The following is a 144,179-nucleotide window of genomic DNA, read 5'->3' as shown; positions in this document are numbered from 1 at the left end:
TTTGGCTAAGGAAAGCTTCGTCTAGGGGTGGTGGGTAACTGGGAATGAGGCTTATTTATATTCGTCATTGGCCAATGACAGAGAGGCTAACTGAATCTCCGTAAAACATACCCCAAAAGAACTTTTACTGAGTATATTAATAACAACACGAACAATAAATACAATGCAGACATAATAAACATGCATAATAAATCCATTATCCCTCATAATACAGAGTTCTTATTGATGCTTATAAGCAGTCTCTTCCGTGATATCTCACTTCACTTCCGGGTAATGCAAGTTTAGTTCTAGCTGTAACCATGGTGATAAAACTCCGATCACATGGGCGGAAAAAATTCCAAGTTGCCGCATCACTTCCGGTAAGTAGCCAGCTGATAATAAAGCGTAGTCATAGGAACGAGATGCACCTCTGTCCGGGACATCCCCCATTGTTTCAGCGCAATATTAAACAGGTTCCCGCCGCAGTAGTGGCAACAAAGATAGAATCGTGTAAGCAGTGAAGATACACGATTGGCCATGTCACTTCTGGGAAAACCGACATCTGGTGACAGATATGTAGTCATGGGAACAGGACACGCCTTCATCCATAGTACGAATCCGGAGCCATAGCAGCAGACCCAAATCATATTATTGTATTGCACAACGCAAAGAGCGGCCTGTATCCTCTATGAAATACCGGACAGCTGCAAGTTCGAGGCCAACCTGGGCAACACCCATGTATGATAGTGGAAACTGCACAATTAGCGATCATGTTGTACTTAATCCTAGGAAATAAGAACTGAACCATTAAACAATTTTTCCACGTAAGTATAACACTATAAAACCTATAAAAAATGTGCATAAGCAATTATAATGAAGCAAACCACCAGCTAATGCTGTGAATGTGGTGTACGAATAAACAACTTTGCCAAAAAGTGGCTATATTAATATAAATGTGATGTGCTAATAAACAGCTATACCAAAAACTAACAATATAAGTATATATGTATATGTGCATAAAAACACATATAAGAAAAAATGAAAAATAATAAAATAAAATTAATAAATAATAATGTGAAAGATGAGTGAAGAAATAAAAATACATATATTAAAACGCGACATCTTGGTGGTGTGAGTGAAGTGAATGTTGAAAAACGCAGGGAAAAAAAGCACAGAAATTTGACATGCTGCAGATTATTTTGTGCACCAAATCTGCAAGTCAAAAAATACTCACCATGTGTATGACACTTCAGGTTTCTCATTCACTTTGCTGGCATCTGGTTTTGCCACAAATCTGTGTAGAAAAAACACGATAAAAACGCACATAATGTGCAATGTCGTCTTATCTCCTTGGGGTTTTCTGGTTATGCATATTACCGACTTCCGGGACGCTAAGGGAAGAAGATGCCAGTGTTTGTACTTCGGCGTGACTCTTGTCGCAGCTGCATTGAATTCTACATTCTGTAAGTGCTATATATATTACTGTCGGCAAGCTACCACACTACAGTATCTTTACCCCTGATGAAGTCACTTAGGTGACGATACGCGTTGGGTGGGCTACATGGGAGCCGGTTCCTCTTCTTCTCTATCTCAATTGCCTTAGCTATATATGGAGTGTGAGCATGTCCATTACGAGTTTATTTTTGGGTGTATACACTCGTGTTGAATAAATCTATCTGCTCAACTATGCTGGTTTTTCATTGACATGCCATTACGGTTATGGCATGAAATAGTCATCTGTGCAATTTCCTCAGCTATATATAGAAGGTGAGCATGTCTATTAGGAGTTTATTTTGGGTATATACATCTATGTTTGATAAATCTGTCTGCTTAACTATGTCGGCTTTCAGTTGAGATGCCTATACAGTTATGGCATCAAATAGCCATTTATGCATTTAGGTTGTATATACAGTACATACTTATTTATCTATTCATGCTTCTCTCCGTTAGGTCATTTTAGGTATTGCACCTTGCACTTTATTCGCCTATATTGGGTACCAATCAGAGTTAATCACTGTGTTATTGGGTAATGTATTTTGTAGGATGAAATTTAATAAGGCACCGTTCTCCCATGCGTATTATTCCTTGTCTTCCCTGTGTCTTTTTGGGTATATTCTTTTGTTATTTGTGGTTTTTAATGTTTTTAAATCAAAGTTGTGTGGTCAAAAGACATTGAATTAATAAAATGTGTTACTATTTTTGGTGTTCCCTGCGTTGGTGCATGTTTCTTTTTATTTGTGTTTTAATGTGCAATGTGTGCACACAGCCTACGTTTTTGAACCCGTTTTTTGAGGGTTATTTACCAACAAAATGTGCCCAAGAAGATATACAGTTAGGGCCAGAAATATTTGGACAGTGACACAATTTTCGCGAGTTGAGCTCTGCATGCCACCACATTGGATTTGAAATGAAACCTCTACAACAGAATTCAAGTGCAGATTGTAACGTTTAATTTGAAGGGTTGAACAAAAATATCTGATAGAAAATGTAGGAATTGTTCACATTTCTTTACAAACACTCCACATTTTAGGAGGTCAAAAGTAATTGGACAAATAAACATAACCCAAACAAAATATTTTTATTTTCAATATTTTGTTGCAAATCCTTTGGAGGCAATCACTGCCTTAAGTCTGGAACCCATGGACATCACCAAACGCTGGGTTTCCTCCTTCTTAATGCTTTGCCAGGCCTTTACAGCCGCAGCCTTCAGGTCTTGCTTGTTTGTGGGTCTTTCCGTCTTAAGTCTGGATTTGAGCAAGTGAAATGCATGCTCAATTGGGTTTAGATCTGGAGATTGACTTGGCCATTGCAGAATGTTCCACTTTTTGGCACTCATGAACTCCTGGGTAGCTTTGGCTGTATGCTTGGGGTCATTGTCCATCTGTACTATGAAGCGCCGTCCAATCAACTTTGCAGCATTTGGCTGAATCTGGGCTGAAAGTATATCCCAGTACACTTCAGAATTCATCCGGCTACTCTTGTCTGCTCTTATGTCATCAATAAACACAAGTGACCCAGTGCCATTGAAAGCCATGCATGCCCATGCCATCACGTTGCCTCCACCATGTTTTACAGAGGATGTGGTGTGCCTTGGATCATGTGCCGTTCCCTTTCTTCTCCAAACTTTTTCTTCCCATCATTCTGGTACAGGTTGATCTTTGTCTCATCTGTCCATAGAATACTTTTCCAGAACTGAGCTGGCTTCTTGAGGTGTTTTTCTGCAAATTTAACTCTGGCCTGTCTATTTTTGGTATTGATGAATGGTTTGCATCTAGATGTGAACCCTTTGTATTTACTGTCATGGAGTCTTCTCTTTACTGTTGACTTAGAGACAGATACACCTACTTCACTGAGAGTGTTCTGTGTTGTGAATTCTGTGGCTGAATTCACTCCTGTGGTCACAAGTGGTACTGCAGCTTCTGAGCTTCCTCCCTCAGGTGTTCTGGTGAGCTCGTTAACTGCTTCATTACTTAACTCCGCCTGATGCTGCTATCCTTGCTCCTTGTCAATGTTTCAGTGTTGGATCTGAGCTTCTCCTGATTGTTCCTGTGACCTGCTGCTCTGTATAGCTAAGTGCTTGTTGCTCTTTTGTTGCTTTTTTTCTGTCCAGCTTGTCTTTTTTTTTGCTGTAAGCTCTGAGACGCAAAGGGTGTACCGCCGTGCCGTTAGTTCGGCACGGTGGGTTTTTTTTGCCCCCTTTGCGTGGTTTTGCTTTAGGGTTTTTTGTAGACTGCAAAGTTCGCTTTACTGTCCTCGCTCTGTCCTAGAATATCGGGCCCCACTTTGCTGAATCTATTTCATTCCTACGTTTTGTCCTTTCATCTTACTCACAGTCATTATATGTGGGGGGCTGCCTTTTCCTTTGGGGAATTTCTCTGGGCAAGTCAGGCCTATTTTTCTATCTTCAGGCTAGCTAGTTTCTTAGGCTGTGCCGAGTTGCCTAGGTAGTTGTTAGGCGCAATCCACAGCCGCTTTTAGTTGTGTTTAGGATAGGATCAGGTGTGCAGTCTACAGAGTTTCCACGTCTCAGAGCTCGTTCTTGTATTTTTGGGTATTTGTCAGATCACTGTGTGCGCTCTGATCGCTAAGCACACTGTGTTTCTGGATTGCCTTCATAACACCTGTCATTAGCAAACATAACAGTACAAGGAGCCCAAACTAATGATTCTCAATAGAGGGAAAGAAAAAGTTCTGACATCATTTTTTTTTTTTTTTCTGCTCTGTGTTCACTTTTTTTTTTCCCCTAGACATTTGGGTGATTCTGGACACAGGTGTGGACATGAATATTCAGGGTCTGTGCTCTTCAATGGATAATCTCGTTATAAATGTACAAAAAATTCAAGATACTATTGATCAGAAATCTATGTTCGTAGGGATTCAAGCTTCAGGAGGCTAATTTGCATATTCCAGGTGCCTTCTGGGAGAAGCGAAGTCTCCCTAAGCTAGAAGATCGTTGGGTACAGCCGGGACCAGCTGCTTCGAAAGCATCACCAAACCAGGGATTCAAGCTTCAGGAGGCTAATTTGCATATTCCAGGTGCCTTCTGGGAGAAGCGAAGTCTCCCTAAGCTAGAAGATCGTTGGGTACAGCCGGGACCAGCTGCTTCGAAAGCATCACCAAACCAGGGATTCAAGCTTCAGGAGGCTAATTTGCATATTCCAGGTGCCTTCTGGGAGAAGCGAAGTCTCCCTAAGCTAGAAGATCGTTGGGTACAGCCGGGACCAGCTGCTTCGAAAGCATCACCAAACCAGGGATTCAAGCTTCAGGAGGCTAATTTGCATATTCCAGGTGCCTTCTGGGAGAAGCGAAGTCTCCCTAAGCTAGAAGATCGTTGGGTACAGCCGGGACCAGCTGCTTCGAAAGCATCACCAAACCAGGGATTCAAGCTTCAGGAGGCTAATTTGCATATTCCAGGTGCCTTCTGGGAGAAGCGAAGTCTCCCTAAGCTAGAAGATCGTTGGGTTGAATTTTTGCCTGTAGGACATTATTGCAAGAGAGCTTGGCTGAGTAGATTACACAAGAAGGAAAACACACAGCAAGTCAGCAGGATCTAGGAGCAACATGGCAGATGTGACAACCTACATGGTGAGCTGCAGCATGTGCTACATGTTCACAGATCGACCAGAAGAAGAATCCAATTTCACCTGTCAGAAGTGTAGACTAGTGGCCCTTTTAGAAGAAAAGGTGCGGGGTCTGGAAGAAAGAATAGCAACTTTGAAACTCATCAAAGAGAATGAAGACTTTCTAGACAGAACAGAAGCATCTGTACTGGTCACAGAAGGTGCAAAAAGTGTCAGAGAACCTCCAAAAGCAGATGAGTGGAAGCATGTGACCAAAAGAAGCAAGAAGACCATGGAGAAATCACCAACCACACAACTGAAGAACCGATATCAAATCTTTGTAGAGGATGAAGATGGCACACCTAAGAATGAAGCAATACCAGCAAGCAAAAAAGAAAAGGGCACACAGCAACAAGTGACAGCAAAAAGTACAGCCAAGAAGCAACGAAGAGTGGTGGTGGTGGGAGACTCACTACTGAGAGGCACCGAAGCAGCCATCTGCAGACCAGACATAACTGCAAGAGAAGTATGCTGCCTTCCAGGTGCGATGATCAAGGATGTGACCGATAGGATACCAAAGCTCTTCAGCTCCAAGGACGTCCACCCATTTCTTCTGATACATGTTGGCACCAATGACACGGCAAGGAAGGACCTACCGACAATCTGCAAGGACTTTGAAGAGTTGGGGAAGAAGGTAAAGGAACTGGATGCACAGGTAGTTTTTTCTTCTATCCTTCCAGTAGACGGGCATGGCACCAGGAGATGGAACAGGATCCTTGATGCAAACAACTGGCTAAGACGATGGTGCAGACAACAAGGATTTGGATTCCTGGACCACGGTGTGAATTACTGGTATGATGGACTCCTCGCCAGAGACGGACTACACCTCAACAAACCTGGGAAACACACATTCGCCAGAAGACTCGCTACACTCATCAGGAGGGCGTTAAACTAGAAGAAGAGGGGACGGGAAGAAAAACATTAGACTCGAACAAAGACGACCCAGGAAAACATACTCAGAAGGGAGGTAAGAACATTTCTAAAACAATCCACAGTGAGGAGATTGGAACAAAACAAAATCCTCTAAACTGCATGCTCGCAAACGCCAGAAGCCTGACAAACAAGATGGAAGAACTAGAAGCAGAAATATCTACAGGTAACTTTGACATAGTGGGAATAACCGAGACATGGTTAGATGAAAGCTATGACTGGGCAGTTAACTTACAGGGTTACAGTCTGTTTAGAAAGGATCGTAAAAATCGGAGAGGAGGAGGGGTTTGTCTCTATGTAAAGTCTTGTCTAAAGTCCACTTTAAGGGAGGATATTAGCGAAGGGAATGAGGATTTCGAGTCCATATGGGTTGAAATTCATGGAGGGAAAAATGGTAACAAAATTCTCATTGGGGTCTGTTACAAACCCCCAAATATAACAGAAAGCATGGAAAGTCTACTTCTAAAGCAGATAGATGAAGCTGCAACCCATAATGAGGTCCTGGTTATGGGGGACTTTAACTACCCGGATATTAACTGGGAAACAGAAACCTGTGAAACCCATAAAGGCAACAGGTTTCTGCTAATAACCAAGAAAAATTATCTTTCACAATTGGTGCAGAATCCAACCAGAGGAGCAGCACTTTTAGACCTAATACTATCTAATAGACCTGACAGAATAACAAATCTGCAGGTGGTTGGGCATTTAGGAAATAGCGACCACAATATTGTGCAGTTTCACCTGTCTTTCACTAGGGGGACTTGTCAGGGAGTCACAAAAACATTGAACTTTAGGAAGGCAAAGTTTGAACAGCTTAGAGATGCCCTTAATCTGGTAGACTGGGACAATATCCTCAGAAATGAGAATACAGATAATAAATGGGAAATGTTTAAGAACATCCTAAATAGGCAGTGTAAGCGGTTTATACCTTGTGGGAATAAAACGACTAGAAATAGGAAAAACCCAATGTGGCTAAACAAAGAAGTAAGACAGGCAATTAACAGTAAAAAGAAAGCATTTGCACTACTAAAGCAGGATGGCACCATTGAAGCTCTAAAAAACTATAGGGAGAAAAATACTTTATCTAAAAAACTAATTAAAGCTGCCAAAAAGGAAACAGAGAAGCACATTGCTAAGGAGAGTAAAACTAATCCCAAACTGTTCTTCAACTATATCAATAGTAAAAGAATAAAAACTGAAAATGTAGGCCCCTTAAAAAATAGTGAGGAAAGAATGGTTGTAAATGACGAGGAAAAAGCTAACATATTAAACACCTTCTTCTCCACGGTATTCACGGTGGAAAATGAAATGCTAGGTGAAATCCCAAGAAACAATGAAAACCCTATATTAAGGGTCACCAATCTAACCCAAGAAGAGGTGCGAAACCGGCTAAATAAGATTAAAATAGATAAATCTCCGGGTCCGGATGGCATACACCCACGAGTACTAAGAGAACTAAGTAATGTAATAGATAAACCATTATTTCTTATTTTTAGTGACTCTATAGCGACAGGGTCTGTTCCGCAGGACTGGCGCATAGCAAATGTGGTGCCAATATTCAAAAAGGGCTCTAAAAGTGAACCTGGAAATTATAGGCCAGTAAGTCTAACCTCTATTGTTGGTAAAATATTTGAAGGGTTTCTGAGGGATGTTATTCTGGATTATCTCAATGAGAATAACTGTTTAACTCCATATCAGCATGGGTTTATGAGAAATCGCTCCTGTCAAACCAATCTAATCAGTTTTTATGAAGAGGTAAGCTATAGACTGGACCACGGTGAGTCATTGGACGTGGTATATCTCGATTTTTCCAAAGCGTTTGATACCGTGCCGCACAAGAGGTTGGTACACAAAATGAGAATGCTTGGTCTGGGGGAAAATGTGTGTAAATGGGTTAGTAACTGGCTTAGTGATAGAAAGCAGAGGGTGGTTATAAATGGTATAGTCTCTAACTGGGTCGCTGTGACCAGTGGGGTACCGCAGGGGTCAGTATTGGGACCTGTTCTCTTCAACATATTCATTAATGATCTGGTAGAAGGTTTACACAGTAAAATATCGATATTTGCAGATGATACAAAACTATGTAAAGCAGTTAATACAAGAGAAGATAGTATTCTGCTACAGATGGATCTGGATAAGTTGGAAACTTGGGCTGAAAGGTGGCAGATGAGGTTTAACAATGATAAATGTAAGGTTATACACATGGGAAGAGGGAATCAATATCACCATTACACACTGAACGGGAAACCACTGGGTAAATCTGACAGGGAGAAGGACTTGGGGATCCTAGTTAATGATAAACTTACCTGGAGCAGCCAGTGCCAGGCAGCAGCTGCCAAGGCAAACAGGATCATGGGGTGCATTAAAAGAGGTCTGGATACACATGATGAGAGCATTATACTGCCTCTGTACAAATCCCTAGTTAGACCGCACATGGAGTACTGTGTCCAGTTTTGGGCACCGGTGCTCAGGAAGGATATAATGGAACTAGAGAGAGTACAAAGGAGGGCAACAAAATTAATAAAGGGGATGGGAGAACTACAATACCCAGATAGATTAGCGAAATTAGGATTATTTAGTCTAGAAAAAAGACGACTGAGGGGCGATCTAATAACCATGTATAAGTATATAAGGGGACAATACAAATATCTCGCTGAGGATCTGTTTATACCAAGGAAGGTGACGGGCACAAGGGGGCATTCTTTGCGTCTGGAGGAGAGAAGGTTTTTCCACCAACATAGAAGAGGATTCTTTACTGTTAGGGCAGTGAGAATCTGGAATTGCTTGCCTGAGGAGGTGGTGATGGCGAACTCAGTCGAGGGGTTCAAGAGAGGCCTGGATGTCTTCCTGGAGCAGAACAATATTGTATCATACAATTATTAGGTTCTGTAGAAGGACGTAGATCTGGGTATTTATTATGATGGAATATAGGCTGAACTGGATGGACAAATGTCTTTTTTCGGCCTTACTAACTATGTTACTATGTTACTATGTTACTATGTATGTTAGAACCAAGAATTCCTATTCCTGATTTGTTTTTTGGAGATAGAACTAAGTTTCTAAGTTTCAAAAATAATTGTAAGCTATTTCTGGCCTTGAAACCTCATTCTTCTGGTAATCCTATTCAACAGGTTTTGATTATTATTTCTTTTTTGCGCGGTGACCCTCAAGACTGGGCATTTTCTCTTGCGCCAGGAGACCCTGCATTGAGTAGTGTCGATGCGTTTTTCCTGGCGCTCGGATTGCTGTACGATGAGCCTAATTCAGTGGATCAGGCTGAGAAAAATTTGCTGGCTTTGTGCCAGGGTCAGGATGATATAGAAGTATATTGTCAGAAATTTAGGAAATGGTCAGTACTCACTCAGTGGAATGAATCTGCGCTGGCAGCTTTGTTCAGAAAGGGTCTCTCTGAGGCTCTTAAGGATGTCATGGTGGGATTTCCTATGCCTGCTGGTTTGAATGAGTCTTTGTCTTTGGCCATTCAGATCGGTCGACGCTTGCGCGAGCGTAAATCTGTGCACCATTTGGCGGTACTGCCTGAGGTTAAACCTGAGCCTATGCAGTGCGATAGGACTATGACTAGAGTTGAACGGCAGGAATACAGACGTCTGAATGGTCTGTGTTTCTACTGTGGTGATTCCACTCATGCTATTTCTGATTGTCCTAAGCGCACTAAGCGGTCCGCTAGGTCTGCCGTCATTGGTACTGTACAGTCCAAATTCCTTCTGTCCATTACCTTGATATGCTCTTTGTCGTCGTTTTCTGTCATGGCGTTTGTGGATTCGGGCGCTGCCCTGAATCTGATGGATTTGGGTTATGCTAAACGTTGTGGGTTTTTCTTGGAGCCTTTGCGGTGTCCTATTCCATTGAGAGGAATTGATGCTACACCTTTGGCCAAGAATAAACCTCAATACTGGGCCCAGCTGACCATGTGCATGGCTCCTGCACATCAGGAAGTTATTCGCTTTCTGGTGTTGCATAATCTGCATGATGTGGTCGTGTTGGGGTTGCCATGGCTACAAACCCATAATCCAGTATTGGATTGGAATTCCATGTCGGTATCCAGCTGGGGTTGTCAGGGGGTACATGGTGATGTTCCATTTTTGTCGATTTCGTCATCCACCCCTTCTGAGGTCCCAGAGTTCTTGTCTGATTATCAGGATGTATTTGAAGAGCCCAAGTCCGATGCTCTACCTCCGCATAGGGATTGTGATTGTGCTATCAATTTGATTCCTGGTAGTAAATTCCCTAAAGGTCGATTATTTAATTTATCCGTGCCCGAACACGCCGCTATGCGCAGTTATGTGAAGGAATCCCTGGAGAAGGGACATATTCGCCCATCGTCATCACCACTGGGAGCAGGGTTCTTCTTTGTAGCCAAGAAGGATGGTTCGCTGAGACCGTGTATTGATTACCGCCTTCTTAATAAGATCACTTAAATTTCAGTATCCCTTGCCATTGTTATCTGACTTGTTTGCTCGGATTAAGGGGGCTAGTTGGTTCACTAAGATAGATCTTCGTGGTGCGTATAATCTGGTGAGAATCAGGCAAGGAGATGAATGGAAAACTGCATTCAATACGCCCGAGGGTCATTTTGAGTATCTAGTGATGCCGTTCGGACTTGCCAATGCTCCATCTGTGTTTCAGTCTTTTATGCATGACATCTTCCGTGAGTATCTGGATAAATTCCTGATTGTTTACTTGGATGACATTTTGATCTTCTCAGATGATTGGGAGTCTCATGTGAAGCAGGTCAGAATGGTTTTTCAGGTCCTGCGTGCTAACTCTTTGTTTGTGAAGGGATCAAAGTGTCTCTTCGGTGTGCAGAAAGTTTCATTTTTGGGGTTCATCTTTACCCCTTCTACTATCGAGATGGATCCAGTTAAGGTCCAAGCCATCCAGGATTGGATTCAGCCGACATCTCTGAAAAGTCTGCAAAAGTTCCTGGGCTTTGCTAATTTTTATCGTCGCTTCATCTGTAATTTTTCTAGCATTGCCAAACCATTGACCGATTTGACCAAGAAGGGTGCTGATTTGGTTAATTGGTCTTCTGCTGCTGTGGAAGCTTTTCAGGAGTTGAAGCGTCGTTTTTGTTCTGCCCCTGTGTTGTGTCAGCCAGATGTTTCTCTTCCGTTCCAGGTCGAGGTTGATGCTTCTGAGATTGGAGCAGGGGCGGTTTTGTCACAGAGAGGTTCTGATTGCTCAGTGATGAAACCATGTGCTTTCTTTTCCAGGAAGTTTTCGCCCGCGGAGCGTAATTATGATGTGGGCAATCGAGAGTTGCTGGACATGAAGTGGGCATTCGAGGAGTGGCGTCATTGGCTTGAAGGAGCTAAGCATCGCGTGGTGGTATTGACTGATCATAAGAACTTGACTTATCTCGAGTCTGCCAAGCGCTTGAATCCTAGACAGGCCCGTTGGTCGTTATTTTTTGCCCGCTTCGACTTTGTGATTTCGTACCTTCCGGGCTCTAAAAATGTGAAGGCGGATGCTCTGTCTAGGAGTTTTGTGCCCCACTCTCCGTGTTTATCTGAGCCAGCGGGTATCCTCAAGGAAGGAGTCATTGTGTCTGCCATCTCCCCTGATTTGCGGCGGGTGCTGCAAAAATTTCAGGCGAATAAACCTGATCGTTGTCCAGCAGAGAAACTGTTCGTCCCTGATAGGTGGACTAATAAACTTATCTCTGAACTTCATTGTTCGGTGTTGGCTGGTCATCCTGGAATCTTTGGTACCAGAGAGTTAGTGGCTAGATCCTTCTGGTGGCCATCTCTGTCACGGGATGTACGTACTTTTGTGCAGTCCTGTGGGATTTGTGCTAGGGCTAAGCCCTGCTGTTCTCGTGCCAGTGGGTTGCTTGTGCCCTTGCCGGTCCCAAAGAGGCCTTGGACACATATTTCGATGGATTTCATTTCTGACCTTCCCGTTTCTTAAAAGATGTCAGTCATTTGGGTGGTCTGTGATCGCTTTTCTAAAATGGTCCATCTGGTGCCCTTGGCTAAATTGCCTTCCTCCTCTGATTTGGTACCTTTGTTCTTTCAGCATGTGGTTCGGTTGCATGGCATTCCTGAGAATATTGTTTCTGACAGAGGTTCCCAGTTTGTTTCAAGGTTTTGGCGAGCCTTTTGTGGTAGGATGGGCATTGACCTATCCTTTTCCTCGGCTTTCCATCCTCAGACTAATGGCCAGACCGAACGAACCAATCAGACCTTGGAAACATATCTGAGATGTTTTGTTTCTGCAGACCAGGATGATTGGGTGTCCTTTTTGCCGTTGGCTGAGTTCGCCCTTAATAATCGGGCCAGCTCGGCTACCTTGGTTTCTCCATTTTTTTGCAATTCTGCGTTCCATCCTCGTTTCTCTTCAGGACAGGTTGAGTCTTCGGACTGTCCTGGTGTGGATTCTGTGGTGGATAGGTTGCAGCAGATCTGGACTCAGGTAGTGGACAATTTGATCTTGTCCCAGGAGAAAGCTCAACTTTTCGCTAATCGCAGACGCCGTGTGGGTCCCCGACTTCGTGTTGGGGATCTGGTTTGGTTATCTTCTCGTCATATTCCTATGAAGGTTTCCTCTCCTAAATTTAAACCTCGTTTTATTGGTCCGTATAGGATTTCTGAGGTTCTCAATCCTGTGTCTTTTCGTTTGACCCTCCCAGACTCCTTTTCCATACATAATGTATTCCATAGGTCGTTGTTGCGGAGATACGTGGCACCTATGGTTCCATCTGTTGAGCCTCCTGCCCCGGTTTTGGTGGAGGGGGAATTGGAGTATATTGTGGAGAAGATTTTGGATTCTCGTGTTTCTAGACGGAAACTCCAGTATCTGGTTAAATGGAAGGGTTATGCTCAGGAAGATAATTCCTGGGTTTTTGCCTCTGATGTTCATGCTTCCGATCTTGTTCGTGCCTTTCATGCGGCTCATCCTGGTCGGCCTGGGGGCTCTGGTGAGGGTTCGGTGACCCCTCCTCAAGGGGGGGGTACTGTTGTGAATTCTGTGGCTGAATTCACTCCTGTGGTCACAAGTGGTACTGCAGCTTCTGAGCTTCCTCCCTCAGGTGTTCTGGTGAGCTCGTTAACTGCTTCATTACTTAACTCCGCCTGATGCTGCTATCCTTGCTCCTTGTCAATGTTTCAGTGTTGGATCTGAGCTTCTCCTGATTGTTCCTGTGACCTGCTGCTCTGTATAGCTAAGTGCTTTTTGCTCTTTTGTTGCTTTTTTTCTGTCCAGCTTGTCTTTTTTTTTGCTGTAAGCTCTGAGACGCAAAGGGTGTACCGCCGTGCCGTTAGTTCGGCACGGTGGGTTTTTTTTGCCCCCTTTGCGTGGTTTTGCTTTAGGGTTTTTTGTAGACTGCAAAGTTCGCTTTACTGTCCTCGCTCTGTCCTAGAATATCGGGTCCCACTTTGCTGAATCTATTTCATTCCTACGTTTTGTCCTTTCATCTTACTCACAGTCATTATATGTGGGGGGCTGCCTTTTCCTTTGGGGAATTTCTCTGGGGCAAGTTAGGCCTATTTTTCTATCTTCAGGCTAGCTAGTTTCTTAGGCTGTGCCGAGTTGCCTAGGTAGTTGTTAGGCGCAATCCACAGCCGCTTTTAGTTGTGTTTAGGATAGGATCAGGTGTGCAGTCTACAGAGTTTCCACGTCTCAGAGCTCGTTCTTGTATTTTTGGGTATTTGTCAGATCACTGTGTGCGCTCTGATCGCTAAGCACACTGTGTTTCTGGATTGCCTTCATAACACCTGTCATTAGCAAACATAACAGTTCTGGACTTCAGTTGATGTTGTGAATGGGTTCTTCTTCACCAAATTAAGTATGCGGCGATCATCCACCACTGTTGTCATCCGTGGACGCCCAGGCCTTTTTGAGTTCCCAAGCTCACCAGTCAATTCCTTTTTTCTCAGAATGTACCCAACTGTTGATTTTGCTACTCCAAGCATGTCTGCTATCTCTCTGATGGATTTTTTCTTTTTTTTCAGCCTCAGGATGTTCTGCTTCACCTCAATTGAGAGTTCCTTTGACCGCATGTTGTCTGCTCACAGCAACAGCTTCCAAATGCAAAACCACACACCTGGAATCCACCCCTAACCTTTTAACTACTTCATTGATTACAGGTTAACGAGGGAGACGCCTTCAGAGTTAATTGCAGCCCTTAGAGTCCATTGTCCAATTACTTTTGGTCCCTTGAAAAAGAGGACGCTATGCATTACAGAGCTATGATTCCTAAACCCTTTCTCCGATTTGGATGTGGAAACTATCATATTGCAGCTGGGAGTGTGCACTTTCAGCCCATATTATATATATAATTGTATTTCTGAACATGTTTTTGTAAACAGCTAAAATAACAAAACTTGTGTCACTGTCCAAATATTTCTGGCCCTAACTGTAATACCCTATGGATGAGCAATATATTACTGACAAATTTTGCACACCAATTTTTAGAGGTTTACATACAAAGGAAATGTACTCCAGACCATGGAATAGTCTATAGGTAAGCATTTTACTAGCAATACATTTTTGTTACATTTTTGTCAGTGTTATATACCAACAAAATGTACCCAAATATATGAAATATGTGTAATACTTTATGCATGAACAAAAGAATACCGATAAATTTTGTAAAAAAGTTTTGGGAGGTTTATATACTGTTAGGACTGGCGGAACGCACCAAGAAAGATGTAATAGATGCGTTCGCAGTCCGGGGTCCACCGTGCAGGCAAAAACCTGCTGCTAGTAAATGGCAGCGTAATATGGCGGTGGAAGCGAACCCGGTAAAACCACAGGTCCGCAATACCGCACTAAAGAGTGCAAGCAAGGAGTCAGCAAACACAACCCCAAGACACAGGATTGAAGTCCGATTAGACCACTTGCTGACACAACACCGCAACAGGGTGTGTTAGGCAACTCTTATAATTAGAGCACCGAAGTGCGAACTGTGCCGTGCTGGCAGGCACCACTAAGCACCCAGACGTGGGTCAGGAAGCGCACTACTGGCGCGTGGCGCCGCACTGGCAGTCACAGCAATAGACGCTGATACGTGTGTGACACGTTGAGTGATTAGTCGGGCGCTAGATAGCAGCCATACTCCATACGCGAACAGTCATACAATAGGGTAGGGGTATTTAATGAACGACTTGCACTCACAGCAAACACACGTATTCAATTGTAAGACAATACTAGCGCATGGCCGTGCGGTCATGCGCAGTTTATATAGCAGCAGCACAGGAAGTGGCTACAGTACCTTTGCCCTTCCAAGACCTGCCAAAAGGACCAATGGAATGTGCTGCAGAGCCTGAGCACATGACCCTCGATCTCCAATGGGAGATCTTACCCTGGACATGCTCAGTACGTGCAGACAAGGACTTAGTCCCAGAGAAGTCCGCTTGCTGCTGACCAGCACTGACTTTAATGGCAGAGACTGGAGAAGCAGCAGTAACTCTCAGAACAGAGTGAGAATGAGCAAGACGCTGGGACCGACGTCTTTGCTGAGCAGACTCCACTGCGGCTGGACAAGAATGGGAGACCGCAGCGGAGGTGGCTCGAGATTCCCCCTGTGCAGAAGCGGGAACTCGACCCCTAACATTACCCCCCCTCCTTGGGCCTTGCTACGTTCGAAGGCAGCAATGAGCTGCGGAGCCTGAATGTGCTCAGCAGGCTCCCAGGATCTATCCTCAGGACCGTAACCCCTCCAATCCACCAAATAAAATTTTTTGCCACGAACCACCTTGTACCCCAAGATAGCGTTCACCTCGTAATCGTCCGTAGACGAACCCGACGTCCCAGTAGATGACTCAGAAAACCGGGACATGTAGACGGGCTTAAGGAGGGACACGTGAAAGGTGTCGGCGATACATAGGCGTGGAGGAAGGGCCAGACGGTAAACCACAGGATTAACCTGTTCGAGGACCTTAAAAGGACCTAAGTAGCGAGGTGCAAACTTGGTAGACTCAACTCGCAGCCTGATGTTACGGGCGGAGAGCCACACTAAGTCGCCAGGAGCAAAGGTTGGAGCGGGGCGCCGATGTGCGTCGGCGGAGAACCTCATTCTCTCCTTGGAAGCCTGAATGGCATCCTGAGTGCGATCCCAAATGTCCCGTGCCTCCACAGCCCAGTCTGCCACCCTGGAATCGGCGGAAGACACGGGCATGGGCACAGGTACCCGTGGATGCTGACCATAGTTAAGGAGGAATGGAGTCTGTCCAGTGGAATCAGCGACGGCATTGTTAAGAGCAAACTCCGCCCACGGTAGCAAAGATGCCCAGTCATCCTGCTTAGCCGAAACAAAATGTCGCAGATATGTGACCAAGGTCTGGTTGGCTCTCTCTACCAACCCATTCGTCTCGGGATGATAAGCCGAAGAGAGATTCAACTCGATACTGAGAAGACGACAAAGCTCTCTCCAGAACCGAGACGCAAACTGGGGACCTCGGTCACTGACAATTTTGTCTGGCATACCGTGAAGACGAAAGATGTGTTTGACAAACAACGCTGCCAAGGCCCATGCAGAAGGTAACCGGGGAAGCGGCACTAAATGCACCATTTTAGAAAAATGGTCGGTGATTACCCAAATAATGGTACAGCCACGAGACTTGGGCAGACCCACAACAAAATCCATCCCGACCATCTCCCAGGGCCTGTCTGCCACCGGCAGAGGGTATAACAAACCAGCTGGCCGTTGTCGGGAAGACTTTTTCTTGGCACAAGAGACACATGCCTGAACGTAGTCTCCGACGTCACGAACCATATGTGGCCACCAGTACGTCCTCGCCAGTAGCTCAGATGTCCTTTTTGCTCCAAAGTGTCCACCCACTCTGGATGAATGAGCCCAAGCGAGAACCTCCGGACGCAAATTGATGGGAACAAAAGTCTTGCCCGGGGGCACAGACTCCAGCGAAACCGGAGCTACAGTTCTCAGACTCTCCGAAGGGACAATGAGCCGAGGCTCGTCCTCCTCCTCCTCAGCTGACACGAAGGAGCGAGAGAGAGCGTCTTCACGAATGTTCTTCTCCCCGGCGAGATAATGTAGGGTAAAGTGGAACTGGGAGAAAAACAAGGACCATCTGGCCTGACGAGAATTCAGCCGCTGGGCTGTTTGTAAATAGACCAAATTCTTGTGATCCGTGAAAACTTGGAATGGGAACCGAGCACCCTCCAAGAGATGTCTCCACTCCGAAAAGGCCAACTTCATTGCCAGCAACTCTCTATCCCCGATGGAGTAATTTCTCTCCGCTGGTGTGAAGGTCTTTGAGAAAAAGAAGCATGGGTGCTTCCGACCCTGAGCATCCTTTTGATAGAGGACTGCTCCAGCACCAACTGATGAGGCATCCACTTCCAAAAGGAATGGCTTACCCACATCGGGACGATGTAAGATAGGAGCACTGGCAAAATGGGACTTTATAGAAGAGAAGGCCTTGGAGACCCCTTCGGACCACGATTTGGGATTCGCTCCCTTCTTGGTGAGGGATACCAAGGGAGCTACCAAAGTTGAGAAGTGGGGAATGAACTGGCGATAGTAATTTATGAACCCCATAAAGCGCTGCACCGCTTTAAGAGAATGGGGTTCCTGCCAGTCCATCACTGCTTGTAGTTTGGCAGGATCCATAGCCAATCCCTGGGCCGAGATGATATAGCCCAGGAAAGGCAAGGACTCCTGTTCAAACACACACTTCTCCAACTTTGCATATAAGGAATTCGCCCGTAAGAGTTCGAAGACTCTGCCAACATCTCTCCGGTGGGAGTCAATATCTGGAGAGAAGATGAGAATATCATCCAGATAGACTAAAGCCGAGGTGGAAAGCATATCCCGGAAGATATCGTTGACAAAGTCCTGAAAAACGGCTGGGGCATTACAGAGACCGAAGGGCATCACCAGGTACTCATAGTGCCCATCCCTGGTATTGAAAGCCGTTTTCCATTCGTCCCCCTCACGGATGCGAATTAAGTTGTAGGCACCCCGCAGATCTAGTTTGGTAAATATCTTTGCTCCCCTTAGCCTGTCAAAGAGCTCCGATATCAGGGGCAACGGGTACTTATTTTTAATGGTGATAGCATTGAGACCCCTGTAATCAATGCAAGGACGTAATTCCCCGTTCTTCTTCTGTACGAAGAAGAATCCCGCCCCTGCAGGAGACACTGACTTCCTAATGAATCCTCTTGCCAAATTCTCCTGGATGTATTGAGACATAGCCTCCGTCTCAGGGAGAGAGAGGGGATATACCCTTCCCCGAGGAGGTTCAGTTCCAGGCAAGATGTCAATAGGACAGTCATAGGGGCGATGAGGCGGTAGAGTCTCTGCTGCCTTTTTAGAGAATACATCTGCATAGCACCAATAGTACCTTGGAAGAGATGAAAGGTCTGCGGGTACCTCGGTAGTAGAGACCTGTACACACTCACTCACACACCTGCCCATACAAGACTTACTCCAACCCAATATTCTCCCAGAGGACCACTCAATATGTGGGGAGTGGTAACGGAGCCAGGGTATTCCCAGTAAAATCTCATCCATTCCCTCGGGTAGGACTAGAAGGGAAATAATCTCCTGGTGGGAAGGGGACATGGACAATGAGAATGGAACAGTCTGGTGTGTGATTTGTTGTGGAAGTGTCGACCCATTCACAACTCTAACAGTTACAGGTTTGGCGAGCATAACAAGTGGTACATCGTGGCGCAGAGCAAAAGCAGAGGACATGAAATTTCCCTCTGCTCCTGAATCCACACAAAGCTCGACTGGTAGAGTGGATGAGTCAAACAGGATTGTCCCTTTAAAGGACAGTTTGGAGGAAAAAGCCGCTGTGTCTAGTGAACCTCCCCCTAAGGTTACTAGACGCGATCGTTTTCCCAACCGCCGTGGACATTTATTAGTGTAATGTCCTCGTTGGTGACAATTTTTACAAACCATGGGTACTCGAGCGGCCTGAGACTTAGGTCCCGCTCGAGAAACCTCCATGGGCTCATGGGAGTCGGACGCCAAAACGGAAGATTCAAGAGGTCTGGCGAAGGTGGGAGCCAGTTTAAACCTCTGCCTACACTGGGTCTGCTCTAACCTTCGTTCGTGAAAACGGAGGTCGATGCGGGTAGATAGAGAAATAAGCTCCTCCAGTGTGGCGGGTATCTCCCTGGTGGCTAAGGCGTCCTTCACGTGGTCTGCCAGTCCCCTCCAGAACACCGGAATTAGAACTTTATCCGACCACTCTAACTCTGAGGCTAGAGTCCGGAACTGGATGGCAAACTAACTGACCACGAACGAACCCTGAGTGATTGTCAATAACTGGAGCGCGGTATCGTGTGTAATACGGGGTCCCAAAAAGACCTGCTTCAGAGCGTCCATAAAGAGCGGAGCACTCTGTACCACACGGTCATCACGCTCCCAAAGTGACATTGCCCACTCCAACGCCCTGCCCGACAAGAGAGATAAAATAAATCCCACTTTCGCCCGTTCCGTCGGGAAACGCGCCGCCAGGAGCTCAAGGTGTATGGAGCACTGGCTTACGAATCCGCGACAATGTTTACTGTCACCAGCAAACTTGTCAGGAAGCGGGAGACGGGATAAAGTCGGGGCAGAGGTGGCAGCGGACAAACTGGCTGCGGCTACACTTGCAGCCTGAACAGCGACGGCAGTGACATCCACAGCTGAGGTTGAACGCTCTAGAGCCGCCAACCTTCCCTCCAGCTGCTGGATGTACCGCTGTAAACGCTGATCGTCTGCCATTTACTAGCCAGACGCTGGCGCTAGTATTCTGTTAGGACTGGCGGAACGCACCAAGAAAGATGTAATAGATGCGTTCGCAGTCCGGGGTCCACCGTGCAGGTAAAAACCTGCTGCTAGTAAATGGCAGCGTAATATGGCGGTGGAAGCGAAACCGGTAAAACCACAGGTCCGCAATACCGCACTAAAGAGTGCAAGCAAGGAGTCAGTGAACACAACCCCAAGACACAGGATTGAAGTCCGATTAGACCACTTGCTGACACAACACCGCAACAGGGTGTGTTAGGCAACTCTTATAATTAGAGCACCGAAGTGCGAACTGTGCCGTGCTGGCAGGCACCACTAAGCACCCAGAAGTGGGTCAGGAAGCGCACTACTGGCGCGTGGCGCCGCACTGGTGGTCACAGCAATAGACGCTGATACGTGTGTGACACGTTGAGTGATTAGTCGGGCGCTAGATAGCAGCCATACTCCATACGCGAACAGTCATACAATAGGGTAGGGGTATTTAATGAACGACTTGCACTCACAACAAACACACGTATTCAATTGTAAGACAATACTAGCGCATGGCCGTGCGGTCATGCGCAGTTTATATAGCAGCAGCACAGGAAGTGGCTACAGTACCTTTGCCCTTCCAAGACCTGCCAAAAGGACCAATGGAATGTGCTGCAGAGCCTGAGCACATGACCCTCGATCTCCAATGGGAGATCTTACCCTGGACATGCTCAGTACGTGCAGACAAGGACTTAGTCCCAGAGAAGTCCGCTCGCTGCTGACCAGCACTGACTTTGATGGCAGAGACTGGAGAAGCAGCAGTAACTCTCAGAACAGAGTGAGAATGAGCAAGACGCTGGGACCGACGTCTTTGCTGAGCAGACTCCACTGCGGCTGGACAAGAATGGGAGACCGCAGCGGAGGTGGCTCGAGATTCCCCCTGTGCAGAAGCGGGAACTCAACCCCTAACATATACCAACAAAATGTTCTCCAGGTAATGGAATAGTCTATGAATGAGCAATATAATACCGATAAAAATTTAAACATTTTTTTAATTTTGTACAGCAACAAAATTTACCCAATAGTATCCAATACCCTATGGATGAGCAATATAATACCAATACAGTTTTAACAATTTTTTTCAGGGTTATATACCAATGAGATGTACCAAAGAACACGTAATACTGTATGGCTGAGAAATGAAACCCAGCAAAACTTTTTTTGAATGTTATATATTGCAAAAATGTACCCCAGGACAAGGAATAGTGTATGGTTAAGAATTGTGAAGAAACAAGCAAAATTTTCATCCCCTTTTTTCTACTGTTATATACCACCAAAATGTGTCAGAAAGCACATAATAATGTATGGATGAGTAATATAATCCTGAAATATTTCTCTACACTTTTTGTGAGCTTTACATACCACTGAAATGCAACTATAACAGTGTTAAGCTGTATGGTTGAGTCATTGAATCCAAAAGAAAATTTTGAACGAAAATATTTTGAAAGTTTATTTGACGTACTTACAGACATAATAGCTGTGCAGAAAGTGCAAAGTCAGATAGAAATTATGAGGAGGGTCATCCATAGACCCCTGAAAGGCAACAACTGGTGCGCTTCATTAAAATATTGAATGCTACAAACAGTTTATATGCTGCTGTCATCTGGTGGTGTGGGAAAGTCTTGGCTAATCTGGGATTTGTCAATTTTTGTGAGAGTGAGCCTGTCTGCAGTCTCTGACAGATGAATGCACCTGTTTGTTATTACTCCCCGCTCCATCAACACTAAAAACCCACTCAGACAAGATGTTAGTGGCATGGCAGCACAACATCTCCAGGACATAGTGGGACAGCTTATCTTAGGTGTCCAGCTTTGATACCCAATAGTTGAATGTCAGGAAGGAATTACGGGGTAGGTTTGGTTGGCTAGGTATTGCTTGACTGTCTTTAAAAACTTTTCCCTTCTTGTCAAAGTGTCCAGTCATCAAGTCATGGGCGCTGGGCTGGGCTGGTGTCTTGAAATTGGCCAATGCCTTTTACAGTGTTGCCCTTTCTCTGCTGTGTGTCTCCCTGGCCTCTCAACCTTAGTTGGTCAAGGAAGCTAGCCCCCTGCTGCTAGTGTAATCTGATTGGAATTTTTTCAAAATATTTTCCACAAATGCCTTGTGTTATTGCACCATTTTAGAAGACCTTTCCACTTTAGGAAGAAGAGATGCAAAGTTGTCCTTGTAGTGTGAGTCTAGCAGAGTGAACAATCGGTAATCTTTTTATGGCCAAAATGAATGTAACTTGAGTGTCACAGGAAAGGCAACAACCCTATTTTCCAAGCTCCATACAGCCAACACTTCCCTGTCTCCACCATGATGATGACTCTCCATCTCCTCCTCCTTCTTCTCTATTCCTCCTCATTACCATCCTCCACCCATCCCCGTAGCAGAGATGGACCAAATGTTCTGTGGCTATTAGCCTCTGTTGTGCTAGCCACCAGCTCCTGTTCCTCCTCACTGTTACCCAATCCATGATAAGCAGATGAGATGAGGCAGCGCTGGCTACAATCTCTCTGTGTTATAGCTTCCTCCAACCCCACCTGGTCTGCATGCAAAGCTTCATGTTTAGTTTAAGTAGCCACAGCAAAGGGATAATTGCACCAACTATGGCATAATCACCGCTCACTATCTTTGTGGAGTTCTTATAATCTTGAAGAACCAAACAAATGTCAGCCATCCATGACTACTCTTCAGTTATGTGCGGAGGCTGACCAGAATACAGAGAGGCATGTTGGAGCTGGTACTCAACCACTAGCCACTTCTGCTCACAATGCCTTGCGAGCATGTGAAGTGTGGAGTTCCAGAACATGGTGACGATGTACACCAGTTGATGAGCTTGTATTTGCATGTGTTGCTGCAACACTGCCAGACTGACACAGCTGTATCCGCCTTGTGTAAATAGGTGCTGATGTGGCATACCTTGACCAAAAGCTCTGGCAAATCTGGGTATGTTTTCAGAAACTGCTAAACTACTGAGTACAAGTGAGAAGAATGATATGTGTGTGAGCTTGCCGAGCTTCATAGCTGCTGTCAGGTTATGCCCATTATCACACAAACCCTTGCCCGGTTGGAAGTTTAGCAGAAAAAAACACGGATCTGTCTAGTCTGCTAGTCAGATCTGTCACAATATGCAGTTTATCTCCTAGACAATTAGTTTCAGCAGAGCTTGTTGCCACTTCGCTGAGGCAGTGCTGCAGAGCTTCCAGCTTCCTGCTGATATGGATGACGTGCTCTGAGATACTACATAGGAGATGGTCAAAGATGGACAATGAGAAGAAGGAGGGGGGAACTCTTTAGTACGTGGAGGAAACCCTGATAGAAATAGGGGCAGCAATCCTCGGGGTTGTGATCTCATGCGCCATGCCAGGGTATGATTCGGCCCCAGTATCCACAATATTCACCCAGTGTGAAGTCAGGGAAATGTAGTGTTCTTGACCATAAGCTCTTGTCCAAGTGTCGGTCAGGTCATTACGTTCACAATGCCAATCAGTGCATTGGTAAAGGCATGGGTGATGTTCCTGGACACGTGCTGGTACAAGGTGGGGATGCCACACCAGATGAAAAAGTGTCAGCTGGGGTCCTAGTACCGATGGACGGCTGCTGCCATGAGGCAGGAAAAATCCCCTATCTCTGCCATCCTAAATAATAACATTTCAATGGCAAGCAGTCTGGAATGGTGCCAGTTTAGCATTTGGGCCTCTGGATGGGTGGCTGGGATCTTTCTTTTTCATTACAAGGCCTGGGGTAGGGACAGCTGAATGCTGGGCTGGGACAAAGATTTGTATTGCCTGATGATGGTAAGTCAGAATGTGCAAGGATAGATGCAAGGCAGGAGGCATCTGTGCCAGTGTTTTAGACAGGGGACTGGAAAGCACCTAGCACAGTGGAAGAAGCAGTGGCATCACTCGATGGCACCAATCGTGAACCCAGGCATTCGACCCACCAGGTCAGGTGCATAGATGACATGTGCCTAATCATATGAGTGGTGGTTAGATTCTTAGTGTTCAGGCCCTTGCTGAACTTTGCATGACACGGGTTACAAATGAACATTTTGTTTGCCTCTTAACGCTCTCTTATAAAAAGTCCCAGACTGGACCTAACTCTTTGATGAAGAAATTCAGAAGTGTCGGTGCCCTAAGGAATTGTTGGCCATCTTCTTTCTATGGTCACCTCACTGCCTGTTTCCATCTGTTTTGGTGCTACCTATCTCTCCCCCTCATTGCTGTTGGCCTTGTTCTGCATGACAGGTTCCCAGGTTGAGTCTTTAACTTCGTCATCCAAGAACTCGTCTCCTGCCACTGCACACTTTTCCTCATGACTTAACAAGAAGACTTTGCAGCAACTGTGTCTCATCATCTTCCTCCTTATCTAAATTTGCCGTTCCCCACCATCACCTTTATGTTGTCAAGGCTGCTCTACGGTGTGTGCATCACAAAACAGCATGTCCTCCTGTCCGTCTTGGAGAATGCAGGTTGAAAGGTCACAATCAAGAAACAGTGGTAAAGAGCTCCTTGGAGTGTCCTAATGTTGGATCACTAGTCTCCTGGGACTCAACATGGTGGAAGGAAGGAGGATCAGGGTGAGTATTAAGTGATCCAGACTTTAGGCTTTTGTGACTGGACCGTGTGGTGCTGTCAAGCTTGCTGAAAGTTTTTTCTGATATCCAACTGACCACCTGCTTCGGCTTCAGAAGTGGTGTAGCAGAAGTCCAGTATGAACTCCTCTTGAATCGGAATCACCAGCTTGGCATACAGCGCCATCCCCAGCAATGCAGATCGCCAACTTCCTATGTGCCAGCCAACATTAGGTTCTTCCTCTCCTCGCTCTCATATGGCATCCAGGCATCCTTGTTTAAACGACAGAACAACTACACTGGGAAATAGATATTCTGTAAATTTACCAGTTCTGATGAAGGTCCATGTCAGGACCAAAAACATTTAACAATGATATTTTTTAGATGCACAATAAATGGAACTTTTTTCATACTTTATTTCGTGAGTGCCAAGTTTCTTCAACTACATTTGAGGTAGCCTATGTCGCTGCTAGGGACAATGACTTCCTGTATTCTGACGGTCCAGTGGGCCCAGATTCACTACAAATATTTACAGCAGGATGTCATAGGAAGGGAAAAGAAGCTCAAAGGCTGTTTAGAAGGGAAGATTATTCTTTCTGAAACATCCACCGTTTCCTTGGCTTGGTGGCTGAACTTGAACAATATGTCACAGGGAATCCCATGGTCCTATCTGGTTATGGATGTGATTGTGACAGATGCAAACTCAGAAGGATGGGAAGCACATCTCAGAGAATGCATAGTCCAGGGAGTCTGGTCAGAGACAGAGGTCGGCTATTACTCGAGCATGAAATATCGACTGGCAGTAAAAATTGCAGTAGTGAAGCTCCTTCCACACTTAATTGGGCGAGTTATTACAGAGAACCGGATGACAGTTGCTTACATCAACCATCAGGGGGTAAAAGATCTTGACCTCTGATATTAGTGACAGAGAAGAATCTCCTGTTCATGGAACAACATCAATTGATGCTGACTGTGCTACACATAAGATGGAAAGAAAATGAGGCAGCAGGCTTCATCAGCCATAATACGCTAAAACAAGGAGAATGGGAACTGAATCCACTAATATTCCAACAGATCATAGATCGATGGGGGCAACCATAAATAGACCTGATCACAAACAAGTAAAATAGGAAACCAAAAAACTTCTGGTCTTTAAATCCAGGTGAAAGGCCATGTGCTCTGGGTGCACTACACATTCCCTGGGACTTCAAACTAGCCTACGCCTTTCCCCTGTTGGTGTTAATTCTGGAAGTCCTAAGGAAGATTTGGGAGGAGAGAGCAGTCGTCATTCTAATTGCTCCATTTTGGCCCAAGAGGCCATGGTTCTCGTGGATGATGTCAGATGTTGTCCTTGTCAGATTCCTGGGTTCTCCTGAATATTCTGGATCTCCCCAGGCAGGGCCCAGTGTGTCATACTGAAAGGTCAGGTCTGCATTTGATGGCCTGGAGTGTGAGAGTTCGCTATTATTCCCAAAGGGCTTCTCCCCAGTCTTAGTCTCTACCCTGCTGCAGAGCAGGAAGCCAGTAACAACTAGGATATAAGGGAGGACATGGGCAAAATTCTTGTCTAGTTCGGGACAATCCGTGGAGGAAAAAGTCTCAATAAAAGCCATTTTAGAATTTCTTTCAAGGAGTATGGAGATGGGCCTAGACACTAGCACCCTTAAGGTGCAGGTATCTGCTTTAGGTGCATTATGTAATTATTATTATTAGTATTATTTATTTTTATAGCACCATTGATTCCATGGTGCTGTACATGAGAAGGGGTTACATACCAATTACAGATATCACTTACAGTAAGCAAACTAACAATAACAGACTGATACAGAGGGGCGAGGACCCTGCCCTTGCGGGCTTACATTCTACAGGATGATGGGGAAGGAGACAATAGGTTGAGGGTTTCAGCAGCTCCGTTGTTGGTGAGGCGGTAGCTCCGGTAGTGGTGAGGAGGCAGCGCGGTCAGTGCAGGCTGTAGGCTTTCCTGAAGAGGTGGGTTTTCAGGTTCCGTCTGAAGGATCTGAATGTGGTTGATAGTCGGACATGTTGGGGCAAAGAATTCCAGAGGACGGGGGATATTCGGGAGAAGTCTTGAAGGCAGTTGGGTGAGGAGATAATAAGTGTAGAGGAGAGAAGGAGGTCTTGGGAGGACCGGAGATTACGTGAGGGAAGATATCAGGAGATTAGTTCAGAGATATATGGAGGAGACAGGTTATGGATGGCTTTGTAAGTCAGTATTAGTAATACACTGAGGGAATGGGAGCCAGTGAAGAGATTTGCAGAGGGGGAAGCGGAAGAGTAGCGAGGAGAGATATGAATTAGTCGGGAAGCAGAGTTAATGATGGACTGGAGAGGTGCAAGGGTGTTAGCAGAGAAGCCACAGAAAAGGATGTTGTAGTAGTCAAGGCGGGAGATGATGAGGGCATGCACAAGCATTTTAGTTGATTGACGGTTGAGGAGCCTAGCAAGAGATAGATGGATAATTAGGTTCATTATGGCGTTTGACAGATCAAGACCAATTCTGGCCCCAAAGATGCCATCTTGGGATTTAAACCTGGTTCTGCAAGCACTAACAAGATCTCCCTTTGAACCCTTAGAGGAGTTACCTGCCAAGATATTCATACTAAAACAGTGATATTAGTAGCCCTAACATCAGCCCACAGGGTCAGTGATTTATATTTTTTATCTGTCAACCACCCGTTTATACAGATCTCAGAAGATAGTGGTTTTGAGACCAGACCCAGCATATCTTCCACAGCAGCTTCAAAATTTAATAGGAGCCAAGAAATCGTTCTCCCCTCCTTTTTTAGCAGCATCATATAAATGCTGAATTTTCTATCTACCAATAGAAGAATTAAGTGACTGCGGTGATCAAGCAAGCATCACGTGCCCCCCATGATTGACTGGTACAACACCCTTCCAATGTGTTAGAAAAGTCAGAAACTTGGAAGTTGATATGTTGTCAAATATATGGGCATTCTCAGGTTTGGCAGAAATCCAGAATCCAATGACTAGCTTACTGATTGCTTGGGGTTTGACTTGTAGAATCGTTATCGAAACTGAGAATTGGGGTTCTGCAGGATCTCATAAGAATGCAAAGGTGATAGTTGAGCTTTGGGCTCAGTTGGTCTTTCTGCACTCCCAAAACAACTAATTTAAACACAGTGAGCATAATCGACCACTGCTCCCATCACAGGGGGCTCTTCAGAGTCCCATTTCATGAAGGACAAACAACCAGTGGGTTAAGATGCCTTTACCCAGCAAGAAAGGACAACTAAGGGCCAATAAGTGTGGAAATGATTAAGAGTGAGCCGGGAGCTCCATTGTACATGTGATTGATGCTTGTGAAAACTTTTCTTTTAGGCAGAAACAGTTACTATAAAACTTTTCTTGTACTGATTATGAAAAATCCAGCAACTTTACCACTTTTATTAACTGTCTTGGTAAAAACTCTTGGTTTTACATCTTGCAAAAAAATTGACACTGAAATAACACCATGTGCCCCACTGTTAAGAAGGTAAAAACCCAATTAATTTATTGGAATATTTATATATATTTGTATAGAATTAGTGCCATAGCTCTGAGGCATTTTCCAAGTAGATGACTATTTAGTGGAAATCGAGGAAATGCAGAGATCTTTGCAGGCTTTTGCAATGTGTTTGAAGTGAAATATGAGATAACAGTGCTTTAATCACAGTTCCGAATTCAAAGTCATTCTGAACAGGCTGTGGCTGTGTGTTGAGTCAAATGCAAAAAAACAGACTCATGTAGTTTTAAAAGGAACTTTCTTCATTTATATCAAAGTAAAAGGAAAAAATATATAATTTTGCAGCAGGTAAAAAATAAATAAACTTTGAACTTCACCAATGCTTTATACCAATTTAACTCTAAATATATTTCATGCTTTTCATCCCTTCTATTACTTAGTTTCTATAAATAGCCAGACTGAGGACAATTATTTGCTTGAGAAAGCTTTAGTCAAAGGAAATATTAATGTATTATATTCTTATGACCCTTAATTCAGTGTGGTGACTTTGTGAAAAAAAATGATTATGTGTGATGTTTCTTAAGTCAGTCCTTCAGGAGGTGACATTGCTATGATTTGCAACAAATTGATCAACAGGTCCCAAGGTGAGTTAACTCTTTAACCACTGTCAGGAGTTTTTCTTTTTTTTGTGTGTTGTCATTTTTTTAGTCCCGTTCTTTTATGAGCCATAACTGTGTTATTTTCCAGTCCACATGGCCGAATGTGTTTTTTGAGGGCCAAGTTTTGAATGGTGCTATTCATTTTACTGCTAACCAAGAAGAACTTTGATATCAAACAGAAAGCAAGGTTTCTATATGTGACCATGCTAGCAACATGAACCCTAATTTAAAAGAAATAAGAGAAATCTCTTAAAATATTATACGTGTGGTATAGTAGCAACCTATTTGATAACAGAATATTTAATTATAGGGTCTTGCAGCAAAATAGACATATATGAATCAATCACTAATCAATCACTAACGAATCACCATTTTAAAAGAATCAGACTTGGCATGACGTATGTAACAACTCTGCTGGCATCACGGCATGGCCTCGCATCTCTCACACCATCTTACCCACTGCTCCAGGCCATGATGTTGTTTCTGTTTCATGCCAGCTCCATGTTCTGTGTCTCTGCTCTCTGCATGCCTCATGGCTATGTATATAGGGGGCCGGCGCCTGAACTCTCTGGTTCTTATAGGAATCAGGTGCATCTGTCCAATCAGTTCCTGACCAATTACCAAGAGGTCTCCAGTATATAGTGCAGCTCCACCCTGTGCTCTGGGCCTGTGCAATGTGTTAGCTCAGTTTGTGTTTAGCTTCTGAGTTTGCCTGGCCTTGCTCTGAGTTACTCCTTCTCTGGAGGCTTTTCTCTGTGCTGTTACCTTGATCTTGTTGTCCGCCCTCTAGAAGGCAGAATATCCTGGTCCCTGTGTCTTTGTGTCTTGTTCCATTTCCTTGTCTGTACTTTGTCCTATCTCGGTCTCCTTGTCTGTGGCTTCCTTCCCTGCTGTGTCTTTCCTTGTGTTCTCAGTCTGCTTACGCTCCGCACTCTTGCGGCTCTGCCTGCTCTGTACCTTTGTGGCTTGATCTCTACTCCGCACTCTTGTGGTTCTGCTCCATTCTGCTCTGCTCCGCTCCCATGGCTGCTCTAATCTCTTGCTGCAGCTCCTCTCCGCAATCTTTGCGGTTCCACTCTGCTTAGCTTCTGCAGTATCTCTTGCTGCAGCTCCTCTCCACATTCCTTGTGGCTCCGCTCTGCTTAGCTTTTATTGCTGTGCTATCTCTTGCTGCTCTACCGCTCCTATTTGCAGCCTTGCAGTTCTCTTCCACTCTGAACAGGTCCCAACCTGTTCCCTCTTACTTCTTTCATATTACATTTCTGTATCTGCACCTCCTGTGTGAACAGGTCCCTTCCTGTTTATTCATTCTACATATCCATACCTGCACCTCCTGTGTGAACAGGTCCCTACCTGTTCCTCCTAACTACATATCCGTACCTGCACCTCCAGTGTGAACAGGCCCCTACCTGTTCATTCATACACCACATCAGTCCTGTGTTCTCTGCTGTGCCTTCCTATCCAGTGTTCCTGCCAGTGCAGCCATTCCTGCTGTGCCTTCCAGTCCTGTGTTCCTGCCGTCCTAGCCAGTCCTGTTTCCTGCCATCTCTGCCAGCCCTGTGTTCTCTGCCGTGTCTCTGTCAGCCCTGTGTTATCTGCCGTGTCTCTGCCAGCCCTGTGTCTCAGCCGTGCCAGCCTACCCGTCTGAGTTTCAGCCGTGCTCTTCTGCCAGTCCTGCCTGATGCCCGCACCAATCCTGGTGTTCCTGTCTCCCAAGTGGGATCAGCAGCCACAGCCAGACACCACCCTGGAGTATCACTTGGCAGCTACCTGCTGCACAAGCCTGACCTCACCATCAGAGGCTCCAGTGAAAACCCAGGCAGCTGTCATAGTCACGCCCCTTCCAGGGTAGTCTGGTTTGTGGCACAGTGGGGCCACATACCCCCCGAGCTCACGCCTACCAGTCAGGGCGTGAGCGTGATAACGTAGAGGTTGGCACCCTAAGGCTATGTGCACACATTGCAGATTATTTGCGGTTTTTTAGCATTTTTGCGCTATAAAACGCTATAAAACCGCAAATAATCTGCATACATTAAGCATCCCATCATTTATAATGGAATCCGCAATTTCTGTGCACATGTTGCGGAAAAATAATGAACCTGTTCATTAATTTTGCGGGTTTTTTGCGGATTTCCCACTGTCTAATGCATTGGGAAATGTCCGGGAAAAAACACGCAAAAACCGCATCAAAACCGCGCAAAAAAACGCATGCGGATTTCATGCGGAAATCTGGCAGAAATGTCTGGATTTCCACAGGAATTTTCTGCATGAATTCCTGAACGTGTGCACATAGCCTAATGGATAAGCATCAAAAGCAGCCCTAACTCAACGTTGGATCGCTATTTCATGTCCCTGGGGTAATCAAACAGTTTTTGCGTAGCCAAACTTAAAATATGATTTATCTCACAATAGAGAATCAATATGCAATGTCAAAAAAGGTAAAATGTAACCTCCATAGAAATAAGTCAAATATATATTCAAAATTTACAGAAAGGCTGGTCCCTATAAAATTATCATAGTTCAATTATATACTTAGTTGATAAACATTTCTCCCATACTCTTGTGAGGTGTTTATCTGGGAACCTAAAGAGACAGAGATCATTTGAAGGTTATCAGCAATAAGTCATGCTGTGCACTTGCAATTCTCAGTAGCAAGTCAATATGGCGGCTATGTGATACCGTTAGATGCAGTGGCCACATCATGATTCGTCATCACAAAAGCACCATCCTGGTAGGTAAGTTGGTCTTCAGCAGACCCCCTAGCTGCCATATCACCAATCAGTGCCCCGTAGTCTCATTTTGGAGAGGATACAATGGGACCTATAATTCTGCTTTTAGAGATTGATAGCGACATTTAAAAAGTTATCAGCAGCGAATGGAGCGCAGCTCCGTTTGCTGCTGTTAGAGGCAAATGATGGACATTATCTGCACAGCCATTATCTGTAATAATGCAGGCTCAACGTCTGAGCTTGCTTCTTGCACAGTGACCTCACATATCACACAATTTGTTGTTTTAATGTTTGTAAGAGGATAAATATGTCATCAGTCATTTCTAAAAATTTTACTCTATCCACCAATTGAAGTGAGATTGGGCACAATTGGTGTGATCGTTTAAAAAAAAAAGAATCTGTGAATGTGTACATAGCTGAATGTTGGCTTTTGTCTTCAGCTGAGACCAAAAGCTATAATGTTCAAAAAAGATTTGCTATTGACATATTCAGGGGAAAGTTCGTAAATACTTTTTTTTGCCTATTTTTAAAGCTGTAAAGTCACAGATTTTGTTTTGCTGCAATTTATAACATTTCAATATTTTATGGCACTCTCACAACTTTGAGACCTGGTAGCTGTGCAGATACAATTTAAACCAGATTTATGATTTTTTTTTTTTATTTGACTTTGTCATATTCAACACATTTGCCCAACAAAAACTAATTTGCTGTTATTTAATTCACCACAAATACCAATACTAAAAATCCTCCAATTGAGGATGAGTGCATCTAAAACACTTTCATGTTTTTTAGCACATGCACGGATATAATACTGTCAGTGTCCTCACCATAGAAATGAATGATGACCTTATAGTAACCACCAGCTCATTTAACATACCACACTTGCAGATCTTCTTTTTCTAACCCCTTCGTGACTGAGCCCTTTTTCATTTTTGCGTTTCTGTTTTTTGCTTCCCTTCTTCCCAGAGCCTTAACTTTTTAAATTTTCCATCAATGTGGTCATATGAGAGCTTGATTTTTTGCGGCACAAGTTGTATTTTTGAACAACAACATTTTTTTAACCATATCATGTACTCAAAAACGTGAACAAAAATTCCAAGTGTGGTGAAAGTGCAATTCCACAACTGTTTTATAGAATTTTTTACCATGTTCATCATATGCTAAAACTGACCTGCCATTATGATTCTCCGGGTCATTACGGGTCCATAGACACCAAACATGTCTAGGTTCTTTTTTTTTTTAAGTAGTGAAAAAAAATCCAAAGTTTGTTTAAAAGAAAAAAAAAATTACGTCATTTTCCGAGACCTGTAGCATCTCCATTTTTTGTGATCTCGGGTTAGATGAGGGCTTCTTATTTGCGTGCCCAGCTGATACTTTTAATGATGCTATTTTGGTGTTGATATGATCTTTTGATCGCCCATTATGGAATTTTAAAGCAATGTTGCAGCGACCAAAAAATGTAATAATGGCGTTTTGACTTTTTTTTGTTGGTACCCTGTTTACTGATTGGATTAATTATTTTTAAAGCTTGATAGATCGGGCATTTCTAAATGTGGCAACGCCAAATATGTGTATGTTTGATTTTTTGAATTGTTTTATTTTGAATGGGGTGAAAGGGGGGTGATTTGAACTTTTATATATTTTTTTTTTTTATATTTTTAAAAACTTTTTTTTTTCCTTTTGGCATGCTTCAATTGTCTCCATGGGAGACTAGAAGCTGCTATATCCCAATTGGCTCTGCTACATGCAGGCAATATTCAGATTGCCTGTATGTAGCAGAATTGCTCACTTGCTATGAGCGCCAACCACAGGGCGGCACTCATAGTAATTCGGCAGTGACAAGCATAGAGGTTTGCTGGAGACCTCTGGTTTTCATGGCAATACATCGGTGACTCGAGATCACATGACGGGGCAACCGATGAGGGGGATTTCCGGTACGCTTACCAGACGTGCGCGTTAATTCCGATGTCAAAGGTTGACAGCAACATTTAGCTAGTTATCAGCCATGGGTGGATCGCGTTTCCATCCACAGCTGTTAGAAGCACATGTCAGCTGTTCAAAACAGCTGACATGTGCTGGGAAAGATGTGGGCTCAGCACTGGAGCTCATGTCAAAGGGAGGAACACGGCATGCGCCGTACAAGTATGACGCATGTTGTGAAGTGGTTACTTAAATATGGTCCAAAAATTTTGTTTGTTAGTCATTTGTGATCAGACAGACCAAACTTTGCCGGACACTGATCAAACTGATGGTGTCACTGTTAGATGTAACATCATCCTGAGTTGACTGAGATGCGTCATGTACCATGTTAATCCAGAACGCCTGTTGCTTCTGCCTCTTTTATTTTCTTACTAAAAGTAAAGGAGGCCATTTGGCAGAATAACTGCTCAAACTGTTGACAGTGGTCATGGTGGTGCTTCTGTTGCTGTTAGCAACTCCAAACAAATGCACTCCACAGGATGCAGTGGACCCATGTGGTTAAGATGGCGGCAACACAGGTGTAGAATTACCGATGAGGCAACCACTCACAACCTACCAAACTAATGGAGGGGGTGGCTGCTTGGCATATTACTGCACATAAAAGACTTGTATGTGGCACTGTTCACACAATGGAGATGCACAGCATCCATGTTAACAGCCTAGTAGTGAAACCTTTCTATTAGATATGTCTATGCCAAGCAGCCACCCCCTCCATTAGTTTGGTGGGTTGTGAGTGGTTGCCTCACCAGTAATTCTGCACCTGTGTTGCCGCCATCTTAACCACATGGGTCCACTGCATGCTGATAGTAAATTTGTTTGGAGGCCTAGGCAGGTAAGCATCTCTGCGTTTTTGCTGTTTTTTTCTGAATTTTTGGAGGATCTCTGAATCCTCTTTTTGTGCTAGTGGTGCTGTTAGAAGCTCCCACACTATACATGTGTTTTGTTTTTCTTTTTTTTCTTTTACACAGCCCACAGCCATTGCCATTTTTTTAGCATACATGTTGTCCAACACTATAATTAACTTTTGACAAATGTTTCAACCTTAATTAATCATATCTTACTTAAATGTGTACAGTTATCAAATTAAACTAGTAAAAACGATTTTCAAGAACAAAATGCACAGTTAAATGTTTTCAAAGCTTTAACCTTTTTTTCTACTTTTTTAATGAACTTCTGCCCCATTTGTAAACATGTCTTGATAAGAAATGCCAACTGCCAGGTCCAAAGAGCTAACAAGTGCACCAGGGTGCTGTAGTGATGTGGCGTGTACAGATGTAAAGTATCATTAGTAATATAAGTGTGCAAAAATTACTTTTGATTTGCACACTTTATAAGGTAAACAATTTCAAGAAAATATCTGGATTTTTATTAACTTAAAAAAAACATTCTTTCCTTTTCACAAAAGAAATGCACAAGAAATGCAAAAAGTACAGTCACATGTGACAATCAAGTATACTGTCGCTGACACACACTGATATATTTTTTTCTGTAAAAAAAAATCGTGCTGTTTGCCTGCTGCTTTTCAGTGTATTAGGAATTAAGAAAAAAATGTGCAATTATAATTTGAGAGCAGCAAGAGAGATTCTAGGGACACTATATCACTGTTACATTTAGTCAGTTACTGCTGCCACTAGCACTTTTACTATTGATACCTATAGATATCAATGGAGATATTCATAGACAACTCCACTCATCTACTTCACTAGAGATGAGGGAACTTGTTCGGAAAACGTTTCTTAATCTCAAATTTGGCAGGAACGTTGCACATTGGGATTTGTGTTCAAATTCCTCAGTATTTTTCCCCAAAAATTGGCAAAATTTAGCCTAAGTTCAGTAAATTATTGAGTTTACACCATGGGTTCTTTCAGACATCAGTTTTTCTGGTAGTGTTTGCTGGACCGCAAAACATCCCACACACGTGCACACTGATGACCCACAGATGACATCAGTGTCTTTTGGTAATGTTGACAGCTGATGGTTGCAGCCCAAAGCTATCAGTTTTGCCTGGCTGTTTATCAAAAATACAGGAGAACCCATGTCAATTTTTTTAACTATTTATTTATAGCGCAAATGATGGTCAATTGATGTCTGCCCCTAGTTTGACCTGTTTTGCCAGCTTTTTGGCTTACCTGAATGTGTTGTCTATGTGTTTGGTTTTGCCTTCAATTGAATTCAATGGTGTTCAGCGAACATAGTAGAACCGAACCTCAAAAAAATTGCTCATCTCTATTCTTCACTACTTTAATTATACAACACATTATGGTCTGGATCATTTGTCCACTGTTTTAGTTCTTTATCTTCCTATTTTGCTTAAATGTGAACTTTTGAACCCTTTCAATATTTTGATTTACTCTAAAATGGCTGCTGCATTCCCATGTCTAGACTTTTATGCAGGCTACTATAATCCCTCCTTGGCTGCACTCTTCCATGTGATGCAATACCTGCAAGTAATATAAGGGAGCTGTCGGGACTTGAACCTAGCAGCTTGTTGGACAGTTCCTTGCAAACCCAGATATGTATACCTGTATTGTTCCTGATTGTCTCCACCATGAGTTCCCTATTGGCTCAGCCCTGTGATCTCCTCATACAACACCCTACTTAAACATTGCATTACACTTCCTTCTTTGCAAGATTTTTGAGCTCCCGACCTTTAGTCAACCTTCTTTCCTGCTGCTTAGTCTCACGATTATATTGCTGCTAACATGTACCAACCTCTGGCTATTCGTGACTATACAACCTATTGGTCCTTTAACTTTGCAGCCACTCCTGTGCTGCCTGTAATGATTGCAATACCACTAGTCTAACTCAGGTCAGTGTGAAAATGAAAAACCTGGTTCTAAAGTATCATTATAGAAGGAAAAAGTATAAATTTGTATTTTCAAGTGACAATGTTCTAAACTTTTATAAGCATCCGTGGGTCCAAAAAACCACAATTCAAAAGACTGACCGTCACATCCAAACATAGACTAAGTGTGAACAGGTGCTGAACCTAGAGTCGCCAACTCATTTATAGTCAAATAAATAAGGCAGCACACTGCAGCGCTAAAACATGCAAACATGAAACACGAAAATTGAACTGCATTACTGCACTAGAAATATGAAAAATGAGAGCGTTTAGCGCATAAAAATGGCCAATTTTATGTGTACCTGGTAGCCACTTTACGGCATCTCTCTTATACCAGGTCCTAAACTTGCCTTTCCTCGCTGAGAATAAACCTCTCCATCTGAATGGGTATCTGTGAAACCTCTTCTTGGACTAAAATTCTCTCTCTCTCTATGGAGGGGTAATGGACCTGCTGTAATTAAAACACCTGTGACTAGGAGGTGGAGTGCTCAGTCAAAAGGCTAAAGAATACATTTCAAAAGACTGACCGTCACATCCAAACATAGACTAAGTGTGAACAGGTGCTGAACCTAGAGTCGCCAACTCATATATAGTCAAATAAATAAGGCAGCACACTGCAGCGCTAAAACATGCAAACATGAAACACGAAAAAACCACAACACCTCTGGATGAATTCTTTGAGTGTAGTCTCTGAAATTTGGTCACCTTGGGGATTTTCTAGTGAGATCTCTGCTTCCTGCAGCGGCGACCTTGCCCCCTATGACACCCCTCTCCCTGCACCCCCGACCCCATCTTGGTGAGCTACATTTGGACAATAAGATGCACTCCCATTTTCCTCCCAAATTTAGGGGGAGCTATGTCTTATAGTCTGCAAAATACGGTATGCTGTATTTTTAGTTTTTTTTTTTTGTTATTTTGTTACAACAAGCAATAAAAATCAATATGAAAAGGAAATAACCACAGGGTACCAAAAGACCAATGGCAGTGAATTAAGTTTGAAAATTGTGGATCTCAAGGTAACACAAGCAAAAGCTTCCCTGATATTATTAGTCAGTCACTCCACCACCTTATGCTGCTCTTAGAGATGCTGCAACATATGCAATGTTGATTTCCAATATGTTGGAATATATCCAGGTGAAGTGTTACTAGATGTGCTGCTGATAATTATATCCAATTAATATTTTCTTTGAAAACGTTATTTTAGCAGGTTTGCAAAGTCAACACATTTTGAAGTCAACGCAGGACCTCTTCATCAGGAGAAAAAACCTAGGTCAATAGGTGGTGGTTATGTAATCTATATTGGGGCTGAGTGTATGCCATCATTTCATAGTACATTATGTGTGGTATGGCAGTGACTGTGGTGAAACAGGACATGTTGGAGTTGAGTTTACAGAAAAGTAGATGACTAGACGCATGTTGCCTGAGCTCATACTGTATATGCCTAACTGATGGCGCAACACAAGGAAAGGAGGAAGAGTATGGAAAGCAGTAGATGACTATGATGATGAGGATAATGACAACAGCCAGGAATTACGTGAGGATGTTGCATGGCTACCAGATAAATGAATAAGAAAAGAAAGAAGTGGAAAGCTTAATCTTTGCTCATTTTGCTGGTCAGTTTAGTTTACTCATGTGAGCAGCTTTGTGCGTTGATGCAACAGTGTGGCTCCTAGTGGATTTTAATTGCAGTTAAATGCCTGAATTTGTTTAAATTAATTTTGTTGCTACTTTTAACACAATCATACTCCCATTCCTCCAAAAAAGCTGGATTAAAAATGTGAGGCAAGCAAATTCAGCAGCTACAACTGCGTGCATTACTGGTGTGGTGTGTGATACAAATTTACACATTCACAGTTAAATGTCTTAATATTTTTGCAATGTATATTTTTTTTCAACCTCTAATTATTCTCCCCTTTCAAAAAGAAGTGAAGAAAAAATGCTTAGTAGACTGACGGAAAAACAAAGGATGCAATAGGCCGCAGCATTGGCATGGAATACACAAATCTAATTAGATCAAATTCAAACAGGAGTGTGTAAAAAAAAAAAAAATTGTGAAGTAGTCAGCCATAGTTAAATGTCTGGATTTTGGCTAATTTTAATTTTGTATTCTTTTAGAACAATTATTCAGTGCAAAAAGTATTGAACAAGAAATGGAAAAACTCAGTACAGTGGCTTTTGACAAGCACACTGTCACTGAATTTGATTTTTTTTTATATACAGTATATAAATGTTGTGTTGGCTTAATATTTTCTTGTGCATGCAGAATTAAACTGTCTGTAGTACTTATTGAATTTTTTTTAGAACTTTATCTTCCTTCCTAGCTCTGTTGCTGATCTGTGAGCTCTGAAACCCTCTCTTAGAGTGTACCTGTCATCAGGATTTTGCTAAGTAAACTGCAGACAGGCACTGCCAGGTTGGCGCTGTTAGGCCGGTTTCACACGTCAGTGGCTCCGGTACCCATAGGGGTGGAGCCGCATATTCATTTCTGTAATGGGCGGCCCCACGTGACCGCATACAGGAGAAGCTGCGGCCAGGACAGGACACTGCGAGGGAGCTGGGTGAGTATTTTAATAACAGCAGGCGGGTGCACAGGGGGTGGGAGGGGGGTGGGGACAGGGATCTTTATTTTAAACACGAGAAATAAGAAAAAAATGGATTTTTCATATCTTCTCTACAGCAAACGCTGCTGCAGAGAAGATATGAATCGCGGCTTCAGCACCAGATGCAGGGGACAGCGCTTATCTCTAGCGCTGTCTCCTGCACGGTGCGTGTGGTACCCAATCGCACGTGTGCCACACTGATGAGCCACAGACACGCACGGGCACACGGACACGGATAATTCTGGTACCGATTTTTCCGGTACTGGAATTATCTGGACATGTGGGACTGCCCTTATTCTGTTTAAAATGATACCTGGCTGGATGAAATCTGTCTTGTAGTTGTTTTTTAATCTGTATTTGTAGATTTCAGTTAGGCCGGTGTCACACTTGCATGTGCAATGCGAGAAACTCCCGCGAGTCTCTCGCATCAATACCTGGCACTGCCGCCAGCACTCGGCACCAGAGTGTGCAGCTCCATGTATTTCTATGCAGCTAAATGCTCCAGTCTGAACCACCGGTGGCAGTCCTAGGTATTGATGCGAGTTTCTAGCACTGCAAACGCAAGTGTGACACCGGCCTTAATGGGATTCTCTTGTTTCGGGGCAGCCTGTGGGTGGGGCTCTATGTGGTGCTCTGCTTATACAGTATATGCATCTTTATGGGCTTATGCCTCCTATTTTACATAATGCATATAACATTGTGGGCTTCAAAATAAATATATCCTGCAAAATGGCACAAGTGGCACATGCACATATCTCTTACATATAGATGCAACACTGCAAGTACCGCTGTCGATGCCATTAAGCTGCAGCAAAAAGCAAAAAAAAAAAAATTTCCTATAGCAAAATGGCACCAGAGGCTTTGCATATGTAGTAGCATCTATTGCTTGCCGAAGGATGCTACTGCTGCCATTTTACTGAAGGAAAAAAAAGTGTGGCTACAGCAAATTGGTGCCCGCGGTGCTTGTGCAGTAGCATCTATCCACATGCTGTTACAGGCTACTGCGCAGGCACCTCCACCGGCGCCATTTTGCGGCAGCCAAATTTTTTTTTCTCCAGTAAAATGGTTTGTGCACTTATCTAGTAGCATCCACTGACACCATTTTGCTGGTGGAAAAACATAACTGGCAGCGGCTATTTGGAAAGGGGCATAACTTGCCCAGTGGCATCTATCAGTAATAGATAGATGCTGCTGTGCAGGTGCTGGCACCAATTTGTTGGATGTAATTTTTTTTTCTAAGCCCGCAATATTATGTGCATTATGTAAAGTAGGGGGCAAGTCACTGAAGGATCAGTAACCTTTCATAAGCTCATACAGTGCGTATGTTAGCAGAGCATCAAATAGAGACCGAGTCACAGGCTGCCCCGAAGTACCAGAATCTCTTTAACTGAAAAATACAAATACAGGTGGATAAATAACAATCACAAGACAGATTTCAACCAAGGTATCATTTTAATCAGTATAACGGTGCCAACCTGACCGTGTCTGCAGTTTACTCAGCAAAATCCTGCTGACAAGTTCACATTAAATTACCCTAAAATTGCTGCTGCATTCCCTACCTAGACTCTAATACACAGTATAATGTCTCCTGATTGGCTGTGCTATACCATAAGATAGCTTCAAGACATTATAGGGAAAATCGTGTGGCTATGCCACAAGTCATGTAGCCCCTTCTGGTTGATGCAATATTCTGCTTTCTGTAAATTGGATGTGAGCATTTGTTTGGTGATTTAAGTGATTTCAATTGTGAATTGTTATAATTCACAGATCCAATCAATTTTCTAAAATGCTACACAAATTTGATTGCCATCAAATAGATCCACTCATCTCTAATGTGCATATAATGTAAAGGGCTGTTCTTTATAATATCTTACATATCAATTCAAATTTAAAGATAAATGCAGCATTGGTTATTTTTAAAAGGGAATAACAGAAGAAAGAAGTATGTCTTCAACTTGGTAATGATACTTGTGAATATTTGATAGTAAATATAAATGGTGCATGTAAAGACGTTCTGTCTTATTTTGAATCTTGACAAAATGATAGAATAGCATGTAAAAAAAATGTCATTTTTTCTCTTTTCTTTTGCCTTTGAAGGGATGCATGCTGTGATGTATAAAGAAGATGAAGAAGAATGGTTTTAAAATTTAAGGCTACAAGTCTACCTAGATCACTTACTCAGTTTCGCCTGGAGAGTTGTTCTAATCACACATGAGGAGCTCATGTTGGATGTGGTTGGCATTTTAATTCATCCTACAACTATGTTCGCATAGTGGATTTTCCGTGTGGAAAACTCAAAAGTGTAATCACATTGTAATATGTAGATTAGCACTTTGAACTGCTATAGGTTCCCATTTCATGGGCTAGTCTGGGTGCAACTACTTGGAACGATTTCCAATTTACAGGAGAAATTTGTGCGGAAACTCGACAATAAATAAAAAGTTTTCAGATCTGCTGTGGAAAATTCTGCAGATTAGCAGAATATGTTTTAAAACCCATCTGTAAAAAATAAATCTGAGTGATTGAATTCAAAGAGTAGGTGCACACGTTAAGTAAATGGCAGCGCTTTGAACGCAGCGGATTGAACGCATATACTAATCATCATCTTTTTTTTAGACCTACATAATATTCCTCGCCTATTGGTTAACTAGCATATATGTATCTAGCAGTTGTGCATGTCACAGAAAGCTGTCAGGTGACCAGGGAACAAAGGCTCCTTCCCTGTCCCTAAAACTAGGGGGCACCCTAGCTCGCTCTGCTCACCAGGATACTTCAGATGGCAAAGATTCTGGGGCCTCCACCCTTGCCTTATCTCCTGAGTTAGCCCTCCATCTGTTCCCTTCTATCACCTAGGGAAGAATTGGCGCTACTGTGCACCATAGTACACCAACCCAACAAAATAGGCAACACAAACAAGGGTTAACAGAAAACTCCAGGCATACAAAAATTTTCACTCATATAAAACAGAGGAATGCACTGAGGCATGGAAGTAGGGAAATAAACCAAAATAGAGAAGGGATAGTGAATTACCAAACATTCAAACCAAACAAGTCACAGAAAACTCATCCAACTTTCCTTCTCATATGTATTCCTCTCCTTTCATTAGCCATGGGGCAAATGCTTTCTCTGACAAGGATTTGTTAAAGAGCCCAGATTATAAAGGGGAAGGGAGGGGCTATCCAAGCTCAGCTGTGAACAAAGGGATTTACAACATGGTCACTTAAATAAATGAGAAGTGCTTCTTCTCAGCTTCGGAGTAGGAGCAGTCAGTTGCTGTCATCTTCTGGTTCTACACTGTCGTGGTAACCCCGTGAAAGTGCAACAGGTGTAAAGCCTGCTGACATATGCAATCTTCACTATTTACCAGTAATTGACCTGAATCAGCTGTTGGCGTGTCTAATAAGGCGTTATTACAAAAATACTCTGATATTGGTTAAATAGCGAATATTTATCTTGCAATTGCACAACAGGCATAAAGCCTGCTGACGCAAACATCACTATTTACCAGTAATTTATCTGAGTCTGCTGTTGCTGAGTGTAATAAAGGTGATAGCTAAATATCTAGCAATACAGGGAATTTGTCCATAACACCTCTGTGAGGGTACTTGTGACAAATTAAGACCAGAATTTTTTTTTTTCATAACACATTCAATATGGGAAAGGGTGACATTAATCCCTTAGTGACGGAGCCAAATTATTTAAATTTTGGTAAAATAATGGTGGTGGGGTATTGACTAGTGTTGAGCATTCCGATACTGCAATATCGGGTATCGACCGATATTCGTGGTATCGGAGTTCTGATACTGAGTTCCGATACATTTAGTATATCAAACACCAGAATCGAAAGTTCCCATAATGCAATGACCCAGTTTGATTTGATTCAGCCAATGAGGAATCCTAGGAAGTGTGGGCACAAACTGTTATGCATGTTAGGCATGTAACTAATGGCATGGCTGTGATTGGCTGCTGAAATAATGTCATGATGCACTATAAAATCTGCCGCCGCCATTTTGGGTTTACTCTGCTGTGAATTCAGTTAGGGACAGGACGCTGCTGTTCTGACTCTGAGGGACAGTTTGAGATTTGCTTCATTGTGCGTTACCCAGGCTACTTTAGCAACTGCTGTGTGAGAAGCTTTTTTTTTTGCCTTGCAACGCTCTTCACGGCTGTCTGCAAGGTCTCTGTGTGTGAGTGCAGCTCACGCTGTAGTCTGTTCTGCAGCCACATCTGGTTGCAGTCTGCTCAGCGTGTGTCACTGCCTCATACTGTTACATTGTCCTTTTTTGCATTAGTGCTGCTGCACTTTTTTTGCTGATTTCTCCTATTAGTGTGGTTCCATCCGTATCTAGCTAGATTGCGTGCAAGCACTATATAGGAGTAGATATAGGAGTAGATAGAGGAGCTTTTCTGCAGCCTTGCAGCACTGTTAACGTTTGTCTGTGAGGTCTCTGTGTGTGCAGCTCACACTGTAGTCTGTTCTGCAGCCACATCTGGTTGTAGTCAGCTCAGTGTGCGTCACTGCCTCATACTGTTACATTGTCCTTTTTTGCATTCGTGCTGCTGCACATTTTTCCAGATTTCTCCTATTAGTGTGGTTCCAACCGTATCCAGCTAGATTGCGTGCAAACACTATATAGGAGTAGATAGAGGAGCTATTCTGCAGCCTTGTGCCCTGCAGCCCCAGCCAGATTAGTATTAGCCTATTTTTTGGAGCCTCACCTATTGCATTGTAGGTTACCTTCCTGCATTGTGATAGCTACAAAAAGTTTGTGATACTATCGGTTTGACATCTTTGGGCACATCCAGTGTCTTTTTGTAAAAAAAAAAATCTTAAATAAAGTTCACCAAACACTTCACCTTATAGTTGTGTAGGCCACATTAGCTCATATTAAAGTCTAGTCCACACTTTATAAAATTAGTGTTTCTTATACCTGTTAGCAGCTGTCCATGAATAAGCACACAAAGCCCTTTGTGCTTTTCTGCCTATCTTTATCCAGACTACCAAGATGAAGAAGGCGTGGGCGTGGAGTTTCTGCAGGGAGAGGACATGGGGATTCTATGCCTGCTGCGGGCACCAGTGACTCAGCATCACGCAGTTTTACCAGGGAACAGTCATTCATGCGCAGCTCTGTAGGAGCTCGCCGTACCCCACTGCTGCGGGACGAACAAATTGAAGCCGTTGTCGGATGGATGGCAGCTAACGCATCGATTTCAATTAGTGCCACATCCTCTCAGGTCCAAATCACTGAAGAGCACCCATCTGTCTCTTCACCACCTGCCAAATTGCCCAGGCAGTCAGAGAGCCCTGGACAGGAGCCATCTCTTCTTCTGTTCTCTGAATCTCTTGGCTTGGAAAGTGGGGGCCAGCCATGCAGCATTCAAGAAATTGAAGAACAGGCAGTATGCAGTGATGCGCAACTGCTTTGTCTCTCTGAATCTAAAGAGGCGGGTGGGCCAGTGTGTTGTGAATTCTGTGGCAGAGCTCCCTCCTGTGGTCACAAGTGGTACTTCGGCTGATTCTCTCTGTGAGCTTCCATTGGTGGAGGAGAGTGGTACTGCGGCTTCTGAGTTTCCTTCCTCAGGTGATGTGGTGAAGTCGTTAGGTGCTGCTCTATTTAACTCCACCTAGTGCTTTGATCCTGGCCTCCAGTCAATGTTCTAGTATTGGACCTGTTTCCTCCTGGATCATTCCTGTGGCCTGCTGCTCTGCATAGCTAAGTTCTGCTTTTGCTATTTTTGCTGTTTTTTCTGTCCAGCTTGCTTATTTGTTTTTTTCTTGCTTGCTGGAAGCTCTGGGACGCAGAGGGTGTACCTCCGTGCCGTTAGTTCGGTACGGAGGGTCTTTTTGCTCCCTTTGCGTGGTTTTTTGTAGGGTTTTGTGTTGACCGCAAAGTTACCTTTCCTATCCTCGCTCTGTTCAGAAAGCCGGGCCTCACTTTTCTAAAACTATTTCATCTCTAGGTTTGTTTTTTCATCTTAACTCACAGTCATTATATTTGGGGGCTGCCTTTTCCTTTGGGGTATTTCTCTGAGGCAAGGTAGGCTTATTTTCTATCTTTAGGCTAGCTAGTTTCTCAGGCTGTGCCGAGTTGCATAGGGAGCGTTAGGCGCAATCCACGGCTACCTCTAGTGTGGTTGGAGAGGATTAGGGATTGCGGTCAGCAGAGTTCCCACGTCTCAGAGCTCGTTCTATGTTTTTGGGTTATTGTCAGGTCACTGTTTGTGCTCTGACTTCTATGTCCATTGTGGTACTGAATTAGCTTATCATAACAGTACTGGAGGCCATAAGTACTAATGATTCTCAATAGAGGGAAAAAAGAAGTTCTGAGACCATTTTTTTTCTCTGCACTGTGTTTTGCCTTTTTTTTCCCTTAGACATTTGGGTGGTTCAGGACACAGGTGTAGCAATGGACATTAAAGGTCTGTCTTCATGTGTGGATCAGCTCACGGCAAGAGTACAAAATATTCAAGACTTTGTGGTTCAGAATTCTATGTTAGAACCAAGAATTCCTATTCCTGATTTGTTTTTTGGAGATAGAACTAAATTTCTGAGTTTCAAAAATAATTGTAAACTATTTCTGGCTTTGAAACCTCGCTCCTGTGGTGACCCAGTTCAACAAGTTAGGATCATTATTTCTTTTTTACGTGGCGACCCTCAGGACTGGGCATTTTCTCTTGCATCAGGAGATCCTGCATTAAGTAATATCGATGCGTTTTTCCTGGCACTCGGATTGCTGTACGATGAACCTAATTCAGTGGATCAGGCAGAGAAAAATTTGCTGGCTCTGTGTCAGGGTCAGGATGGGATAGAGGTATATTGTCAGAAATTTAGAAAGTGGTCCGTACTCACTCAATGGAATGAAGGTGCGCTTGCAGCTATTTTCAGAAAGGGTCTCTCTGAAGCCCTTAAGGATGTCATGGTGGGATTTCCTATGCCTGCTGGTCTGAATGAGTCTATGTCTTTGGCAAATCAGATCGGTCGACGCTTGCGTGAGCGTAAATCTGTGCACCATTTGGCGGTATTATCTGAGCATAAACCTGAGCCTATGCAGTGCGATAGGACTTTGACCAGAGTTGAACGGCAAGAACACAGACGTCTGAATGGGCTGTGTTTCTACTGTGGTGATTCCACTCATGCTATCTCTGATTGTCCTAAGCGCACTAGGCGGTTCGCTAGGTCTGCCACCATTGGTATGGTACAGTCAAAATTTCTTCTGTCTGTTACCTTGATCTGCTCTTTGTCATCTTATTCTGTCATGGCATTTGTGGATTCAGGCGCTGCCCTGAATTTGATGGACTTGGAGTATGCTAGGCGTTGTGAGTTTTTCTTGGAGCCCTTGCAGTGTCCTATTCCATTGAGAGGAATTGATGCTACGCCTTTGGCCAAGAATAAGCCTCAGTACTGGACCCAGCTGACCATGTGCATGGCTCCTGCACATCAGGAGGTTATTCGCTTTCTGGTGTTGCATAATCTGCATGATGTGGTCGTGTTGGGGTTGCCATGGCTACAAGTCCATAATCCAGTATTGGATTGGAAATCCATGTCTGTGTCCAGCTGGGGTTGTCAGGGGGTACATGGTGATGTCCCATTTCTGTCTATTTCGTCCTCCACCCCTTCTGAGGTTCCAGACTTCTTGTCTGATTACCGGGATGTATTTGATGAGCCCAAGTCCGATACCCTACCTCTGCATAGGGATTGTGATTGTGCTATCGATTTGATTCCTGGTAGTAAATTCCCAAAAGGTCGACTGTCTAATTTATCTGTGCCTGAGCACGCCGCTATGCGGAGTTATGTGAAGGAGTCCTTGGAGAAGGGGCATATTCGCCCATCATCGTCGCCATTAGGAGCAGGGTTCTTCTTTGTGGCCAAGAAGGATGGTTCGCTGAGACCTTGTATAGATTACCGCCTTCTAAATAAGATCACGGTTAAATTTCAGTACCCCTTGCCGTTGTTATCTGATTTGTTTGCGCGGATTAAGGGGGCTAGTTGGTTCACCAAGATAGATCTTCGTGGTGCGTATAATCTTGTGCGTATTAAGCGAGGCGATGAATGGAAAACTGCATTTAATACGCCCGAGGGCCATTTTGAGTATCTAGTAATGCCATTCGGACTTGCCAATGCTCCATCAGTGTTTCAGTCCTTTATGCATGACATCTTCCGAGAGTACCTGAATAAATTCCTGATTGTGTACTTGGATGACATTTTGATCTTCTCGGATGATTGGGAGTCTCATGTGAAGCAGGTCAGAACGGTGTTTCAGGTCCTGCGTGCTAATTCTATGTTTGTGAAGGGATCAAAGTGTCTCTTTGGTGTTCAGAAGGTTTCATTTTTGGGGTTCATCTTTTCCCCTTCTACTATCGAGATGGACCCTGTTAAGGTCCAAGCCATCCATGATTGGACTCAGCCGACATCTCTGAAAAGTCTGCAAAAGTTCCTGGGCTTTGCTAATTTTTATCGTCGCTTCATCTGCAATTTTTCTAGTATTGCTAAACCATTGACCGATTTGACCAAGAAGGGTGCTGATGTGGTCAATTGGTCTTCTGCTGCTGTGGAAGCTTTTCAAGAGTTGAAGCGTCGTTTTTCTTCTGCCCCTGTGTTGTGTCAACCAGATGTTTCGCTTCCATTCCAGGTCGAGGTTGATGCTTCTGAGATTGGAGCAGGGGCTGTTTTGTCGCAGAGAAGTTCTGATTGCTCGGTGATGAAACCATGCGCCTTCTTTTCCAGGAAGTTTTCGCCTGCTGAGCGAAATTATGATGTTGGCAATCAAGAGTTGCTGGCCATGAAGTGGGCATTCGAGGAGTGGCGTAATTGGCTTGAAGGAGCTAAGCATCGCGTGGTGGTCTTGACTGATCATAAGAACTTGACTTATCTTGAGTCTGCCAAGCGGTTGAATCCTAGACAGGCTCGTTGGTCGCTGTTTTTTGCCCGTTTTGACTTTGTAATTTCGTACCTTCCGGGCTCTAAAAATGTGAAGGCGGACGCTCTGTCTAGGAGTTTTGTGCCCGACTCTCCGGGTTCGTCTGAGCCGGCGGGTATTCTCAAAGAGGGAGTAATTGTGTCTGCCATCTCCCCTGATTTGCGGCGGGTGCTGCAAAAATTTCAGGCTAATAAACCTGATCGTTGCCCAGCGGAGAAACTGTTTGTCCCTGATAGGTGGACGAATAAAGTTATCTCTGAGGTTCATTGTTCGGTGTTGGCTGGTCATCCTGGAATCTTTGGTACCAGAGAGTTAGTGGCTAGATCCTTTTGGTGGCCATCTCTGTCGCGGGATGTGCGTTCTTTTGTGCAGTCCTGTTGGATTTGTGCTCTGGCTAAGCCCTGCTGTTCTCGTGCCAGTGGGTTGCTTTTGCCCTTGCCGGTCCCGAAGAGGCCTTGGACACATATCTCTATGGATTTTATTTCAGATCTTCCCGTCTCTCAAAAGATGTCAGTCATTTGGGTGGTCTGTGATCGCTTCTCTAAGATGGTCCATTTGGTACCCTTGTCTAAATTACCTTCCTCCTCTGATTTGGTGCCATTGTTCTTCCAGCATGTGGTTCGTTTACATGGCATTCCAGAGAATATCGTTTCTGACAGAGGTTCCCAGTTTGTTTCGAGGTTTTGGCGAGCCTTTTGTGCTAGGATGGGCATTGACTTGTCTTTTTCCTCGGCTTTCCATCCTCAGACTAATGGCCAGACCGAACGAACCAATCAGACCTTGGAAACATATCTGAGATGCTTTGTTTCTGCTCATCAGGATGACTGGGTGTCCTTTTTGCCTTTGGCTGAGTTCGCCCTTAGTAATCGGGCCAGCTCGGCTACCTTGGTTTCGCCGTTTTTCTGCAACTCTGGGTTCCATCCTCGTTTCTCTTCAGGGCAGGTTGAGTCTTCGGACTGTCCTGGTGTGGATACTGTGGTGGACAGGTTGCAGCAGATTTGGACTCATGTAGTGGACAATTTGACCTTGTCCCAGGAGAAGGCTAAACGTTTCGCTAATCGCAGACGCTGTGTGGGTCCCCGACTTCGTGTTGGGGATTTGGTTTGGTTATCTTCTCGTCATATTCCTATGAAGGTTTCCTCTCCTAAGTGTAAACCTCGTTTCATTGGTCCGTATAGGATTTCTGGGGTTCTTAATCCTGTGTCTTTTCGTCTGACCCTTCCAGATTCTTTTTCCATACATAACGTATTCCATAGGTCATTGTTGCGGAGATACGTGGCACCTATGGTTCCATCTGTTGATCCTCCTGCCCCGGTTTTGGTGGAGGGGGAGTTGGAGTATATTGTGGAGAAGATTTTGGATTCTCGTGTTTCAAGACGGAAACTCCAGTATCTGGTTAAGTGGAAGGGTTATGCTCAGGAAGATAATTCCTGGGTCCTTGCCTCTGATGTCCATGCTCCCGATCTTGTTCGTGCCTTTCATATGGCTCATCCTGGTCGTCCTGGGGGCTCTGGTGAGGGTTCAGTGACCCCTCCTCAAGGGGGGGTACTGTTGTGAATTCTGTGGCAGAGCTCCCTCCTGTGGTCACAAGTGGTACTTCGGCTGATTCTCTCTGTGAGCTTCCGTTGGTGTTGGAGAGTGGTACTGCGGCTTCTGAGTTTCCTTCCTCAGGTGATGTGGTGAAGTCATTAGGTGCTGCTCTATTTAGCTCCACCTAGTGCTTTGATCCTGGCCTCCAGTCAATGTTCTAGTATTGGACCTGTTTCCTCCTGGATCGTTCCTGTGGCCTGCTGCTCTGCATAGCTAAGTTCTGCTTTTGCTATTTTTGCTGTTTTTTCTGTCCAGCTTGCTTATTTGTTTTTTTCTTGCTTGCTGGAAGCTCTGGGACGCAGAGGGTGTACTTCCGTGCCGTTAGTTCGGTACGGAGGGTCTTTTTGCTCCCTTTGTGTGGTTTTTTGTAGGGTTTTGTGTTGACCGCAAAGTTACCTTTCCTATCCTTGCTCTGTTCAGAAAGTCGGGCCTCACTTTGCTAAAACTATTTCATCTCTACGTTTGTCTTTTCATCTTAACTCACAGTCATTATATGTGGGGGCTGCCTTTTCCTTTGGGGTATTTCTCTGAGGCAAGGTAGGCTTATTTTCTATCTTCAGGCTAGCTAGTTTCTTAGGCTGTGCCGAGTTGCATAGGGAGCGTTAGGCGCAATCCACGGCTGCCTCTAGTGTGGTTGGAGAGGATTAGGGATTGTAGTCAGCAGAGTTCCCACGTCTCAGAGCTCGTTCTATGTTTTTGGGTTATTGTCAGGTCACTGTATGTGCTCTGACTTCTATGTCCATTGTGGTACTGAATTACCTTATCATAACACCAGTGCCTATGGTCAGCACACCTCAGTACGCATCTGATGATGAGACTCAGATGCCACTTTTTGGTGCATACTGTGCTGCTGAGACTACCCAGGAGAAGCAGTCGTTTGAAGAGGGTAGTGTAGATGATGACCCATCATGGTGTGAGGTACAGGAAGGTGGTGGGAGCAGCTCTGAGGAAGAGATTCCCCATACGACCCAAAAAGGAGGGAGAGGGAGGGGGCAGACTGGGTTGCCTGTAGCCTCAAATTCAGCACGCATTAGGAGCATACCTCTTCCAAAACCCAAAACGGGCGCTCCCAAGACTTGCAGTGCCTGGTCCTTTTTAACACAGTTGCAGATGACATTTGCTTGGTCAAGTGCAAGTTGTGCAATCAGAAAGTCAAAAGAGGGAAAAGTGTCAGCAACCTCAATATCACAAATATGTGGAAACATGTGCAGACCAAGCACGTGGTGGAGTTACAAAGACACACTGAAGACCTAGGCCAACCAACAGCCTACCACCTCTTCAGCTCGTGTTGTTGCCTCTTTCTCCAGCTCACGCACAGCTGGTTCGGCTTCCTCCCAGGATTGCCATGGAAGAACCTCTGGCACTGTTGTCCAGAGACCCAGTGTAATTCCACCCACAGCACCATGTTCCCAGTCATCCTCACACTCCCAGCCCACTCTACAGCCATCGGTAGCACAGGTATGGGAGAAAAGGCGGCCATTCTTGGCAAACAACCCCCGAGCACAGGCTCTGAATGCTGGCATTGCAAAACTACTGTCCCTTGAAATGCTGTCATTCATGCTGGTGGAGACTGACACCTTCCGTAACTTGATAGCATTGGCAGTCCCATAATACAACGTGCCCAGCCGCTTTTATTTCAGCAGACAAGCTGTCCCTGCCCTGAAAAAGCATGTGGAGGGAAACATTAAACATGTGCTACTAAACGCCATCAATAGGAAGGTCCACCTCACCACCGATGCGTGGACCAGTCACCATGGACAGGGGCAGTACCTTTCCCTCACTGCCCATTGGGTCAATGCTGTGGAGCCGGGTACAAATCTTGAAAGTGGCGCTGTACATGTTCTGCCAACTCCAAGAATTACAGGAATCCAGTCTGTACACATTGACTCCTCCTCACATTCCAGTTCCTCTGAATCAGTGCTGCAGGAGCCGTCACAGTCTACCTCCACATGGAACCGTGAACGCTTACATGTTTTGACCAATATGAGCACAGCCGTGGCCAAACGTCAGCAGGCCATATGGAAATTAATTTCTTTGGGGAATCGAAGCCACACAGCGCTCTGGAATGCCATCAAGCAGGAGAGTGACGTGTGGTTTGTGCCAGCGAATCTCCAGCCAGGCATGGTAGCGTGTGACAATAGCCGAAATCTGGTGGCAGCCCTGGGCCTAGGCAACCTCACTCACATCTTATGTCAGGCACATGTGCTCAACTTGGTCGTGCAGAGTTTTTTGAGGGACTATCCGGATATTAATGCATTGCTGCACAAGGTCCGCCTATAGTGTGCTCACTTGTTGAATTCCAGCATGGCAAGATCGCGCATTGCAGCTCTGCAGCGCCGATTCCGCCTTCCACAACATTGCATCATATGTGACCTACCCACCAGGTGGAATTCAACATTTCATATGTTGGAGCGGTTGTGTGAGCAGCAGGCAGCAGTAATGGAGTACTAGCTGCATCAGGCGCAAACAAGTTGCACTGCGCGCTGTTCACACTTCACCACCACTGAGTGGGCCTCTATCGAGGACATTTAACACGTTTTGCATGCCTTCGATGATTCCACGCGGATGGCAAGGGCAGATGATGCACTAGTCACCATGACATTCCCCCTTATCTGCCTGCTTAAAAAACACTGCAAGCACTAAGGGAGGAGGTTGTAGAAGAGGTGGAGGATGAGGATTCACAAATGCCATCTGCTTCTGGACAGTCTGCACAACGTGGTTCCTCACAAAGGCATAGGCAGGGGACACTTTGTGAGGAGAATGAGGAGGAGTCAATGGAGGAGGAAGACTTCTGTCCAGAGAAGGGAGGTACTCAATGCTCTAGTAGTCAGTATGTAGAACGAGGTTGGGGTGATGCAGAGCAGGCAGAGATCACGCCTCAAGCAGGGGACAGCGTTTCTTGGCCTGAGAAACGACCGCCGCATTGCCCACATTCTCAACACGGTTGATTATTGGGTGTACACCCTCCTAGATCCTCGCTACCGGGACAACTTTCAAAGCCTCCTAACACCGTTGAACAGGGAGCGTAAAATGTGGAAGTACCAAGACACACTGGTGCAGTCCATCATCTTCTCCAGTCCAAGCGAGAGCAGTGCTGCTAGGGCTTTACAAAGCAGCTCTGTGCGTTGAGGCAGTGGAGGAAACTCTGCACAAGGAGGAAGCAGAAGCAGTGCCTCAGCACAAGACAAGACCAGTATGGCCCAACAGTGGCAAAGTTTTGTGTGCCCGCCACAAATGTCTACACCATCACAGACGGCTCCAGACGGCTCCCAGACGGCTCTTCCCCCTTCAAGTTTTGGGTCTGTAAGCTGGTACATGGCCAGAGCTTAGCCAGTATGCATTGGAGGTGTTGGCTTGCCCTGCTGCTAGTGTATTATCAGAACGCATCTTTAGTGCGTGGTGTGGTGTACTAACAGACCGTCGCAGGTGACTATCCTCCGATAACGTTGACCGGCTTACTTTTCTGAAAATGAACAAGGCCTGGATCTCGCAGGAATTTGCCACTCCTCTTCCAGATTAAAGAATTGGTTGGCAACAGTATCCAGATCTCCTGTTGTACTCATGTTTCTACCACCTGAACTGTAATGGGCTCCAACACCGACAGTTTCTGCTCAGAAGTGCCATCTGCACAGTCAACACATGACCCAGTGTTATTGGGTTTCAATAACGTCAGCTGTTCGCCTGCTGTGTGTGTGGCAATAACTAAAGTCTGCTCCTCCTTCTTTCCCTGAGCTTCAACACCGCCTGTTGTTGCCCGGAAGTGCTGTCTGCACAGTCAACAGTCGCTCCTCTGTTATTGGGGTTCAGTAACACCAGCTGTTCTCCTGCTGTGTGTGCGGCAATAACTAAAGTCTGCTCCTCCTGCTTTCCTTGGGCTTCAACACTGCCAGTTGTTGCTCGGAAGTGCTGTCTGCACAGTCAACAGTCGCTGCTCTGTTATTGGGGTTCAGTAACGTCAGCTGTTCCCATGCTGTGTGTGCGGCAATAGCTAAAGTCTGCCTCTCCTGCTTTCCCTGGGCTTCAACACCACCAGTTGCTGCCCGAAAGTGCTGTCTGCACAGTCAGCAGTCACTCCTCTGTTATTGGGGTTCAGTAAAGTCAGCTGTTCCCCTGCAGTGTGTGCAGCAATAACTAATGTCTGCTCCTCCTGCTTTCCCTGAGCTTCAACACTGCCAGTTGTTGCCCAGAAGTGCTGTCTGCACAGTCAACAGTCGCTCCTCTGTTATTGGGGTTCAGTAACGTCAGCTGCTCCCCTGCTGTGTGTGCGGCAATAACTAAAGTCTGCTCCTCCTGCTTTCCCTGGCTTCAACACCGCCAGTTGTTGCCCAGAAGTGCTGTCTGCACAGTCAACAGTCGCTCCTCTGTTATTGGGGTTCAGTAACATCAGCTGTTCACCTGCTATGTGTGTGGCAATAAGTAAAGTCTGCTCCTCCTGATTTCCCTGGGCTTCAACACTGTCAGTTGTTGCCCAGAAGTGCTGTCTGCACAGTCAACAGTCGCTCCTCTGTTATTGGGGTTCAGTTACGTCAGCTGTTCCCCTGCTGTGCATCCAGCAACCTGTTCTGCGACTGCCACGCAGGCTCAACAACAGACATTAAACTGCCTCCCAAGCAGGCCTCGGCCTACACTCTGCTCCTCCTGGATTCTCTGGGCACAAACACCACCAGTTGGTGCCCGGACGTGCTGGCTGCAGAGAAAAACACTCGCTTCTGTGTCAGTGGGGTTCAGTAACGCCAGCTGCTCCCCTGTTGTGTATCCGGCAACGTGTCCTGCAACCGCCATGCAGGCACAACAACAGACATTAAACTGCCTCCCTTGCAGTCCTCAGCCTACACTTTGTTCCTCCTGGATTCCCTGGGCACAAACAGCGCCAGTTGGTGCCCGGAATTGCTGGCTGCAAAGAGAAAAACACTCGCTCATGTGTCAGTGGGGTTCAGTAATGCCAGCTGCTCCCCTGCGGTGCATCCGGCAATGTGTCCTGCGACCGTCACACAGGCACAACAACAGACATTAAACTGCCTACCGTGCAGACCTCGGCCTACACTCTGCTCCTCCTGGACTCCCTGGGCACAAACACCACCAGTTGGTGCCCGCAAGTGCTGGCTGCACAGAGAAAAACACTCACTCCTGTGTCAGTGGGGTTAAATAACGCCAGCTCCTCCCGTGCTGTGTATCCGGCAATGTGTCCTGCGACCACCACGCAGGCACAACAATAGACATTAAACTGCCTCGAGTGCAGGCTTCGGCCTACACTCTGCTCCTCTTGCTGTCCCTGGGCTCCAACACCACCAGTTGCTGCCTGGAAGTGCTGTCTGCACAGTCAACACTAGCTGCCATGTTATTGGGTTTCAGTAACGTCAGCTGATCCCCAGCTGTGTATCTGGCAATGTGTCCTGCGACCGCCACGCTGACACAACAACAGATATTAAACTGCCTTGAGTGCAGGCTTCGGCCTACACTCTGCTCCTCCTGCTGTCCCTGGGCTCCAACACCGCCAGTTGCTGCTCAGAAGTGTCTTTGGCACAGGTACTCCCTCCTGCCCAGACCGGTTCCAGCACGCCAGCTGTTTCCGGGTAGTGTCAAGGTCACTTTACCTCCAATACATTGTCCTGTCGTGTTGCGGTCTGGTTAGCCGACTCTATGGTGCCTGCAATGTAGGTGCTTCCTATGTGGGCTGTGGGAACTGGCAATGAAGGCTGGTTCCGTTGTGCCAATAGGACAAGCTCCCCCTGTATGACTGTGGGCTTTCGGTAACTACGGCGGCTCGCGGCCTTGCAATTTTTTTTCCTGTGGTCCGTCTGCTGCCTATCTGAGTTCCAGCACCATTAGCTGGTTCTTAGGAACACAAGCTTGAATAGGTCCCCCTGGTTCCAGTACCCTCAGCTGGTTCTGGGCAGAGCCTCTGGCTTAGGTGCCTCCTTCTGGGTGTCTGAGTTCCACCAATGTCAGGTGGTCCTTGGTAGTGCTTTCTGGCACAGGTACCTCCTGCTTAGTAACCGGGTTCCAGTAACATCAGCTGGTCCTCGGTAGTTCTATTGGCTCTTGTACCTTCGGCTAGCCATCCGGGTTCCAGTACCGTCAGCTGGTTCTTGGCAGAGTCTTTTGCTCTTGTACCTTCTGTTCCCCATCCTGGTTCCAGTACCGTCAGCTGGTTCCGGGCAGAGCCTTTGGCTTAGGTGCCTCCTTCTTGGTATAAGAGTTCCACCAACGTCAGGTGGTCCTTGGTAGTGCTTTCTGGCATGGGTACCTCCTGCTTAGTAACCGGGTTCCAGTAACGTCAGCTGGTCCTCGGTAGTTCCATTGGCTCTTGTACCTTCGGCTAGCCATCTGGGTTGCAGTACCGTCAGCTGGTTCTCAGCAGGGTCTTTTGCTCTTGTGCCTTCTGCTACATTTCCAAGTTCAAGATCCTAAAAATGACGACCCTGAAGACCGAGAAGCAGAAGAACATGAAGCTGCAGAACAAAAAGCAAAAGAACATTAAGCATAACACTAAAAATCAGAGCAAAAGATATTATCTAAATTATAAGCAGAAGAAGATTCAGCAGTGTATTCCTGCTTGTGGTGCCCCTGGAAAAAACCTGTGGCTGCAGGCCAAACTAAACGCGGACAAATCCTGTTGTAAATCTCTTGTGACAGGCAGAACAGAAGGTGTAATCTTCAAACTTTTATAGATAACAACTACAGGAAGGCCTGGCTGTCACAAATCAGAATATGATGAAGAAGAATATGAAGAAGATGAAGAAGTTGATTATGAAAAAGAATAATAGTTCAATAAAAATTATATGAAGAATGTAAAAAAAAAATAATACAAAGAAGGTGAAGAAATAGAGGATGAATAAGGTGAAGGAGAAGTTGATGGAAAATATGATGCTGCTGAGGATGAAGGAGAAAGTGTGGGAGAAGTTAAAAAGAAGGTGAACAGCATGGAAGTAGTGAAACATAAATATCTGACAAAATATAAAATATCTTAACATAGTCAATAACTTTGTAACTCCGATCGTCTTAAAAAAATATAATTCCTGCTATTCCATTCGATTGGGCTAAACCTCTATGCCTTTAATGTCTCCTTCACCTCCCCCATTACATCCTACATTATTCTTAGTTGTTTTCCTTCATGTAGAATTAACCTATAAGGAAAGAAAGGATTTATTTTAATTTCAATATTTTTGTCCCATTTGTACCAAAACACACTGGTGTATTCCATCATCTTCTTCATTCCACCCGAGAGCAGTGCTGCTAGTGCTTTACAAAGCAGCTCAGTGCATCGAGGCAGTGGAGGAAGCTCTGCACAAAGAGGGAGCAGAAGCAGCGCCTCAACACAAGGCAAGACCAGTATGGCCCAAATGTGGCAAAGTTTTGTGTCCCCGCCACAAATGTCTACACCATTACAGACAGCTCCAGTCAGCAGGAGCCAATGTTTCCATCAGATGGTGACAGACTACATGTCTTGCCCTCTCAGTGTACTCCCAGATGACTCTTCCCCCTTCAAGTTTTGGGTCTCTAAGCTGGATACATGGCCAGAGCTTAGCCAGTATGCACTGGAGGTGCTGGCTTGCCCTGCTGCTAGTGTTTTATCAGAATGCATCTTTAGTGCCGCAGGTGGTGGACTAAGAGACCGTCGCATGCGACTGTAGTCCGATAACATTGAATGGCTTACTTTTCTGAAAATGAACAAGGCCTGAAACTCACAGGAATTTGCCAGTCCTCTTCCAGATTAAATAATGGGTTGGCAACAGTATCAATGTCTCCCTTTGTGTTCATGTTTCTACCACCTGAACTGTAATCCTTGGTCTCCAACACCGCCAGTTGCTGCTCAGAAGTGCCGTCGGCACAGTCAACACATGCTCCAGCGTTATTGGGGTTCAGTAACGTCAGCTGATCCCATGCTGTGTGTCTGGCAATTTCTCCTGCTTTGTCCACACTCACACTACTACAAATATTAAACTTGCTTCAATTAGGCCTCTGCCTACACTCTGTTTCTCCTGTAATCCCTTGGCTCCAACATAGCCAGTTGCTGGTCAGAAGTGCCGTCTGCACATTCAACACATGCTTCAGTGTTATTGGGGTTCAGTAATGTCAGCTGATCCCCTGCTGTGTATCCGACAATTTCTCCTGCTCTGTCAACACTCACACTACTGCAGATATTAAACTTGCTCCAATTAGGCCTCTGCCTCCACTGTTTCTATCATTTAAACTGGGCTCCAACACTGCCACTTGCTGCTGAGAAGTGCCGTCTGCACAGTCAACACCTGCTCCAGTGTTATTGGGGTTCAGTAATGTCAGCTGATCCCCTGCTGTGTGTCCAGTAATTTCGCCTGCTCTGTCCACATTCACACTACTACAGATTTTAAACTTGCTCCAATTACGCCTCTGCCTCTACTCTGTTTCTAGCATTGACCCTGGGCTCCAACGCCGCCAGTTGCTGCTCAGAAGTGCCATCTGCACAGTCAACACTTGCTCCTGTGTTATTGGGGTTCAGTGACGCCAGCTGCTCCCCTGCTTTGTGTCCAGTAATTTCGCCTGCTCTGTCCACATTCACACTACTACAGATTTTAAACTTGCTCCAATTATGCCTCTGCCTCCACTCTGTTTCTAGTATTTACCCTGGGCTCCAACACCACCAGTTGCTGCTCAGAAGTGCTATCTGCACATTCAACACCTGCTCCAGTGTTATTGGGGTTCACTATCTTCAGATGATCCCCTGCTGTGTATCCGGCAATTTCTCCTGCTCCGTCCACACTCACACTAATACAGATACTAAACTTGCTCCAATTAGGCCTCTGCCTACACTCTCCTGTAATCCTGTTTCTCCTGTAATCCCTTTGCTCCAACACTGTCAGTTGCTGCTCAGAAGTGTCATCTGCACTAACACTTGCTGCCGTGTTATTGGGGTTCAGTAACGTCAGCTGATCCCCTGCTGTGTATCTGGCAATTTCTCCGGCTCCATCCACACTCACACTACAACAGATATTAAACTTTCTCCAATTAGCCTCTGGTTACACTCTGTTTCTCCTTTAATCCCTTGGCTTCAACACTGTCAGTTGCTGCTCAGAAGTGCCGTCTGCACAGTCAACACTTGCTGCCTTGTTATTGGGGCTCATTTCTTTAGTTTTTGATATTTTCAACCTATCCCCTCCCCTTCTCAAGGTTGGAACATTGTAAATGACTCTAAATCTTAATTGGTTCACTGAGTGCTTGTTCTCTAAAAAGTGCTTAGGAACCGGCAACTCTGTCTGCCCCGTTCTAATTGTTCTTTTATGTTTACTAATACGAGTTCTTACTTCAGTGGTAGTCTCACCAATGTACACCATTCCACACAGGCACGTAATCATATAGATGACGTAACTTGATGCACAGGTGTATCTTTCTTTCAGATAGAATTTCTTCCCTGTCAAAGGGTGACAAAAGAAATCTCCTTTTAACATATTATTGCAACACGCGCAACCAAGACATGGGAAATTCCCAAGCCTTGGTGCGCTAAGGGTTTGTTGGTATGACACCTTAGAGGTGCCAACATCAGATTGGACTAATTTGTCACCTAGATTCTTTCCCCTCCTATAAGACATCATGGGAAATGATCTAAAGCTAGGGATCTGGGGTAAACCCCGTTGTAAAAGGGCCCAGTGCTTCTTTATAATTCCACCAATACGGTTGCTCACTGAACTAAATGTGGAAACAAATGGGACACGTTTACATATGTTTTTAGCAGAGTTTTTCTTTCTAACACTTTCACGTGAGACACTGAGAGCCTTAATTTTAAAATTGTTCACTTCTTTTCTTGGGTACCCTCTCATCACAATTTTAGCGCACATATCATTCAACCGTCTATCTACTACATTCTCATCAGAGACAATCCTCCGTACTCTTAACAATTGACTCCACGTAAGAGAATCAATCATTCTCCTTGGGTGATTGCTATCATATAGTAACAGACTATTTCTGTCTGTCTCTTTCACAAATATGTCAGTTTTTATTCTTTCTCCATCCTTATACACCAAGGTATCTAAAAATTGTATTTGAACGGTTGAATGTACTAGCGTAAATTGTAATTCTGGGTACACCCCATTCAGGTACTTATGAAAATCATCTAATGCTGTCAAGCTCCCATCCCATACCACAAAAATGTCATCAATGTAGTGCCACAAGGCTCTGACGTGGCACCAGAGGATGGATTGGTGCACAAACCTGTCCTCAAATACCGCCATATAGATGTTAGCATAAGTGGGGGCCACATTGGATCCCATGGTGGTACCCCTCAACTGCAGGTAGTACTCATCCCCAAATAATTTCTCCTGAGGATGAGCTCCAACAGTGTGAGGACAAGCTGTGCACACTACGGGGCCACGTCCTGATAACGCACACCCAATGGCTTCAAGGCCCTTTTCATGTTCGATTGATGTATATAACGACGTAACGTCAAACGACGCCAGGATCATATCCTCAGAAATCGTTATATTCTCAATCTTATCCAGAAAGTCATTTGTATCCCTGATATAGGACCTTGCAGACATTGCAAAGGGACGTAGTACCCGATCCAGAAAAATGGCAGTTTTATTGAACAGAGACCCCCTCCCAGAGACTATCGGTCTACCCGGGGGGTTTAACAGGTCTTTGTGGATTTTCGGTAGCACATATAGCATCGGCACAATTGGTGCATCCACAGTTAGGAACTCAGACAGCTTGTGGTCAATGAGTCCCATGGCTAGGGAGTCACTGACCACAAGCTGTAACTCTCTCTGAAAACGCATGGTTGGATTATGGGGTAATTTCTCATATACCAAATGATCTCCCAATTGTCTAACAATCTCCGCTTTGTATTTGAGACTGTCCATTATAACAACTGCCCTGCCCTTATCAGCCCTTTTGATGGTTAAAGCAGTGTTGTTTGCCAAATCATTGACCGCCTTCCTCTCAGCTAGTGTCATATTCTGGTGCAAAGGTGGTTTATAGGAACTTTTCAGTTTCTCAACCTCACCTTGTATCAACTCAATGTAGGACTCTATAAAATGATTTTTGATCAGAGGTTGAAACGTACTCTTATTGTAGAGACCCTATTCTTTTAGAGAAAAATCTTGCATTGAATCTCTATCATCTATATTGATATTATCTGTTACACAAGGCGGGGGCGGGGGGCAGGAAAAGGAAACGATAGGGGAAAAGGTAAAAGGAAAAAAGCTTTAGCCCTGACGAAGAAGGTCTGGAGACCTTCGAAACGCGTAGGCAATTTTGGTCCTGTGCGGCACCCGTCCTTTGCTCCTTACTCTCTTGTCTTGGTGACGTCACCCAGACCACGCCCCCCTCTCTCTCACCACTCTGTGTAGCGGCTCCCTTCCGGCCCACGTGTGCTGGCTAGCAGCGTTCCAGGCGCACGGAGGCTGTGCACTCACCAGGGAGGACGCTCCCCATACTCACAGGTGTTGTTGCCGCCTCACGCTGCTGTCTTGGACTCCGCACCTTCAGTTACCCGGGCCGCTGGTGATCTTTATCCAACACCTCCTAGGACAGCGTCAGCATTCTGCAGTACAGCGCCAGCAGTTCCACAGCAGTTACTTCTAATTAAGTAAGTGTGCGGTCTCTCCATTTCCTATATACACTTGCCACACACTTTTTTTCCACTATACCTCATACCGTGGCAACTTTTGCTGGCTCTGAGAGCAATTGCTCATTTGTTTACTGATGTTTACGGATACCATTGACATTTATTGATTTCCGGGAAAACATTCTCATTGTACGTATTATTGTCTACTGCTGGGGGCTGCGGCCACTTCTTCATTGGCTGCCCCCACTGCTAACTATTTTTTATTACTATCATTGTTTAGTTAGAAGTTTATTTACTCCTTTGATCATATGTACCCATTATTCGTTTCTTTACCTAGTTAGCGCGGTGTCTTTATTGTTTTATACTTTCTCTTTGTGACATATGGCAGATCTAGCACAGTAGCTGTCTAGGCACCTGAAGCTTTCTAGCGTACCCCCCTGGGAGCGCCGGTGTGTCTTTTATCCTTTTTGCCTTCTACAATGGGGTTTACCCCAGATCCCTAGCTTTAGATCATTTCCCATGATGTCTTATAGGAGGGGAAAGAATCTAGGTGACAAATTAGTCAAATCTGATGTTGCCACTTGGCACCTCTAAGGTGTCATACCAACAAACCCTTAGGGCACCAAGGCTTGGGAATTTCCCATGTCTTGGTTGCGCGTGTTGCAATAATATGTTAAAAGGAGATTTCTTTTGTCACCCTTTGACGGAGAAGAAATTCTATCTGAAAGAAAAGATACACCTGTGCATCAAGTTACGTCATCTATATGATTACGTGCCCGTGTGGATTGGTGTACATCGGTGAGACTACCACTGAAGTAAGAACTCGTATTAGTAAACATAAAAGCACAATTAGAATGGGGCAGACAGAGTTGCCGGTTCCTAAGCACTTTTTAGAGAACAAGCACTCAGTGAACCAATTAAGATTTAGAGTCATTGACAATGTTCCAACTTTGAGAAGGGGATAGGTTGAAAATATTAAAAACTAAAGAAATGAGATGGATCAATACCCTGAATTCATTGCAACCCAGGGGTTTAAATATAGATTTTAATCCACATATTTGTACCATTTAATAATATGATATTCCCCTTCTGAGGATTGTTATCTTCTTTGTTTTTATTTTGTATAGACATGCTTTTTAATATATTTTTCTTGTTTTTGTGTCACCAGATGGCAGTGAATGCGACAGTCGGTGCATGAAAGATTGCGATACCTCAGGGACATTTCCGTGTCTCAACTGCGCCTCGTGTTCTAACGTGATCAAATCGGATAGTGTGACACACCCCAGGACAGGCAGAACTTACCCGATTAGTGGCTACTATACGTGTAATTCAAACTTCGTTGTCTACGTTATAAAATGCCCGTGTGGCCTCCTATACGTAGGTGAGACAACCCAGCATGTGAAAGATCGTATAGCGAGCCACAAGTCTACTATTCGTTGCAGCAAGACTTGGCTACCTATCCCTGAACACTTCATCAAGTGTAGGCACACGGTGGCGCAGCTCAAATACCAAGTCATTGAGCAGGTCCCTAGACCCCGAAGAGGGGGGAACCACATCAGACAACTTAAAATGAGGGAGACTTTTTGGATTCACAAATTAGAGACCCTAAGCCCTAAGGGTCTTAACAGGGAAATCGACTGGTTACTGTAACATGTTACTAATCCTCTATTTTACCTTCCAGACACGTTGAGCCTACTTCCCATTAGGTGAGTTTTCTGGTATATATCTCTCCGGTTTTATTTTTTCATTTTCATTTTCTTTTTCTTTTTCCTTTTTCAATTTTTCTTTCATTTTTTCAATTTTTTCATTTTTATTCTTATTTTATTTTTATTTTTATTTTCATTTTTCTCCATTTTATTTTTATTATTATTCATTTTTTCAATATTTTTACTTTATTTTCATTTTTCCCTTAGTCCATTTACCATATTTCTCCATTCATTCTCATGTCAGCTCCCCCTAGTTTCATTTTCTGTTTCACTTTCATAGCATTCATTCTATGTCAGGTCTCATTACATCTCAGCGCTTCCATACCCCTCCTGCATTTACATCTGTTTACTATCATACCCCACCCCTCTCTTTCCCCTTGTCTCCTGCAGTGCCCACATTATGTCCATCAGTATCCTGTGTTAGCACCCACATATAGTATCCGTTAGTGCGAGCTATCCCCTCTCCTGTTTCCCTCAGCGTTCCTATTAGCGCTGATACACTCCCACTCCTGGGCAGAGCTCTGCCCATACTCGCACAATATGCCATTTGCGCATGCGCGGCTCAGTTACCGCGTCACTTCCGGTCCGGGACTTCCGGTCCGACGATATTTTAGGGCGGCATTCCCTCCCATCCCCACTCCTTAAGCCTCCTTCCAGGACTACACAGCAGGGCGCGGGATGCGCCGCTGATCTCCAGTTGAACCTAATTCAGGTATTTTGCGCCGCCATCTCTCCCTGCTCTGCCGGTCATTACCGGACATTGGTTTCTTGGTAACCCATGGTTACCACTCACTACTCTTTCCCTGATTTAGAGACCTAACGGATATGTTACGGCCCTACAGTTTTCTCTATCCGGGACAGCAGCCCGTACTGGCCTCATCACAAGGTATCTGCCATTACCTGTACTTGACCACTCTGAACTTCTGTGGGCCCTCCTTATTACATAGTACCCCTCAGCTTCAGCAACACTAGTGGTATCCTTACTTTATTTTTACCATGATATCACCTATATTCATAGGGACAGCATATTGTCCATCTCATTATGCCCGCTACTACCTATTTCATCACACATACTATTCCACCAAGGCTACACGTGTCTTATACCCATTGCATTAGGAGGATGTTGTCACACACTTTGCCTTACTAGATGTTTATTAACACTATAATCTTGTCACTGCGATAGGTTATGCTTTAAAACTAAAGGGATCGCCTGCTCTTCCCTACTACTGCCACCTTTATGCTTGTATATCCAAGGACTAGAGGTAAACTTCATAGAGTCTATTACCATGATCTCCGTTTCATATGACAACAATTTCCGCCGTCCCTTATCGTATGACCATCTGAGATTTTAGTTGCTATGTACATAATGTTTTGTCTTACCTGTTTTGTCTCTTTTCCCCCTCTGTTGGTGATTTGGTGTATATTATTTTGTATATAAAAGTAATTTTGCCGTCTTTTCTAAAAATGCTATTATTTGTCATACTTTTATTTATACGGTTTCTTTGCTTTTCTAGTAACCCCATGAATAAGACCCGGGAGGGTCGAAATGTCGGGTTCATTGTCTACCTTACCTATGTGGCAACCACTATTTTTTGATTTGTTTTCTTGAATTAAATTGGCATATACCTTTTTTGCATCATACCAGTATCGAGTGTGCAGTAATTTTTCTATGATTGACTTGACCACACGGTCGGTTTACCAGCACCTCATTGTCCCATGACCTGATGGCACACCATTTTCCCTATCAACGTTATTAAGTGCTGGATTGGCACAGTACAATATTGGTTATATCGAATTACTTAGTTTCCCTGCCCAGGATGTACTCCGATTGTCCCATTTGAACTGTCATCTTGATGTATATATTGATGTTTCATGGTATCTTATATCTGTCCTATTGCTTTATTATCTCCTTAAATATATGCTATTACTGTTATAATGGCGCCTGATGAGATCTACTGCTATAGGTTCCGGTTGCTCCTAAAGAGGAGCTGTGTCTCCATTGTAGACTATAGTTGGTCATTGCGTATTATTAAGAAATGTGGTTGCATTAAGTGTATAACATAGCTACTATGGCTGAACGGTGCGGAGTGTCGGTGTCTCCCAGGCAACCAGCGTGATCTGCGGTCACGTGGGGTTGGCGGTGGGCGTTGCTGAGGCGCGATGTGTCACGCTGAGCTCCTCCCCATTTAGATGGGGAGACTCGGCGGTGACGTAGGACGCGGATGCACGCGCACCGCGACCTGCCCTGAGACCGACGGATTGGCTGGAGTGCCCAGGCTGGGACAACCGATGTGATGTAAGTACATCTTGCTGAATGACTGCATTGTATTGGCAGCTTAAGTTTTACGCCACTATATGGAAAGTCTGGATTGGCTACTCAAGCAGTTCGGCGCCATTAACTTTGATTGGCCAGGATAATACAGGAAGTCCATCGTGGAGCCAGATCTATTGGAGAATGATTACCATGGAGATGGGGATACATCGTGGAAACACATGGATAGTAGTAGATTAACATCGCACATTTTTATATTTGTGGAGTGATTATTATTTCGGTATATATGGCGGTGATTCACTTATATGTAATTTGTATATGTACATATATCTGAGGTCTATTTTTGTTTTTATACTATGTTGAATATTTTAATAGTGGGCTGACACTGGATGGTGATTGGCTCCCTGCGTGGAGTACACACAATTTAAGACAGCCCACGACACTACATTTTATGCTTGAAAAAGGCCGGATGTGCGGCCGAAACATTGCTATCTTATCATGGCTGGAATAAAGACTTTTTCTACTGGATGATAACACCCGATTGGAGCACTGTTCTTTCTATTCTTTGATTATACGGCTCTTGATAAGGAGTCAGCAGCTTTCAGGTACATCCAAGATCTCTTTCTAAAGCTGTCCGAGGCAAAGGTCAAGGCTGGTATCTTCATCTGACCGCAGATCAAGAAGATCATAGAATGTGATGAGTTCACCAAGCTGCTGAACAGGACACAGAAAGCGGCTTGGAACAGTTCCGCTGCAGTGGTTCATGGCTTCCTGTGTAATCACAAGGTTGAAAACTATGTGCAGTTGGTTCAGACTCTCATAAAGAATTGCGCCATAATAGGCTGCTGAATGCATCTTAAAGTCCATATCCTTGATGCTCATCTTGACAAGTTCAACGAGAACATGGGAGCTTACTCAGAGGAGCAAGGTGAGCACTTTCATCAAGATATATTGGACTTTGAACCTTGTTACAAAGACAGTTTAATGAAAACATGATGGGCGACTACATTTGGGGGCTTCTTCGAAAAAGCAATTTGTAGTACACTCGCAAATCTAGAAAAACTATTCATTTCTGAACCTTTTTGAGTGATTTTTGACTGCCTCTGTCTAATTACCATGCAAGTGTTGTTTTTTATCAGACCGCATGAATGAAAATATAATGATTTACTTTTTTTGTCACAATAAATACGACATTTTTCAGGCTTGTGGTCATAAAATCAAAGTTTGTGCTGAATGTAGTAATTTTTCCCTAGTCTTTACACATAGGCAGTTGAAATATTACACATGGAAGCCAGGAACAAAAATTGTGCTACATAGTGTTATTATTTATTTTTGTTTTGCTTTACAAGCAAGTAATTATGTAGGACAAAATGTTTCTTAATGTTTTTGCATGCCAAAAACTATTTAGATTTGGTTTGGTAGGTCTTCTTAAAAATCCATAAAACCGGCAAAATATTCTGACAACATTATTTCCAGATACCATATGTGAGTCAGAAAGGCATGCAGACATCTTCTCCATGCTGTTTCCATTTAGTTTTAGCTCTTTCACATCCATTTCAGCTTTTTTCACATGCCCCCAGACCTGTTTGTTGATTCCAGCAGAAAAATATTCGGCTTTCCCATTGACTCACATTGGATCCGTTATTTGGCACAAATACCCGAATATTAGAAATTATTCGGACTGATTTTCCCGAATCTAAATATTTCACTAATCGATCATCACTATTAATAATGTCAGACTTTGTAAATTTGTGCTATTATCATTAACTAAGAAACAAATACAACTAAAATAAGTCAAAAGAGACAACTTTAAATATTTGACATGGCTTTCTAGGATTTGCTATAATTTACAGTGGAGGTGGATTTTTTTAAAAGACCAAAAAAATATTATTCCAGTCCTGACCTTATATCTTACTGGTTTATGCTGTTTTTTTTATTAATTTCTCTCCAGGTAAAAAAGGGTTAAGTAACTAGGCAAACTCATTATACTAATGGCCTAGATCTTTTCCTGTTGTGGTTTATTTCAACAGGTGCTGCATAAACTTTATTGATTTCATGAGCCACACAGCGAAGCTAAAATATTCTGCTAATAACCCAGGATTTCTCACTCTGGTACCCAGGGTGCTTTTCATTCTGTAATAATGAGCCAATCAGAAGGAAGCACAACTCTCTGATGCCCTTTGGAAGTCACAGATATAGGCAGTTATTTTTGGAAAGTAACGTTTGGCAGTAATTAAAGGTACAGGCTGACATATTATAAGCCATAAGCTGCACAAACTACTTACCAGTCAATTAAGAATACAAAACTTCAGAAAATGCAATAATGTAAATAAGTAGATAAAAATGGTAATAGCAGAAGAATAGCTTCATTAGTGTTTCATCCTTACCCATTTATACTTTGTGAAAGTCACCAGGTTTCATTTCAGCAGGACTGTTTTACAACATACACTTCTCAACATTGAAATTGCAACACCATGCAGGATGTACAATAACAAATTTTATTGTGGTACCGTGTTAGCCAGAAAAATCGATGTGAATATTTTTCTACCCAATGATGACAGAAGTATTCTAGGAGTGATACCTTTATTGGCTAACCAGAAAATCATATGTTTGCAAGCTATCAGAGCACAAAGGCTCCTTCTTCAGGCAAGATTACAAATAGATTAATAAGAAACAAGCACATTTAAAGAATACTACAGGAGGACATTTGTTAGGGGGAGGGAAGTGTGATGAGTCCATAGATAAGCCAAGGTAATATTTGCTTTGATGACTGCTTTGCACACTCTTGGCATTCTCTTGATGAGCTTCAAGAGGTAGTCACCGGAAATGGTCTTCCAACAATCTTGAAGGAGTTCCCGGAGATGCTTAACACTTGTTGGCCCTTTTGCCTTCACTCTGCGGTCAAGCTCACCCCAAACCATCTTGATTGGGTTCAGGTCTGGTGACTGTGGAGGCCAGGTCATCTGGCGTAGCACCCCATCACTCTCCTTCTTAGTCAAATAGCCTTGACACAGCCTGGAGGTGTGTTTGGGGTCAATGTCCTGTTGAAAAATAAATGATGGTCCAACTAAACGCAAATCAGATGGAATAGCATGCCGCTGCAAGATGCTGTGGTAGCCATGCTGGTTCAGTATGATTTCAGTTTTGAATAAATTCCCAACAGTGTCAGCAGCAAAGCACCCCCACACTATCACACCTCCTGCTCCATGCTTCACCGTGGGAACCAGGCATGTAGAGTCCATCCGTTCACCTTTTCTGCATCGCACAAAGACACGGTGGTTGGAACCAAAGATCTCAAATTTGGACTCATCAGACCAAAGCACAGATTTCCACTGGTCTAATGTCCATTCCTTGTATTCTTTAGCCCAAACAAGTCTCTTCTGCTTGTTGCCTGTCCTCAGCCGTGGTTTCCTAGCAGCTATTTTACCATGAAGGCCTGCTGCACAAAGTCTCCTCTTAACAGTTGTTGTAAAGATGTGACTGCTGCTAGATCTCTGTGTGGCATTGACCTGGTCTCTGATCTGAGCTGCTGTTAACCTGTGATTTCTGAGGCTGGTGATTGGATAAACTTATCCTCAGAAGCAGAGGAGACTCTTGGTCTTCCTTTCCTGGGGCGAGCCTCATGTGAGCCAGTTTCCTTGTAGCGCTTGATGGTTTTTGCAACTGCACTTGGGGACACTTTCAATGTTTTCCCAATTTTTCAGACTGACTGGCCTTTATTTCTTACAGTAATGATGGCCACTCTTTTTTCTTTACTTAGCTGATTTTTTCTTGCCATAATACAAATTGTAACAGTCTATTCATTAAGACTATCAGTTGTAAATCCACCAGACTTCTGCTCAACACAACTGATGGTTCCAACCCCATTTATAAGGCAAGAAATCCCACTTAGTAAACCTGACAGGGCACACCTGTGAAGTGAAAACCATTTCCGGTGACTACCTCTTGAAGCTCATCAAGAGAATGCCAAGAGTGTGCAAAGCAGTCATCAAAGCAAAAGGTGGCTACTTGGAAAAACGTAGAATATAATTCAACTAGCCCACGATGACCAATCCACTTCCCAGGAAACTTTTCATGTAGGAATGCTCAGACATGACACCCAAGATGGTGTACCACCATATTATGGATGTCAGGTCTGAGCATTCCCACATGAACAGTTTCTTGGAAAGTGCATTGGTCATCGTGGGCTAGTTGAATGGCCACCAAGGTCTCCTGATCTGACCCCCTTCGACTTTAATCTTTAGGGTCATCTGAAGGCAATAAGGCAATTGTCTATGCTGTGAAGATACGAGATGTGCAGCATCTGAAACAATGGATACTGGAAGCCTGTGCTAGCTGTTCTTCTGCGGTGTCGCTATCAGTGTGTCAAGAGTGGGAGAAGAAGGTTGCATTTACAATCCAACATCCCATTTTATTTAGGTATATCTATATAAATGGCTCACTATATATATATATATATATATATACATCTATATATATAATTGTCTAAGGGTTTTTCCGTCTGTCTGTCTTTCTGTCTGTCTGTCCACCAGGCCTCGACCAATCAGCGACGGGCACAGTATCGACATAGAAATCCCGCGTCTCTGATTGGTCGAAGCCGCCAAGCCTCGACCAATCAGCGTATGGGCACAGCGACGATGATGTCATAAAGGACGTAGACATCCCGCGTCTCTGATTGGTCGAGGCTGCCAGGCCTCCAGGCCTCGACCAATCAGCGATGGGCACAGCGACGATGATGTCATAAAGGACGTAGACATCCCGCGTCTGATTGGTCGAGGCCGCCAGGCCTCGCCCAATCAGCAACGGGCACAGCGACGATGATGTCATAGAGGACGTAGAAATCCCACATTTCTGATTCAGCGACAGGCACAGTATCGACGTAGATGTCATAATGGTTGCCATGGCAACGATGATGTCATAAAGGTTGCCTCGACCAATTAGCGACGGGCACAGTCTGCCGCGAATTCTGGAATCATCATTGTCCATATACTACGGGGACATGCATATTCTAGAATACCCGATGCGTTAGAATCGGGCCGCAATCTAGTATATATATATATATATATATATATACTAGATTGTGGTAGTATATGGACAATGATGAGGCCTGGCGGCCTCGACCAATCAGACGCAGGATGTATATATATACTAGATTGTGGCCCGATTCTAATGCATCGGGTATTCTAGAATATGCATGTCCCCGTAGTATATGGACAATGATGATTCCAGAATTCGCGGCAGACTGTGCCCGTCGCTAATTGGTCAAGGCAACCTTTATGACATCATCGTTGCCATGGCAACCATTATGACATCTACGTCGATACTGTGCCTGTCGCTGAATCAGAAATGTGGGATTTCTACGTCCTCTATGACATCATCGTCGCTGTGCCCGTTGCTGATTGGTCGAGGACTGGCGGCCTCGACCAATCAGACGTGGGATGTCTACGTCCTTTATGACATCATCGTCTCTGTGCCCATCGCAGATTGGTCGAGGCTTGGCGGCCTCGACCAATCAGAGACGCGGGATTTCCAGGACAGACAGACAGACAGACGGAAAAACCCTTAGACAATTACACAATTATACAGTACTAGATTGTGGCCCGATTCTAAAGCATCGGGTATTCTAGAATATGCATGTCCCCGTAGTATATGGACAATGATGATTCCAGAATTCGCGGCAGACTGTGCCCATCGCTGATTGGTCGAGGCAACCTTTATGACATCATCGTCGCCATGGCAACCATTATGACATCTACGTCGATACTGTGCCCGTCGCTGAATCAGAAACGTGGGATTTCTACATCAATTATGACATCATCGTCGCTGTGCCCGTCGCTGATTGGTTGAGGCCTGGCAGTCTCGACCAATCAGAGACGCGGGATGTCTACGTCCTTTATGACATCATCGTCGCTGTGCCGGTCGCTAATTGGTCGAGGCCTGGCGGCCTCGACCAATCAGAGAGGCGGGATTTCCAGGACAGACAGACAGACAGACAGAAAGACAGACAGACAGACAGACGGAAAAACCCTTAGACAATTATATATATAGATAAAGGTGGTACTGAAAGTGCTGTACATACATAAAACAAAGTTTCCATATTGGGACTCACCCAGGTCACTGAGATGGGGGGAGGATGAACATTTAATGTGCATCCATTGTCGGGCGTGCAGAAGGATCGGGTCCCTGGCTCGGACGGTGAGTAGAGCAGGAAACAAAAAAGGGAGATATACAACACTGGGGGGACAGGCATTGCCCGGGGAGGCACAAAGATCACCGGGTTGGGCTCATAGATCATTGGGGGGACACAGAGATCACTGGGGGGTGGCACGAAGATCACATGGGGGCATAGAAATCACAGGAGGGCACATAGCTGGAGGGCGTAGAGATCACAGAGGGGAACATAGTTGGGGGGCGCATAGCTGGAGGGGACAGAGATGACAGGGGCACAGAGATCACATGGGAGCGCAAATATTCCAAGGGAGTACATGGCAGGGGTGCACAGGGATCTCAGGGGGCACATAAATCATAGGGGTGAAGAAAGCTAGGAGCCACAGATATCAAAGGATTGCATATAACTGAAGGGCACAGAGATCACATGGGGCATAAAGCTGGAGGGCACAGAAATCACAGGGGGACATATAGCTATGGGGCACAGAGATCACAGGGGAGCACAAAGCTGGGGCCACAGAGATCACAGGGGTGCATATATATAGCTAGGGGGGCACAGAGATCACAAGGGGACACAGGGATAACATGGGGGTGCTAATATCACACGGGGTATGTAGCAAGGGGGCACAGAGATCACATGGGGCATAGATCTTGGGCCACAGAGATCACAGGTGGTGCATTTAGCTGGGGGGTACAGAGATCACAGTGGTGCATACAGCTTGGGGGCACATAAATCACAGGGGGCATACAGCTGGGGGCAGAGAGATCATGGGGAACAGATCACAGGGGGCACATAGCTGGGGTCACATAGCCGGGGGGCACAGGGATCACAGGGGGACATATAGCTATGGCGAGCAGAAATCAAAGGGGGGCACAAAGCTGGGGAAACGGAAATTGCAGGGGGCACAGAGATCACATGGGGGCACATAGCTGGGAGGCACGAAGATCACAGGGGGCATAGAGTTGGGGGCACAGAGGTCACATGGGGGCACAGAGATTATATTGGGGCACATAGCTGGGGGGCACATAGCTGAGGGGCACAGATCACCAGCAGACAGGCACTGAGCTGCTGGCACAGAGATCGCTCTGGACTCTCTGGCAGCAGCTCCTCTTTCGGGAAAGGAGGACGGGAGAGCATTGGGCACTAACACCATCTACCCTGTTGATAACCCCACCCTGTTGATAACCCCTCCCACCCCGATGACGTCATCATTAATGTGCAGGCAGCATTCTGTAATGAACGCTGCGTGCACTTGAGGGTTAAACGGACGGCACCTGGCAGGATACAGCTGCCGCTGGAGCATTGCAGACTCCAGGAACCTGCCTGTGGGTTGCATAAAATGTCACCTCCCTTTTTTAAAGGGCCAGCAGCAGCGGCCCACTTTTGTATTAGCCACCAGCCTACCAGGCATCTGCCTGGCTGGGCAGATTAGTAATCCGGGCCTGGGCGCCTATGATGACTTTTCAAGAGCCTTGACCCTAGTGGCTTCTCCCTGCTCTGCAACCTCACACTGACAGGTGTTTGTGAATATGAAAGCTGACATTTACATGCCGAATCCTAAAGGTGTGTAATATACGCTCTGCTAGGATTTCACACTACTTGTCGATTCGAGCTGTAATCACGTAGTTGCTAACATGTGATTTGCAGACTTGTGGTCATCTAACGACTGACTTATTTCCTTACAGCACGGTATTTATTTTATTTGTTTTGTTTCTGTCTTGGGTTTTGTCTGTTTTTCGGCCAGTGTGAACGTGCTCCTATTTTGCGTGCATACCAACTTCAGTCTAGTTCATTTCTTTCAGTTTATATAAAAATAAAACCCAGAATATCACATTCTGTGCTTTTTAAATATTTAAATTTAATTTTATTGCATGAAATAAGTATTTGATCAACTAGCAACCGGAAATGATTCTGGCTATCACAAACCTGTTAAATTTTCTTTAAGAAGCCCTCCTACTCTGTGCACATTACCTGTATTAATTGGCCCTGTTTCAACTCGTTACCTGTATAAAAGACACCTGTTCACACACTCAATGAATCACATTCCAACGACTCCACCATGGTCAAGACCAAAGAGTTGTCTAAGGACACCAGGGACAAAATTGTAGTAAAGTAGTAATAGTAGTAAAAAATATTAGTAATTAGTAGTAGTAGTAGTAATAGTAGTAGTAGTAGTAGTAATAAGTAGTAATAAGTAGTAATATATATAATATTATCATAATTATTTTTTTTCTACATCACCAACATATTCCGAAGCAGGTTACATTTTAGAGGACACTTGTATAGACAATAAAGATATTACAACATAACAATAAACACATAGATTAAAACAGATAAAACAGATACCAAGAGGAATGAGGGCCGTGCTCGCAAGCTTACAATCTATGACGAAAATGGGGAGACATGAAAGGTGGATGGTAACAATTGCTTTCGTTGTTCGGACCAGCCATAGTGTAAGAATCGGGTGTTCATGTAATGCTGCATTATAGTATATAATATTAGGGATGTGCTCACTTTTTAAATATGCTAGCTATGTACGCTTGAGAAAGGTCTCTTTGAACCAAAACATTGCTATTTGGGTTAGTGAAGTCCAATTAATTTTTTCAACCTTTTCTTGCTTTGATTAGACTGCTGCCCTCCTTATGATCTATATTGTTGAAACAAATTGGACTTTTGTCTGGGGGCCTTGCACCAGTTTTGAGAAGTTTTTAGTTGGTGCTGATCTACAACTCCCTGTTTCAATATATACGTCCAAAGTGGCAAGCATATTTTTTCTTGTAATATTTTTGTCATTTTATCTTATTTTTCCTATTATGGTATTTTTTGGCAGACAATGGATGTTACAACTATGAAGCCCTATGTTTTTTCATATTCTGCTGAGGAAGAGGAATAGATTCTGGTGCACTAGACCAGGGGTGTCAAACTGCATTCCTCGAGGGCCGCAAACCATGCGTGTTTTCAAGATTTCCTTAGCATTGCACAAGGTGCTGCAATCATTATGTGTGTAGGTGATTAAATTATCGCCTGTGCAGTACAAGGAAATCCTGAAAACATGACCTGTTTGCAGCCCTCGAGGAATGCAGTTTGACACCCCTGCACTAGAGGATAATGCCATATTTTTTAATACACCGTCTACTGCAGATTTAAAACGCAAGTATGAAAATGATTCTAAAAGATTAGTAGCTCTACAGCTACAACTGACCACTTCAATACCATAGAGCACAGAAGATAGCACGAGGTTTGCGATCTAATATAGGACCCAATTTATTTTGAAATAATGTGACTTTCTGCTCTCGTTTAAGTCTGATATCTAATAAGTATGCCATGGAGGTTATTCTTCGCAATATTGATTTTTACAACATGAGATCCAAAAAGTTTCTCCAAATATTTTAGTTATAAGGGTGAAGTTAAAATTACGACTAAAAACTGAGGATTAGGATGTCTTTAAGAACTCAACATCAGACTTAAGGATCTAGAAGAACTTAAACACCGCAAGTGGAATCGGGACATGGAGGATTACCAGACTGGTCGTATGTACAATTGGCAGAAGGAGGGAAATGGTAGCTTTTGGAATAGAGAGATTTTAGTAATGACAACAAAGAATAGAGAAATTAAAATGTTAATAATTTCTCATTTGTATATGATAATATTATTCCCCCTAGATATGACACAACAAGGGAGAAACAACGAAAAGGTGGAGGAGGCAAGCGAGATCGGTGACAACAGAAAAGGGAAGCCACAGAAAAACGAAATGAACTAGTGGTAAATATATCTGATAAAATACTAACAAACTACAAGTGACTCTCCTTAATAAGGGCTTCACATTTAGTTCAATTAAACATGTGAATTGGTTCCAATTGGCATTAGATCTCCAATGATTCTTTAGAAATATTAATTTGAGAAATTGGTCTGCAAATAATACTGTTGTTTCTAAACACTGACTGTACCAATGAGCTCAGTTTGCAGCAAGTATTAATGGCCATAAAAGGCATCTTTACACCACCAGTAAGTGTTCCAGTGATTAAAGCATTTACTGAGGCTGTATATGATGACATGGGGGTGTTAAGGAGTAACACAAATAGATGCCTTTAATATCCAAATTTGACGCTAGATGAAACAAAGGCGGTGCAGTCACCGTCATTGACAAGAGTACCTATATAAATGAAACTCAAAGGCAATTGAGTGAGGAAGAGGTATATAAAAAAGTATATGGGAATCCTACATTTGAATTTTTGAAAATACTAAAAAATATTTTCAGAAGCTGTACAAAAATAAAGATCTACATGATTATTTTCTATTGGGACATCCTACCATGCCTGTCCTATATGTGCCTCCCAAGATGCATAAATCCCTTGAAAATCCACAGGGGCAACCCACAGTTTCAGGTGTGGATTCTCTGACTAGTAGCTTTGGAATCTATTTGGATAAAATACTAAATCCTCTTGATAAAGACTCATTGTCATACATATGTGATACTTCAGATTTTATTTCTGAATTGCAAAATATTAAATTGGAGGGAGAGGTTACCCTAGCCTCATTTGACGTAGTTTCCTTGTACACCTATATAGATAACAAGAGAGGAATTGAGGCAGTAAAACAGAGACTACTGTCTACTGAGGTCACAGATACAAGCCAACATTTTATTATAAAACTTTTTGATTTTGTCCTACATCATAATTATTTTTTATTTGGAAATGATTTTTTTTATACAACAACATGGAACTGCAATGTGGGCCAATATGACCTCTGCACATGCAAATATTGCTATGGTTACACTGGAGGAGGATCTTGTCTATGTATCCCACCACTTCAAACAGGTTGTTGTAAGGTGGAGGTACATAGACGACATCTTCCTCCTATGCATATTTAAACCAGATTGATGAGACCATTACATTCATGTTAGTTCCAAAGATAAAATGCAGTTTCTGGATGTAGTTGTCTCACAGTATGGTGGGAAACTAAAAACTTCCCTTTATGTTAAGCCTATGGATTGTAATGATATGTTGAGGTATGATAGTCATCATGCAAAATGAACGGTACAAGCACTACCTTATAGCCAATACCTAAGGATCAAAAGAATTGAAAGTGAGGTCTGAGGGGACCATGAAGGGTCATTACAACAGAGACCCTAATCACAGGACAATAAAAGAATCCTTATCTAAGAATTGGCCCAATATTTATGGACGTAACTGTTTATCACCCATGGTAATTCTGCTTCATGTCACCTGGCTTATCCATGGTTTTTTTTCCCCTTTTTTTTTTTTCCTATACTATGTTGTGCATAAATATGTGATTCTTCAGAATTTGTTTTAGTCTTTGCCTGATGAAGAGACCTGTGTAGTCTCGAAAGCTTGCAATTTATTACCATCTTTTCAGTTAGCCATTAAAAGATATCAACCACTGAGGACTCTCAATTCTAAATATTTTTCTATCCACTGGCTAACACGGTACCAAGATATATTTATTTCCTGTACAATCAGTTAGTGAGGAGAAAAATGAGAATAGAGTGTTAGGCATTGAGATTCCACAGCTGCACAGGGGGAATCTCAAGCCAAGTCCTCTGCGGTCTCCCATTCTATCTCAGCCACAGAGTATCCTGCTCAGCAAAGACATCGGTCCCAGTGTCTTGCTCAGGCTAATGCTGTGCGTCTGGTTGCTGCTGCCTGTCCAGGTCCTGGTCCTATAGCAACCAGCATTAGTCAGCAGCGAGCAGACGCTCCTGGGACTAAATCCTGCTTTTGGCCTCCTGAGCATGCCTGTTAGACTACCACTCATTGGTGGTTGGAGATCACATGCTCAGGTCCTCAAGGTGCTCAGATTGGTCTACTAGCAAGGTTTCGGAAGGCTGCGGCTATAAAGGGATCACACAGCTGCACGACTGTGCGCTAGTATATTTTAAAATCTTGTGTGTGTGCAGCATGCTTGTATCTGGTACCTGCTCCTAATTATCCCCTACCCTCTTGTTGTGAGTGAGTCTGGGTGTTTGGAGCCTAATACAGCGCCAAGTTGTGCATAGCCAGCACTGAACATGATAGCCAGTGTCAGTTAGTGGCGTATGCCAGTGCAACGCCGTGCACACTCTGTGCGCTAAATCTATTAGTTAGCCTTTGGTTAGTGGCGTTCGCCAGTGCAACGCTGCATGCACTCTGTGCGCTAAATCTTTAGGCATCGCAGCTGCGATGCCGAGCGCATAGTGGGTCTAGAAAGACTCTTACCCTGCGTCCTTTGGGCTGAGTCTTGTTGTGACCTTACACTAGCGCTAATTCTCCTGCGCCCTGTGACAGTTAGGAGGGTGCAGTTTCTGTGTTGTGTGGTACTGCAGTTCTGTGAGTTAACAGAGCTCATCGCAAGTACACACCGGGTGACTGTTAACACTCATGTGTTCAGTGCGATACCGCCACTTAGTGTCCGCCATTAACGAGCAGCAGTTGCCATCCCTGCATGGTGGACACCGGGCTGCGAATGCACCTTATTATTATCTTTACATTTATTTGGTGCTTTCCGCCAGCCCTAACATAGAATGCCATTATTCACAACCTATGGGAATGAGAGTTAGCAAGTTTTAAAAATTTATTAAAAACCATTGGAAGATGCCTGGCAATTGCTTGACTAATGTACCTTAATTAAAAATTTCTCCAATATTTTCATATAGAAGGGCAAAAAATATTAAAGAGATGCTAGTGCATTCAGACATTGGGGAACACAAAACTACAACTCAAACATATATTACTGGAAAAGGCAGGAAAGGTTTTAATCCCTTTCTTTGTATTAATTGTCCTTTGATGTTAAAAGAGGATAAACTCACCGACTCGAAAAAAAAAATATATATATATAAAGGAATTTTGTTCTGCTTTAATTTTTTTTTATCCATTCATTATAAGACCAATATGAATATGGAGTTAACCTATTCTCACCAAAATATAAATATATAGGAATCTCTCAAAAAGATATGTTCTTATTCACAAGAGGGGTTTGGTCATAAATTATGCCAGTGCATCACACTCCAACCTATTACCCTAAAATCTGTTGATGTACCCAGTGATGGGGAAACCCAAAGATTAGTAGTGTGGGTTTGTTGACATAAAGTAATGTCAAATAGATCTATCTATATTCCCTATCTGTAACCTGTAAAACAAAAGGATGAAGTTGCCAGTATGTTATTCCATCTTTAATATGGTGTCGGAAACAAATTGGATGTTTTGTCTGTGGGCATTGCACCCGTTATGAGTAGATGTTAAATGGTGCTGTTCTCAATACCGTGTTTCAATATATATAGGATATCTCAAGCCTAACATTTTTGTAAATGTTTTAGTATATCATTTCATGAGATAACACTGAAGATATGGCACTTTGATATAATGTAAAGTAGTCAGCGTTCAGCTTGTATAACAGTGTAAATTTGTTGTGCCCCCTAAATAACTCAATACACAACCATTAATGTCAAAACCACTGGCAAAAAAGTGAGTATAACCCTAAGGCCGGTTTCACACGTCAGTGGCTCCGGTACGTGTGGTGACAGTTTACTCACGTACCGGAGACACTGACTCACGTAGACACATTAAAATCAATGTGTCTCTGCACATGTCAGCGTGTTTTCACATGTCAGTGTTCGTGGGAGCGCACGGATCACACGGACCCATTAAAGTCAATGGGTCCGTGTAAAACACATACCGCACACGGATGCTGTCCGTGTGCAGTCCGTGTGCCGTGCAGGAGACAGCGCTACAGTAAGCGCTGTCCCCCCAGCTTGTGGTGTTGAAGCCCTATTCATTTCTTCTCTCCAGCAGCGTTCACTGGAGCGAAGGAATGAAAAATCTTTTTTTTTTGTTTGTTAAAATAAAGTTCCCGGTAATCTCCCCCCTCCCTCCCCCTGTGCGCCCGCCCGCTGGCATTAAAATACTTACCCAGCTCCCTCGATGCTTCCTCTCAGTGTCGCAGCTCTTCCTGTATGAGCGGTCACGTGGTGCCACTTATTACAGTGATGAATATGCGGCTCCACCTCCCATAGGGGTGGAGCCGCATATTCATCACTGTAATAAGCGGCACCACGTGACTTCTCATACAGGAAGAGCTGCGACACTGAGAGGATGGAAGCATCAAGGGAGCTGGGTAAGTATTTTAATGCCAGCGGGTGGGCGCATAGGGGGAGTGAGGGGGGAGATTACCGGGAACTTTATTTTAGCAACAAAAAAAATTAAAAAAAACCCTGATTTTTCATTCCTTCTCTCCAGCAAATGCTGCTGGGAAGAAGGAATGAATTCTGGATTCAGCACCCAAAGCAGGGGACAGCGCTTACTGTAGCGCTGTCTCCTGCACGGTGCTTGTGGTACCCAGTTGGCACACGACAGCACATGGCTGCCGCACATGTGCTACACTGATGTGCCACGTGAGCACATGGACACACGGACATGGATAACTCCGGTACCGATTTTTCCGGTACCGGAATTATCTGGACGTGTGGGACAGGCCTAAGGCTAAATTTTGCCATTTTCCTCCCCCATGTCTTGTGACACATAAGTGTTACAAGGTCTCAGATGTGAATACAAAGCAGGTGTGTGAAATTTGCTGTTATCGCTCTCACACTCTCTCATGCTGGTCACTGGAAGCTCAACATGGCACCTCATGGCAAAGAACTGAGTATCTTAAAAATAGGAATTGTTGCTCTATATAAAGTTGGGCTAGGCTATAAGAAGATTGCCAACAGCCTGAACTGAGCTGCAGCACAGTGGCCAAGACCATGCAGCGGTTTAACACAACAGGTTCCACTCAGAACAGATCTCGCCAAGGTCGACCAAAGAATCGGAGTGCACGTGTTCAGCATAATATCCAGAGGTTGTCCTTTAAAAATAGATGTTTGAGTGCTGTCAGCATTTCTGCAGAGATTAGAGGGGTGTGGGGTTCACCAGTCAGTGCTCATACCATACACCACCGCACAGTGCATCAAATTGGCCTGCAAGTCTGACATCCCAGAAGGAAGCCTCTTCTAAAGATGATACACAAGAAAGCCACAATTAGTTTGCTGAAGACAAGCTGACTAAGGACATGGCTTACTGGAACCATGTCCTGTGGTCTGATGAGACCAAGATAAACTTATTTGGTTCAGATGAATGAATGCAACACAAAACGTTGACATTTTGGGCAGAATTTGACCATTTTCACTTTTGTTACCAGAGGGTGAAATATTAATGGCTGGCTGTATGTTGAGTTATTTAGAAGGCACAGCAAATTTACACTGTTATACAAGCTATTCACTGACTACTAGTGTCAGATCTTCTGTGTTGTCCCATGAAAATATATAATAAAATATTTACAAAAATATATGCTTTAATGATATTCTGTATATTTACAGCACATAAATGAACACACCCCCTTGAGAAGTATGATTTTAATACATATACAGTATGCATGTTTTATTAATTTAAGTAAGACCCCGAGTGATTTTCTGTGAAATTACAGCACTACTGATTTCTTATACCATTATGACTTTTTTTGGAGCTTCTTCATTAGATTCAGATTAACAAATTAGAGTGTGCGACCTTCACAACTGGCCACGTGTCATACAGTTTATCTACAGGGGACTAAAAACACAATAAACATTTTAAGAATTTATTTAATTGTTTAATTGAAGGAGAAATGTTCCCAATTTTTAAAAAGCTGTTCTACAAAAATGTGGCCACAATGTACGAGCTAACGTTTGACAGTAGATGGCAGTACAATCTAATTATTTCTCCAGATTTTTCTCTATCACTTTTCATCATCTGTCGTCTACACTAGGGATGAACAAATTTGCTAGTAAACTAGGAAAAAGTGACAAACACCATTATGAAATTTGCACCTGCAAAAATCCTGAGGGGGGTTAAAGATACTACGATAACTGCTCATACTATTTTGCTTCATTGGCTGGAGTAACATAAAATGTGAATTCTTGTGTGAAACATTGAGCACCTGTGAAGAGGGGTGTGCAGGTGCATCATGGAATCCACAAAGGCAAGTGTGTGTGGAGTTACTAAACTTAACAGAAATATAAGCTGCGTTTACTCAAAGCAACCTGAAATTCTGATATGGGATATCTTCAAGATGGTTACGGTGATTTCCAACTTTATATTTGCTGTGATGTTTTGCATCTATCAATAATACTAGCTCAAATATAGGATCCAATTGAATAAAGTATTAATTTCAGTACTTGTTCAACAGTGACATCTGTAATGGATACATAAGAGTATCTCACCCAGAACTGGTGCTGTAAAGAACAGTAAAGAAAAGCTTTACTGCACAGTCCATCACCTCCTCCAAGTTGCTCAGGTGTTTGTTTTCGGGTTTATGCAATTTGACTATGTGTTTTCTCTCTCTCCCTCTCTCTCTCTATATATATATAAGCACAGCAGCAGCACTATGTATAAATGTAGGCCATGCGAAAACAAAGAAAAACTTTAAAAACATCTAATCTAGATTTTACTAGTCAAAAAAAATTTCAATTTTTTTTTTAACTTACGGAAATGAATGAAAATGAAGGTTCTTATCGCATAAATTGGCCAATTCAAGTATGCCCATCAACCACGGCAAGGTGACCTCCCTCTGATGGGTCCCTGCTCTACTGTACATGCCTTCTCTTGGACTATCAACCTCTTGGACACTCATGTCTACTCCTGGGTTTAGCCTACAATTTATGGGCAAGTAGAGCTGTGATCCCTTATACCTTTAGAATGACATGCAATATAACAATGGTAAAGAGATGATTGGAGTTGTTTTTTTCCATCTATCATCAGACTGTGAAAAGGTACAGTACTGATTAGATGCATTCAGTAGCTGTCACGATTCTACCACTCACTATGGCCTGGATGGAATGAGTGACAATTCACCTGCCCTATAAGGGAAATGCTGTTTTTTCCCAGGTAACTCCTGTTCTGGGTGATTACCTGGTTATTTAGCTGGCTGTCAGTGTCTGATTATTGCCAGTCATAGCTTTAGCTCAGTGGTTTGTGTGTGCAGGGTCGGACTGACCCACCGGAGAACTGGAGGATCCTCCGGTGGGCCCAGGCACTGACACCTGCTGGCATATTGGTCAGCAGCTGCCTAGGGCCCCCACTGCTCCCGTGAGTCAGTGCGGAGGTCATTTTTGCACACTCTGCGTGGTCTTTTGTAGTTTTTTGCGTTGACCGCAAAGATACCTTTCCTATCCTCTGTCTATTTAGTAAGTCTGGCCTCCTTTTGCTGAAACCTGTTTCATTTCTGCGTTTGTGACTTTCATCTTACTCACAGTCAATATATGTGGGGGGCTGCCTATTCCTTTGGGGAATTTCTCTGAGGCAAGGCAGGCTTTATTTTCTATCTCTAGGGCTAGCTAGCTCTTAGGCTGTGACGAGGCGCCTAGGTCATGTCAGGAGCGCTCCACGGCTATTTCTAGTGTGTGTTATAGGATTAGGATCCAAAAACAAAGAACGCACATATATGACCGCACAGCTGATAAATCCAACTCACCGACCAAACAATGCAACACCAAGCAGGAAAAAATGGGCTGAACGTATCCTCCACACCAAATGGATCAGGGGTGCCGCTTCCAGAAACATATGCAGAGTCCAAAGTAGAAAAATAAGAAAAAATAGGAGCGCACTTACCCTGGTGTGGTATGCATCACTTTATTGAAACATAGAAAGTGGACAGCAGGGAGGGGCAGGATCGGCCATGGACAACGGCCGTTTCGTGCTTACAGGATCGGGTCCGTTGTCCATGGCCGATCCTGCCCCTCCCTGCTGTCCACTTTCTATGTTTCAATAAAGTGATGCATACCACACCAGGGTAAGTGCGCTCCTATTTTTTCTTATTTTTCTGTTATAGGATTAGGGCTTGCCCACATCCCAGAGCTCGTCCTGTGTGAGTTTAACTATCAGGTCCTGCCGGGTGCTCCTAACCACCAGGTCATAACACTGGGGGCAATGATGATGGTGCTGGAGGCAATGATGATGGCGGTGGGGGCAATGATGATGGTGGTGGGGCAATGATGATGGTGCTGGAGGCAATGATGATGGAGGCAATGATTTACCGGTGCTCAGGAAGGATATAATGGAACTAGAGAGAGTACAAAGGAGGGCAACAAAATTAATAAAGGGGATGGGAGAACTACAATACCCAGATAGATTAGCGAAATTAGGATTATTTAGTCTAGAAAAAAGACGACTGAGGGGCGATCTAATAACCATGTATAAGTATATAAGGGGACAATACAAATATCTCGCTGAGGATCTGTTTATACCAAGGAAGGTGACGGGCTCAAGGGGGCATTCTTTGCGTCTGGAGGAGAGAAGGTTTTTCCACCAACATAGAAGAGGATTCTTTACTGTTAGGGCAGTGAGAATCTGGAATTGCTTGCCTGAGGAGGTGGTGATGGCGAACTCAGTCGAGGGGTTCAAGAGAGGCCTGGATGTCTTCCTGGAGCAGAACAATATTGTATCATACAATTAGGTTCTGTAGAAGGACGTAGATCTGGGGATTTATTATGATGGAATATAGGCTGAACTGGATGGACAAATGTCTTTTTTCGGCCTTACTAACTATGTTACTATGTTACTATGTTACTATGATGGTGCTGGAGGCAATGATGATGGTGCTGGAGGCAATGATGATGGCGCTGGAGGCAATGATGATGATGGTGGTGGCAATGATGGTGGTGGGGGCAATGATGATATGGTGGAGACAATGATGATGGTGCTGGAGGCAATGATGATGGTGCTGGAGGCAATGATGATGGTGCTGGAGGCAATGATGATGGTGCTGAAGGCAATGATGATGGTGCTGGAGGCAATGATGATGGTGCTGGAGGCAATGTTGATGGTGCTGGAGGCAATGATGATGGTGCTGGAGGCAATGATGATGATGGTGGTGGGGGCAATGATGCTGGTGCTGGAGGCAATGATGATGGTGCTGGAGGCAATGATGATGGTGCTGGAGGCAATGATGATGGTGGTGGGGGCAATGATAATGGTGGTGGGGGCAATGATGATGGTGGTGGAGGCAATGATGATGGTGCTGGAGGCAATGATTATGGTGCTGGAGGCAATGATGATGGTGCTGGAGGCAATGATAATGGCGGTGGGGGCAATGATGATGATGGTGGTGGGGCAATGATGATGGTGCTAGAGGCAATGATGATGGCGGTGGGGGCAATGATGATGGTGGTGGGGCAATGATGATGGTGCTGGAGGCAATGATGATGGTGCTGGAGCCAATGATGATGGTGCTGGAGGCAATGATGATGGTGGTGGGGACAATGATGATGGTGGTGGGTACAATGATGATGGTGGGGGCAATGATGATGGTGCTGGAGGCAATGATGATGGTGCTGGAGGTGATGGTGGTGGGGGCAATGATGATGGTGGTGGGGCAATGATGATGGTGGTGGAGGCAATGAAGATGGTGCTAGAGGCAATGATTATGGTGCTAGAGGCAATGATGATGGTGCTGGAGGCAATGATGATGGCGGTGGGGCAATGATGATGGTGGTGGGGCAATGATGATGGTGCTAGAGGCAATGATGATGGCGGTGGGGGCAATGATGATGGTGGTGGGGCAATGATGATGGTGCTGGAGGCAATGATGATGGTGCTGGAGCCAATGATGATGGTGCTGGAGGCAATGATGATGGTGGTGGGGACAATGATGATGGTGGTGGGGACAATGATGATGGTGGGGGCAATGATGATGGTGCTGGAGGCAATGATGATGGTGCTGGAGATGATGGTGGTGGGGGCAATGATGATGGTGCTGGAGGCAATGATGATGGTGCTGGAGGCAATGATAATGGTGGTGGGGACAATGATGATGGTGGTGGGGACAATGATGATGGTGGGGGCAATGATGATGGTGCTGGAGGCAATGATGATGGTGCTGGAGGCAATGATGATGGTGCTGGAGGCAATGATTATGGTGCTGGAGGCAATGATGATGGTGCTGGAGGCAATGATGATGGCGGTGGGGCAATGATGATGGTGGTGGGGCAATGATGATGGTGCTAGAGGCAATGATGATGGCGGTGGGGGCAATGATGATGGTGCTGGAGGCAATGATGATGGTGCTGGAGGCAATGATAATGGTGGTGGGGACAATGATGATGGTGGTGGGGACAATGATGATGGTGGGGGCAATGATGATGGTGCTGGAGGCAATGATGATGGTGCTGGAGGCAATGATGATGGTGGTGGGGGCAATGATGATGGTGGTGGGGCAATGATGATGGTGCTGGAGGCAGTGATGATGGTGCTGGGGGCAATGATGATGGTGCTGGAGGCAATAATGATGATGCTGGAGGCAATGATGATGGTGGTGGGGGAAGCAATGATGGTGGTGGGGAAAGCAATGATGATGGTGGTGGGGGCAATGATGATGGTGGTGGAGGCAATGATGATGGTGCTGGAGGTAATGATGATGGTGTTGGAGGCAATGATGATGGTGCTGGAGGCAATGATGTTGGTGTTGGAGGCAATGATGATGGCGGTGGGGCAATGATGATGGTGGTGGGGGCAATGATGATGGTGCTGGAGGCAATGATGATAGTGCTGGAGGCAATGATGATGGTGCTGGACGCAATGATGATGGTGCTGGAGGCAATGATGATGGTGGTGGGGACAATGATGATGGTGGTGGGGACAATGATGATGGTGGGGGCGATAATGATGGTGCTGGAGGCAACGATGATGGTGCTGGAGGCAATGATGATGGTGGTGGGGACAATGATGATGGTGGTGGGGACAATGATGATGGTGCTGGAGGCAATGATGATGGTGCTGGAGGCAATGATGATGGTGCTGGAGGCGATGGTGGTGGGGGCAATGATGATGGTGCTGGAGGCAATGATGATGGTGGTGCGGGCAATGATGATGCTGGTGGGGGCAATGATGGTGCTGGAGGCAATGATGATGGTGCTGGAGGCAATGATGATATGCTGGAGGCAATAATGATGATGCTGGAGGCAATGATGATGGTTGTGGGAAAGCAATGATGGTGGTGGAGGAAGCAATGATGATGGTGGTGGGGAAGGTTATGATGTTGGTGGGGAAGCAATGATGGTGGTGGGGGAGGCAATGATGATGGTGTTGGGGAAGAAAGCAATGATGTGTTGTGAATTCCGCTCTTGGGCTCCCTCCGATGGTTGTAAGTGGCACTTTTGTGAGTTGTGCTCTTGGGCTCCCTCCGGTGGTTTTAAGTGGTTTTCAGCTGCTTCCACTGATTGTCTTTCTGCTAGGCTATTTATGCCTGGCTCTTCCTTCAGCCAGTGCCACTTGTCAATGGTTCCTGGTTGGATTCACATCTTTGCTTGGATTTCCCTGATATCCTGACCAGTTCAGCAAAGTTAAGTCCTTGCTTTGCTCTTTTCTGTCCACATGTTGTGGACTTATTCGTTCTGTGCATTCTATGTTTTGTCCAGCTTGTCAGTATGGATTAATTCAGTTAAGCTGGAAGCTCTGGGAAGCAGATTTACCCTCCACACCTTTAGTCAGGTGTGGAGATTTTTGTAAACTCTGTGTGGATTTTTGTAGTTTTTAATACTGACCGCACAGTATTCTATCCTGTCCTATCTATCTAGCTAGACTGACCTCCTGTGCTACATCCTGGTTTCATTCTGTGTATGTCTTTTCCCTCTCCACTCACAGTCATTACTTGTGGGGGGCTATCTATCCTTTGGGGATTTTCTCTGAGGCAAGATAGTTTTCCTGTTTCTATCTTTAGGGGTAGTTAATTATCAGGCTGTGACGACGCGGTGCCTAGGGAGGGACAGGAGCATCCCACGGCTACTTCTAGTGTTGTGTTGAGCTTAGGGACTGCGGTCAGTACAGGTACCACCTCCTTCAGAGCTCGTCCCATGTTGCTCCTAAACCACCAGTTCATAACAATGATGGTTGTGGTGTAAAAGACAAAGCTGGTAGTGGTGGAAAGGACAATGGTGGTGGGGAGGAGGCAATTATGGAGATGGTAATGAGTACAATGGTGGAGGGGGAGAACAATGATGATGGTGGAGGGGGCTGCATTATACCCTTTTAGGGGGGCTGCATTATACCCTATGAGGGGGCTACATTATAATTCTGTGGGGGGCTGCATTATTCTCTGAGGGGGCTACATCATACTATATGAGGGGAGCTGCATTATGCCCTATGGGGGGCTACAGTATATTCTATTGGGGGTTGGCATTATACTCTAAGGGGGCTACATTATATTCTGTGGAGGGGCTGCATTATATTATATGTGGGGACTGCATTATTCTCTCAGGTGGCTACATCATACTATATGAGGGGAGCTGCATTATGCCATATGAGGGGGCTATAGTATATTCTATGGGTGGCTGCCTTATGAGGGGGTTGCATTATACTCTGAGGATGCTACATTATATTCTGGGGGGGCTGCATTATGCCATATGAGGGAGCTACATTATATTCTATGGGGGGCTGCATTATACCTTATGAGGGGGTTGTATTATATTCCATGAGGGAGGCTACATTATATTCTATGGGGGGCTGCATTATATTCTGTGGGAGGTTACATTATGTTCTATGAGGGGGACTACTTTATATTCTGTGAGGGGGCTACCCCAACCCCTGCTACATAATTAAGATGTGTATTACCTTATTATATGCCCTGATATTAACGTGTTTTACTACACAATTGATGGTCTTGAATTTATTTCTATGTAGCTACATAGTGGGCCTCAAGAATGATTTTCTCTGGAGGGCCCAAGGTGCTCCAGTCCGACGCTGTGTGTGTGCCTTATTTTTAAGTGCTCTGTTTCTGATCTGTTGCTGCCTGATCTTGGACCTTGCCTTAGGCCATCAATTTTCCTTGCCTCTATGTCTTGATTCATTACCTTCCTGGAATTCTGACCTTGGACGGTCATGTGACTACGCCTTTCTCTTACCCCTATGATTAGAACAAGCTCTATTGGTATCTGACCCTCTGAACAATGCAGTCTCTTGGCTTATCCATGAGAAGTGACTCAGTGACACATTTGTGACTCAACATCACAATAGCACAAAACATTTAGCTTAACTTCTCGGAGACAGTATGTTAAATTATTAATGTCCTTTAATTTGGAGCAGATAGAATGTGTCTGGGTTCTGATACGCCCACAAATTGACCTCTTAGAAGTGAGTAGAGTGGATACAGGACCACACAGCCTATACATTTCTACTACATCCACTCTATGCTGCCAGTGTGCTCTCCTGTATCTGGAGCTGCTCACGTGTAAGGCTGGTTTCACACTTGCGTTTTCATCTGCAGCGTTTTTACCGCAAAAAAACGCATGCGGTTTTTTCCCTATCTTTAACATTAAAAACGCATGAGTTTTTTTGTATACGCGTTTGGTCGCGTTTATGAACGCATGCGTTTTTTTTCTGCATGCGTTCATTTGCAGAAATGCAACATGTAGTAATTTTTGCGGCTTTTTTTGCCGCAAGAAACGCATGCGTTTTTTCGCGGCAAAAAAACCTATTGATGTCTATGTAAACGCATGCATTTTTAAGCACATGCGTTTGTTTGCATTAAAAACGCTTGCGCTTTTATTAAAAAAAAAAACAGAAAACACACTGATATGCCACCCCCCACCATAAAGGTGATAAAGTTATCCTAACCCTAACCCTAAAGGGATCCTAACCCTAACCCTAAAGGGATCCTAACCCTATCCCTAACCCTATCCCTAACCCTATCCCTAACCCTAACCCTAACCCTACCCCTAACCCTAACCCTAAAGGGATCCTAACCCTAACCCTAACCCTACCCCTAACCCTAACCCTAATCCCTTTAGGGTTAGGGTTAGGTTTAGGATCCCTTTAGGCTTAAGGTTAGGGGTAGGGCTAGGGTTAGGATCACTTTAGGGTTAGGGTTATGATCCCTACCCCTAACCCTACCCCTAACCCTAACCCTAACTATTTCTGTTTATAGTGGGTTTTTTACTTTATTTTGATGATTGGCAGCTGTCACACATTTCTCAGCATGCATTTAAAAAATGCAAACGCATGAAAAAACGCATGTAAACGCATCAAAACGCTGCATTTTTTTCACCACATGCAAAAACGCATGCGTCAAAAAAACGCAGCGTTTGCACGCGTTTACTTGCGTTTTTTCACCATGAATTTTTTTTAAAAATGCATGCGTTTTGAAATGCATGTGTGAAACCAGCCTAAGAGATCTTTTGAGTGTTTGGTACAGGTCTGAGGGCCTAATACTCCAACAATATGCTCAGAATTAAAGGGCATAAAACATATTCAAAAATCTACCAAAAGTTTAGTTACTCTTTAAGGTGTATTTACACTGGGCAATAATCAAGAACACAACAGATATCTAAATATGCTGTCAATCATTCTATGCACTAGCAAAATGTTTGTTCGTTGGGTGAAATTATCTTTATCCTTGCATAATTAACATTGTACTCTGCTGCGGATCGTCCTGTGTAAATGTGCTGATGAGAAAAATGCTATTCTATGCGTACAGAGCATTCGTGTTAAAGATCACTTTGTGCATTTCAACTTGCCAAAACATATAGCTGGGGTCAGTTGTTTAAAAGCTGTGATTGTCCAGTGAAAATGCACCCTTAAGGCCAGGTACCTTATAGTTGACATCTTCTTTGATTGAGTTATTAGTGATGGGCAAACCCCTGGATGTTCGAGCCGGCAAATTTAGATGAACATTTAAAAAAAGATGAATGGGGGCCCAAATTTCCATTGTTTGCCACATGCAGATGACAGCGCGGCAAACACAAGATTATTATCACTGAACAGAGTGCTGTGGCTTGCAAGCTGTGAGATGACAGCGTGAGCAAGCAGCTATGACTAGGGTTGAGCGACTTTTACTTTTATAGGATCGGGTCGGGTTTCACGAAACCCGACTTTTTCAAAAGTCGGGTCGAGTGAAATCGGCCGATCCTATAAAAAAGTCGGGGTCGGGGTCGGCCGAAACACGAAACCCAATGCAGTGCATTGGGTTTCCAATGGTTCCCAGGGTCTGAAGGAGAGGAAACTCTCCTTCAGGCCCTGGGATCCATATTTAAGTGTAAAATAATGAATTAAAATAAAAAATATTGCTATACTCACCCTCTGACGCACCCTGGTACTAACCGGCAGCCTTCCTTCCTTAGAATCAGCGCGTGAAGGGCCTTAGATGACGTCACGGCTTGTGATTGGTCGCGCGACCGCCCATGTGACCGCTCGCGCGACCAATCACAAGCCGTGACGTCACCGAAGGTCCTTCAAGTGCTGATTCTTAGGAAGGAAGGCTGCCGGAAAGAAGCAGGGTGCCTTCGGTGACGTCGCGGCTTGTGATTGGTCGCGCGAGCGGTTACATGGGCGGTCGCGCGACCAATCACAAGCCGCGACGTCATCTGATTCTAAGGAAGGAAGGCTGCCGGTTAGTACCAGGGCGCGTCAGAGGGTGAGTATAGCAATATTTTTTATTTTAATTCTTTATTTTCATTTTATACTTAAATATGGATTCCGATACCGATTTCCGATATTGCAAACATATCGGAACTCGGGATCGGAATTCCGATACCAGATTCAGAAGATCGCCGACCTCATGGCCGACCCCACACAGGGGTCGGGTCGGGTTTCATGAAACCCGACTTTGCCAAAAGTCAGCAACTTCTGAAAATGGCTGACCCGTTTCACTCAACCCTAGCTATGACCATTCGGTAAAAAGTTTACCGCCGTTCACAGAGGCATTGGCTGATGTGAGTACTTTCCCCATCAGCCTATACCTGCTGTCACTTATAACTGTGAGAGAAGGTGCAGCTGATGGCAGTTTTCTCCCATTAGCCTGCGCTATAAATAAATAATTTTTAAAAAATGACATGTGGTCTTTTCTATCTTGATAACCAGTGCAGGCTGGAACCCTCAGCTTTCAGCTTTATTATGGCTGGTTATCAAGAATCATGAATGGAATCAATTCTGGTGCTTTGTCCAGTTCTTCCTACTTGTCCTGTGGTGGTGTCAAGTGAGGTAGTATTTGTGGGGTTGATGTTGCCTTTGTATTGTCAGGTAACATCAAGTACAGCGGTTAGTAATGGAGAGGCGTCTATAACACGCCTTCAATTTATTAATCCCATAGTCATATTGTAAATAAAAAACATCCAGAGTAAAATTATTTATTTGAAATAAAAATCAACACCCTGTTTTACAAATTTATTTCAAAATAACAAAGTAATACTCAGCTTATGCCCACTCGATTGTAGCCCTTGTCACATACACTATAAAAAAACTGAAAATTATAAAAAAAAATGATAATCACCTTATGTCCAATCCATTGAAGCCGTTGATAACCACTCTATTCTTGATAATTCTTGATAAAGCTGACAGCTGCGTGTTGCAGCCCGCAGCTGCCAGTTTTGCTTTCGCTGGTTATGCAAAATACAGCAGACCCCCAAGTCATTTTTTTATATTTATATATAGCTCAGGCACAGGCTGATGAACTCTCCAACCAGTGTTACCTGCTCTCACTTTTATCAGCCACAGCAGGCGTAGGCTGATGGGAGTAGTACTTCCATCAGCTGATGCCTCTGTGACCAGCGGTTAAACGTTTTAACTCCGGTAACAGCTGCTGACTTGTGTTGTCATCAGGCAGCATGGGAACCACAGCGCTCTCACCAGTGGTAGTAATCTTACAATAAAGCAGAGCTGCCGGTGTTTCTTGCATTGTCATGCAGATAACAGTGTGGGAAGCACTCTATATTCAGGGTGCCGAGCCTGAACAGTAACACAGAGTTCCTGGAGAAGTCCATGTTTGTTGTATGTGTCCGAACAGTAGGTGTTTGGTATGGATCTCGAATTACACTCTTTGGGTTCACCCATCACTAGTTGTTATTAAGCCTTTCTTTTTTCATCTGTTCTTAATTTCATGATGAGTTTTCACAGCTATAGCTTGTCTCTGCAGTTGGCTTCCTTCTTTTGCCTTTTGCAGCACATCCCTGCAGGCTGATCTTAAAAATAAAAGTGTCATTATAATGCTAGCTAAATAAAAATAATCTTCCAACCCCCAAAAAAATGTGCCCTCACTTTGCTCCCTATGCAAAAAAATGACCTAAAAATGATGTCTCTTATCATAAATGGCTTCCACACTATCTTCTCCAATAAAATATTCCAACCACACCGTCCCCTCATATATATTATGAGCTCTTCACCGTTTACCATTGTTAACTATGACTGCTGCACTGCTAACTTAGAAACTCCGACCACTATATCGTCCCACTGTATGAATTATACCCATCATACCTTCCTCCCTATTTAACTATGATCTCTACATTGTCCCTTCATACTGCCCCCTCTTCACACTGTGTGTCCCATGCTGCCCCTCTTCACACTGATCCCACCATGCTACCCACTCACCATACTGAGCCCACCATTCCCATCATGTAGTGCCATGTCCATACCAAGACTCTTATGTTGCTCCATCCTCATATTAAGCTCCTCATGCTGTCCCCACTTCACACTGAGCCCCTATGATTCCCCACTCTCCATGCTAAAGTTCCCATGCTACCCCTTCTGCATCCTTGGACTACCATGTTGGCTGTTGCTCCTTCAGAATTCTAAGCCCACCCATACTGCTACTTCTCTATTTGAAAACCTCTATGATACCCCTTCTCTAAGCCTTTCATCTTTCATCTTTCAATCTTTATGACGAGTCCCCCTGCTGCCCCTTCTTTATACTAAGCCACCATGCACTCCCACTTTCCATACTTATCACCCATTGTGCCCATTTTCCGTACTTAATTCCCATGTTGGTTGCTGCCCCTTCTCCATACTAAACACACTCATACTGCCACTTCTCCATACTGACCCCCCATGCTGTTCCTCCATACTGAGCTCCCCATGATTCCCTTTCACCATACTGCGCCTTTCATCTTGCCTCCTTTTCATACTAAGTCCCCATGCTACCCCTTCTTTATACTGAGCCGTCATACTGCCCCATTTTCTAAACTAAGTCTTCCATGGTGCTCCTTCTCCACACTTAGTCCCTCATGTTGGCTGTTACCCCTTCTCCATAAAAAATTCCCCAAGATTTATCTATACTTATCCCTGTTACTGCCCTCTCTCCATACTGAGCACAGTAGTTGATGTTGTTGAGACTTTGGTTAAACTTTTCACATGATTGGGCTGTAAATATTTCTGATATTAAATTATTTAAAAAAGGGAGGGTAAGTAGGAAATAAGAAGCATGTATGTTAATACTGATATGAAAACAACTGTGAAAAGAGTAAATTGGAGAAAAAAATTGTTAGAATGCTGAAACTTTGAATCTGGAATTACAAAGATAAAGACTGAAAAAATATTCTTAGCATATTCTGCAGAACTCCCTTCCCTCCAACTTGACTGTTAAGCTGGAAGGTTAGCAGAGTAATCAAATAGCGTGGGCTGCGCAGGCTGGTACAGTAGTGATTATGGGAGGTTTTGACTACCCAGATATTGATTGAGGTCTTAGTTGATTTTCTGAAGAGAGAGAAGACTTTAAAGAGAAAACTTCATCAGAGGAAATATAGAGGGATCACCACAAGATGCAAACCATTAATTAGCCTGAAAAATAGAAAGGCCAGATTAAACTTTGCCAAAAAAAACATCGAAAGAAGCCAGCACAGTTCTGGAAAAGCAATCTTTGGACAGATGAAAATAAGATCAACCTGTATCAGAATGATGGGATGAAGAAACCATGGAGAAGACTTGGAATGGCTGATGATCCAAAGCACATTACATCTTCTGTAATTCATGGTGGAGGCAGTTAGGTGGCATGGGCACTCATTGTTTGCAATGGCACTGGGTCGATAGTGTTTACTGATGATGTGACAAAAGATAGAAGCAGATGGACAGATTCTGATGTGTACAGGGCTACAATTTCTGCACAGATTCAACCATTCACCAGCTTTCAACCCCATCGAGAATGCATTTTGCATGCTTAAGACAAAACTTAACACATTGGCCGCTGCCCACTTATATGTCAGTAGCTGATTTTATTCTATCAGCGCTGACTACTGATATATACGTACCCCAATGAATCAAAATTATAAAGTATTATATGAACAATATTGGCTTCCTAGGGACTTTCCTTTAGCGTCTTAGTAATGTCTTCAGGAGATAGTCGCTGATTGGGGGCAATAGTGATGTCAGCAGTTAATGTGATAAGGCAGAATGATCCACAAACAAACAGCTGAAGTCAGCATCAGTAAAGGCCTGTCAAAGCGTCACAGAGGAGACCCAGCATTGAGTGATGTCCATGGCTTTCAGAATTCAAGAAGTCATTGACTGCAAAGGATTCTCTACAACTTATTAAAGATGAACATCTTAATTATGGTAAAGTTAATTTGTCTAATTACTTTTGAGCCCCTGAAATGAGGAGATTTTGAAGAAAGATGGTTGGAATTCCTAAATGTTTCACAAGATATTTTTGTTCAACCAACTTAATTAAACCTGAATGTCTACATATTAATTGCATCTCAGCTGTTTCATTTTAAATTAAATATAGTGGCATGGAGAGTCAAAATCAAAAAGATTTGGTCACTGACCAAATGGTTCTGGACATAAATGTGTGTGTGTGTGTATACAGTACAGACCAAAAGTTTGGACACACTTTCTCATTTAAATTTGACTGCTCTACCTGGCTGCCGTCATTACACTGACAGGAGGTAATTGCTTCTGCAGTGAGAGAGGTCACACTAGTTCATGATGATCTCCAGTGAACTTTCTCAAGCAGCAGTGGTGCTGTAAGGGAGATCACCGGAGCTGATCAGCTGATGAACTCATGTGACTTTTTTCTTTTCATTGCAGCTCAGTGCTGTACACTACATGAGCGACTACCGCCTGTCAGTGTATCGCCCGGCTGCCTTTAAGAGCAGCTACATTAGGCAATTGGGGCAGAATTGGTGCATCTAATAGATGTGCCTTTTCTGGGTGGCTGCGGGCTACTATTTTTAGGCTGAGGGCCTAAATCAATAGCCCCTTACTAGCCTGAGAATACCAGCCCTCAGCTGTCTGCTTTAGCAAGGCTGGTTGTCAAATATGGGGGGACTGCATGCCGTTTTTTAAATTATTTAATTCAATAATTAAAAATATGTCTTGGGGACCCCTCTATTCTTGATAACCAGCCTTGCTGAATCAGACAGCTGGGACTGGCTGGTTATCAAAAATATAGGGAAACCCACTCCATTTTTCTTGATTTAACTTATTTATTTATAGCGCAGGCGGTGACTGATGAATACTCCCATCCTGCTGTCACTGTTAATAGCTACAGCAGGTGGAGGCTGATGGGAGTAACAGTCCCAAAACTCACCGCCTGCTCTCATTGCTCTCACTTGAATACAACTCTCATTGTTCTCCCCTGCTCGTGCTGATGGCCTGCAGAGCAGATGAGAATGATTAGAGCAGTTTTCATCACCAGGCTCCGGGTAATAGTTCTTATTGTGATGCTTCATCCCTGGTGCCCGCTGTGTGGTACTAATGCAGAACATGGGTGGCACACGGTTGCCACACATGTGCCACAAGTATTACACACATGGACACTGACATTTCCGATACTGTTTTAATATTAGCGTGAGCGCCGTGGGAAAATTTCTAATGGAGCTCATGCTAACGTCAGATAGGTTAAGTGAGTGCATTGGCTGTGAACTCCCAGGACCTTTCTGAAGGCACCTGGAGCGTGAGAACTTTCTCACGCTCTCGGTGACATCAGACAGGTCCTACGAGTTCACAGTGAGATACTGGGCAGCAGTAGCAGCCAGACACTGCTCCATGTCTCTGCTGGCTGTATGGTCGTATCATGCAACCATGAAGCCTGCCATCTAGATGTAGCAGAGCTAGACCTATCGTGGGACAAATGAATTAGCAGTATCTCTGCTGAAAGGTTAGAAATATTGTTGCTTTTTATTTTTAACTCTTTTGCAGATGACAAGAGCATTGGTGGAATGGGCGAGGTCATTAGTACGGTTTAATTGAGATTTATTAAATCTTATATCATTCTTTCAATTAAAAGACTTTATTCTGGGTGTCTGTGTTTTCATACAATGTGACTATGAGGTTAGTAATGGGGCGTCTTATTGACGCCTCTCCAATACTAACCTTGGGACTTGATGTCACCTGACAATACAAAGCTGACATCAACCCTCCAACTATCACCCCACTTGCCACCGCTACAGGGCAAGAGGGAAGAGCGAGACTAAGTGCCAGAATTGGTGCACTTTAGAGATGCGCCTTTTCTGGGGCAGCTGAGAGGTGATGTTTTTAGCCTAAAGGGGCCAAGATCCATGGTCCCTTCGTAGGCTTTTAATATCAGCCCACAGCTGTCTGCATAGCCTTTGCTGATTATTAGTTAGAAGGGGAACCTATGTCATTTTTTTTAGAGTCCCACAATTTAATAGCCAGTAAAGGCTGAGTATACAGTTGTGAGCTGGTAGCCTGGGATGCTCCATGGGTATTACCCCCTTCCTAAGCTATAAACATCAGCCCCCAGCCAATGGCTTTCACTCTTCTGGTTACAAAAATTATGCCATTTTTTTAAGAAAAATATTTTATTAATTAAATACATGTACAGCAAGCTGCACACACTGTACTAATTGAATTTGTCAACAACCTCTATATATATACCTATTCTATTTGTATTTGCTGTATGTAATGTATCTCTTCTATCCTGTTGGCTCCTGGTCTTATTTTACACTAAGTGGCTGCTGAATGGCCGTCTTTTCTTCTACCTATCTATATAATAAATATACATATATACATGTGTGTGTCACTAACATCTACTGTATATATCTATGTATTCTATGTGTATATATCTATTTTATCCATTCTATTCTAACCTGTCACGGTGATTTCACTGTACTTGGCACATTAATTGCTGCTTTTAATCTATCTAGCTATCATCTACTTTAAAATACTTTAGTGGCAAAGCAATTAATTTCCTGCACTTTTACTGAATGTTACCAACTTTTTCAGATTTTAAGAAAAATGTTTGTGTTACCGATCACGAATCCGAATGTACCATATTCATGCCGAATATATGTTTGACAATCGTTCTCTGAACATATTCGATCATCTCTAGTGGTTAGCAAGATAATATTTTCCTGAAATTCCGTGCCATTCTTTCTTTACACATACCTTTGATCATTGTGACCAAAGAGTTCTATTTTAACCTCATGGGTCCACATCAGGCTTGTTTAGATTTATCTTTTGCATATTTCTGATGCTGAATTTTGTGGCATGGAGGCAGGAGAGGTTTTCTTCTTATGATTCTTCTATGAAGGCCATATTTTTGCATGTGTCTCTGAAAAGTGTACCTCAACTCCACAGTCTGCTAAATCTTTCTGAAGGTCTTTTGCAGTCAAGCAGGGGTTCTGATTGGCTTCTCTAGCAATCCTATGAGTAGGTCTAAATAAAATTTTGCTTGGTTTCCAGACCTTATCTTGACTTCCACTGTTAGGGTACCGTCACACAGTGGCATTTTGATCGCTACGACGGCACGATTCGTGACGTTCCAGCGATATACTTACAATCTCGCTGTGTCTGACACGCTCCTGCTATCAGGGACCCCGCTGAGAATCGTACGTCGTAGCAGATCGTTTGAAACTTTCTTTCGTCGTCTAGTGTCCCGCTGTGGCGGCATGATCGCATGGTGTAACAAAGGTGTGCACGATATTGTATACGATGTGCGCATAGTAACCAACAGCTTCTACATCGCATACACGTTGTGAAGTTATCACTCCAGCGTCGTGCATTGCGAAGTGTGACCGCAGTCTACGACGCTGGAGCGATATTGGAGTGATGCTGGAGCGTCACGGATCGTGCCGTCGTAGCGACCAAAGTGCCACTGTGAGACGGTACCTTAACTGTTAACTGACATTTCTTAATTGAATTTTGAACTGAGGAAAGGGAAGCTTGAAAACGCTTTGCTATCTTCCTATAGCCTTCTCCTGCTTTGTGGGCCTCCACCATTTTCCTCTTCATAGTGCTAGGCAGCTGCTTATAAGAACTATTTGCTGCTGTTTATGGCACAAGGTTAAAAGACGCTGGGTTTTTATAAAGCTGGAAAATTTGCATCCCCTGGCCTTTCTAACAGATCTTTAGAAAAAGTATTTCTAAAGTTCGTTTATAAAATGTAAATAAGGCCTTTGACTAGACAATGGGGCGTTAGTGTCCCCAGACTAGTCCATCCACTTATCACGTTATCACACCTTCCCTATTTGGGCATGATAACATGACTCGCAAGTGCCGGCTTCATTGCCAGTTCAATACATAACTAGCACATGCTCTAGGGTTGTTTCTCTCACTATATTAATCCTCTGAAGCCAGGTGTATGTGTGCTGGTTTCAAAGTGGAATACAGCTCATGATCAGAAGTCATCTTCACTTCTGATGATGCACAGTGCCCCTCTGTGAAGTCGGGACTTTAAAAAATGCTAAGTTGACCAACTAGTCTGGGGACCCTAATGCCCCATTGAGTAATGAAAGGACTCCATTTACATTTCATAAATGAACTTTAGAAATACTTATTTGAAAGATCTGTTTGTGTCCAATGTAATAAAGGGAATGTTAAGGTACCGTCACATTCAGCGATATAGACAATGAGCCGATCGCTGCAGCGTCGCTGTTTAGGTCGCTGTAGAGACGTCAAACACAGGAGCTCCAGAACGATGCAGGAGCGATCCAGTGACGTAACGGCGACTCACTTATCGTTCACGCTCTATGTAAAAACATTGCAGGCATCGTTGCTTTTGCTGTCAAACATGACGATACACGCCGACCTGACGACCAAATAAAGTTCTGGACTTCCAGCTCCGACCAGCGATATCACAGCAGGATCCAGATCGCTGCTGCATGTCAAACACAACGAGATCGCTATCCAGGACGCTGCAACGTCACGGATCGCTGTCGTTCTCGTTGTAAAGTTGCTGAGTGTGAAGATACCTTTAGGCAGGGTATTTAGCTATGTAGACTCAACTGCTGGTGGTTCTGGGGGCACAGGGGACCTGACAGATTCCCTTTAAGTCTGTGGAAGGGAATATGATTGACTTCTATAAGTACCTACTGTATATGGTGAATACAAACATATGGTCAAAAGATTTATATAAAACACCCTTAAAAGATAAGGGCACACTCCCTCCATCTGGAGAAAAAGGGTTCAATCTCCAGATGAGACAAGGCTTCTTTACCATGAGAAATATGAATCTGTGGAACAATCGACCTCAGGAAAAGGTCACATCAGGAACTGTCAATGGTTTTAAAAATGGTCATTCAGTAGATACTGTAAGTAGGAAAAAATCATGTTAGGCTGCCGTCACACTAGCAGTATTTGGTCAGTATTTTACATCAGTATTTGTAAGCCAAAACCAGGAGTGGGTGATAAATGCAGAAGTGGTGAATATGTTTCTATTATACTTTTTCCCTATTAGTTCCACTCCTGGTTTTGGCTACAAATACTGATGTAAAATACTGACCAAATACTGCTAGTGTGACGGCAGCCTTATATAGGATACACTGGATAATGTTCATTCCTTTTATTCTTTCTCAATCCTCAGTTGTACTTAATGGACATACCGTATTTTTCGGACTAAAAGACGCACTTTTTCCCCCCAAAAAAAGGGGGGAAAATGGGGGGTGCGTCTAATAGTCGCAATGCAGGCTTACCTAGGTGGCAGAGGTGCGGTGGCAGAGGTCCGGTGGCAGAGGTGCGGTTGCAGGGGTGTGGCGGCAGAGGAGGCGCAGTAAGCGGGGTCCCTTTCCCCGGTATGGTGATGCAGCAGGCCCGGTATGCAGCAGAGCCGGGTGAATCCTCTTGTTATCGGTGGTGGCGGCCATTTTCCGGAGGCCGCGCGTGCGCAGATGGAGCGCTCTGCTTCCCGGGGCTTCAGGAAAATGGCCGCCGCGATCTCCATCTGCGCACGCGCGGCCTCCCGCGGCCATTTTCCTGAAGCCCCGGGAGCAGAGCGCTTCATCTGCACACGCGCGGCCTCAGGAAGATGGCCGCGCCCACCGATAACAAGAGGATTCACCCGGCTCTGCTGCATACCGGGCCTGCTGCATCACCATACCGGGGAAAGGGACCCCGCTTCCTGCGCCTCCTCTGCTGCCACACCCCCGCCACCGCACCTCTGCCACCGGACCTCTGCCACCGCACCTCTGCCACCTAGGTAAGCCTGCATGGTACGCCAGGGACCCCTCTCACGCCATACCTCTCACTGCACCTCCTGATCCCAGCACCTCCTGATCCCAGCACCTCCTGATCCCAGCACCTTCTCATCCCAGCACCTCCTGATCCCAGCACCTCCTGATCCCAGCACCTCCTGATCCCAGCACCTCCTGATCCCAGCACCTTCTCATCCCAGCACCTCCTGATCCCAGCACCTCCTGATCCCAGCACCTCCTGATCCCAGCACCTCCTCATCCCAGCACCTCCTCATCCCAGCACCTTCTCATCCCAGCACCTTCTCATCCCAGCACCTCCTCATCCCAGCATCACCCCACCTTGCCTCCTGTGACCCTGCTCTGCCACCGCCATAAGATACTGTAAATTCGGACAATAAGACGGACCCCCATGTTATAAAAAATCTTTTTTTCTGCAATTTTCACCCCAAATTTGGGGTGCGTCTTATGGTCCGGTGCGTCTTATAGTCCGAAAAATACGGTATGTCTTTTTTCAATTGTTTTAACTTTGTAATGAAAAGTATGTTTGACTTTTTTTTATTTTATTTCAAATCTGCAAACATTATGTATAAGCACAATAACAGACATGCATCTTGTTAAATATAATAAAAGCATTCTAAAATGGGCCCAATTTTGCAATCCTGATCCTTGATTTACACTCCATCTCAGGTCCAAATCATATTTTCTAACTTCACAACATTCATTGTGGAACAATGAAATATGACAGTGGGTGCACTAGCAAAATTACTGTGTTTGACCTTCCCTATTCATCTTTTTGAATAGAACACCTCAACCACTGAGATAAGAAAGCTTGAAGGAGTTTCAGGAATCAATGTGACAGACATTGCAGGTGCAACAAATAAGAGTCAAGATGTATGGTTAGACCGAGTATTATACTTCATTATATTATTTTAGTCATAAGCTTAGAAAAAACTTCACTATAATAATAACTATAGTAAAAATAACAATTAGAACTAATAATTTTTATTTGTTAAAGTTTATTAACTTAGGAATGAGGATACTTTACAAGGGAAAGTTTTAAAATGGTCTATGATGAAAGAACAAATAATTACGCTTAAGTAAGAAATAAAGATGCACAGTGGGTACGTAAAGTATTCATACCAATTTAAATTTTTCACTCTTTGTTTCATTGCAGCCATTTGGTAAATTCAAAAGGTTCAGTTTTTTCATTAATGCACACCTTGCACCCCATCTTGACTGAAAAAAACAGAAACGTAATAATTTTTGCAAATTTATTAAAAAATAAAAACTGAAATATCACATGGTCATAAATATTCAGACCCTTTGCTCAGTATTGAGTAGAAGCACCTTTTGAGCTAGTACAGCCATGAGTCTTCTTGGGAATGATGCAACAAGTTTTTCACACATAGATTTAAGGATCCTCTGCCATTCTTCCTTGCAGATCAGTTTCGTCAGGTTTTGTCAGGTTAGATGGTGAACATTGGTGAACAGCCATTTTCAGGTCTCTCCAGAGATGCTCAATTGGGTTTAGGGCAGGGCTCTGGCTGGGCCAGTCAAAATGGTCACAGAGTTGTTCTTAAGTCGCGCCTTTGTTATTTTAGCTGTGTGCTTAGGGTCATTGTCTTGTTGAAAGGTGAACCTTCCGCCAAGTCTGAGGTCCCGAGCACTCAGGAAGAGGTTTTCATCCCGGATATCTCTGTACTTGGCCGCATTCATGTTTCCTGTGAGGTCTTATATAGACAGGTGTGTGCCTTTCCAAATCAAGTCCTATCAGTTTAATTAAACACAGGTGCACTCCAATGAAGGAGTAGAATCATCTCAAGTAGGATCACAAGGAATTGGACAGCATGTGACTTAAATATGACTGTCTGAGCAAAGGGTCTGATTACTTATGACCATGTGATATTTCAGTTTTTCTCTTTTAATAAATATGCAAAAATGTCTACATTTCTGTTTTTTTTCAGTCACGATGGGGTGCAGAGTGTACAGTAATAAAAAGAAAATAACTTTTTTGAATTTACAAAAAGGTTACAATGAAACATAGAGTGAAAAATTTAAAGGGGTCTGAATATTTTCCATACCCACTGTATTTATATGCAACAGGACATAATTTCAGCTATCCATTAAAAGGTATCAACCACTGAGGCTAAAGTTTGCAGTCACCGACTTTGTTCATTTTTCTGGCCTTGCAATTCTTAGGCCGGTGTCACACTAGTCTGTAATACGGACGGGTGCTATGCGATAAAAAATCGCATAGCACTCAGACCAATGTTAATCTATGGAGCAGCTCCCATCATCCGTTTTTTTCTCGTCCTCATTACGCTTGCGAGTGAAATCGCAGCATGCTGTGATTGTCTGCGTATCTCAGCTGAGAAATGCCAATGCAAGTCTATGGGTGCGAGAAAAAAACGCACAGCACATGGACCATGCTTGTGACTTGCGAGAAATTCTCATGCATTGGCCAGGTGACAGGAAATTGGCTCAGCCATTATTCAGGAAGCTTTCACATGCTAAATAGCCTGGGAAGTTCAACAACAAGCCACCAGTACGCCTCCACAGAGTACAGCAAGATGTCAAGGCAAATTAAGGTGGATCTTCTGATAGATTTGGTGCAAGAGAGGCCCAAAATATGGGATGTACATGATGCCCATTATGCCGACCGTGCCCTGAAGGACGCCTCATGGAAGCGTATCTGCCGGCAAATGTTTGCTACATATGAACAAAGTACACCTCAGGTGCAGCATGAAATGATTAAGTACTACCCTTAATTTTTGTAAAAAATGATTTGCTTCAAAGGAAGTCACAAATACAAAAACATCATCGCATGTGATGTTATGCTTGCTAGCCTGGCTGTTTGAAACTTTACACTTGTCAAGTAGCATGGCACATTATTCTTTAACCTACATTTGTCTATAATTGCCCTGTCATCCTAATGTGCCCGATTTTGGGGTTAACTTTGTAGTGTCTGATGTCATGAGATGGTGGCGGAGCTGATGGGACCAGTTCCGCGAGAGTGTCAGAATCAGGCCAGGAGTGGGTCAGCGGGACCCAAAATGAGAAAACAAATTGACTTTGATCGTTTAAATTTTCTGGCTCCAGTTCTTGATCTCCATCCGTAAGTGCTTGAGTCTGCATACCACACATTTGTCATGTGGTGTTACAGTATGAAGTAATTTAATTTTTTTTTAATATGAAAAAGAGAACAGATTCAAACCTAGCTGAGCGTGAGACTGGCTCAGATTCAGAGGTCCAAATCAACCCAGTTGATGAAGGTGAAGAACAGGCTGGAGCATCTTCACAACCGTCATCAAGTCAACAACACCCACCACCAGCACGGGCTTCTGTGGAACAGGAGTCAAATGAAGAACAGGAGGATCGTGGGCAGAGTAGCAGCCCAACACTCCCACTTGATACTTCACCACAGCCTGCAGTAGTGTCACGCCATAGCCGCCGCAGGAGGGAGCTTTCCACCACTGGAACCAAACAGCAAGTGGACACTGAGGTATTGAACTACCTGTCCCGCACTGCCAATGATGATGGACAAGAGGCGTATGCAAGGAGTCTGGCATGCTATCTCGACCCAATCCCCAGAGAAGTGAGGCTACGGGCAAGAAGTGCACTTCAAATAGTTTTAGATGCTTGCACCCCACCCAATAACCCCATTCCAATATTGTCTTACCTTGAAAGATAGCAACTTTCAAGGCCAAACATTCTGCAATTGGCTGCACAACCAGAGGAGAACACTAGATCTGATAATGAACCCCCTCCCAAACGGAGTCATTCACCACAAATACCTGAAGGCACAATACAACATCGGCCACAACATGGCCAAATCATGCCACCAGCTTCACTTCACCAGTAAGGCCACTTGACCATACCCAGTGTAGGACAGTGGCCATTACATGGGTATGGTCAACATCTACATTCTGGGGGATATTCACAAATGGGTGCTGCCAATACCCAGAATTATTATCTTTGGCAGAACCATAATGCTCAGTACCAGCATGTCCCACAACCAGTCCCTTCCATGCTCCATCATGCAGCCTTAGGCGCCACTCAGGCTCATGGTCAATTGGGCACACAATGTAGCCAAAACACTCAGGCTGCTGCCCCACCATCTACTCCACCTTCATACATAAATTTGTAATTTTAAGGCTGCCGTCACACTAGCAGTATTTGGTCAGTATTTTACAACAGTATGTGGAAGCCAAAACCAGGAGTGGGTGATAAATGCATAAGTGGTGCATATGTTTCTATTATACTTTTCCTCTAATTGTTCCATTCCTGGTTTTGGCTTACAAATACTGATGTTAAATACTGACCAAATACTGCTAGTGTGATGGCAGCCTTATTGTGATTCTTTTTATGGTTACATGTTTTTTGCTTTTTAGATTTAGATTAACATTTTATTAAGTTAAAAAATTGTTTTTGAGGTCTGATAATAGTGGCCATAACTTCCATATGTTGTGAATATGGTTATTGTGACATACAAACATTGTGTCAGTAAACTCAGTTAGTTAAAAGTGTGTGTTTCTTTTTTTTACGATATATAGATAATGTTTATATCAATTTAGTGAGCACATTTTTCAAAAACATCACAATTTGGAAAAGGTAACATCATTTTATTTTATACACGTAAGCAAACAGAATTATAACATGGACACTGCATTCTCTTGCCACGGAGTAGATCCCTCTGGAGATACAAAATAGTTTGTAAAGACATCCCACACTTTCAATCCAGAGGGTGGATGATGTCCATGTGAAGGAGCCTGGACATTATTTGCATCCTCAAAATCATCACCAGCATTTGCACTCTTGAATTCTTATGAAGTTGTGAAGAAAAACAAATGATTTGATAACTAGATTCACATTTTCTTCACTTAATTGTATTGCACACTGTAGAACATGCCATTTTGCACTCAGAATCCCAAAGGCAAACTCCACCTGGCATCAGGCACGGGAAAGGCGGAAGTTAAAGATTCGACGACAGTGGTCCAGGGTTTGGCGTGGATAGGGCCTTATGAGGTTCCTAGTTAATTGGAAGGCCTCATCATCAACCATTACATAAGGGACAGATTAGATCGTGGAAGCTACCGTGGGGGTGGGAGGTCCAACTGATTACTGCGCATACGACGACCCAGAATTTAAGTATGGAACACTTGGGAGTCTCCGATTCGACCACAGGCCCCAATATCAACTATTCAAAACATATATGCGCTGTCAACCAAGGCCAACAGCACCACTGAAAAGTATTCTTTATAATTATAATATTGTGAGCCAGAGTTTGGTGGTTTCCGGACACGGATGTGCTTGCCATCCAGGGCACCAATACAGTTAGGAAACTGGCACATCTCCTCAAACCCACGGGCAATACGCAGCCAGTCTTGCTTTTTTGGCTCAGGCATGACTGACTGATGCAATCGTGACCAAATTTGTGAGCACGTAGCCCGAACAATGCCTGAAATTGTTGATTTGCCGATTAGGAACTCCAGATATAGTGCCGCGTAGAACAGGGCAGTTGTTAGAAAGCTAGAATAAAAAAATACAAAGGAAGGCAAAAAATTAAAACAAAGGAAATGTATGTGCAGAAAATACATCAAATACATATGCAACCTACAGTTTTTGGACATACCGTTAAATAAGTAGAAGCCGCTCCTCAGCAGAAATAGCCTTGCACATCAAGGTGTCCTTATGGGTGATACCAGGCCGCAGAGTCTCAATAAGAATATGAAATGTGGCAAGGCTCATCCGAGCATATTGGTAAAATTTGACAGGATATCTGCGGAGTGAAGTGTAGAGACGATGAAAATTCCCTTTTGTCACCCGTTGCCTCATTAGTGGATGGACCCACATTCTCCGCCTCCTCGGATCCACAATCACTGGGTAAGGTGCCCCAAAACGCTGGGACAAAACCCAGTGTAAAAGCACCTGCTCAGTGTGGTTAAATGTTAGCCTATAGGACATGTTGCAGACAAATCAGCTCACAAAATACACCAGCAAAAACTCGCAAGCCAAGCAAGGTGGAGGGGACTTGTTATTGAGCCAATAAATAGGGTCCAACATTAATATGTAATGATTTTCAGGCCAAGGATCCTTCATTTGCTCATTTTGCAAGTGTGCAAGAAAATCTCACCATACGGATGAGATACGGATGACACATGGATGGTTTTTTAAGAAAAAATCGCATCCTCGCATTGCACACGGATGACATATGGATCACCATATGGAGAACATTTGTGCGATTCTCAGCAGACAAAATCTGACAAATTTTTTATACATTGTGTGTAACTCCAGCCTTATAGTGATAAAGAAACCTTTCCTTCTGGAGTCATCAAAAATCCCTGAAAATATTGTCCCAACACTTTTCTCTGGTAAATCATGGTGCAGTGATCATATGGCAACCTGATCTGGAGATTCAAGAGAGCTGCGCATTTACTCTTTTTCAAAGTTGTTGCTTAAGTAGGATTCCACTCCAAATGTAAAAATAATTAAAACTTGACACTCCAAAAGTGGTGCAAGAAGAAAACAAAATTTGTTGTATTTAGGGATGAGAGAATGCAAACTGTAAAGTTTGAACTGGACACCAAACCCCGAACATGGACTTTTTACCGGAAGTCCCGTTTACTGGTCGAGTTCAAATGCCAAATATAGCTTGTTGAAAGACTGCAGAGCATGAAAGCTCATGAAGTAGAGGATGCGGCTGTGTTGGTGATGGCGGTGGTGTAGCTGCTGCAGGGAGAGAGGATGTGGTCTATCTGTGCTGTTACCCACCCAAAAGAAACACTTTCCTCCAGTGGTCTCAGGCAACAGAATGTTTTGTGTAATTTCATAGACCCGAGTACCACTAGATGAACCATGAGGCCAGAACAAGTAGAGGTGGTGTTAGATTGGATGGCTAAGAGTGCCTTCAGTTGCTTCACATTGTCTTCTACCCAGTCCAGTGCTGAAAATACAGATTTAGCACCTGCGGCCCATGGGCATCTGTTTTCCACCTCACCCCCTTGAAAAATTAGGCAAGCAGTTTGAGCCCCAAGTCATGCAGCAGTAATTTCTGCTTTTGAAAATTCTGCTGGCCATGGTCCCATGGAATATTCACCTGGCCCTGCCCCACAAGTGGAAGAGATTGAGTGCATTGATGCCCAACCTCTTGCTCTGCTTGAGGATGAGTATGTGGGAGAGGTAGTGCAAACAACCAGTGGACCACCACAGCATGACAATGATGATGATGATGATGATGATGAAACACAGATGCCAACTTCTGCGGCTTTCTGCTGTGTGGAGTGCAGCAAGGAGGGCAGGGTTGAGAACTGGGTGGAAAATTATGTGGGAGGTTATTATTTTGGGCACCATTAATTCTATGGTGCTGTACATGAGGTGGGGTTCTATACAAGACACAAAAAGAAATCACAATTAACCAAATAACAGTTATAGACAGGCACAGAGGAGACAAGACCCCAAGTAGGGCAGCAGTGTTAATGACAGACTGGAGAGATGCAATGGGGAAGATGATGCCCTAGACCCACATGGAGTCAAGGCCATCCGAGTTATGTTGGCAGTTTGGAAGAAAAAGTGGTAATCACACTGCCCAAGTGATCAGGGTGTAAAAGCGCTAAGGTTTTTTTGTTTTCTCAACCTGCTGCTTCTCGCCTGTCTTCTCTGCAGCATTACCTCTACCTCTTCACTTCTCATATGCGATATTCCAAAAAAGTGGAACTCCAACTTGCATATCCTGGAGAGAATATGTGAGTAGCAGCAGACGATAGTGGAGTTTCAGCTCCAGCACGCATGGCTGAGTCGCTCTGCAGAACATTTCACCACCAATAAGTGGGCATTCATGTGGGATGTGTGTGCAGTGTTGCGCTGCTTCAAGTACTCCACTAACATGGCCAGCGCTGAAGATGTTAAAATCAGCATTACTATACCACTTATATACCTGCTGGAAAAAAAATTCAGGCCATGTTGGAAGAAGTGGTGGCACAGGAACAAGAGGAGCAGGGACAATTCACACTGCTATCATATCTGTCATCCACACATGGCTCAAAGGGTGGGTTACTGTCCCAACAGTGGACAGGCACCCAACTGTAAAGGCAGGGTATGGATTGGGAGGTTAATAAAGAGGAGGAGGAACAACCATGTTCACAGTAGGGTGGTACTCAGAGCAGCTCATGGACATCACTGAAGTGTGGCTGGAATTATACAGAGGAGTGCCAAGATGATACACCTCCCACCAACGACAGCTTGTCATTGCCTCTGGACAGCCTGACACACATGAGCCAATGCATGCTGCTGTGCCTGACAATCAAGTTGCCCGTGTTGTTACTTGTGTAGGTAACTGGGTGGCTATCCTGCTGAATCTCCGCTGCAAGGACAACATACCATAATTACTTCTGTCACTGGAATGGGAACACAAACTGCATGGATACAAGCACACGATTGTAGAGAAACTACTAATGGCTTTCCCACTTGAAAGTTGGAATCAGTGGAAGATTAAGGCCAAGGTGGAGGAGGAAGTTTTCAGCGCAGCTGGGGCACCATCATCACCTTGAAAGGCAGGGTTAACATGGCCAAAATGTAGTAAAACTTTATAAGCACACCACAACATCCAGCACCACCAACTAATATGGCTCCTATTAGCAGGAGGCAGATTTACAACAATATGGTGGAAGAGTATGTGTCTACAGATCTCCACGTACTAACTGATGTGTCTGCCTCATTTAACATCTGGGTCTCCAAATTGAATACAAAGCCTGAGCTTTCCCTTTATGCTTTTGAGGTGCTGGCATTCCCTGCTGCAAGTGTACTGTTGGAATGTGTGTTTAGCACAGCAGAGGGTGAGATCACAGAGAGGAGCATTCACCTGTCCACATCCATCATGAGGAAGCTAACATTCCTTAAAGTGAACCAGGCATGGATCCCACAAGACTTGTCCATACTTTTGGATGACTAGACAACCATACCAGCCACACCCAGCCAGTATTCAACTTTATTTGCCATTCATTTCATTTGGATGCCTGCTCCCCACATTAAAACAAAAAACTGTGTTGGCTACTTCTTACACCTACAGCGTCCATGTCCTCCTCCATTTTGACCTCTGCCCCCTGGTTGTAGCTTGTTATTTTACTTTGGGTTCATTATTTTAAGTCACTTCCCCCAAAAATATATTTATATAAAAAAAAGTGTTGGATTATTCCTCCCTTGCTCTTCCACGTACACTACCACATACATATATTTTTCCACTAGGACATACACTTCCTGGTTCTAGATTGCTAGCTATATTAATTCTAGGTTGTTTAAAGTCAGTTCCCCAAAAAATGAAAAAATAAATAAAAAACACTGGAAAAAAAGAAAGAAAACAATGTTGGAGCAATCCTCCCTTGCCTCTTCCACTTATCCTACCACATCCACCTCCTCTTCAACCTTCTCCCACTTGGACCCCAATATTCTTGTTCAAGATTATTATTAATTTTTCATTTATTTATGTTTATTCTATTATTTGAAGTCATTTCACTACCAATTTTATTTTCGGGGCACTGTTTCTTACCCCCATTTAGCTTCCTTTGGCAGCCACTTAGTCCTTACTATGACATTACAGCCATTTCAAAACACCTAAGTTTAGGTCGCCATTGACTTCTATTGGGTTAGGGTTTGAGGTCAAGTTTTGATACTGAACCAAACTTTTAATTCTAGTTCGGTCGAACTCGACGAACCAGAACATCCATGGTTCCACTCATCCCTAATTATGATGTATTTATTTTCACTTAAGACTGTTTTATTTTCTGCATGTGTATATTTGCACAACCATGAACATCAGCTCTTATCATAAGATCTTCATTAATAATTACATTAAATTACAACAAACATTTGCTTACTTGATATCATATTCAGATATAGACAGTATTCAGTGCATACCGTAAGGAATATGTATCTCTATTGCTTTATTATTGATACATAAAAGCATTACGCTAACCATCTCATATGCATTGGTTATACAGCATACATGTGTATAGTTTCGGGTAATTATACTTACATGGAGTTTTTAGGTGATTATAATGTTTTCGAGCAGATGTTTTCATTTAACAGTCAAATATAATTGTAATTGTGCTTTTATGAAATCAGAAATGAAACACATTGTAAAAGACCATTAACACTAGCACTATTAAACAGCAGGTTGACTGGAATCTAAAATCCTGGCACGTTCAGAGCATTCAATGAGAAAACTGATACAGTGTGTTGATATACAGTGCACAAACACAACTAATATCATAAATGGTTGAAATCTGTGAGGTGCTGAAATATGGGTCAAATAACATGCCAGCTAAGGTCATGAATGACAAGAGAACATTTGAAGACAAAAGAGGATATGTGCCATAGGTAAAGTGTTCATGCTGTAAGCAGAGGTTGAGTGAGCTAGAAATAGTACCTGCTGAGCTCACATTAAAGGACTCTGCGCGATAATGAATTCAATTGCTGGGTAAAACCTCGATGAATGTCAAAACACAAAGATCTGACTAGCAAAATCGCTAGTCGTGCTCAAAATTTTTTACTGATTTTGATGTGCGTATGTGGATGTAATTTTTTTCTAAAATGTAATACCTTCAAGCACATTAATACTTGAAATGTTTTATGAACTGCAAGAGAGTTTTGTAATGAAAGAGTTGAGCTAATAAATTTGAGTGGAATTAAATTCTGGGCAGCACGGTTGCTCACTGGCTAGCAATACAGCCTTGTAGCGCTGGGGTTCAAATCCGACCAAGGAAACCATCTGCAAAAAGTTTGTATGTTCTCTCAGTGTTTGTTTGGCTCTCTTCTGGGATGTCCAGATTCCTCCCACTTTTCAAACATTTACTGATAAGGAATTTTGATTGTGAGCCCCATTGGTGGCAGTGATGATAATATCTATATATAAATTTGAATCATCAAAATGCTAATTTTATGCAATTCACTTCCACACTGATTCAGAGAGACGGCAGGTGGTGGCTGCCATTTTGCTGAACAGTGAAGAGTAGGGTTGAGCGAAACGGGTCGTTCATTTTCAAAAGTCGCCGACTTTTGGCAAAGTCGGGTTTCATGAAACCCGATCCGACCCCTGTGCGGGGTCGGCCATGCGGTACGCGACTTTCGCGCCAAAGTCGCATTTCAATGACGCGAAAAGCGCAATTTCTCAGCCAATGAAGGTAAACGCAGAGTGTGGGCAGCGTGATGACATAGGTCCTGGTCCCCACCATTTTAGAGAAGGGCATTGCAGTGATTGGCTTGCTGTCTGCGGCGTCACAGGGGCTATAAAGGGGCGTTCCCGCCGACTGCCATGTTACTGCTGCTGATCTGAGCTTAGGGAGAGGTTGCTGCCGCTTCGTCAGAAGCAGGGATAGCGTTAGGCAGGGTCAATTAACCACCAAACCGCTTGTGCTGTAGCGATTTCCACTGCCCAACACCACCTTCGGTGTGCAGGGACAGTGGAAGCTACATTTTTTTTTTTTTTTCTCCTCAGCGCTGTAGCTCATTGGGCTGCCCTAGAAGGCTCCCTGATAGCTGCATTGCTGTGTGTACGCCGCTGTGCAAACCAACTGCTTTTTTCAAAGCACAAATCCTCTTGTTCCTTCCTTTCTGCACAGCTATCTTTTTTGTTTGTACACACTTTTTATTTAATTTGTGCATCAGTCCACTCCTTATTGCTGCCTGCCATACCTGGCTGAGATTACTGCAGGGAGATAGTAATTGAAGGACACTCCCTGTTTTTTTTTTTTTTTGTGGGAGATTAAGACTGACATTTCTGCTAGAGTGCCATCCCTGTGTGTGCCATCTCTCACTCAGTGGGCCATAGAAAGCCTATTTATTTTTTTGCTTGATTTGGGTTATAAAATCTACCTGAAAAAATCACTACATCAATCAGTGGGAGAAAAATATTGGCCTCAGGGCTTGTGTGCCACTCTTGACTCCTGTGTGTGCCATCTCTCAGTCAGTGGGCCATAGAAAGCCTATTTATTTTTTTGCTTGATTTGGGTTCTAAAATCTACCTGAAAAAATCACTACATCAATCAGTGGGAGAAAAATATTGGCCTCAGGGCTTGTGTGCCACTCCTGACTCCTGTGTGCATCATCACTCACTTAGTGGGCCATAGAAAGCCCATTTTTTTTTTTTTTTTGCTTTATTTGGGTTCTAAATTCTACCTGAAAAAATCAATAAATCAATCAGTGGGAGATTAATATTGGCCTTTGGGCTTGTGTGCCAGTCCTAAGCGTGCCATCTCTCTCTCTCAGATAGTGGGCCATAGAAAGCCTATTTATAATTTTTTTTATTGGGTTTATAAATTTTCCCTGGAACAAAAAAAAAAAAGTGGGAGATTAATATTGGCCTCTGGGCTTGTGTGCCAGTCCTGAGCGTGCCATCTAGAAGGTTTACACAGTAAAATATCGATATTTGCAGATGATACAAAACTATGTAAAGCAGTTAATACAAGAGAAGATAGTATTCTGCTACAGATGGATCTGGATAAGTTGGAAACTTGGGCTGAAAGGTGGCAGATGAGGTTTAACAATGCTAAATGTAAGGTTATACACATGGGAAGAGGGAATCAATATCACCATTACACACTGAACGGGAAACCACTGGGTAAATCTGACAGGGAGAAGGACTTGGGGATCCTAGTTAATGATAAACTTACCTGGAGCAGCCAGTGCCAGGCAGCAGCTGCCAAGGCAAACAGGATCATGGGGTGCATTAAAAGAGGTCTGGATACACATGATGAGAGCATTATACTGCCTCTGTACAAATCCCTAGTTAGACCGCACATGGAGTACTGTGTCCAGTTTTGGGCACCGGTGCTCAGGAAGGATATAATGGAACTAGAGAGAGTACAAAGGAGGGCAACAAAATTAATAAAGGGGATGGGAGAACTACAATACCCAGATAGATTAGCGAAATTAGGATTATTTAGTCTAGAAAAAAGACGACTGAGGGGCGATCTAATAACCATGTATAAGTATATAAGGGGACAATACAAATATCTCGCTGAGGATCTGTTTATACCAAGGAAGGTGACGGGCACAAGGGGGCATTCTTTGCGTCTGGAGGAGAGAAGGTTTTTCCACCAACATAGAAGAGGATTCTTTACTGTTAGGGCAGTGAGAATCTGGAATTGCTTGCCTGAGGAGGTGGTGATGGCGAACTCAGTCGAGGGGTTCAAGAGAGGCCTGGATGTCTTCCTGGAGCAGAACAATATTGTATCATACAATTATTAGGTTCTGTAGAAGGACGTAGATCTGGGTATTTATTATGATGGAATATAGGCTGAACTGGATGGACAAATGTCTTTTTTCGGCCTTACTAACTATGTTACTATGTTACTATCTCTCTCACAAATAGTGGGCCATAGAAAGCCTATTTATTTATTTTTTTTTGGTTTTATAAATTCTCCCTGAAAAAAAAAAGGGAGATTAATATTGGCCTTTGGGCTTGTGTGCCAGTCCTAAGCGTGCCATCTCTCTCTCTCTCTCAGATAGTGGGCCATAGAAAGCCTATTTATTATTTTTTTTATTGGGTTTATAAATTTTCCCTGGAACAAAAAAAAAACAGTGGGAGATAAATATTGGCCTCTGGGCTTGTGTGCCACTCCTGACTCCTGTGTGCGTCATCTCTCACTCAGTGGGCCATAGAAAGCCTTTTTTTGTTTTATTTGTTTTCTAAATTCTCCCTGAAAAAATCATTTTGTTTTATTTGGTTTCTACATTCTTCCTGAAAAAATCATTTTATTCTATTATTTTTTTTCCTAAAGTCTCCCTGAAAAAACAAAAAAAAACAAATCAGTGGGAGATTAATATTGCCCTTTCTGCTTGTGTGCCAGTCTTGACTCCTGGGTGTGCCATCTCTCTCTCTCTCTCCAATTGTGGGCCATAGAAAGCCTATTATTTTTTTAGCTTGATTTGGGTTCCAAAATCTACCTGAAAAAATCACTACATCAATCAGTGGGAGATAAATATTGGCCTCTGGGCTTGTGTGCCACTCCTGACTCCTGTGTGCGTCATCTCTCACTCAGTGGGCCATAGAAAGCCTTTTTTTGTTTTATTTGTTTTCTAAATTCTCCCTGAAAAAATCATTTTATTTTATTTGGTTTCTAAATTCTTCCTGAAAAAATCATTTTATTCTATTTTTTTTTTTCCTAAAGTCTCCCTGGAAAAAAAAAAAAAAAAAAAATCAGTGGGAAATTAATATTGCCCTTTCTGCTTGTGTGCCAGTCTTGACTCCTGGGTGTGCCATCTCTCTCTCTCTCTCCAATTGTGGGCCATAGAAAGCCTATTATTTTTTTAGCTTGATTTGGGTTCCAAAATCTACCTGAAATAATCACTACATCAATCAGTGGGAGATAAATATTGGCCTCTGGGCTTGTGTGCCACTCCTGACTCCTGTGTGCCTCATCTCTCACTCAGTGGGCCATAGAAAGCCTTTTTTTGTTTTATTTGTTTTCTAAATTCTCCCTGAAAAAATCATTTTATTTTATTTGGTTTCTAAATTCTTCCTGAAAAAATCATTTTATTCTATTTTTTTTCCTAAAGTCTCCCTGAAAAAAAAAAAAAAAAAAAATCAGTGGGAGATTAATATTGCCCTTTCTGCTTGTGTGCCAGTCTTGACTCCTGGGTGTGCCATCTCTCTCTCTCTCTCCAATTGTGGGCCATAGAAAGCCTATTATTTTTTTAGCTTGATTTGGGTTCCAAAATCTACCTGAAAAAATCACTACATCAATCAGTGGGAGATAAATATTGGCCTCTGGGCTTGTGTGCCACTCCTGACTCCTGTATGCGTCATCTCTCACTCAGTGGGCCATAGAAAGCCTTTTTTTGTTTTATTTGTTTTCTAAATTCTCCCTGAAAAAATCATTTTATTTTATTTGGTTTCTAAATTCTTCCTGAAAAAATCATTTTATTCTATTTTTTTTTTTTCCTAAAGTCTCCCTGGAAAAAAAAAAAAAAAACAAATCAGTGGGAAATTAATATTGCCCTTTCTGCTTGTGTGCCAGTCTTGACTCCTGGGTGTGCCATCTCTCTCTCTCTCTCCAATTGTGGGCCATAGAAAGCCTATTATTTTTTTAGCTTGATTTGGGTTCCAAAATCTACCTGAAATAATCACTACATCAATCAGTGGGAGATAAATATTGGCCTCTGGGCTTGTGTGCCACTCCTGACTCCTGTGTGCGTCATCTCTCACTCAGTGGGCCATAGAAAGCCTTTTTTTGTTTTATTTGTTTTCTAAATTCTCCCTGAAAAAATCATTTTATTTTATTTGGTTTCTAAATTCTTCCTGAAAAAATCATTTTATTCTATTTTTTTTTCCTAAATTCTCCCTGAAAAAAAAAAAAAAAAACAAATCAGTGGGAGATTAATATTGCCCTTTCTGCTTGTGTGCCAGTCTTGACTCCTGGGTGTGCCATCTCTCTCTCTCTCCAATTGTGGGCCATAGAAAGCCTATTATTTTTTTAGCTTGATTTGGGTTCCAAAATCTACCTGAAAAAATCACTACATCAATCAGTGGGAGATAAATATTGGCCTCTGGGCTTGTGTGCCACTCCTGACTCCTGTGTGCGTCATCTCTCACTCAGTGGGCCATAGAAAGCCTTTTTTTGTTTTATTTGTTTTCTAAATTCTCCCTGAAAAAATCATTTTATTTTATTTGGTTTCTAAATTCTTCCTGAAAAAATCATTTTATTCTATTTTTTTTTTTTCCTAAAGTCTCCCTGGAAAAAAAAAAAAAAAACAAATCAGTGGGAAATTAATATTGCCCTTTCTGCTTGTGTGCCAGTCTTGACTCCTGGGTGTGCCATCTCTCTCTCTCTCTCCAATTGTGGGCCATAGAAAGCCTATTATTTTTTTAGCTTGATTTGGGTTCCAAAATCTACCTGAAATAATCACTACATCAATCAGTGGGAGATAAATATTGGCCTCTGGGCTTGTGTGCCACTCCTGACTCCTGTGTGCGTCATCTCTCACTCAGTGGGCCATAGAAAGCCTTTTTTTGTTTTATTTGTTTTCTAAATTCTCCCTGAAAAAATCATTTTATTTTATTTGGTTTCTAAATTCTTCCTGAAAAAATCATTTTATTCTATTTTTTTTTCCTAAATTCTCCCTGAAAAAAAAAAAAAAAAACAAATCAGTGGGAGATTAATATTGCCCTTTCTGCTTGTGTGCCAGTCTTGACTCCTGGGTGTGCCATCTCTCTCTCTCTCCAATTGTGGGCCATAGAAAGCCTATTATTTTTTTAGCTTGATTTGGGTTCCAAAATCTACCTGAAAAAATCACTACATCAATCAGTGGGAGATAAATATTGGCCTCTGGGCTTGTGTGCCACTCCTGACTCCTGTGTGCGTCATCTCTCACTCAGTGGGCCATAGAAAGCCTTTTTTTGTTTTATTTGTTTTCTAAATTCTCCCTGAAAAAATCATTTTATTTTATTTGGTTTCTAAATTCTTCCTGAAAAAAATCATTTTATTCTATTTTTTTTTCCTAAAGTCTCCCTGAAAAAAAAAAACAAAACAAATCAGTGGGAGATTAATATTGCCCTTTCTGCTTTTGTGCCAGTCTTGACTCCTGGGTGTGCCATCTCTCTCTCTCTCTCCAATTGTGGGCCATAGAAGCCTATTATTTTTTTTAGCTTGATTTGGGTTCCAAAATCTACCTGAAAAAATCACTACATCAATCAGTGGGAGATAAATATTGGCCTCTGGGCTTGTGTGCCACTCCTGACTCCTGTGTGCGTCATCTCTCTCTCAGTGGGCCATAGAAAGCCTTTTTTTGTTTTATTTGTTTTCTAAATTCTCCCTGAAAAAATCATTTTATTTTATTTGGTTTCTAAATTCTTCCTGAAAAAATAATTTTATTCTATTTTTTTTTCCTAAAGTCTCCCTGAAAAAAAACAAAAAAACAAATCAGTGGGAGATTAATATTGCCCTTTCTGCTTGTGTGCCAGTCTTGACTCCTGGGTGTGCCATCTCTCTCTCTCTCTCCAATTGTGGGCCATAGAAAGCCTATTTTTTTTTTAGCTTGATTTGGGTTCCAAAATCTACCTGAAAAAATCACTACATCAATCAGTGGGAGATAAATATTGGCCTCTGGGCTTGTGTGCCACTCCTGACTCCTGTGTGCGTCATCTCTCACTCAGTGGGCCATAGAAAGCCTTTTTTTGTTTTATTTGTTTTCTAAATTCTCCCTGAAAAAATCATTTTATTTTATTTGGTTTCTAAATTCTTCCTGAAAAAATCATTTTATTCTATTTTTTTTTTTCCTAAAGTCTCCCTGAAAAAAAAAAAAGAAAAATAATCAGTGGGAGATTAATATTTACATTTGTGCTTCAGTGACAGTCCTGCGTGTGTGGCATCTCTCTCATTTGTTGCCACCAACAACAGAGTGTGTAACATTGTGCCTGATTTTCGTTGTGGTCTCACTCACCTGTAAAGGGGTAGCTAAATCATACTGAAGTTATAGCTTACCGTGTAATTTGTGTGACAGCAACAAATACCGTTCGTTTGGTAACGTTTTTAAAACAATGAGGAAGTCTGGTGGAAGAGGTCGTGGCCGGGGGCGTTCATTGTCAGCTGGTAATGAGGGTAGTGGTAGTGGTGGAGCATCAGCTGGTCGTGGGAAAAAAAATATTGCACCTAAGTCTGGAGCTGTGGAGCCAGGTTCGTCGTCTGGCTACACAAGGCCTCGAACGCTCCCTTTTCTGGGAGTAGGAAAACCGCTTTTAAAGCCGGAGCAGCAAGAGCAAGTTTTGGCTTATCTTGCTGACTCAGCCTCTAGCTCTTTTGCCTCCTCTCGTGAAACTGGTAAATGTCAAAGCAGCGCGTCGTTAGTGGATGTTAACGGTCAGGGACAAGTCGCTTCCTTGTCCTCTTCAGCAAAAACAACAACAGAGAAGAATGCAGCAGGCGACACAACGGGTTACTCCATGGAGCTCTTTACACATACCGTCCCTGGCTTAGAAAGTGAAGCAGTTAACAGTCCATGCCCATTACAAGTTGAATCTGACATGGGGTGCACTGATGCACAGCCACAGCCAGACTACTATGCTGGTCCTTTGACTCAGACCACAACATTGCCCTCGCAGGGTAATGATCAAGAATCAGACCCTGATGAGACTATGTTGCCCCATCACGAATGCTATACCACCGACCGACACGGTGACACAGACGAAGTTGCACACGAGCTACAAGAAGAGGTAATAGATGACCCAGTTCTTGACCCCGATTGGCAGCCATTGGGGGAACAGGGTGCAGGCGGCAGCAGTTCTGAAGCGGAGGAGGAGGGGCCGCAGCAGGCATCAACATCGCAACAGGTTCCATCTGCCGGGCCCGTATCTTGCCCAAAACGCGTGGCAAAGCCAAAACCTGTTGGAGGACAGAGTGGCCATCCGGTTAAAGCTCAGTCTGCAATGCCTGAAAAGGTATCCGATGCTAGAAAGAGTGTAGTCTGGCATTTTTTTAAACAACATCCAATTGATCAGCGCAAAGTCATCTGTCAAAAATGTTCAACTACCTTAAGCAGAGGACAGAATCTGAAAAGTCTCAATACAAGTTGCATGCATAGACATTTAACCACCATGCATTTGCAAGCCTGGACTAACTACCAAACGTCCCTTAAGGTTGTAGCACCCTCGGCCAATGAAGCTAGTCAGCAACGCAACATCCCTTCCGGCAGTGTAGGGCCACCATTTTCCGCACCACCTGCAGTATCTGTGCAGGTTTCTTTGCCAGGCCAAAGCAGTCAGGGTCAGGGAATCACCAGTTTCGTAGTAGGAAACACTGCATCTAGGGCACCGGCGGCAACAATACCATCTCCCACCGTCTCTCAGTCTGCCATGTCCACCGGCACCCCCGCTAGTTCCACGATCTCCAGCTCTCCAGTCCAGCTCACCCTACATGAGACTATGGTTAGAAAAAGGAAGTACTTACCCTCGTATCCGCGTACACAGGGTTTGAACGCCCACATAGCTAGACTAATCTCATTAGAGATGATGCCCTACCGGTTAGTTGAAAGCGAAGCTTTCAAAGCCCTGATGGACTACGCTGTACCACGCTACGAGCTACCCAGTCGACACTTTTTTTCCAGAAAAGCCATCCCAGCCCTCCACCAGCATGTTAAAGAGCGCATCGTCCATGCACTCAGGCAATCTGTGAGCACAAAGGTGCACCTGACAACAGATGCATGGACCAGTAGGCATGGCCAGGGACGTTACGTGTCCATCACGGCACACTGGGTAAATGTGGTGGATGCAGGGTCCACAGGGGACAGCAAGTTTGGGACTGTTCTGCCTAGCCCACGGTCTAGGAAACAGTTGGCTGTAGCCGTTTGCACCCCCTCCTCCTCCTCTTCGTCCTCCTGCAGAAGCGAGAGCTCGTCCACAGACCGCAGTCGCACAACCACTCCATCCGCAGCTGCCACTGTTGCACACCAGGTCTCCCATTATGGGGCAGCTACTGGCAAACGTCAGCAGGCTGTATTGGCTATGAAGTGTTTGGGCGACAACAGACACACCGCGGAAGTTCTGTCCGAGTTCTTGCAGAAAGAAACGCAGTCGTGGCTGGGCACTGTAGATCTTGAGGCAGGCAAGGTAGTGAGTGATAACGGAAGGAATTTCATGGCTGCCATCTCCCTTTCCCAACTGAAACACATTCCTTGCCTGGCTCACACCTTAAACCTGGTGGTGCAGTGCTTCCTGAAAAGTTATCCGGGGTTATCCGACCTGCTCCTCAAAGTGCGTGGACTTTGCTCACATATCCGCCGTTCGCCCGTACACTCCAGCCGTATGCAGACCTATCAGCGTTCTTTGAACCTTCCCCAGCATCGCCTAATCATAGACGTTGCAACAAGGTGGAACTCAACACTGCACATGCTTCAGAGACTGTGCGAACAGAGGCGGGCTGTTATGTTTTTGTGGGAGGATACACATACACGGGCAGGCAGTAGGATGGCAGACATGGAGTTGTCAGGTGTGCAGTGGTCGAAGATTCAAGACATGTGTCAAGTCCTTCAGTGTTTTGAGGAATGCACACGGCTGGTTAGTGCAGACAACGCCATAATAAGCATGAGCATCCCCCTAATGCGTCTGCTGATGCAAAGTTTGACGCACATAAAGGATCAGGCGTCTGCAGCTGAGGAAGAGGAAAGCCTTGATGACAGTCAGCCATTGTCTGGCCAGGGCAGTGTACAGGACGAGTTAGCGGGCGAAGAGGAGGAGGAGGACGAGGAGGATGATGGGGATGATTATATTTTTAATGAGGAAGCTTTTCCGGGGCCACTGGAAATTGGTGGCACGGCAAGGCCGGGTTCTGGTTTTTGGAGGGACACAAGTGACGTGGATTTGCCTGAAACTGCCCCTCAACCAAGCACAACCGCAGATTTGAGAACTGGAACTTTGGCCCACATGGCGGATTATGCCTTACGTATCCTCAAAAGGGACACACGCATAACTAAAATGATGAACGATGACGATTACTGGTTGGCCTGCCTCCTTGATCCTCGCTATAAAGGCAAATTGCAAAATATAATGCCACATGAGAACGTGAAACTAATATTAGCAACCAAACAATCAACTCTTGTTGACCGTTTGCTTCTGGCATTCCCTGCACACAGCGCCCGTGATCGTTCTCACACGAGCTGCAGGGGCCAGCAGACCAGAGGAGTTAGAGGGGCAGAAATCAGAAGTGGCGTTGGCCAGAGGGGTTTTCTGACCAGGTTGTGGAGTGATTTTGCTATGACCGCAGACAGGACAGGTACTGCAGCATCAATTCAAAGTGACAGGAGACAACATTTGTCCAGTATGGTTACAAACTATTTTTCATCCCTTATCGATGTTCTCCCTCAACCGTCATTCCCATTTGATTACTGGGCATCAAAATTAGACACCTGGCCAGAATTGGCAGAATATGCATTGCAGGAGCTTGCTTGCCCGGCAGCTAGTGTCCTATCAGAAAGAGTATTCAGTGCTGCAGGTTCAATACTAACAGAAAAAAGGACTCGTCTGGCTACCCAAAATGTAGATGATCTAACCTTCATTAAAATGAACCACAACTGGATTTCGAAATCTTTTGCCCCACCTTGCCCGGCTGACACCTAGCTTTCCTATGTAAAGGTCTTGCCTGTGGACTATTCTGAACGACTTTTCCAATCTCGTAATTTGCAGCACCTGATTGTCCAGCATCCGACATGTTAACACCTCCCTAAATGGCCAAAGTCCCCACACGGGGCCGTGGTATCGCCACTTGGCGCCAGCACCCGTCAGAGTACTGTTTGTCTGAAGAGGTGGGTGTGCCCGCTTGTGGTCGACGGCACTGCCACTAGGTCCCTCATAGTACAATAAAGTGTCTGGCGGTGGTGGTGCGCACCCAACGTCAGACACACCGTTGTAATATGAGGGGCCCTGGGCCTGTACCGCCGGCCACAAGACAGTCCCCCCCCAGGTCAAACAGTGCTCTACGACTTGCAAAATTTTCTCTCACAGCTCCACCAATGTTTAGTCTATGCGCTGACATCCTTCAATGCCTGGCACTGTCAATACCATTGTATTGACATTTTTCTTATGTTAGGCCTTCGAAGCCTGTCTGCGGTCACTCCTTCCACTAGGCCTCCACTGACCTGTCTACTGCTGCCCGTGTTCCCCTGGAACCAATTTTAAATTGCCTACAGCCAGCCCAATTTATTATGTTAGGGCTTCGAAGCCTGTCTGCGGTCCCTCCTTCCACTAGGCCTCCACTGACCTGTCTACTGCCGCCCGTGTTCCCCTGGAACCAATTTTAAATTGCCTACAGCCAGCCCAATTTAGTATGTTAGGGCTTCGAAGCCTGTCTGCGGTCCCTCCTTCCACCAGGCCTCCACTGACCTGTCTACTGCCGCCCGTGTGCCCCTGGAACCAATTTTAAATTGCCTACAGCCAGCCCAATTTATTATGTTAAGGCTTCGAAGCCTGTCTGCGGTCCCTCCTTCCACTAGGCCTCCACTGACCTGTCTACTGCTGCCCGTGTACCCCTTGAACCAACATCAGAAAATATAAAAATAAGTATTTTGCTTATAAAAAAGAAAATACTGGAGAGATATCAAATGCAGACATTTTAACATTAAAAACAAACACATACAACAAAAATCTGGTACAGTACTAAAAATGGCCACCAGCTACAATAACTTTCTCCTGCAAGTAGTTAACTGAAAGTTTTTTTCAATTTAAAACACAGATATGGCATCCACCGAGTGTTGTCCTGTCGCGTCTTCTTTATATTATTGCCAAGAAGATGCAAAACAATGAAAATAATAAAATCATTATTTACCAAAAAAATAGAGTAAGTCAAAACCACATTGCAAATAAACATTCATTACAAATAAAGAAGCAGGGCGCGTCCGAGGGTGAGTATATACCTAATAAGAATATAATCACCCTCGGACGCGCCCTGCTTCTTTCCGACAGCCTTCCTTCCTAAGAATCAGCCCTTCCGTGGTGTAGAGAGAGGGTTTGTTACACTCCAAGGTGTTCCCCAGGTTGCCTTTCCTGAGCTTCGATCTTCATGCTCTCGTTTAGTAGTTGTCGGAAAGTAGACTGCATTAGGCCTACAAATTGGGTAAGGGGTGGAGAGAGATGGTGTGTTACACTCCAAGGTGTTCCCCAGGTTTCCTTGCCATTGCTTCGGTCTTCCGACTCTCGTTTAGTAGTTGTAGAAAACTACACTGCATTAGGCCTACAAAATGGGTATCGGGTGGAGAGAGATGGTGTGTTACACTCCAAGGTGTTCCCCAGGTTGCCTTTCCTGAGCTTCGATCTTCCGGCTCTCGTTTAGTAGTTGTTGGAAACTACACTGCATTAGGCCTACAAATTGGGTATGGGGTGTAGAGAGATGGTGTGTTCCACTCCAAGGTGTTCTCCAGGTTGCCTTTCCTGAGCTTCGATCTTCCGGCTCTCGTTTAGTAGTTCTTGGAAACTACACTGCATTAGGCCTACAAATTGGGTATGGGGTGTAGAGAGATGGTGTGTTCCACTCCAAGGTGTTCTCCAGGTTGCCTTTCCTGAGCTTCGATCTTCCGGCTCTCGTTTAGTAGTTCTTGGAAACTACACTGCATTAGGCCTACAAATTGGGTATGGGGTGTAGAGAGATGGTGTGTTCCACTCCAAGGTGTTCTCCAGGTTGCCTTTCCTGAGCTTCGATCTTCCGGCTCTCGTTTAGTAGTTCTTGGAAACTCCACTGCATTAGGCCTACAAATTGGGTATGGGGTGTAGAGAGATGGTGTGTTCAACTCCAAGGTGTTCTCCAGGTTGCCTTTCCTGAGCTTCGATCTTCCGGATCTCGTTTAGTAGTTCTTGGAAACTCCACTGCATTAGGCCTACAAATTGGGTATGGGGTGTAGAGAGATGGTATGTTCCACTCCAAGGTGTTCTCCAGGTTGCCTTTCCTGAGCTTCGATCTTCCGGCTCTCGTTTAGTAGTTCTTGGAAACTACACTGCATTAGGCCTACAAATTGGGTATGGGGTGTAGAGAGATGGTGTGTTCCACTCCAAGGTGTTCTCCAGGTTGCCTTTCCTGAGCTTCGATCTTCCGGCTCTCGTTTAGTAGTTCTTGGAAACTACACTGCATTAGGCCTACAAATTGGGTATGGGGTGTAGAGAGATGGTGTGTTCCACTCCAAGGTGTTCTCCAGGTTGCCTTTCCTGAGCTTCGATCTTCTGGCTCTCGTTTAGTAGTTCTTGGAAACTCCACTGCATTAGGCCTACAAATTGGGTATGGGGTGTAGAGAGATGGTGTGTTCAACTCCAAGGTGTTCTCCAGGTTGCCTTTCCTGAGCTTCGATCTTCCGGCTCTCGTTTAGTAGTTGTTGGAAACTACACTGCATTAGGCCTACAAATTGGGTATGGGGTGTAGAGAGATGGTGTGTTCCGCTCCAAGGTGTTCCCCAGGTTTCCTCGCCAATGCTTCGATCTTCATGCTCTCGTTTAGTAGTTGTTGGAAACTACGCTGCATTAGGCCTACAAATTGGGTATGGGGTGTAGAGAGATGGTGTGTTCCACTCCAAGGTGTTCTCCAGGTTGCCTTTCCTGAGCTTCGATCTTCCGGCTCTCGTTTAGTAGTTCTTGGAAACTACACTGCATTAGGCCTACAAATTGGGTATGGGGTGTAGAGAGATGGTGTGTTCCACTCCAAGGTGTTCTCCAGGTTGCCTTTCCTGAGCTTCGATCTTCCGGCTCTCGTTTAGTAATTCTTGGAAACTACACTGCATTAGGCCTACAAATTGGGTATGGGGTGTAGAGAGATGGTGTGTTCCACTCCAAGGTGTTCTCCAGGTTGCCTTTCCTGAGCTTCGATCTTCCGGCTCTCGTTTAGTAGTTCTTGGAAACTCCACTGCATTAGGCCTACAAATTGGGTATGGGGTGTAGAGAGATGGTGTGTTCAACTCCAAGGTGTTCTCCAGGTTGCCTTTCCTGAGCTTCGATCTTCCGACTCTCGTTTAGTAGTTGTTGGAAACTACACTGCATTAGGCCTACAAATTGGGTATGGGGTGTAGAGAGATGGTGTGTTCCACTCCAAGGTGTTCTCCAGGTTGCCTTTCCTGAGCTTCGATCTTCCGGCTCTCGTTTAGTAGTTCTTGGAAACTACACTGCATTAGGCCTACAAATTGGGTATGGGGTGGAGAGAGATGGTGTGTTACACTCCAAGGTGTTCCCCAGGTTGCCTTTCCTGAGCTTCTATCTTCAGGCTCTCATTAAATTGTGGTTAAATGGAACAACTGCATTTGGCGTACTAGTTGGTTTGGGGCCTACTATCGGTGTCTGCCACTCCTTGCTGTTCTCCTGGTTTCCTGTCCTGAAATTCCATTTTCAGGCGCTCGTTAAGTAGTTGTTAATGTTAGACTGCATTTGGCCTACTATTTGGGTTGGGGCCTACTATCGGTGTCTGCCACTCCTTGCTGTTCTCCTCCACTGAACAAAGCTGTGCCGCCTGTTTACTACGGTTGCCAATTTTGAACTGCATTTCGACTACTTACTGATTTGGACCTACTCTCTGTGTCAGCCTCTCATTCCAGTTGTCCTCCACTGCAATGCCCCCTGGTTATTCCTGTGTTACCAATTTTGAACTGCATTTAGCCAACTTTATTCTTTGGGCCTATATCTGTGTTTCCTCCTCATCCTGCCCATTGCCCAGCCAGTGATAGATGAGTCTGCTGGTACATTGACCCATAACGCAACATTCCCCGTGCACGCTACACAACAACATTGTGACCCTGCTGAAAGTCAGGTTGCTCTTCCCGCATACCATACCACCTTACACGGGGACAAAGAGGAAGGTGCAGATGAAAGTGCAGGTTCCTTCATCAGGTGGGGGGAGGAATACTAGTTGGCGACGTCACTGGCACAGGGCCTCTCATAGTACGCAAAAGTGTTGCTGCCGGTGGGAGGCGCCCCCGCCGTGCAAACACACCGCTGTACTTTGAGGGGCCCTGTGCCAGTGCCAATGCCAACGAGTGCGCCCCCCCTGCTTGCTCAGGTTCACAGCACTTGCAAAGTTGAAATACTTACCTCTCCCTGCTCCACTGCCGTGACGTGGTCCAGATTTCCTGGGCCCACTAATTACTTGAACCAGCCCTACCCACCACAACTTTAGCCAAATGACCCCCAATTTCAAATGCCTTCCAATTATTATAAGGTAAATTACGCTTGACAAGCTTCATTAAGAAGAATGGATGGTTTTGACATTAAAATGGGCACTCTAGGTGTTTTCCTGGCCCCCACTCACTGCCGACTATGCTGCCCCATTGACTTGCATTGGGTTTCGTGTTTCGGTCGATCCCGACTTTACGTCATAATCGGCCGATTTTACTCGACCCGACTTTTGAGATAGTCGGGTTTCGCGAAACCCGGCTCGACTCTAAAAAGGTCAAGGTCGCTCAACTCTAGTGAAGAGCAATGGAAAGGTTAAAAAAATAATTATACTCACCTTGCCGCTCACCTCTTCGGCCTCGGTGCTTCTTATCGTCACCCATTCTGTTACCTTATCATGTAGTCTGATCGCTGACTTGAGTGTTGAATCACCAAGTCTCACATGGAAGGCTGAGACTGCCAACTCTGATGAGATCTAAGATGGTTCTTTGCTTGAGTGTGCAAGATCATGGCACCCGTTGTGAAGTCATTACAGTGTTCTGTTGTCCGCACTTGCATAAAATCACCACAGACCTCATCAGAGCCAGAAGTCCCTGACCTATGAGAAGATACAAAAAGGACTAAAAAGATGATGATGAAGAGCAGAGAGGCCCGAGACATGAGCAGTAAGGTGATTCTATTTTTTTTTTTTTTCATTTTACATTTTTTATGCTCTAGCATCTGGAAACACCACAGAGAATAATGAGTGATATTCAAATTGTGGGTGATAACTTCCCTGCAAATCAATTTTCCTGGGAGAATCCATGCAAAAAGTTGAATGAGAACTTTGTCTTATCTGCTCATCTTGACTCAATAGTGGAGTTGTCACCCTGCTGCAATGCAGGTAGGTGCAAGCTCCACTAGATGTCTATAGAGTGGAAGGAGGGCTGCACATAGACAGAACAGGCCTGTCATGCAGCAGCAAGGCTACTACTGGGTAGCAGCAGGAAAGTCAAACAAGCCGGGTAGATATAGTCAGTAGCGCAGTACCAAAGGAAAAGACAAAACACAGAGTCAGAGACAAGCCAAAAGGTCAGTTGTAGGAGGGTGGTGCTGTTATGGACAGTAAGGAACATGCTGTTACTTTAAGAGACTGCACCCGCTTGTCTGGCAGGATGGAATGTTCTGCTTCTCCCCTGCCATAGACTGTGAATAAACTGAACTGTGCAGAAAATGCAGGGGTGGAGCCAGAACAGTGTGTGTGAGCTGAGGCTGCTGCAGAGAGAACTTTGTGCTGATAGCGGCAAGGGAGGAGAACTGTTTCCTGATATAGCTGCAAAAGAGGAACCTGTAGCCTGTAACGGAGTGGACTTGTGAGATTTGACAGACTTTTTTGGGTGCAGTGAGGGTGGCTGTCCAGTGTTAGTTCGAGGAGCCACGAAGATACCGAGAAAGGGATTTACAGTAAACAGGAGCACCTCCAGGACCCAGAAGCAAGGAGAAGACCACGTTTCACGTAGCTGACAGAAAGCCGTGCGCACCACCGTACTGGACTGTTGGGGGGCCCCCGGGAATGGATCTGAGGCCTCAACATCACCGTGAGTTTGTTCCTGTTTTGTGCACATGTTAGGGCCTAGTGTAGGCTTCAATAGCCAGAACACGGCAGCCGTGAGGCCTGCTTAGTAAAGGCCAGGGCGGTTATACTTAGATTTGCATTATTCTTTGGTTATTGTTTGCATTTACTTGTGTGACATATATTGAATCTGTAACAGATTGGAGTACCGTGCTATTTTACGGACAAGCTAAAGAATATAACTCTTGTAAATTATCTTTTCCCATTGCATACCCCTGTTTGCATCTTCCTCATCCACTTCATTCCTTGCCTTCCAATAAATCTACCCTTTGTTGTTTGCACCTCATCTTGTGTACAGTTGTCTTCCTGCACTGTGGTGGTCCCCTAGCCATCACTTCACAGTAATAGGAGCGGATAAGCCAAAGACGGAAGGCAGAAGTAGGTCAGGATACAAGCTAAGTCAAAACCAGGGAGTAAACACGTAAAAGGGAAACACTGAGTCAAGACAGGGAATGGGGAAAACAGAGACATGGGTTCAGACAGCTAACGCAGCAGGACAAGTCAGGATATACCAGAGTCAGCTACACACACCGTAGGCAGAACTAAAACTGACACCGCCTGCAGGATGCAACAGAGATAAATGGCAAAACCTGAAACCAGAATGAGGCTGAGAAAAGTTAACCCTTGACATGATCAGACAGGGAAAAAGGAAGACTGGACTCCAAACCCGGTCTGGATCATTACATGAGTTATGTATTTTAATGTGAGTGGTCTTTCTTGATTTTTTTACCATTATTTCTGCTACAATATGTAACAGCAATGGAACTATCCAAGTTGCTGTTATTTCCAAAGTCATATGTTTCAAACTAAAGAGTTTCTAAAAGTTCAAATAAGACTTAAGTCAGCATAACCATCATTCACTTACCATCAATAATGCTGATATATATGTTTATATGTTAACCCTTTTGTAAGCAATCTATTTTTATCTCCTGACTGATTTTATGACCATTTAATCATTTTATAAATAATGAAGTCGCTGATAAATAAAAGACACAGACCTGTTAGATAATAGACTGTGGTGATTCACAAGACATAGTAAATAGATATATATTATTTATTTTCAGTTTAACCTTCCCAAGATAAAAAAAAGTTCTTATGTTAGTTTGTCAATCAATACAAATGAGAAAAAATATGCCCTTTCAAACCCTGGAGATTAAGTATATATACACTATACTAAGGAGTCAGAAAAAGCAGCTGTTGTATCTCTCCCTCTGAAAGTGAGATTCTAACCTTATTGATCACATTTCTACTGTGACACAGTGTAAGAATCCTGAGAGGAGCTGCACTGTATGCAAACATAGTAAGAAACGGTGTCTATGGGAAAACAATCACAGACCCTTCTTTCCAGGGTGACACAACTTTAATTGGGACAATATGGCAGGGGTTCCAAAAAGACAATCAAAAGTCACAAAACAGAGAATATGAACTTGGCGTCATGTCACATGTCAGCGTCTCATCATTCAGCACAAAGCCAGACATAATGTTTTATATTGTAAAAAGTAAGATGGTGTTATCTTTAATTTGAAAGATTATGTCTGCCGAAATCTCAAGATAATTAAGACCTTATTGTTGGACAATGGACATTAATTTAAGGAAATACTTACACCTACTCTGTTGCCCTTTTTCCACCATTTCTCATTTGGAGAGCATATGTATATAATATTGTCTGTTAAAGTGAAAATTGAATTGATTTCAAAGTAATATTTTTTGAAAAGTGTATTTTTGAAGGTTTTAATACTGAATGTAATAAAATTGATGGCTTTATTGATACATATTGGGTTACATTCTGTAAGCATAATTTTTCCTTTGTACACCCTGATAAATCATAATCTGTAAGCCTTGCTTTGAGATCTACCAGAAACAAACATTAATAAAAAGACAAGTGTTCAGGCACTATAGTATCAACTACTCCAGAGATGATTTAAGAAAAAAACTGACTTGGCCCCATAGGATCTTTTTTGACACATATTTCCTGTGTTGTGCTCCCCAATGCCAGTAGCTTCTTCCTCTGATGACCTCACCTCCTCATCATACCAGTCTGGTTCCAAGGTTTTTTCCAACACAGAATAATTATCATCATCATCTTCATCCTCATCCCTGTTTTGATTGAAAGGTCTCAAATCGACATTTAGCCTGGCTCAGAGTGCTAGTATTACTGACAGCGTCCCTACCATCATGTCTCACAGAACCGACATAGCTTGTCATTAGAACGATGTTATCAATTTCCACTGAACCATGTCTTCTGAAAATGAAGGCTGACAGATTTCATCTTTTCCAAAAAATCAGGAACAGGTTTTCTGATGTAGCATGCGCCTTAGTCCTTAGGGTGCTGCGGGTTAAGGGAATATAGGGCAGATCATAAATAGATGTGAATGACAGATTGAAAGTTATGTTACTTACAACATTAAAGGGAACCTGTCAGCAGGATTGTGCTGAGTAACCCACACACATTGTCAGGTCGGCGCCGTTATACTGATTACAATGATACCTTGGTTGATTAAATCCATCTTGTGGTTGGTGTGTAATCGTTTAATATGTATTAAACTGTATCCTCATCTTTTAATATGTATTGTAGTGTATGTTTAATAAAATATGTTTAGTTTTTTTTTATATTTTGGCATTTGCTTCCGCTTGCTTGTAGGATTGGTTTTGAAATTGGAAGTGCCATCATTCTAGGCCTAGTTATTGTCTTCTTGAGGTTGAGGGAACCATCATAATTACGTGTTTGCCTTAACAAAAAATAAGTGTTTTGGTAAAGATTTATATACACACATTCTTTGGTGGGAGACAAGGGCTTTAAGAGCTCCACTCCACCCACGATTGTCAGAGGCAGGTCGTGGCTGTAGCACATAGCCATCACCTGCCGAGTATGGTTAGGCTTAACTAGTAAGCCTGCTCTATACACCCTCTTCCGACTTGTGCCGCACATGTATGGTGGATGTTGTGAAGGGGTTAATATGTAAAAGTGTAGATCATATATTCGCACGTGCACATTTTATCATAGTGTTAGTAATGTGAATATGCATGTAAATGTGTGTCTGTGTGTGTGTGTTTACATGGTTGAGGCCAGATGGATCGTGGTAACCCAGACACAAGTCCTACACTGTGTTTCATCACTGTCAGTGTCCGCCCCTGAAAACTTCATTTACAGTAATCAGACTAGTTCCCATGAACAATGTCTCATCTCCTAAATCTAATAGTTATAACCTCACCTCTAATATTATTTATATCAAGGAAGGAATCCAGGCTCTTCTTGAATGCCATAAAAATAGAAATATAAAGTTATCAAGAAGAATTGCTGTAAAAGGTTTAAAATAAAACTACATAAGAAACAAGCAAAACTATTTCTATCTTCCTGCTCAGTTTGTCATAAATTACTGTCGGACATTTAGAGCCACCTCACAGTTTTTGGTTCACTGGAGAGAGCAGAGAATATATCTATAATATAACGCTGGGAGCGTCACTCTGTCCGAAGCCTTTATAGACTGCGCAGGCGCGACGCTCCTAGCGTTACATTATAGTGTCAGGAAAAAAAATGGCGCCGGAAGGCGCGGACTGCTGGGAGCAGGGGGTCGGGAGCAGGGGGACACCGTGCACATATTTGCGCCCTGATTATGCTGTGGCACTTCATGCCACAGCAATTTGTTACTTATGCCATTCCTTTCCGCCCCGCCCATTTTCTTCGTCCTCCTGCTGCCGGAATCGGCACCTGTGCAGTCCGCGCTTTCCGGCGCCATTTTCTTGAAGACACACTGCAGTGTGTCTTCAAGAAAATGGCGCCGGAAAGCGCGGACTGCGCAGGCGCCGACTCCGGCAGCAGGAGGACGAAGAAAATGGGCAGAAAGGAATGGCGTAAGTAACAAATTGCTGTGGCATGAAGCTGTGGCACTTCATGCCACAGCAATTTGTTACTTATGTCACCTGATTCCTTTCCGCCACCATTTTCTTGGTCCTGCTGCCGGAATCGGCGCCTGCGCAGTCCGCGCTTTCCGGTGCCATTTTCTTGAAGACACACGGCAGTGTGTCTTCAAGAAAATGGCACCGGAAAGCGCGGACTGCGCAGGCGCCGATTCCGTCAGCAGGAGGACCAAGAAAATGGTGGCGGAAAGGAATCAGGTGGCGCAAGTAACAAATTGCTGTGGCATGAGGCTGTGGCACTTCATGCCACAGCTATTTGTTACTTACGCCACCTGATACGGGGCATATATTATGTCGCAGCGTATGGGGCATATGGATGGGAGCAGCAAATTAAAGAACGGTGGTGCAGGATGGGAGCAGCACATGACAGAACGGGGGCGCAGGATGGGAGCAGCACACGACAGAATAGGGCAGCACATGACAGAACGGGGGTGCAGGATGGCAGCAGCACATGACAGAACGGGGGTGCAAGATGGAAGCAGCACATGACAGAACAGAGGCGCAGGATGGGAGCAGCACATGACAGAATGGGGGCGCAGGATGGGAGCAGCACATGACAGAACCGGGGTGCAGGATGGGAGCAGCACATGACAGAACGGGGGCGCAGGATGGGAACAGCACATGACAGAATGGGGGCGCAGGATGAAGCAGCACATAGAACGGGGGTGCAAGATGGAAGCTGCACATGACAGAACGGAGGCGCAGGATGGGAGCAGCACATGACAGAATGGTGGCGCAGGATGGGAGCAGCACATGACAGAACCGGGGCACAGGATGGGAGCAGCATATGACAGGATGGGGGCGCAGGATGGGAGCAGCACATGACAGAACCGGGACGCAGGATGGGAGCAGCAAATGACAGAATGGAGGCGCATGATGGGAGCAGCACATGACAGAATGGGGGCGCAGGATGGGAGCAGCAAATGACAGAATGGAGGCGCAGGATGGGAGCAGCACATGACAGAATGGGGGTGCAGGATGGGAACAGCACATGTCAGAATGGGGGCGCAGGATTGCAGCAGCACATGACAGAATGGGGGCGCAGGATGGGAGCAGCACATGACAGGATGGGGACGCAGGATGGAGCAGCACATACCAGGATGAAGACCATATACCTATATAAATGCTCGCCACCCGGGCGTAGAACGGGTACAATAGCTACATTTCAGAAAAATAATACATTAAACTGGAAATCCTACAGTAACATCCAGCTACACAGAGTAACATGTACTTTGATTTTGCCTTCAGCCACAATTTCATTGATTAATAACACACAAACTTTTCCCTGCAAAACTCAAACTTGCTAAATTTTGTTAAAAGTTTTCGAGGTTTCCTAACAGATTTCTATATAAAGTGTCTCTTTTGTTCTTTGTAGAATAAAAGTTTTCAATGTTAAATTATTTGCAGCTTCCATTACTGATTTTTCTCTTTTTTCTAGTTTAGCATAAAATTTATACTGTTTATGATATTCCTGTTTACTAGGAACTAAGTGGTTATAGAAGGAGACAAGGCTCCCCAAGCTTCCCAAACAGTCACCATTGCTTTATATAGCCAAATTCTACAATTCCTACCATGTCTTTAATGTATCAGTCAATTGAGATTAAGTGTGCAAAAAAATCTTTATTCCTTATGCTTGGTATTTGCTAATTACTTCGCTTTAGTCTAGAGGAGCATCCTTTCAACCTGAAAAATGGGCTTTATAAGCTAGGTGTGATTGATGTCCTCCTCACTTGCAAATGTTATCCTGGTATTGCCATACTTAAGCCATGAGAAGGGTAGGATCAGATGCTTTGGCTATTTTCATGTCTGCTTAATTTTTCCACCAATGTTATTTTGCTCTCTCTATAGAATAACTATAAATTTTTAGCTAATTTGGTCCTATACATTGGGGTCATATAAAAATAATTGTCAGCTAAATACCTATCCTCTATATTTTGCTGCCTTTTTCGCATAGTAGAAGTTGCTTTCCAGAATAAATTTCTTCTGATCATCTTCTGAGACAAAAAACACACTTCCTGCATTGTTTTGTAGACAAAACAGTAAGGAATGTGGACTTTCTGTAATGAAAAATAGTTTATGGCAAAACAACTGTTAATAGACTATGTTACTTTAGTCTTTGGTTCTATGTCACATTGCTTTGGTGCACATTGGCTTATCACAGTAATCTGGAACGCACCACTGATGTCCCACTCCTGGGCCTTTAAGCTCAGATCTGCAGGCATCATACTTGATGTGTTAGTGTTCAGGTAGTTTGGCATTTACCGCTTTCACAATGCTGAGCTCTGCCATTCGCATCATGTGTTCCTCTTGACAGATGCCATTCTGCCCAACATCTGAGTTCTGAAATTTTTTAAAAGATTATCTTCTGGCAGACTAAGCTCTGTTGTTCCACTGTGCTCTACTTACTTTATTTAAGTGTGTCTCCCAACAAACCCTGTTCTACTATTCCACTGGGCTCTGCTGCATTGTTTGAAGTGAGTCTCCTGACGAATCCAGCTCTGTGATCCAGCCCTACATGCTTGCCAGCGAATATACAGGTCCTTCTCAAAAAATTAGCATATAGTGTTAAATTTCATTATTTACCATAATAATAATAATAATAATAATTTTATTTATATAGCGCCAACATATTCCGCAGCGCTTTACAAATTATAGAGGGGACTTGTACAGACAATAAACATTACAGCATAACAGAAATACAGTTCAAAACAGATACCAGGAGGAGTGAGGGCCCTGCTCGCAAGCTTACAAACTATGAGGAAAAGGGGAGACACGAAAGGTGGATGGTAACAATTGATATGTAATGATTACAATTAAACTTTCATATATTATAGATTCATTATCCACCAACTGAAATTTGTCAGGTCTTTTATTGTTTTAATACTGATGATTTTGGCATACAACTCCTGATAACCCAAAAAACCTGTCTCAATAAATTAGCATATTTCACCCATCCAATCAAATAAAAGTGTTTTTTAATAACAAACAAAAAAACCAACAAATAATAATGTTCAGTTATGCACTCAATACTTGGTCGGGAATCCTTTGGCAGAAATGACAGCTTCAATGCGGCGTGGCATGGAGGCAATCAGCCTGTGACACTGCTGAGATGTTATGGAGGCCCAGGATGCTTCAATAGCAGCCTTAAGCTCATCCAGAGTGTTGGGTCTTGCGTCTCTCAACTTTCTCTTCACAATATCCCACAGTTTCTCTATGGGGTTCAGGTCAGGAGAGTTGGCAGGCCAATTGAGCACAGTAATACCATGGTCAGTAAACCATTTACCAGTGGTTTTGGCACTGTGAGCAGGTGCCAGGTCGTGCTGAAAAATGAAATCTTCATCTCCATAAAGCATTTCAGCCGATGGAAGCATGAAGTGCTCCAAAATCTCCTGATAGCTAGCTGCATTGACCCTGCCCTTGATGAAACACAGTGGACCAACACCAGCAGCTGACATGGCACCCCACACCATCACTGACTGTGGGTACTTGACACTGGACTTCAGGCATTTTTGCATTTCCTTCTCCCCAGTCTTCCTCCAGACTCTGGCATCTTGATTTCCGAATGACATGCAAAATTTGCTTTCATCAGAAAAAAGTACTTGGGACCACTTAGCAACAGTCCAGTGCTGCTTCTCTGTAGCTCAAAAGTGGCTTTACCTGGGGAATGCAGCACCTGTAGCCCATTTCCTGCACACGCCTGTGCACGGTGGCTCTGGATGTTTCCACACCAGACTCAGTCCACTGCTTCCTCAGGTTCCCCAAGGTCTGGAATCGGTCCTTCTCCACAATCTTCCTCAGGGTCCGGTCTCCTCTTCTCGTTGTACAGCGTTTTCTGCCACATTGTTTCCTTCCAACAGACTTACCATTGAGGTGCCTTGATACAGCACTCTGGGAACAGACTATTTGTTGAGAAATTTCTTTCTGGGTCTTACCCTTTTGCTTGAGGGTGTCAATGATGGCCTTCTTGACATCTGTCAGGTCGCTAGTCTTACCCATGATGGGGGTTTTGAGTAATGAACCAGGCAGGGAGTTTATAAAAGCCTCAGGTATCTTTTGCATGTGTTTAGAGTTAATTAGTTGATTCAGAAGATTAGGGTAATAGGTCGTTTAGAGAACCTTTTCTTGATATGCTAATTTATTGAGACAGGTTTTTTGGGTTATCAGGAGTTGTATGCCAAAATCATCAGTATTAAAACAATAAAAGACCTGACAAATTTCAGTTGGTGGATAATGAATCTATAATATATGAAAGTTTAATTGTAATCATTACATTATGGTAAATAATGAAATTTAACACTATATGCTAATTTTTTGAGAAAGACCTGTATAACTCATCCAGATCCAGGTGCTGTCCAGCTTATCCAGATTTGCTGTTCTATGTTGCTTTAAGTGCATGACAGCATATTCAGCTGTGCTGTTAAACGTAGCTCTAAGGTGCTGTCAAACATTCCCAATTCAGCTGTCCCATACTGCACCAATGTCTCTGGTCCACGATCCAGATCTATAGCTTAGAGAATCCATCTCACTATTTAAGCCTTCACATGAAAAAATTGTGTGCTGTCTCCTTTGTCACAATTTGGGGAGTAACATAAACATACCTCCTATCTTGCCATATTTCGTCCTCTAGCAGAATAGTAGAAATAGCTATTGAACCCGTTCTATGCCAGGGTGGCGAGCATTTATTTTGGTATATGGTCTCCATCCTGGTATGTACTTCTTCCATCCTGCTCCCTAATCTTGTCATGTGTTGCTACCATCTTGTGCCCCGTTCCTGTCATGTGCAGCCCCCATCCTGTGCCCCCTTCCTGTCATGTGCAGCCCTGTTGTGAATTCAGCTTTTGGGCTCCCTCCGGTGGTTGTAGAGGGTAATGCAGTTGTGCCTGGACTGCAGGATTGGACAGGTGTATCTACTAATTGCAAAACTGAATGGGGTATATAGCTTTGCAGGACTCTTTAGTCCCTGCCAGTTGTCCATTGTTCTTGGAGGATTCACTTCCCTGCTGGTCTCTCCAGTTTGCTGTGCTTTTCTACAAAGATAAGTCCTGGCTTTGTTTTTGCTGTCCACCTGCTGTGGACCTTATAGTTCTGTGCATATTCATGTTTTTGTCTTGTCCAGCTTTGTCTGTGAAGGATTTTTTGCAGCCAAGCTGTGTCTCTGGAGATGCAGATATACCCTCCATGTCTTTAGTCAGATGTGGCGATTTGTATTTTCTGTGGTGGATATTTTCTAGTGTTTTAATACTGACCGCATAGTACTCTGTTCTATTCTTTCTTTTTAGCTAGTGTGGCCTCCTATGCTAAAATCTGATTTCATATCTGCGTATGTTATTTCCCTCTCCTCTCACCGTCAATATTTGTGGGGGGCTATCTATCCTTTGGGGATTTTCTCTGAGGCAAGATAGGTTTCCTGTTTCTGTCTTTAGGGGAAGTTAGTTCTGAGGCTGTGCCGAGGGGTCTAGGGAGTGTTAGGTACCCCCCACGGCTACTTCTAGTTGCGCTGCTAGGTTCAGGGTTTGCGGTCAGTACAGGGACCACCTTCTCCAGAGTCCGTCTCATGCTGCTCCTAGGCCACCAGATCATAACAGTACAACTGGCCAATAATGAGTTAAATGCATCTCAGAAGAAGGGAAGGAAGCTCTTGAGCCATTTTTTTTCTCCAGTCTATTCTGTGTTCTCTTCGCTCTTAATCTCTGGGTGGCTACGGAATCTAGTAATAACATGAATGTTCAGGAGTTAGTTTCTCGGGTGGATCAGCTTGCTGCTAGGGTACAGGGTATTTCAGATTATATTGTTCAGACTCCTGCCTTAGAACCTAAGATTCCCACTCCTTATTTATTCTTTAGTGACAGATCCAAATTTTTGAGTTTCAAAAATAACTATAAACTGTTTTTTGCATTAAGACCCCGGTCTTCTGGTGATCCTATTCAGCAGGTTAAAATCATCATATCTCTGCTGCGTGGTGACCCTCAGGATTGGGCATTTTCCCTAGAAACTAGCAATCCTGCTTTGCTTGATGTTGATTCTTTCTTTCAGGCATTGGGGTTGTTGTATGATGAGCCTAATTCTGTGGATCAGGCTGAGAAAATCTTGTTGGCCCTGTGTCAAGGTCAAGAAGCGGCAGAATCGTATTGCCAGAAATTTAGAAAATGGTCTGTACTGACTAAATGGAATGAGGATGCCTTGGCGGCAATTTTCAGAAAGGGTCTTTCTGAATCCGTTAAAGATGTTATGGTGGGGTTCCCCACGCCTGCTGGTCTGAGTGATTCTATGTCTCTGGCCATTCAGATTGATCGGCGCTTGCGCGAGCGCAGAGTTGTGCACACCGTGGCGTTGTCCTCTGAGCGGAGCCCTGAGCCTATGCAGTGTGATAGGATTTTGTCTGGAGCTGAACGTCAAAGATTCAGGCGTCAGAATAGGTTGTGTTTTTACTGTGGCGATTCTGCTCATGTTATTTCTCATTGCCCTAAGCGTACAAAGAGAATCGCTAGTTCTGTTACCATCAGTACTATACAACCTAAATTTCTGTTATCTGTGACCTTGATCTGCTCATTATCATCATTTTCTGTCATGGCATTTGTGGATTCAGGCGCCGCTCTGAACTTAATGGACTTAGAATTTGCCAGACGTTGTGGTTTCCCCTTGCAACCTTTGCAGAACCCTATTCCTTTGAGGGGCATTGATGCTACATCGTTGGCTAAAAAAACCCTCAGTTTTGGACACAGCTGACCATGCGCATGGCACCAGCCCATCAGGAAGATTGTCGTTTTCTGGTGTTGCATAATTTGCATGATGTTATTGTGCTGGGTTTTCCATGGTTGCAGCTACATAATCCGGTGTTGGATTGGAAATCCATGTCTGTGACTAGTTGGGGTTGTCAGGGGGTTCATGATCATGTTCCTTTGATGTCAATTTCCTCTTCCCCCTCTTCTGAAATTCCTGAATTTTTGTCAGACTTCCAGGATGTATTCGATGAGCCCAAATCCAGTTCCCTTCCACCGCATAGGGACTGTGATTGTGCTATTGACTTGATTCCAGGTTGTAAGTTCCCTAAGGGCCGACTTTTCAACCTGTCTGTGCCAGAACATGCCGCCATGCGGAGCTATATTAAGGAGTCTTTGGAGAAGGGGCATATTCGGCCATCTTCTTCACCGTTGGGAGCGGGGTTCTTTTTTGTTGCCAAGAAGGATGGCTCCTTGAGACCCTGTATTGATTATCGCCTCTTGAATAAGATCACGGTCAAATTTCAATACCCTTTGCCCTTGCTTACTGATTTGTTTGCTAGGATTAAGGGGGCTAGCTGGTTTACTAAGATTGACCTTCGAGGGGCATATAATCTTATTCGTATTAAGCAGGGTGACGAATGGAAAACTGCATTTAATATGCCCGAAGGCCATTTTGAATACCTTGTGATGCCATTTCGGACTCTCTAATGCCCCATCTGTGTTCCAATCCTTCACGCATGATATCTTTTGGAGTTATCTTGATAAATTCATGGTTGTATATTTGGATGATATTTTGATTTTTTCCAATGATTGGGAGTCTCATGTGAAACAGGTCAGGATGGTATTTCAGATCCTCCGTAATAATACTTTATTTGTGAAGGGGTCAAAGTGCCTCTTTGGAGTGCAGAAGGTTTCTTTTTTGGGTTTCATTTTTTCTCCCTCATCTATAGAAATGGATCCGGTTAAGGTTCAGGCCATTCATGATTGGATTCAGCCCACATCTGTGAAGAGCCTTCAGAAATTCTTGGGCTTTGCTAATTTTTATCGTCGTTTCATTGCCAACTTCTCCAGTGTGGTTAAACCTCTGACCGATTTGACAAAGAAAGGCGCTGATGTGACGAATTGGTCCTCCGCGGCTGTTTCTGCCTTTCAGGAGCTTAAACGCAGATTTACTTCTGCCCCTGTGTTGCGTCAGCCAGATGTTTCTCTTCCATTTCAGGTTGAGGTTGACGCATCTGAGATTGGGGCAGGGGCCGTTTTGTCTCAGAGGAATTCTGATGGTTCCTTGATGAAACCGTGTGCCTTCTTTTCTCGGAAGTTTTCGCCTTGCAAACGCAATTATGATGTCGGCAATTGGGAGTTGTTGGCTATGAAGTGGGCATTTGAGGAGTGGCGACATTGGCTTGAGGGGGCCAGGCACCGTATTGTGGTCCTGGCCGATCATAAGAATCTGATTTACCTCGAGTCTGCCAAATGGCTGAATCCTAGACAGGCTCGATGGTCCCAGTTTTTCTCCCATTTTGATTTTGTGGTCTCGTACATTCCTGGTACTAAGAATGTTAAGGCGGATGCCCTCTCTAGGAGTTTTTTTCCTGATTCCCCTGGGGTTCTTGAGCCGGTCGGCATTCTGAAGGAAGGGGTGATTCTTTCTGCCATCTCCCCTGATTTATGACGGGTTCTTCAGGAATTTCAGGCTAATAAACCTGACCGCTGTCCAGTGGGGAAACTGTTTGTTCCTGATAGATGGACGTGTAAAGTGATTTCTGAGGTTCATTGTTCTGTGTTGGCTGGCCATCCTGGGATTTTTGATACCAGAGATTTGGTTGGTAGGTTCTTTTGGTGGGCATCTTTGTCGCGGGATGTGCGTTCTTTTGTGCAGTCCTGTGGGATTTGTGCGCGGGCTAAGCCTTGCTGTTCCAGCGCTAGTGGGTTGCTTTTGCCATTACCGGTCCCGGAGAGGCCCTGGACACATATTTCTATGGATTTTATTTACGATCTTCCTGTTTCCCAAAGAATGTCGGTTATCTGGGTTGTCTGTGACCGATTTTCTAAGATGGTTCATTTGGTGCCTTTGCCTAAACTGCCTTCTTCTTCGGATTTGGTTCCATTGTTTTTTCAGCATGTGGTACGTTTGCATGGTATTCCGGAGAATATTGTGTCCGACAGAGGTTCCCAGTTTGTTTCTAGGTTTTGGCGGGCCTTTTGTGCCAAGCTGGGCATTGATTTGTCTTTTTCTTCTGCATTTCATACTCAGACAAATGGCCAGACTGAGCGAACTAATCAGACCTTGGAGGCCTATTTGAGATGCTTTGTGTCTGCTGATCAGGATGATTGGGTGGCTTTTTTGCCATTGGCCGAGTTTGCCCTTAATAATCGGGCTAGTTCGGCTACTTTGGTTTCGCCTTTTTTTGTAATTTTGGTTTTCATCCTCGTTTTTCTTCTGGGCAGGTTGAGCCTTCTGACCTTTCTGGTGTGGATTCTGTGGTCGACAGGTTGCAGCAGATTTGGGCTCATGTGGTGGACAATTTGGTGCTGTCTCTGGAGGAGGCTCAATGTTTTGCTAACCGTCGTCGGTGTGTTGGTTCCCGGCTTCGGGTTGAGGATCTGGTTTGGTTATCTTCCCATCATGTTCCTATGAAGGTTTCTTCCCCTAAGTTAAAGCCTCGATTTATTGGTCCTTATAGGATTTCTGAAATTATTAATCCGGTGTCCATTCGCCTGGCGCTTCCAGCCTCTTTTGCTATTCATAATGTCTTCCATAGATCTTTGTTGCGGAAATATGTGGAGCCCGTTGTTCCCTCTGTTGATCCTCCGGCCCCTGTGTTGGTCGATGGGGAGTTGGAATATGTTGTTGAGAAGATTTTGGATTCTCGTTTTTCGAGGCGGAAGCTTCAGTACCTTGTCAAATGGAAGGGTTATGGCCAGGAGGATAATTCTTGGGTTTCTGCCTCTGATGTCCATGCCGCTGATTTGGTTCGTACCTTTCATCAGGCTCATCCTGATCGGCCTAGGGGCTCTGGTGAGGGTTCGGTGACCCCTCCTCAAGGGGGAGGTACTGTTGTGAATTCAGCTTTTGGGCTCCCTCCGGTGGTTGTAGAGGGTAATGCAGTTGTGCCTGGACTGCAGGATTGGACAGGTGTATCTACTAATTGCAAAACTGACTGGGGTATATAGCTTTGCAGGACTCTTTATTCCCTGCCAGTTGTCCATTGTTTTTGGAGGATTCACTTCCCTGCTGGTCTCTCCAGTTTGCTGTGCTTTTCTACAAAGATAAGTCCTGGCTTTGTTTTTGCTGTCCACCTGCTGTGGACATTATAGTTCTGTGCATATTCATGTTTTTGTCTTGTCCAGCTTTGTCTGTGAAGGATTTTTTGCAGTCAAGCTGTGTCTCTGGAGATGCAGATATACCCTCCATGTCTTTAGTCAGATGTGGCGATTTGTATTTTCTGTGGTGGATATTTTCTAGTGTTTTAATACTGACCGCATAGTACTCTGTTCTATTCTTTCTTTTTAGCTAGTGTGGCCTCCTATGCGAAAATCTGATTTCATATCTGCGTATGTTATTTCCCTCTCCTCTCACCGTCAATATTTGTGGGGGGCTATCTATCCTTTGGGGATTTTCTCTGAGGCAAGATAGGTTTCCTGTTTCTGTCTTTAGGGGAAGTTAGTTCTGAGGCTGTGCCGAGAGTATAGGGAGTGTTAGGTACCCCCCACGGCTACATCTAGTTGTGCTGCTAGGTTCAGGGTTTGCGGTCAGTACAGGGACCACCTTCTCCAGAGTCCATCTCATACTGCTCCTAGGCCACCAGATCATAACACAGCCCCATCCTGCACCCTCATCCTGTTTTGTGCACCTCTATCTTGTCATGTGCTACTCGCTTCCTGTGCCCCAATCCTGTCATGTGCTCCCATCCTGTGCCCTAATCCTGTCATGTGATGCTCTCATCCTGCGTCCCCATCCTGTCGTATGATGCTCCCATGCTGCGCCCCATTCTGTAATGTGCTGCTCCCATTTTGCGTCCCCATTCTGTCATGTGCTGTTGCCATCGTGCGTCACCATTCTGTCATGTGCAGTAAAAAGTCACTGGCTTGCTATGCTGACGTATTTTATCTATATTTTCAGTAGAAAGTGGCTGGATTGCCCGGCTGACATATTTTATGTATAGATTCTGTATAAAAATGGCCACGGAAAGCGCGGACTGCGCAGGCGCCGATTCCGGCACCACAACCCTCCTGGGCGCAATCCTCATCCCCGGATGCGTAACTCTGTAGGGTCCAGACTGTGCAGGTGCATTGCGCTGGTGCAGTCTATAAAGGCTTCGGACAGAGTGACGCTCCTAGCATTATATTATACATGGTCATTAAATCTCTTGCCATGTTATAAAAATAAGATGACTCTACTGACCCTATCCTAGTCTACACAGTAAAGCTGAAGTTTTCAGGCAATGCTGGTGTGTGTGCTTATATGGCTCTTGGGAAACAGTTGTATATTTGATTATTTTATGTGGTTACTAGTGTTGAGCGATACCTTTCGATATTTGAAAGTATCGGTATCGGATTGGATCGGCCGATATTCAAAAAATATCGGATCTCGCCGATACCGATACCCGATACCAATGCAAGTCAATGGGAGCAAAATATTGGAATTAAAATAAACCCTTTATTTCCTTGTAGCCTAATTCCACATGAAGGAAAACAACTAAGAATAACGTAGAATGTATCGGAGGAGGTGGAGGGGACATTAAAGGCATAGAGGTTTAGTCCATTCAAATGGAATAGCAGGAATTATAAATTTTTTAAGATGTTCGGAGTTACAAAGATTTTGACTATGTTTAGATTTGTTAGATTTTGTCAGATATTTATGTTTCTCTACTTCCATGCTCTGCACCTTTTTTTTTACTTCTAACACACTTTCTTCTTCATCATCCTCAGCAGCAGCATGTTTTTCTTCAACTTCTTCTCCACCTTATTCATCTTCTTCTTCACCTTCTTCCTATTATTCTTTTTAAAAAAAAATCTTCATATTCTTCTCATTCAACTCTCCTTCTTCATATTTAACTTCATAATCTCCTTCATATTCCTCTTCTTCATCAAAATCTTATGTGTGACAGGCATTCCTGTAGTTGTTATCTATCAAAGTTTGAAGATTGCACCTTCCGTTCTGTCTGTCACAAAAGATTTAAAACAGGATTTGTCTGCGTTCAGTTTGGCCTGCAGGATCAGGTTTTATCCAGGGGCACCACGAGGAGGAACGGACTCACCCCCATACACTGCTTAGTCTTCTTCTGCTTATAATTTATATAATATTTTTTGCTCTGATTTTTAGTCTAATGCTTAATGTTCTGCTTTTTGTTCTGCAGCTTCTTGTTCTTTTGATTTTCGGTCTTCAGGGTCATCATGCTTAGGCTCTTGAACTTGCAACTGTAGCAGGAGGTACAAGAAGGCTGAGGAACTGCCGAGAACCAGCTGACGGTACTGGAACCCAGATGGCTACCCGAAGGTAGAAGAGCCAATGGCACAACCGAGGACCAGCTGACGGTGTTGGAACCCGGTTACTAAACAGGAGGTACCCGAGCTACAAACCACTACCAAGGACCACCTGACGTTGGTGGAACTCGGATACCCAGAAGGAGGCACCTAAGCCAAAGGCTCTGCCCGGAACCAGCTGATGGTTCTGGAACCAGGATGGGGAGCAGAAGGTAAAAGAGCAAAAGACAGTGCCGAGAACCAGTTGACGGTACTGGAACCCGGATGGCTACCCGAAGGTAGAAGAGCCAATGGCACGACCGAGGACCAGCTGACGGTGTTGGAACCCGGTTACTAAGCAGGAGGTACCCATGCCACAAAGCACTACCAAGGACCGCCTGACGTTGGCGGAACTCGGATACCCAGAAGGAGGCACCTAAGCCAAAGGCTCTGCCCGGAACCAGCTGACGGTGTTGGAACCAGGATGTGGAGCAGAAGGTCCACAGGAAAAGAAATAATAGCTAGGCCGCGAGGCTGCCGCAGTTACCGAAAACCAACAGTCCTACAGGGGGAGCTTGTCCTATTGGCACTACAGAACCAGCCTTGATTGCCACTTCCCGCAGCCCACATAGAAAGCTCCTAAACTGGAGGCACCATGGAGTCTGCTAACCAGACCGCAACACCACAGGACAACGTATTGGAGTCTAAGTGACCTTGACACTACCCGGAACCAGCTGACGGTACTGGAACCCGGATGGCTACCTGAAGGTAGAAGAGCCAATGGCATGACCGAGGACCAGCTGACATTGCTGGAACCCGGTTACTAAGCAGGAGGTACCTGTGCCTGAAAGCACTACCAAGAACTACCTGATGTTGGC

This window comes from Ranitomeya imitator, chromosome 5 (genome assembly GCF_032444005.1).
Source record: "Ranitomeya imitator isolate aRanImi1 chromosome 5, aRanImi1.pri, whole genome shotgun sequence".
NCBI classification, from domain to species: Eukaryota; Metazoa; Chordata; class Amphibia; order Anura; family Dendrobatidae; genus Ranitomeya; species Ranitomeya imitator.
Note: the sequence above shows the minus strand (reverse complement) of the source record.